Source organism: Phocoena sinus, chromosome 1 (assembly GCF_008692025.1).
Source record: "Phocoena sinus isolate mPhoSin1 chromosome 1, mPhoSin1.pri, whole genome shotgun sequence".
NCBI lineage: Eukaryota > Metazoa > Chordata > Mammalia > Artiodactyla > Phocoenidae > Phocoena > Phocoena sinus.
In genome coordinates this window covers 143,528,150-143,667,658 of record NC_045763.1, presented here as the reverse complement: position 1 = coordinate 143,667,658, position 139,509 = coordinate 143,528,150, and the positions used below count along the sequence as shown (strand labels likewise).

The 139,509-nt window shown below is 39.2% G+C and overlaps 1 protein-coding gene across 3 annotated transcripts; it reads left to right on the top strand.

Moving 5' to 3' along the window:
• The first annotated feature begins 26,014 nt into the window (after positions 1 to 26,014).
• CENPF (centromere protein F) lies at positions 26,015 to 85,625 on the top strand. 3 transcript variants are annotated; one of them, XM_032646732.1, is made up of 20 exons: positions 26,015 to 26,138; positions 29,103 to 29,301; positions 30,299 to 30,495; positions 35,022 to 35,143; positions 35,557 to 35,648; positions 38,412 to 38,703; positions 39,833 to 40,035; positions 48,661 to 48,786; positions 49,960 to 50,088; positions 52,877 to 52,999; positions 59,064 to 59,199; positions 61,396 to 64,790; positions 66,084 to 68,825; positions 70,053 to 70,205; positions 73,336 to 73,512; positions 73,859 to 74,020; positions 76,307 to 76,469; positions 77,690 to 78,166; positions 79,574 to 79,752; positions 84,663 to 85,625. In XM_032646732.1, the coding sequence occupies exons 2-20, from the start codon at positions 29,140 to 29,142 to the stop codon at positions 84,864 to 84,866; spliced, it is 9,234 nt and encodes a 3,077-aa protein (XP_032502623.1). In that variant the 5' UTR covers positions 26,015 to 26,138; positions 29,103 to 29,139; the 3' UTR covers positions 84,867 to 85,625. The 3 variants fall into 3 exon arrangements, with proteins under 3 accessions (XP_032502623.1, XP_032502638.1, XP_032502629.1); XM_032646747.1 differs by lacking the exon at positions 70,053 to 70,205; XM_032646738.1 differs by having other exon boundaries at positions 26,036 to 29,301.
• Positions 85,626 to 139,509: the final 53,884 nt, after the last annotated feature.

Sequence of the window (139,509 nt, the reverse complement as noted above, 5' to 3'; positions counted from 1 at the left end):
AAAATAAATAAATTAATAAAAAAAAAAAAAAAAAAAAGACATATCAACTCTCACAACATGTAGCCTTATCTGTATGCAGATTCAAATAAAATCTAAAACAAAAAAGCTATGCCATGTATGAGGACTTTTGAACACTGATTAGATATTAAGGAATTACTATGAAATACTTTAGATGTGATAACTGATATTGTTTTTATGTTAAAAATAGAGTCCTCTTCTTTTAAATATATATATATTTTATAGTTGAAATGTTTTATGTGGGTTTTGCTTCCAAATAGAACAGGAGCCAAGGAATGGATGGGAGTACAGATAAAGCAAAGATGGCAAGGAGTTGATGACAGCGGAAGCTGACTGATGGATACATGGGAGTTCATTATACTAATTGGTTAATTTTGTATAAGTGTGAAATAATAAAGTTAAAAGCCTAATAATAATAAAAAGTTTAAAAGGAAAAATATAAGAACAGTATGTCCTCATTTCAAATAATATTGAGGTACATAATGAAAAGATAGGTTGCCTGTTTTCACTTCCCATTTTCATATTAACATTCCCTGGAGGTAATCACTTTAATTCTATACTGATACAGAACAAGGCTTTATGCTTTATTTTATAGATATATATGTTAAGTGCAAGAAAAAGCTGAAGTGAGGCATTAGCTACTACAAAATGCTGTCAGCCATCCTACATTTTGGGTGGGACACACACAAGACTATTTTAAAGTCTGGAATTATATATACCAAACAATATAGAGGAGAAAACTACATTTTCATTTGTAGTAAATTTGAGATTTGAAGGTATCAGAATAAGTTCAAAGGTACCTCCCTTTGGAGAAAACACAATATAAAAATTCCAAGCTTAGGAAAAAAATTTGTTTTAGATTGGATGAGAAGGAATCTTCACTTAAAACAAGTAAACAAGTATCATATAGCTTAGGGCTCCTTTAGATTGTGAACTCCACTACTGATTTTGCTTTTTACATTTTATTAAATGTATACATAACTTCTCACGTGCACACACATGCACACACCCCATGATCCATGATCTGGATTTGAAGTCAGGAGAACTGAGTCTATAGGTAACCTGTGTGTAGGGCACCAAAATAACTGGTCAATCCTGTCAATTCAGTTTTTAAAACTAGCTGTTTCAGCTAGAAATATTCTATTAAAATATCTGATAAATTAATCACAGTAGACCTGTCCAGGAAAGAGGAGAAAAGAAAGGTTAGCAAACATAAGAATATAAATAGAGACCAAGTATCATAACTATATGGACCTTATTTAAAAACAGAGAGAGAAACACTTAGCGTGTGCATTGATCTTATCTCTTCTCTGACAAGAAGCAGAAAGATGGACTTGTAGGGCCCTTCTGCATGCCGGGTACCACCTACTCCCATCCATCTGCCAAGCCAGCTCCATATGTTCTCTAAAACCAATGTAATCTCTTTGTGAGACTTTTTTTTCAATTAAGGAGAGTATCTTTTCCACCCAATTTTTCTGCAGACTCCTTATAAACACTTATATGATTGTATTTGTGTAAAAGTTTAATAAGCCCTTACTGTTTGCTAAGTGTTCATAACACACAGTTGAATAAGACATGTTTTGGGGGCAACTTTTTAGACAATCTTCTATATTTAGACTAAAGCAGGTCTTTGTTGTCAGCTTTTGATAACTTCCTATACTTAATACAGAATTATGAATCAATACAAGCTTTTTGATAAAGAGGAAAGGAGTTTTTTTTTTAAATAATAGAACTTGGGAAAAATGTTCAATAGCTACTTTCCTTGAAAGAACATTATTACCACATTTTTCTGTATTCTTTAATTTTAAAAGGAATCATTCAAATTAAATGATCCTTGACATAAAACTTCAAAAAATGTTATGACATCATCAAATCATGAAACCAGCATGAAGATTTAGGAAAATAGTCCTTAGTAGGAGCACAAAAACACCCTTTCTGGCTAAACTAGCACTTTTCTGTAAGAACTGTAAATGAAGGATATAAAAAGAGTCTGACTTCAAAATTCCTAATGTTTGAAAATCATACAACGGAAGAAAACCTTGTTAAAATAAGGAATGAAAAATTTCAGCCTAAATAATAGCTGTTCTGCAAAGTGAGTTACATCTTTATGTGTGTTTTATATCTGACTGAATACACGTTTTTATTGATTTGCAACCAGCAAAGCCATTGGTACCCATTTCCAGAAGAAACATTCAAGAAAACTCCCTATATTTGTGGAGGAGTAGTCATTTCTTAACCAAATTCTGTAACCAAGAAAGAAAATGTTAATACATGGCCATATAAAACTATCAATTTCCTCAAAAATGCACAGAAATAAGTGAGTTATAAAAAGTTGGCAGGACAGGGATGTGATTCATGTATGAGATCCTCCACTAGAGCTATTGATGGCCATGCCTGGGCCACTGGAGCACAGGGCGCTGGCCTCACTCGATGACCCCTGCTGAGCTCACCGACGTCTTCGCAAGAGTTTGCAAGGGGAGAAAGTGACATTTTCGCTCCTACTAAAATTGAGATCTCATCAGAATAGTTCAGCAGTGCCTCACTTTGGAGAAAACCTAATATAAAAATTCCAAACTTATGAAATAAATATATTGGGGGATTGTTTCTCATTCAAGGTAAATAGCCAAGGCTCTAACCATAAGCTCATTTATATTATGTGCACCAGTATTGATTATACGTCAGAATTCAATATTTAACACACACACACACACACACACACACACACACACACACGATGTAGTATTTGGACTTGAGGTCAGACATGAGATTATTACAAGTTGTAACAACTGGCCGTGTGAGTCTACAATTCACTTATAGGCCCTTGTTTCCCAAACTATGCAGTAAGGAAAACTGGCCTAAAGCCTCCTTTAACTCTAAAATTGTATGATTCTCTGATTTCTCTAAGATAAATCTTCTACTACGTCGGTGGCATAAGTTCATAGTTCCTTTATATGCCTCTTCCCCAAACTTCTTATTCTGAAAAGTGGTAATTTTGGCTAATGCTCTAGGAACTACACAAGTAGTGGACTTCCTGTGGTTCCTATGGCTACTGTACATCTGGGTTTTTCTGGACATGTCAATAAAAAATAAGTTTTTAATTCCCAAATACCAGTACAGAATTCTCCATAAGTACTGAGATTTTCTACAGGTAAAATAAAATAACGGTTGTCTTTTCTAAAAATCTCTGGAAAAGTAAGTTAATATGTAAAATTTTCTCAGTTTGCTGTGTTTCTCCAAATAGTCTCTTAAAATTTCCAGGGGCTGCCCCTGCTTGTCTATTAGTGGTGGAGAGCAATATAAAAAGGTAGCAAATTAATGTATATGGAGAAATAGAAGACTACTGATTTTTAGTTCACAAATTTATTTATGCCTATAAACTTATGGCTTTAATTTTCTATTCCTACATAAACTATCATCATTTATTAACTCAACAACTATATCTTGAACTCTTACTACGTGCCAGGCTTTGTGCTGGACACTAGATACAAGTAGATAGAACCAGACAGGCTTTGGCCTCATGAAAGTTACAGCTAGTACAGGTCTAAACGTTAAATAAATTGTTATACCTAATATATTTGTAATTACAAATTGTGCTAAATGTAATGAAGGGGGAAGAAGACAATATTCAGAGAGAGAGAATGAATCTCCTAACTTAGAATTTGGGATACCTGAATCTTCAAAACAATTTATCTTTTATGTAAGGTGTCTCATATAGATCAGATGTGATCTCTGAGACCAGGCTGAGTGTACTAGTCAGGGGTCTCCAGAGAAGCAAAACCAATAGAAGTTATATATATTATATATATGGAGAGAGAGAGAGATTTATCCTAGGGTTGATTCACATGATTATGGAGGCCAAGAAGTCTCACGCTCTGCCATTTGCAAGCTGGAGAACCAAGAAAGCTGGGGGTGTAGTTCAGTCCAATTCCAAGGGCCCAGTAATAGGGGAGCCAATGGCGTAAGTCCAGGTCAGATCTGAAGGCCTGAGAACCAGGAGAGCAGACATCCAAGGGCAGCTCAGGCAGAAGGAGCAAATCCCCCCTTCCTCTGCCTTTTTGTTCTATTCATGCTCTCAGTGGTTTGGAAAATGTCCCCCCTCCCCACCCCGCATTGGTGAAAGTGGAGTAACTTTACTCAGTTTATTCATTTAAATGCTAATCTCTTCCAGAAACACCCTCACAGACACAGTCAGAAATAATGTTTTACCAGCTATCCGGGCATCCCTTAGCCCAGTCAAGTCAACACATAAAATTAACCTTCAAATACTATGAAGAAAAAGTGAAAAACAATATTAAGGGAGAGAGTAACCTAGAACTTGGGATATTTGAATCTTCAAAACAATTCATCTTTTTAAAAAAAAATTTATTTCATTTTATTTTTTTTTTGGCCACGTTGCACGGCTTGAGGAATCTTAGTTCCTGACCACGGATCGAACCCCAGACGCACAGCAGTGAAAGCACCGAGTCCTAACCATTGGACCATCAGGGAATTCCCTAAAACAATTCATCTTATATAAAAAGCAGATGTTATCTCTAAGGTCAGGTTGGGGCATGCAGAACATCCTTCCTTTCTTTACCCCTCTCTTTTCTCTTCCTTCTTCATCCCCAGGTTCCCAGAAACCAACTTCTTTCCTTCCTTCTCTTTCAGAAACAAACAAACAAAAAATTAGGCCCCCACGTACATTCAATTATGAAAACCAGTACCTAGGAGATCCAGTAATCACCTGGACTTAGCCATGATAAATGGTGAATGGTAAATGAGAACACGTTAAGTAAATAAGCAAGCACACCAGACATCAGAACTCACAGAGCAAGGCCATGGTATCAAGCCCTATGTTCATTTTTCTGTCCTAGTTGTGCTTGGCTTCTTGGCAGTAGTTCACTGAGTTGACTACTACCTCTTTCCTGAAACACAACACCTCTGGGTACACACTCTTACTCTCTCCACCCGCGCCCCCTTTGAAACTCTCTAGCCACTCTTTCTCTACCCTGTCTCATCTCCTTCTCTCCTTGATTAATCTTGTTTATTCATGTGACTTCAAATGCCATTTGTAAGAGACGCCTCCTAAATTTATATCTAATGCTGAAATCTTTCTTCTGAACTCCAGTCAAAACTAAACTCTTAATTCACATTCTTTAATCCTGTTCCTCTAGCAGTCTACCCCATTGGATATGGTAACATCACCATCCACCCAATTGTATGAGGCAGAAACATAGGAGCATCTGTGATGCCCTGACCTCCTACCTTCTCCATTCATTCCATCATATAACCTTGAATCAGCCCACATTTTTCCATCTCCTCTGCCATCATACTGGGCCAGGCTATTACCATTACCCACCTGGACCACTATAGTAACCTTCTATGTGTTTGTTGGTCTCCATTCTCTTCTCCACAGGCAGCCATCTTTCTCCAGGTTAAAAACCTTAAATGACCTCCTACAATAGTTTGAAAAATAAGTTCAAGTATTTTACTAAGTGTCTTGTATGATCTGACCTCTGCAAACCTCTCCAACCTTATCTTGGGCCATCTCTCTTTTGCTCACTGTGGCTAAACCATCCTGATTTCTTTTTCACACCCTTATTTTTCCCAAGCTATTTCCTATCTCGGGGCCTTTGGGTATGCTCTTCCCTCTGAAAGGAACATAATTAAACTCTACTTTTCATATAGTTGGTTCCTTATTCATTGAGGGTCAGTTTACTCTCACCTCCTGAGTTCTCTCCTGGTGACTCTCTGTATCAAGGTCCTCCAGAGAAACAGAACCAGTGAGAAAGGAGATAGATGGACAGACAGACAGATAGGTGGAGCTAGGTAAAGAGACAGATATTTTATGGGGGGTGGGGCATGGGGGTGGCAAATCTGAAATCTGTAGGTCAGCCCAGCAGGCTGGAAACTCCCAAGCAGGAGCTGGTACTGCAGTCATGGGGCAGAATTTCTTATCTTCCTCAGGGAGATCTCAGTTTTGCTCTTAAGGCCTTTCGACTGATTGGATGAGGCCCAGCCTCATTATGTAGGATTATCTCCTTTATTTAAAGTCAACTGAAAAAATGAAGTCAACTTAATTGTAGATGTTAACCCCATCTGCAGAATACCTCTATAACAACATCCAGATTAGTATATGATTGAAAAACTGGATACTATAGCCTAGCCACGTTGACACATATAGCTAACCAGCACACCCTGCTAGAAGGATTGGACTCTTTTTAATCTTTATTTTTATGCGGTTGGCATGCACATTTTATTCCCTCACACAAGGTACCTTGATCAGAGCCTAGAATTTTTCCCTCATTACTGCTGAAGGCTGGACTGAGGCACTCTTGATATGCAATGGAATTTCTGGGCTAGGGAATTTCTTCCACAAATTTCCCTTCATCCATATTTTTCCAGTCTAAAATTTTGCGGGTTAGAGATAATTTGTGTCAAACACTGTCAAAATGTAAACTCTACAAGTGGTAGTAATAATTATCCTGTTATTGGAAATTCTAAGCCGGTCTTAGTAAAGAAAAGGAAAGGGGAAAGTTAAGTTTGTCTACAGCACGGTTTTGAGTAGGACTCACTCTGACTCTCATAGGAAACAACCTTCTCTGACCCTTTTTCCATCTAGTCCCTGCTGTTTACACCTGCTTGAATTTCCTCCTCTCTCTTTACAATGGCTTCCTATGACGCTGAACATTCTTTTTTGTACTTAAACCTGATTATTCTAGAATACTTAATGTCTGATGTTCCCCAGATTATCATCTAGATGTGTTGTCTAGTATTTGTAAACCCTGAAATTTTCCTTGCAAGAAGATAGGGGTTTTTTTTTCTTATAATGATTTATAACAGGGTATATACAGTACATATTCTTATACAATAATAGGATGAGTACACATTGTAAAATGACAGAGGAAAATATTAGGGAGAGGCAGCACCTCAATCACTTTCCAGTATAGGCAATAATTAATAATCATGTCCTATTGAAAACAATGCAAAATTCCCCCCTTCCCAAAGAATGGGAGAGAGAGTAAAAACACAGAAGTTCACTAACTGTAGTCAAATGACTTTAGCTGTAATTAAGCTAAGGTTCCCAAACTTGGCAAAATCTAGGGTATTGACAAATTGGAAACAGATCAAGACCAGAGATAATTTTCAAATTAAAAATCTCATCAATATTAAAGTGATACTCACCTGTAATCTTTGCATAATTAAGTGATGAAGAGGAGGCTAGCTGGGTTGTGAACCATGTAGGCCACTTACTTTGCCTTTTTTTCCTCAGAATGATCTTCCACCCAACTGACAGCACCTTAGGGGAGGGGGAAGGCAGGAGTGGGGACAGGATATTATCTTCAACTTAGTCTACCTTGTAGAAGTACCAGTAGAAGGGAACAGAGGTTGAAATTAATGAGGTGGAAATGAGATTCTGAATTATCAGTGCGTTTCAATGATCTCTGCTCACCCTTGCAGGTTGACTGCACTCAATTTCCTTTAGGTTTCCCTAGGTAGGGAAGTTTAGACTCATGAGGAAGAATTATTTCTCTCTCATGGAATCTCTATTCTCTGTATCCACCTTTATTACTTTTAAGGGAGATTTAAAAACTTAGGGAGACCCAAGTAGAAAAATATTTCTACTTTTTGCTTCATCTAAAAAATCTTTTTATTTTATTTTTAATTTTTGGCTGCGTTGGGTCTTCATTGCTGCACGCAGGCTTCTCATTGTGGTGGCTTCTCTTGTTGCGGAGCACCGGTTCTAGGCACGCGGGCTTCAGTAGTTGTGGCGCAAGGGCTTAGTTGCTCCGCGGCATGTGGGATCCTCCCGGACCAGGGATTGAACCTGTGTCCCCTGCATTGGCAGGCAGATTCTCAACCACGGCGCCACCAGGGAAGCCCCTATTTATTTTTTTAAGAAAAGAAAGAAAAGTACAGCCAGGAAAGAAAGAGAAGGGCTTTTGTCCCTAGTTGACTAGCTAGCTCAAAGAATCTACCAGAAATAGTGAAAACTGCAGCAGCTTCATGATGGCTTAGAGGAACGAGAGCACCCTTGTGTTGAAGCTCTTTATAGGTGAGGCTATTCTGAGATGGACCTGGAAGGAGGCGAAAGATTGGGTTAAAGAGGTGGGGAGAGAGAATTCCAAGCAGAGTTTGAAACGGGGCACAAAGGTCGGAATGAGCACAGTGGTAGCGGTTGGGGGGTGTTGAGGAAGGTTGTTTGTTTTACCCAAGGGAGGGGCTGCCTCAGAGGAATAGGACACCAGCCTCTTCTTCTCTGAAGGAGGGTCGGGGACACGCCTGAGCATGACTGCCTAGTGGCCTGCGCTGCTTCTGTCTGGCAGAAAGCCTTCATTAAGAGCTTTTGAACTGCCAAGGAAATTAGTCCCCAATTCAGCTGAGTTAAAAATTCAGCTCTCCCCCACCCCACCACCAACCCTTCAAGATCCTGTCCTTTGGCCATAAGACCTTTAAAATTGCTGCAGTAATGGGGCAGAGAAGAAAAGGTTAACGGTTTTCCCTAAGCAATTAATTTGGGCATGATATTTGAATAACGAGTGTTCTAGTCTTCTCTTTATTTTTCACTAAAAATTCAAAGCAGACTCATAACTATTCCATACAAGGACAAGTTCTGGAATTCTCTCTCCCTCTGTATCTCTCTCTCCTTTTCTCTTTGTTACACACACACACACACACACACACACACACTCACTCACTGCCAGAGTTACAATCTCTCTCCCTCACTCAGAGTTTCCATAGGTTCTGACCTGGGGCCCGTTTACTAACACTGCACTTGTTGGTGAAGGCAGTAGAGGAAATCTTGACATTTGACTTTCCGCTCAAAGTAAACATTGGACTGTGTATACATGTTGCATAGGAAAGCACAGAATTACACCATTTGAAAAAAAATCTGCCATTTCCCCCAGAAGAAAAAAAATCATGTTGCCCCAAGAATCTTGTATTGTTCTTCTCTTCTTTTTTCTTCCCTCTTAATTCCTGAAACCTACCAAGAAGATCCCAGAGAATGATTAGTTTTCCAAGTTTGTTTCTTAGTTATTCTGAAACACTCCTCTATGGGATCTACATAGGTGTGTGGATCTTTATTAGTTAGGCCTTTGCCCAAATGCCTAACTCAGTCTGTTCTCCTCCTGTTATCTTCAGGTGAAATCCAAGTCTCCAGGAGGAACTTAAAAACAACAACAACAACAAAAACACCTGGTCTGGCACCCAGAACCCTGAGGGCTGAAAGCCAGAGCGGATTGTCCTATAAGAATCAAACCATTCACCTTCTGGCCTTCAGGTTCGGTCTGCCAGCCAAGAGGGAACAGGAAGCTTGTCTCTGAGTCCAGGACTATGGAATGCAAACCCCCAAGCAGTTATTTGCTGTGGTTTTAAGCTTTGTCCTGGAAGGTAAGAACAATGTGAGCTCTCTTCTAAGTAACATCCTAGTCAATAAATACCAAACTAGCACCTAAAGTCTTTGAACCAACTCCAGTATGCACCCTTTACACACTATTTTAACACCATATTAGTTTTTAAAGCCGATCTAATATGGGTACTAGTGTACAGAGGGCCCAGATCGCCTGGCTCATTAGGTTGCTATTTAAGACTGAGGGAGATCAAATACCCTCCCTAAAAATCCTTAGTAGGCATTTCAATGCTTTATGTAAACCTCAGCCAGCTACTGGACATTTCTCATGGGTCACACTTGATTTATAGTTTACAGTTTTGTCTAGGGGTAGGGGGCAGTTTGAGAGAAAGGGTCTGAGTTTACTGCAGCTATTACACATGTGCATTTAGACCAAACACTTGCTGGCAATCCAATGTAATAGCTCATTTCCAAATCCTTTCTTGGAAAAAGAATTCAGATTACATAATCGTGAAAAACAAACCTGTTGCCACTCAGCGTGAACTAACATGTTACAGTATTTTATGGCTGAGGGTTATTAAGCCAGCACCCAGTTTCATGCACCAAGGAGAACACTGGGAAAATGAAAATCTGCCAGTTTTGTTAAAGTTATGTCACTTAGCGGTAATGACATAGGCAGTTCACCTTTCTTGTTAGATCACATTACCTTGGGATTTTGGGTAGATTAAGTAGGTGCTCCTTTACTGCTGATTAGGGCCGTTTGATTGTTAGCAACCTAGAAGCCTATTAGAGCAATTCGTTAGATCAGCTCTTCTTAGTAGGAAGACCACCTTGGATGTCCCTAGGCATCCTCAAGTTTCCCATCACATAAATTCTCCCCTGTGTAGCCTTCCCTGACTGCACCCCAGGGTAACAGAACTAATGAGCCCTGATCTGGTGTAGCTGTTCACAAGGATACATTGCCTATTAAATTCAACCAAAGAATTCTGGTGTTCTGAGTTTTTAAATGTTTCAGTTCAGATGGGCTTGGAGATAAAAGACTCTAAACTAGATTTTAATCTATGCTTCCTAGCTTAAGAGCCATATACAGGCTCTGTCCTAACACTCCTGCTTGTGGTTCCCAAAGGAAATCTATTAATATCAGCTGTGGGGCTGGGTTGGTGGCCAGACATTAAAACGGGTTACCTTCTCATTTCAGACAAGTAACTGAATAAAAAGATTTTTCTGCCTCAAGCAAAAATTTGACCTAAATTTCTATTTTCAACAAAGAAGTGAAAATAGAAAACAATCTGACTCATCAAATTAGGCAACCACCAACTCATGGTATAACCTTTCCTATGATTAATATAACTTATAAATTTACTATGAGGCGTAAAAATCACCTTAGTTCTTCCAGCAGAAATCACAGGTGATGAGATGACACAGCCTATCCAGGACAGTACGTACCATCTGTACCTTTTGAGTACTTACCATGTGGCCCAGTGCTAAGAGCTTCACACATTATCTCAATTAATCCTCATAACAACACTATTAGGTGGATAATCTGCCCAACGTCTCACAGCTGGTAGGTGGTGCCCTGGGCCGTGATCTTCAGTTTGATACCTACAGCCCTACACTGGGCTGCCTCCGGGTTACCAGGCAGGATAGGAATCTAGAAAGCAAGGAAAACACTCTTCAGTTGCTGTGGTCAACAGGTCACCTTTATATGTTCTGAACTCATATTTTGTCATCTTTGACTTTTCATGAAATAATACCTTTTCTCTTGGTAATTAAGAGTCACATGCAAATCTAAAAAGGGTTGGTTACCTGTTTTTAAATAATCAGGTATTCCTATTTCCTGGTTCTAGGATCCCAGAAGCAAAATCTCCTCAAAAGGAAAATATAAGGGGTACTTTTTTTTTTTGCGGTACGTGGGCCTCTCACTGCTATGACCTCTCCCATTGGTGTCCCCTGCATCGGCAGGCGGACTCTCAACCACTGCGCCACCAGGGAAGCCCTTATAAGGGGTACTTTTATACCTTTTATCTCTCAGGTACCTGACTAGCTGATACCAGCCAAGAGAGGATAGCTAGGTTCCTTCAGTTGCTCTTCCTCCTTTAATTTCCAAGAGGCAAAGGAGACAGGAATAAAGGGTTGTCCTCAATGCATTTGTGGTTTGTTTGCACTTCAATCCATCCCCTGAGCTCTTGGGCAGGGCAAAAAGGAACATGGTTATTCCCCAACTTTTTCTCTCCCGTCCCCTCCTGAGGACTTTCTTTCACCACATAGCTGGGTGAGTACATTTGGATGAGTTTCCACCTTTCAGGGGCGCTTTGATCTATCATTCACAAGTTCTACATATATTCATTGAAACTTACTATGTGTCCACCATTGAACTAGGCATTAAGATTCAATGCTCAGCTTTTTTGGTGGATATGTGAGGAAATGGATTCCTTATAACGTCAGGCAGTCCCCAGATGCTGTTCAAATATTGCATCTGCTCTCATAGGTGGGAGTAGTTTTAAGGTTAAGGGTGTGAAGAAGCAGAACTCAGGGCTCCCCTGGGGAGAAAGGAGAAGGAAGTGAATCATCATACGATATTTGTCTTGGGTTTTTCTGGTTTGAGAAGTGAGGACTGGAATATAAAGGAGCCATAAAACTTGATGTCTACTTATTTTGAGGTATAGCAAAGGTAAAGAGTACCCTTTCTGAAATCGTGGCTCAGGCCCGGTATTCATGATTTCCTTTCTTCACATGCGATCCCGGCCTCACCTAAACATACTGGAGTCTGAATTCACTTAATAGATGTAGGGAGACCATCAATTTTGGCTTGTCTGAGACTGTCACGGTTTTAGCATTGAAAGTTCCATGTCCCAGGGAAACCGTTCTTCCCTCCTGGGCATTTGTCATGTTGGTCATTCAATGGCTCCTTGAAATTTAACAAGCTAAGCCTACCACCTCAATAAGTAGGATTATGTTTTGCTTAGAATCAAATGAGACAGTTTTTTGTTTGTTTGTTTGCGGTACGCGGGCCTCTCACTGTTGTGGCCTCTCCCGTTGTGGAGCACAGGCTCCGGACGCGCAGGCTCAGCGGCCACAGCTCACGGGCCCAGCCACTCCGCGGCATGTGGGATCTTCCCGGACCGGGGCACGAACCCGTGTCCCCTGCATCAGCAGGCGGACTCTCAACCACTGTGCCACCAGGGAAGCCCCGAGACAGTTTTAGAATGTTACATTCTCTGGTCTTTTTTTTCAATGTCCTATACCCTAAAATAACAATAAAAGAACCTCCATCCAAATCCATTTGAAAATATTCTAGAACCAATATAGGGCATGAATGATTTAACTGCTTCTTAAATTTGGGCTTAAAATAGAGTGAGTATACAGTTTAGCTGACAAATATTTTTGAGAATAAAAGGGGTGACTAAAATTATTTAGCATGTGTCATTTTTAGCATATTCATTTATTGACCAATAAATTGGTTTTTTACATTGTTGGATCTATAAAATACTTTCATTAAAAACCATTTTCAAAAAAATTCTCTCATAGGGGCTTCCCTGGTGGTTTAGTGGTTGAGAATCCGCCTGCCAATGCAGGGGACACGGGTTCGATCCCTGGTCCGTGAAGATCCCACGTGCCCCAGAGCAACTAAGCCCATGCACCACAACTGCTGAGCCTGTGCTCTAGAGCCCATGAGCCACAACTACTGAGCCCATGTGCTGCAACTACTGAAGTCCATGTGCCTAGAGCCCGTGCTCCGCAACAAGAGAAGCCACCGCAACAAGAAGCCCACGCACTGCAACGAAGAGTAGCCCCCCGCTCGCTGCAACTAGAGAAAGCCTGCGTGCAGCAACGGAGACCCAACACAGCCAAAAATAAATAAATAAAATAAAATTTTAAAAAGAAACAAGTATATAAAAGGGACTTATCTGGCAGTCCAGTGGTTAAAACTCCATGCTTCCGCTGCAGGGTACGTGGGTTCGATCCCTGATCAGTTACTAAGATCCCGTAGGCCACTCGGCATGTCCGAAAAAACAAAACAAAACATATATACCCATGTATATTAAAGCAAACTTTTGGAAACATTTATATTGTTTATCTGAATATTAAAAATAATATGAGCAGAATAGTTGTTGGTTTATACTTATATACTTTCTTCAGTTTCTTAGCTGTATCATTTGCTAATACTCTGTTACTGACATATTTCTGAAGAATATATTGTTTTCAATATGATCTTTTTTTTTTTTTTCATTAAATTGCCACAATCTTTTCCAATGGACTCTTCTCTGGAGCCCACAATATTTTCAACTGAGAAATTATTCTTCGGGTGGTGAGACTCATGGTAAGCTCAGAATAAATTCTGCTAAATGGACGGATTCTCAATTCTATTTTTAAAATTTTGAAATGCGTAAATTTTTCAGCCAAGGTTTTTTTCACAGGTGCCTTATGTTTGCCTCCAGACAAAACTTATCAGTAACTTGTCTCTATTTATACTTCTTTAAAATATTTTGTGTAATTTAGATGCTTCAAAATTGTTAGCTTTTGCAGTTTCGTTCTCTCTGAGACAGAGTATACATTTATGAAATGAAAGCAAGAGGCTCTGTCAAAAGATTATTCCACAAGTCTGAGTATTCCAAGGCACAATGGTAGAATTTCAAAGATAAAACTTGTAAATTGATTATGCTCTCATTGTTTAATTTGTTCAATATTTTCCCACTTTCCAAATTTTGTTTTTAAGAACTGTAATTCTCCAAAAGCTTCAAAGAACATTTCTGCTCTATTTCTTATTTAGCAAGAAATTTATTGATAAGCGACAGACTGTATGTAGAACTTGTACTCATATGATCCTCACAAAACAAATAACTTTACCTTTAAAATTAAACTTCTTGGGACTTCCCTGGTGGTGCAGTGGTTAAGACTCTGTGCTCCCAATGCTGGGGGCCCGGGTTCCATCCCTGGCCAGGGAAATAGATCCCACATGAATGTCGCAACTAAAAGTACACATGCCACAACTAAGGAGGTGGCGAGTCACACCTAAGGAGCTCACCTGCTGCAACTAAGACCTGGTGCAACCCAATAAATAAATACTTAAAATTAAACTTTTAAACTGAATTTACAACAGTATTCACAATAAGGTCTGAAGAACTTTTTTTTACTTGGATTCCATGAATTTCATGAAAAAATGAACAATTACTGGAATTAATTTTTTAATTTGAAATAATTGGTGACACAAAAAATGAGTCATTTAACTGTCTGCAGAGTTCTTCTATTAATTAAACCAAACACATTAATAGCTATTTCTTCATCGTTCATACTTATCCAAGATAATCTTAAAATAACGTCTAAGATTTAAAGCAAATTCTGGGGTTTTTCAAATTTTTTTGGCTGCGTTGGGTCTCCATTGCTGTGCGTGGGCTTTCTCTAGTTGCGGCGAGCAGGGGCTACTCTTCGTTGCAGTGTGTGGGTTTCTCATTGCGGTGGCTTCTCTTGTTGCAGAGCACAGGCTCTAGGCACGTGGGCTCAATAGTTGTGGCTCGCCGGCTCTAGAGCACTGGCTCAGTAGATGTGGCACACCGGCTTAGTTGCTCTGTGGCAGGTGGGATCTTCACGGACCAGGGCTCGAACCCGTGTCCCCTGCATTGGCAGGTGGATTCTTAACCACTGCACCACCAGGGAAGTCCCTGGGGTCTTTATAGCATATTTATGCCTTCTAGTTTTATTTACTACAGGTCCCATGGTAGATGGTAAATGTTGGCAAACATTTTATGTATGTTGTACATTTATTACCAACTTTACTGAAAAATAAAAATTCTGTACTCAATTTTCACTAAACATGTGTTTTTGTTTTGTTTAGCTTTGTTTCTTGAGCTCATTGCTGCTGAGAGGGTTCATTGTAAAATCTTTAAAAATTGTTGCAGCAATAAAGTAAATACAGGTTTCCCCTGCTTTACAAAAGTAGAGTGTTCCTACGAAATCTTTCGTAGGAAGATAAATCCAGCTAAAGCACAGATGCTCACAGACACAGTTCAAAGCTATGGCGGCTTCATGCTGAGATGCTGAGTGTGGTCCCTGGGGAAGGAGTTGGTGGTGCCTCACCCAACGCTCCAGGTATGCACCGCCTCTCTATGGGCTTCTGCAAAACAAACACAAAATGCTATGTTTGCTTCTTGCCCTTTTTTTGTGAAAGCAAAAATCCTCTTCAGATTTGTTTCAGTTAGCAAAGAAAGGTACTAGAAGTGGCGTAAACCGAACGTTCGAAAAGCGGAGGATAGCTATAAATTGTAGATTTACAACAATTTGGCTAGTATAAGCAAAAACCACTTCAGCAGGATGGCTCACACTTCTCTGTACAAGCTCTACTGCAGGCATGCTTCACCCCCACTTCTCACGTTTATTTCTCATGCACCAAATTTCTGATTTCCCACGTTTCAAAGTGATACCACCCACTGGGAGACTGGCAGCCTACTTGGCTTCCTCATCTCGCAGGCCTCCCTCTGAACTAAGGCACAACGACTCATCCACCAGATGGCCACCAGGGGCAGAAGCAAACACTTCTCCCACATCACTGGGGACCAGAAGTTAGTTGTCCCAAGCCACCTGCCCTTATGCAGCCACACTTTATCAGCCAGCATCCTGTATGCTATCCTTAAAGTGGTGGAGTTAGTTACCAGTGTCAAGACGGGTTTTGAAAAAGTGAGGGGGGGTTATCACTCACGGTTCAGATATAACCACTTGTTAAATGCTGGACTCTGCTTACTGCACATGCAGCTCACATGCTACTAAGTAAGGCCATGGTAGAATATGGAAGTACAAAGTGATCTACCAAACCCAGCCTGGCTTATTTTAATACAATTATTTTTAATAATGTTTTCTTGAAAACAGCAGCAACGACAATTCTGGGACACATGTTAAACCAGAGGGAGGCCAGGACAATTGAAGTAAATCAGAAAGTATATTCATCTTATCTACTGACCACAGGGGTGCTTCATAAAATGGATTTCTGTACTCCACTCCAAACCTGTTAAATCAGAACAAGGTTTAGTCTCAAAATTTGCATTAAAAAAAGCTCTCCATGATATTCTTGTTTGTTTGTTTTTAAATTTATTTATTTATTTAATCTTTTATTTATTTTATTTTTTAATTGAAGTATAGTTGATTTACAATGCTGTGTTAGTTTCAGGTGAACAGCAAAGTGATTCAGTTATACATACATATTTCCTATTTTTTTTTCAGATTCTTTTATAGGAATATTGAGTATAGTTCCCTCCATGATATTCTTAGGGACACTAAAGTTTTACTCCTGGTTTAGGGAATTCCTTCACCTTTCATTCCAAGGTGTCAAGCCCCCTTGTCAGAGAGGGCTGGAGAATCAAGCGCTTTACTCCATGGCTAATCTAACACCTGGATCAAAGCTATTATTGAAAATGAGCTAGAAAAAAAAAAAAAAAAGAAAATGAGCTAGAGACAAATTGAACTTAAATTCAGTCACGTGATAAAAATATTATGTCCTTGAGCAGACTTGTCTTGCAAGTTGAAAGATTTATTTTTGGCTATATCATCTTTTTTTTTTTTTTTTTTTTTTTGCGGTACACGGGCCTCTCACTGCTGTGGCCTCTCCCGTTGCGGAGCACAGGCTCCAGACACGCAGGCTCAGCGGCCATGGCTCACGGGCCCAGCCGCTCCGCGGTATGTGGGATCTTCCGGGACCGGGGCACGAACCCGCGTCCCCTGCATCGGCAGGCAGACTCTCAACCACTGTGCCACCAGGGAAGCCCCTCGTCTCCTTTTGGGGAACTTGGACCTATACCAGCCACTTTCTTTCTTTGAGGTTCAGGTTTACAGCTAAGGAATAGATAATATAATGAACATTGATTTTAATACTTCGGAAGAAATAAACACTAGGTGAGCCTTTTTCCCCATAAAAAATGCTACTAAAATTTTTAAAACATATAAATTATTTCATTTCATTCATAAAAATTACTATTGTAAGGGTTGTAAGAATGTGTTTTGAGTTTCTGTAAGGTGGCTGATACCAGAATGATGATGTTTTATCTGTTTACACCATTTTCTTAATTTGCATTTAACAGGGGTGGGGTGTTGGGTTAGTAACTAGTTGTCTGAATTTTTAGAAATATCTTGATCTCACTGACCTCAACTACAAAATGATCTAGTCTGGTGGATGGTCAATGCTCATTCTAGTTTCCTGAATTTGTCTTTTACACTTTTTTGAATGTTTGGAATTTTTTTATCAGGTGCACATGTTATTGTTTTATTATTTTGTTAATAAGAAAGATTTTATACGCAGTAGGATTATGAGCTATTATTTTTTCCTTTTATTTTCCTCTACTTTAAACAAGCAAGTGTTATTTTGAAAAGAGAGTAAACAAGAACATTAGATACACTAAGGGAAGGTGGAGTGGGAGGTAGAAGGTTAATGTAGTAAACCAGGATGTATGAGACAGCAGTAATGGTTAAAGACTTTCTAAGGCATAGTATAGGGGATCACCTAGTGGTGCGAATAGAAAAAGCTTTTCAAAAGCTTAAGATCCTTTTCCTTGTGCTTCAGTACATGTTACTGAGCAAGTGTCCATGCAATGAATTTATTTAAAACATATGAAGATTTTGAACACATTTTTTGTGATCAACTTTATTTAAATCATGCTAATATGTTGAATATTTAAATATTTACCCCGAAGCCTCTCTTTCCTAGAGGGTTCAAAAATCCCCTAATATTAAGCTTTGAAAATTAATTCTTGTCCCAAAGAATGTGTTAATTCACGGTTCCATGGTCAAACAAAGTTTAGATATGCACAAACTAAGCATGAAAGCATGCCCCTTACCTATCAGAAACCCCTGGTCTAAAACCATCAACACCAGGCAAATGCATTATGATTGCACTTCTAATTTCACAGATGAGGTAGCTGAGGTTCTATCTACATAATAGAAGCTTTAAAACATTTGGGACCACGATGGAGTTTTCACCTGTTGAAAATAATAAATCATACGTGTATGGCAACTTCTGTTTAGGTTGAGTTCTGCCAAAAGCAGAGACTATGATAAGGATTTGAATGGAAGTAGTTTATTTGGGTGATGATTCCAGGAAGGGAAGTAGGGAGCAGCGAAAGCGAGACAGGGGAAGCGGAGAAGCCAAGAGAAGGGTGACAAATTGCAGTTGTTACTGTAGATGCCAGTGGCTTGATTCTCCCAGCATCTACCAGAATTGCCCATGGGGAAGATGGAACCCTTGGATGTTTATCTGATGCCTCCTGACCCCATTCACTGAGGATTGCTCCTGGGTACAGTGACTGTCCCCATGTTTCCAAGCTGTGCTGTGACCTCCCTCAGCTTCAGAGAAAGCCCTGGAGCAGAGAGGTGGAGTGACCTATGGCTTGTTGAGGTAGAAAGAGTCTGAGGCCACAGAGAACTGTCTACCACAACTGTGGCTGAAATCAGAGCTGGGCCAAGGGGATGTCATAAAGTACCTGCTATAGACCACGGCTTACACTAGTTAGATCCCTCTGTCCCCCTATTAAATTTGCTTTGTCATTGTGCCTTCAAAGCGGTGGCCACATTTCTAGAAAGGACTTTGTGCAGGAGAAACAGTGGAATAAGCTAATAGTGCCTGCTGGTCCCAAGGCCATGACTGAGATTCATCAGCTTTCTCCTCTACCACTTATTCTAGATGACCTCATCCTTGGCCAGCATTGGCTGGTCGAATTTATTTGGCTGGTAGGGGATCCCAGAACTTCATCTGAGTGGTCAGGCCTTAGATTGCCTTGCCCTTGTCAGGCTGCGGTGGCCGCAATTGCTTGTTCACTATTATTATCAAATACACAAACACATAAGGGTACCCCAGTGAACCCCCTGAGTTCCAGACACATTCTTCCCTGTCCCCTTAACATAGTAACAATTCTAGCTTCTCATGATAATCAAGGTTGAGTAAACTCACCAGTATTGTAACTCCTTTCTTTGCCTGCTGTTCCACCCACATAAGGAAAACAAAGAGACGAGTTGTAGCTTCAGATTTTGTGGAACCCTTTTGTGTCACTGGGAGTAGTGTTCCCCACTCCCCACTTTACCCAGTAGAGCCCACACTAGAATGGGAAACACAAATGGGTTATTATGAGTGATAACGAGAAGGGCTAATCCTTGTTCCACTTTCTGGCATCTGGATCTGGATTTTCGAGCTATGAGGGACACAGCTTGATATATTGGTTCAGTACAGATAGTGCGTTATGGAGGATAGTTCCCCAGTTCTATAGGATGTTGCCTTAGCTGAGCTGTTAATAGGCTATTCCAATATGGTATTTTTTTAAAAGATTTTTTTGATGTGGACAATTTTAAAGTCTTTGTTGCATTTGTTACAATATTGCTTCTGTTTTGCTTTTTTGGCCGCGAGGTGTGTGGGATCTTAGCTACCGGACCAGGGATCGAACCTGTACCCCCTGCATTGAGAAGGTGATGTCTTAACCACTGGACCGCCAGGGAAGTCCCTCCAATATGGTATTTGTATTGGTTTCCTGAAGCTGATATAACAAAGTACCAACAACTTGGTGGCTTAGAACAACAGAAATTTATTGTTTCACGTTTCCAGATTCTAGAAGTTTGAGATGCTGTTGGCAGGATTGGTTCCTTCTGTTGGCTGTGAGGGAGACTCTGTTCCATGCCTGTCTCCTAGCTTCTGGTCATTTAGCAGCCATCTTTGGTGTCCCTTGGCTCGTGGCAGCGTAACTCTATTCTTTACAGGGTGTTCTCTCTGTGTCTCTGTCTCTGTGTCCAAATATCTCCTTTTGATAAGGACATAGTCATATTGGATTAGGGCCCATCCTAATGACCTCATCTAACTTAACGGATTATATTTGAAACGACCCTGTTTCCGATTAAAGTCACATTCTGATGTACTGGGAGTTAAGACTTCAACCTATGAATTTATGGGGGACACAATTCAAGTCAAACAGTATTAGACCAGCTACTTCCAGAAAAAAGTAGCATATGGTAGAACCAGCAAATCCCATGGTCATGTACACATTTCTCAATAAAATAGGTCCCTTGGCACAAGGCAATCTTATGCAGGATTCTATGACTGTTATCAGGTATTCTATAAGCCCTTCATAGAGTATTTCTGGCAGAGGCACTGCAGAAAAAGAAGATAAACCCATATCAGGAGTGGGTATCAATTCCTTTAGACAGGAAGGGCTCCAATACAATTGACTTGCCATCAAGAAGCTGGTTGGTTGTTTTTACTTGGGATACTGAGGACACAGTGTCGGTCTGATGATGACAGGTTGATTATGCAGCAGAAATAGTGGTTAGACCAGCTTTTTTGAGAGGGAGCCTATGCTGTTGGGCCCATCTATAGCCACATCCCTGACACCATGGCTATTCTGATGATGGGACCATTGTGCACTCGGGTGACTGAGGGCATCCACTGGACAATCCACCAGACCAATCATCCTGTCCATCTGGTTGTGTCTTCTCTGTGGTGGATGCTCTCTAGAGGGCATTGACATAAGACCCAAAGACTCAAACTCTTTGTTCTCTTTTCTGTAAGGTCTACCCAAAACCCTCTTCTCTAAAACTCTATGTCTCTAATAATTTCATCCTGCTCCTTCCAGGCCCCTGACATGTCAGCCAAATCATTTGCCCAGAGGTATATCCTGAACTTGGGCTACCTTTTCTTCCATGTGAAGCAGACAATCAACTGTTCTGCTCACAGCTCTGCACACTGGAATGCCCCCCTGTGGTGCTGTAGGGAGCATCAATTTGTTTTCAGGACACCCCAACATATGAAGCCAACCCATCTGTGAACGAGGATCAGGCATTTTCTCCTCTTTGGCTTGTTTGGGGAACCCACAATGAGACCATAGATGTGCATTGAGACAAAGCATTGGTGAAACAGAACAGGTGACTTGTGGCCACTTATTTATGTAAGTTATTTGTGGCTTGGGCTCCATCATAGAATGGCTTGCTGCTGCACCCACTAGAACCCCTGACTTGGTGGATCTGACAATACTCAGCTAGTGATGGACATACCTGATATTCCAAGGTCAGGTGCTCAGTCTTTAATAAAGCCGGTAGCACATCAGGAGTCTTTTTTCAAATCGTGAGTCATTCTCTACTGGAGGAAACATGGCTTTGCTCCAGGAAGCTGGGGAGTCTGTGCAATGAATTTCTCCTTGAGGCTTGCCAGAGGCTTGGCCTTATTGGCCACAGTTATCTCTAGTATTATTAGGTTTGCAGATGATATGGCCAAACGCAGGGCCCCGCCTTGATTTTGCACGGTAGTGGCTCTCAGCTTTCTGCTGGGCCAATGCTTGAATCTTTCTGGTAATATAAATCAAGTGAAACCCAAGTGTGTTGGCCATTTATCTGTCACCTAGGAATACAATCCCAATCAAAATTCCAGAAGGCTTTTAGAAAAATTATATTCTTATTCTGAATTTTTTTGAAAGATAAAGGCCCTAGAATAGATGACACAATTTTAAAAAGATCATAATGTAAATCAAGTATATACATTACCTAATTTCATGACTTACTGTAAGACCTACAGTAATCAAGACTGTGATACAGGTGTAAAGATAGACATATAGATAAGTAGAACAGAATAGAGAGGCAGAAATATATCCATATTTGTATATTCAACTAATTTTCGATGAAGAAAGGATAACCTTTTCAACAAATTGTGGTAGAATAACTGGATCTCTATATGGGAAAATGTAAATGTTAACCCTAACTTCACACCATACACAAAAATAAACTCAGAATGAATCATGAACTTAAATGTAAAAGCTCAAATTATATAATTTCCAGAAGAAAACAGAAGAAACAGTCTTTGCAAATTTGGGATAAGAGATTTATCAAAAAAAAAGCATGATGTATAAAGGAGAAAATTGAATAGGCTCCATCAAAATCAAATGTTTCTGCTTTTCAAAAGACATCATCAAGAAATTGAAAAGACAAACAATGGACATATATCTGACAAAGGTTTTGTATCCAGAATATATGGGAAATCATACGAAGACCAGCTTAATAAAAACATAGACAAAATATTTTAATAGATACTTCACAAGATATACAACTAAATAATAAGCATGTCAAAAGATGCTCAATGTCGTTAATCATCAGAGAAATGCAAATTAAATCCAGTGTGAAATACACACACCAATTAGAATGACATAAAGACTGACTACCACATGTTGGTGAAGATGTGGATCAGAGATAGAACACTCATGTATTGTGGCAATGTGAAATATACAACCACTTTGGAAAAGACTGAGGATGTTTCTTAAAAAGTTAAACATCCATGGTAACTAGACTTATTGTGGTGATCATTTTGAAATGTGTAGAAATATCGAATCACTACATTGTGTAACAGGAACTGCTTCACAAAAATAGGATGTTGGAAATGGAAGCAGGCTTTTCAGTGCTTTTGTGGCAATCTCAGGATATTCCAACTTGACTTTAATCCAGAACGTATGAAGATTTGAAGTTGTCTCAAACATGCATTTTTTAACATTTATTTATTTTATTTATTTTTATATTTGGCTGTGTTGGGTCTTCGTGCTGCACACGGGCTTTCTTTAGTTGCGGTGAGCGGGGGCTACCCTTTGTTGCGGTGCGCGGGCTTCACATTGCAGTGGCTTCTCTTGTTATGGAGCACGGGCTCTAGGCGCACAGGCTTCAGTAGTTGTGGCTCGCGGGCTCTAGAGCACAGGCTCAGTGGTTGTGGCACACGGGCTTAGTTGCTCTGCGGCATGTGGGATCTTCTCAGACCAGGGCTTGAACTTGTGTCCCCTGCATTGGCAGGCGGATTCTTAACCACCGCGCCACCAGGGAAGCCCTGTCTCAAACATATTTTTAAGGCCACCGTCATTTGCGATCTCAAGCAGTTGATCCTCTTCTAGGACGGACAAAATCGATTCACCTGGCTTATTCACAAATGGGTCACGGATCCATTCCTTCCCAGTTCGGGGGTCTTTTGTGGTTGGGAAGTAACGCTCAAAGTCTTTTGAAAGCTGAGATAGCTGATCATGCACCAGCTGGGAGAAAGAAGGCCCTGGCTCAGTCTCTTTCAAAATCTCTGCTAATGTTTGAAACATGTCAAAAATCCCAATGTGCACTCATCGCCCCCAGAATTCCAGTTTGGCTTTAAATGAAGCCACTTGATCTGCTGACTTGAACACAGTTGTCGTTCTCCCCTGAAGTGACAGATTGAGTTCACTGAGCAGGTTGAATATGTCACACAAGTAAGCAAGTTTTGCGACCCATTCTGTGTCACTAAAATGTGCTGCCAGTGGTGACTCTTTCTAAAAGAAATCTCTAGAGCAGCTCTCATAACTCAGAAACTCTGGCCAGTGATCTACCTTTAGAAAGCCATCTCACTTCTGTGTGTAAGAGAAGACGTGTGTGCTCTGCGTCCATCTCCTCACAGAGCTGCGCAAACAGACATGAGCTAAGGGCATGTATTTTAATACATGATAATATTAATTGATAATAATATTGATAATTGTTCATTATCAACTTAATCACATCCTGCAAAACACTGTTAAGTTCAGTTGACATTTTTCGGCTAGCCAGCATCTCTCTATGGATGACACAGTCTGTAGACTCACATTCAGAGGCGACCTCTTTGACCCGAGTAGTGAAACCAGAAAGCCGTCCAGTCATGGCAGCTGCTCCGTCCATGCATATAGTGACACAAAATGATCAATTCAGTTTTCCTGGTATGTAATCATTCAAGGACTTGAATAATTCTGCAGCTGTGGTGTTGGTTGGCAACAATAGCGCACATAACATATCCTCATGCACATCCTCCTGAAAAATATATTGCACAAAAACAAGCACTGTTGCCTTGTTGTCAACATCGGTAGACTTGTCAACCTGGATTGCGTACCACGGTGACTCATTAATCCTCTCTAACAATTGTGCCTCAGTATCCACTGCTATTTCATCAGTTCCTCTAGTTATGGTGCTAGCCAAAAACAAAGCTGGGGAAAAATAGAGGCAGGGGAAGGGAATCATAAATTTTAAGTCACAGAAATATCACTGAGGTTGCTACAATAGTCTCCATCACATAATTCCCTTGTCCAAGAAGTGAATGTATTTCTTTATTATTTATTATAGAATGGTGTAGCACAAAGCTTGGCTATGCAGTGGTCGCTAATAGACATCTGCTTAGTAATGAATGAAAGAATAGTAACTGCAAATTTCTCATTTAAACCTTGAGAATCCTCTATTACACGTCTTTCTAGTTCTGTTTTCCTTAGGCAGCTAATACATAGTTGAATAATTACCCTGGGAAGCAACATAGTTGGAATTGTTGTTGGCGTCAGAATTCGGTTCAAATCCCCAGACAGCCAGATACTAGACTGATAAGGGAGAGTGTCTCATAAAATTCTCTTCCCTGACCTGCTCCCTCCTCTCTCCTTGGGGCTTCAAGGAGACTGGAGAACAAGGCCTTTCTCCAGCTGGCAGTTTTACTTCCCAAGATAATTTTATTTTTAAGTTCTATGTGTAAAATTACTCGGGAGTTACTAGGGATGCAAAGATGAATTTAAAAAGATTTTAATCTACAGGAATTTCTGAGTCTGAAGGGGAGCCAGACGTAAACATAGATATCTATATGTATAACTATATTTATCTACCCATCCATTATAAGACACGGCAAAAATCCTAAAAGTGAAGTATAAACCAAGCTCTAGGAAAGGCCTAGGAAATTATTATTTCTAAGGGGTGGGTGGGAATAGCGAAATTTTAAGAAGAAAGTGGCATTTGAATGGTGTACTGAAGGATGAGCGGAATTTCAGTGAAAGGTAAGGGGCTGCAGGAACGGTCTAATAAAAGATAGAGAGGGAGACAGAAAGATTGGAATCTATTGAGGAAGACAACAGCATCAGAGATGTATTAACTTAACAATTCATTGTTTTGCTCCTGCCTTTAGAAGCTTATTTTTAGTTGAGAGAAATAAAACGGGTACATAAATACCCACAATACTAGTGAGCTTCATAGAAAAGGAGAGGTTGCATCCTGTTTCGACGATTTTTCTGGCTACGGTGTTCTCCCCTGGAATCCCAGCTAACAGATGTTCAGAATCACCTCTTTAGAATATGATCACTAGAGAACAGCAGTTAAGAGTGAGATCCTGCATGTTCTAGATTCAATTTCAAATGACTTAGCTTCTATGTGCTTCAGTTAACTTTTAAATAAAAATAAGAATATTTTCCTCAAAGAATTGTTAAGAATGACACGGGATGAAGAACACATGGCAGCACAGTACTTATGTCCTAAGTTATATATTTAATAAATAAGTAGATATGTGTGTACAGTATTGAGTTTTCACCAGACAGCACACTCCCGCGGGCTGTAGCCGATAGGCCTCACCCTCCTAATCAGTCTGCCCATTCCCTGGCTTTTGCGGAAAGAGCGGTTCATAACGCCTCCCAGCCTCAGCTAAAGCACGTGGACTCCGCCTCGCCACAACAACAAAACACCCTGTAGCACCAGCACCGGCCGCTCTGCTCCAGTGGCTTGATTTTTTTTTTTTTTTTTTTTTTTTTTGGTGGCTTGATTTTTAAATCCATCCGAAAGGACCAATCAAAGGCGGCATTCCGAGTGCACGGAAGCGAATTGGCTGACAGCTGATGACAGTGACCAATAGGCTTTGAGATGAGTTTGGTCTGGGCCGGAAGCGAGCGAATCGAAAACGGGTGGCGGTCGCGGGCAGTTTGAGTTGGAATCTGTGCTCCAGCCCGCGGCGGCTGTACTAGGGCCCGACTCTCTGAGTCGGGTTTTTCCCGACTCTGCCAGCAAGGTGAGCGTTCTGCTTGGGTCCCGGCTCTGGCGGCGGGAGTGAGGGAGCTGTTGGCCTTCTGCAGGGGGTTACTGGGCGGGGATGCCTGTGGAATCGCCCTCCTAGGCACTGAAGGTGCAGCGGGCCGCCGCCTCTTCCCTTCTGACGGAACTGGGGAATCGGCCCCGGGCCAAGTTCTTTGTGGTGTCGGCCCCCCTCTGCTCCTGGTAAAAATGGGCTCGCACTAGTGTCCGGAGGCCCTGCTCGGTCACGGGCTTGCCCTTTGGAGGATCAATTTCCTCCTTTGTAAGGTAAAAGACTTGGGAGATCAGCAGGTATTTACTAGCAGCCTTCCGCGCCTATTTGAAATTTGGACATCGGTCCTTTGTTGCGTGGAGGAAATGCAAACTTTAGTTTTGAGGGTTTTGATCCAGGCAGCAGGTTGGTGTGCCTATTGTTAGTTGCGAGAGCATTTCTCTCACGCCTTCCACGTTCATTTGGCTGCGCCTGTGTTCCTGGCTCCGCTATGGGATGAGGACTCAGAAATAAATGACTTTGAGCCTGGTCTAGAGGAGCAGGCAGAGTTTTCATTCACAGGCTCCGCGGTGGCACTTTAGGCGGGAACTTGGGTTTCTTGGTGGAGATGGGGAATTCTGATAAAGGGAAAGCGCAAAACGGGCCTGCCGTGCCGGGGGTGGGCGAGTCACAAGGTCACAAAAGAGCTTCCTCGGGCACTTTCTGGGGTTGAGTGATTCGGGCATGGAGAGTGTCCTCCCCACGGTTAAGACAGAAACAGTATTTTCTGGAAGGAAGATAGTCCTGCAGATCTTTTTTGCAGGAACCTCGATATCCAGGGCTTTTCTACATCACCCACCCCCGCCCCCCACTCCCATCCCTTTGCCCCTCACATCTTTTTTTTTTTTTTATAAATTTATTTATTCATTTATTTATTTTTGGCTGTGTTGGGTCTTCGTTTCTGTGTGAGGGCTTTCTCTAGTTGTGGCAAGCGGGGGCCACTCTTCATCGCGGTGCGCGGGCCTCTCACTGTCGCGGCCTCTCTTGCTGCGGAGCACAGGCTCCAGACGCGCAGAGCTCAGTATTTATAGCTCACGGGCCCAGCTGCTCCGTGGCACGTGGGATCTTCCCAGACCAGGGCTTGAACCTGTGTCCCCTGCCTTGGCAGGCAGACTCTCAACCACTGCGCCACCAGGGAAGCCCTGCCCCTCACATCTTTGAGGATTGCATTTTTTGTCCTTTTCTCCCAGTGGCTCCATAGAGATTGTTGAATGGTTAATGCCTTAATCTGTCAAAGTCCCCTCTAATCAGAATTAGCTTGGGTCTGGTGATTGCTTTAACCATTTATTTGTTGCTGTGTCTTAGACTTTAGAAATGGAAAAGCATTTAACTTGCCAGTCTTCCTTCTGTTTATTTCCATCATCTCTATCATCTTTTTAAATTGCTCCTTTTAATATTTTGTTCGCTATGGTGTATGGATGTCATGATTTCAGTGGCTGGCAGAATTGTTCAGGAGTTGTAGTTGTGTGCCTCTGAGGTATGATATACCCACCCGTGAACCCCTGAATGAGCAAGCTAGTTTGGAATAGGAGTAGCCTATTGGGGCAGTGAAAATTGTCCTTTGTTGGTGGAGCGGCATGAGACTCCTTTAAGTAGTTTTTGGGTAAATGGGAATGGTTTCAAAGAACTAAAAGGGTGGGGTGGGAGGTGAGAATGGCAGAGAAAACAGCTCTCCAAGGCTTGATACTAAAGTATGTGTTTTCTGAGACCCTTCCTTCTCTTTTAATATTTGGAAAAAGTTTTATTATACTTAGTACTTTCATCAACTATTTATTAATTGTTCTGATAAAAAATGTCATTGATAAAGTCGACTGAAACAAAACGCTAAAAATGGTTGTGGACTTCATTTAGTAAAAAACGGATTCTCATCCTGTTGCTAAAGGAACTGGAAAATGAATGCTTTTTCTTTCATTTAAGTTCTAAAGGCTAATGAATAAAGAATAATTGCCATACTTTTCTCCCAGCTGATTTAAATTTTCTAAGATATGTCTGAGAAAGAGGTAGGCCATTTCTATCTTGGTGCCATAGGCATCAGTATACAAATGAAAAAGCGTTTTCAGTGACTAATACAATCGCTAATATGTATGGAAAGCTTACCAGGAGATACTGTTCTAAAGCTTTAGGGAACCACCACCATTATTATTCGCATTTTACAAATGAGGAAACCAAGGCACGGAGGTGTTAAATAACATGCCCAAGGTCGTGCATCTTGTAGGCTGCTGAGCAGGGATTTGAATCCCTAAGGCTATATACCTGATTCCTGGTCAGGGTCTCTCTGGAGAATGACTTTACTGCATTTTGCAGTGATTCTAGTGCTAGTATGTCATTCACCCTTTGTTCATGCATGCATTGACTCAACAAATGATAACCTCTTGGGAGGAAAAGGAGGTACCTGTGCCATGAGAGACTCTGATGGGGAGATATGACCAGATTATGATGGTTGTCCTCAGGGAAGGCTTCCTGGAGGAAGAGGGACAGAGTATGAGTGGGAATTAATGACATGAAGAGAGGAAAGAAGAGCATTTGCAAAGTAACTTATCATGCATTTTATTTGTCCTGTAAGACCTATTTCACCAGAAACCTTATAGCAAAATATTCATGTCTTGTACAATGAAAACAAACTGAGTGGTAGAAAGCAGGTAGCCATATAAGAGTCAAAAATGAGATACAAGAAAACCAGAAAGCAAGGGGAAGCCAAACAAGCATACTGTGTACTATTGACACTTCACAGTCAGTTATTAGTAGTCACCTTGCAGAGGGTGGAGAAGATGGATGTTATACTTTGTTATCTTTTGGAACATGAAGTTTTGAAACTTGATTCTTAGAGGTGGTTATGTAGATTAGTTAGTCTCTGAGACTGTAAGTTTCTTTTTACTATAGTAAGACCAACAGGTTGTTTATTCTTTTCAGTTTATTTATAAATGTTTGAATAATAAAGGAGAGCAAAATGAGCTGGGCTTTGGAAGAATGGAAGGAAGGCCTGCCTACAAGAGCTCTTCAGAAAATTCAAGAGCTTGAAGGACAGCTCGACAAACTGAAAAAAGAAAGGCAGCAAAGGCAGTTTCAACTTGAAACCCTGGAGGCTGCGTTGCAGAAGCAAAAACAGAAGGTATCACTGAAATGCTGGTATTTAAAACTGTTATCTCATTATTTGGACGAATGGTTTTGTCTTGGTCTTTTCAATTTAGAGAAAAATGATTTTGCCATCTTCAGGTGGTAATCCCCCCTCCTCTCCTTTATTGAATCTTTTTTTTTTTTTTTGGCCACACCGCGTGGCATGTGGGATCTTAGTTCACCGACCCGGGATGGGACCGCGCCCCCTGCAGTGGAAGCTCAAGCTGAGTCTTAACTGCTGGACCACAGGGGAAGTCCCCTCCCCAATTGAGTCATTTTTATTTTAATTACCTCATTTTCTCCGTTCTTTGTTTTTATTTCTGCTTACCTGCTAATGTGTAGGGCTGCTGAGTTCCATTTTCACTTCTGTTTAGGACAAAGAATTGGGCATCGCTTTTGCATTCTGCACTAAAATGGCCGAAAATCTCTGGCTCCGAATCTGGGATCAATATTAGAGCACTTTGCAGTCCAAATAGATATTGCTTTCTGAGAGTGAGCTTTTCACCTTGGTATTCCCACCTCTCTCCAGGACTAGTAAATGGAAACTTAAATAGTACTTCTTTCGTATCTTTGCATTAGCCAACCCATAGTAATACAATTACTGCTCCTAAAATGTTTTTGCTATTGGGAGAATTTTTCAGTTTCTTACAGTAACTGGCTTTAGCAGCTGAACTTGAAAATGAATAGCTAAGGGAGGGTTTATAAGATTTATTTTTGATTTTTTTTTTAATTCTCGAAAGCCTATTAAAGCCTCTCTTTCTAGGATGGGTTTGTGTAGCCCTAACCAAAGACTGTAATACATGACTTTGCAAAACTTTTCTATCAATAGGCTTCAAAGTGAGATCATCTAACATTTCAGTGTACATCAAGCACTGACTTCTGGACTTTTTCAACCATATCTCAGAAACTTAGTCATCAGTGTTAGATTAACAGATACTATTTGGTAAATTCATGAGTAAGAGACCTAGTTCCTTTTGAATAATCTGCATTAGGTTGAGAATGAAAAAGCTGAGGGTGCAAACCTGAAAAGGGAGAACCAAAGCTTGATGGAAATATGTGAAAATCTGGAGAAGACTAAGCAGAAGATTTCTCATGAACTTCAAGTCAAGGAGTCACAAGTGAATTTCCAAGAAGGACAACTGAACTCAAGCAAAAAGCAAATAGAAAAACTGGAACAGGAACTTAAAAGGTAACTTTTTGGGGAATGGTATTTATTATAGATGTCTTTGTATATATTCATCAGATGCGGCTATCTTTTCCTTTTATGGTGTAATTATTACACATTGACATTTTTTCTTTCCAGTGGAATGAACAATGATTTGAGGAACATTAATTCTTTTTTTATATGCTTCAGTCCTATTGTTGCATGGCTCAGTACTATGTAAATTCACTAAATGGTTGCTAGCTTATTCATTATATGTTTATTAATCTGGTTCATGTGCCAGGCACTGTGTTTGTTACTAGGGTATGCAATAATAAATAATACCAAAACTATCAACAGTGGTTACTGAAAAAATGGAGGGAAGTTAAAGCATGGCTTATATTGATGGTTTCTGTTTTCTCTGCGTGGAAAAGCTGTTGTAGAGAATCAGAGAACTAGGGAACTTCAAAACGACTGAGGAGCACTGAGGGCTCAGTTGAGATTGGAGGCCAGGAATTTATAGTGGGACCAATCTATAGCGTTTAATGAGTTTTTTTTTTTTTCCTTTCTTTAGCATATAAATGCTGAGAAGGTATACAGGAGGATCGATTTAGGGTTTTTGGGCGAGGGTGATGGGATAGAAGACAGTGGAATAATTGAGGATATTGGAAGAGAGTGATTGAAGTTGGGTGCCATGGAATCTCAGCTGGAGAGGAGGGAAGTGAAGTCTAGAAGACTTTCCTACTGAGGTCCCCATCCAAGAGACCCATCTTCCATCTTAAGCATTACATAATCAATTCACCAATATCAATTCCATATTTAGGCAATAAAAAAAGGTGCTTATTACTACTTTTCCATTAAAAAAAAATCCCCCAAACAACTAGAGGCATTATTCAAAATAAATTTAATGGGACTTGAGCACTGCTGGCTTATAAATGGAATCTTCTTGTTCTAGTAGTGGAATTTTGTCAAAATAACAAGGAGTGATAAACACTGAAAGCAAAAAAGACTTTAGCAAATTGCCCTATTGTTAATTCCATGAATATACACCCAAAAATTTTAAGAAAGCATTTTGTTTTGAAATAACTTTAGACTTCCAGAAACAATTGTTAACATCTTACATAACCAGAGTACAATGACCAAATCAGAAATAAACATTAATTCAACACTATTAACTAAACTACAGACTTTATTGGAATTTCACTCATTTTTCCAGTAATGGCCTTTTTCTGATCCAGGATTCCACACTGCATTTAGTTGATGTTTTCTTACTTTTTTTTTTTTTTTTTTTTTTTTTTTAGTATTTATTTGGCTGTGCTGGGTCTTAGTTACTTTTTTTTCTAAGCTCTGATGGTTTCTTGTCTTTTGTGACCTTGACATTTTTAAAGAGCACTAGTCTCCTTTATTGTAGAATAGTCCTCAATTTGGGTTCGTCTGCTGTTTTTCAACAATGGCAGAACTGACATTTTGGACTGGATTACTCTTTGTTGTGGAAGGCTGCCCTGTAGGCTGCATTGTAGGATACTTAGAATTCCTGGCCTCTACCCACTAGATGCCAGTAGCACTTACACCACCTCCAAATTTTGACAGTCAAAAATGTTGCCAGGCATTGCCGAATGTCCTTTGGGAGGGCAAATTCATCCCGGATGGAGAATCACTGGGTCAGACTGAGGTTATGAATTTTTGGTAAGAATACCACAGAGGCAGTGACACACCTTTATAGTGATGTGTATAGTAGTGACATGCATCATATCAGAGTGTACATGATTTAATTTGACTTTTAAACCGATCGCTTGTTAGGGTGTTTATCTGGGTTTCTGCATTATAAAGTTACTGTTTTTCCATTTGTAATTAATAAATATTTTGATGCCAAGAATTTTTTTTCCTGGCATAGCTGCAATCTTAATTCTACCTACAAAGGAAACATACTTTTGAAAGTTAAAACGTTTAAAAATTACAGTTTGCCCTCCATATCCATGAGTTCTGCATCCACAGATTCAACCAACCAAGGGTCAAAAATATTTGAAAAAAATTCCAGAGAGTTCCAAAAGCAAAACTTAAGTTTGCTGCGTGCAGGCAACTATTTACATAGCATATAACCTAGAGATGATTTAAAGTATACAGGAGGATATACATAGGTTATACGTAAATACTACATATGTGATTTTATATGAGAGTTGAGCATTTGCACATTTTAGTATTCAAGGGGGTCCTGGAACCAATCTTCTGCAGGTAGATTGTTAGGGACAACTATATGCTTGTCTTTTGGTGAAGCTGATAATTTAAGTGCACAGAAATCTTTTTCTAATTTTGTTTCCTATCCATGTGGGAAGGTGGCTATCTATAATTTGCAATGTTAGAATGATAAATAAATTTCTGTCTTGTTGAGTTCTTTGTTTTCCTAAACTCTATCCTGGTCTGTGTTGTTCATCACTGTATTCCTAGCGCCTGGCAATTGTAGGTCCTCAAATATTTGTTGAATGAATGAATGAAAGAGAGGCATTTGTTTTGGAAAGCAGGTGCTCGGGAAGTAGGAAGCTCACTTCAGTATGCTAGAATAATTATTTCTTTGAAAAGAACATTTTGGCTGCCAATGTTAGAAATATTGGTTTAATAATTTATTATTTCACCTCAGCAAATTATTTTTTAAAAGAAAACAAAAAACGAACAAACAGAAACAAACAAATAAAAACTGGTGAATATTAGCAATCTCATATAGTTAAATTAGACCTAGGAGAAAACAGCTTAATTTCGTGTTTTTTTTGTTTGTTTGTTTTGGTGGTGATGATTTGTGTTTTTTCTCTCCCTAGGAGACAGGAGATACAAAGGTTTATAAAAATAATAGGGTATACTTTTATTTAATAGTTAAAATTAATAAACTTTTTTTTTTTTTTTTTTTTACTGAAAAGATGTGAATTTGAAAGGGCAAAGAAACATTAGTTTTGCAAAGTTCTTCAAAATTCATCTCTGGAGTTTTACCAACGTTTTTACACCTTTGGAAGTCTATAGACCTGCAGTGTCCAATATGGTAGCCACTGGTTACGTGTGGCTGTTGAATACTTGAAATGTGGCTAGTGTCAATTGAGGTGTGCTGGAAGGACACAACCCAGTCCAAATTCTGAAGATTTAGTACAGAAACATGTAAAATATCTTATTAATGATTTTTGCAATGATTATAAGTTGAAATTACAATATGGAAAATATGGAGTTAAATATTAAGATTAAATTCATTTATTTCTTGTTACTTTTTTCATGCTAATACAACATTTCTGTTGGAGGGCTCTTACCTGTTATAAATTCGAATGTGACAATTTGATTTGCTGAGCAGCCATTTTCAGCTCATACATTGCTTCTTCCTTCCCGGCTTGAATTTGGAGCAGGCAGAGCTAGGGCACTGAGGCACTTTCTTCACTACTTTCTTCACTCCCTGCTTTGAGTAATGTGTCCTTGGCAAAGAGAATGGTGCACATCATTAGCCATTCTACTAGGGTGTTCATTTTATTTCTTGTGTTAAGTTAAACTCAGAGACATTGGAGACTTGCAGGAATTGAGTCCTCTCTTAGGTTTGCTTCTGAAGGGTGTTACAACTGAAATGGTAGGGATACTCTGTACACATATACAATACAGTCGGCCCTCGTATCCACAGGTTCTGCACCCACAGATACGGAGGGCTGAGTGTACGACTGCTGTTTTATATAAGGGACTTGAGCATCCCTGGATTTTGTTATCTGCAGGTGTCTTGGGACCAACAACCCACAGATCCCAAGGACGATTGTATATAGCTCACTTTCTCCAATTCTTTGGATCTGTTTCCTGCCAGTATCTTTTCTAGATGCATTACGTTAACTTGATTTTTAATATGTGTTTTAAAAATATCACAAAAGACATGATATGTATATCAAATCTCCGTTTGTTTTTGGTTTTTTTGTGGTAGGCGGGCCTCTCACTGTTGTGGCCTCTCCTGTTGCGGAGCACAGGCTCCGGATGCGCAGGCTCAGTGGCCATGGCTCACGGGCCCAGCCGCTCTGGGGCATGTGGGATCTTCCCGGACTGGGGCACGAACCCGTGTCCCCTGCATCGGCAGGCGGACTCTTCAACCGTTGCGCCACCAGGGAAGCCCCAAATCTCTGTTTTTATAATGACAATATTATAAGTAATGCCATCCGGTTTTATGATTTGAGCCCATGCTCCAATTTCCTCCTATGTTTCTGAAATTCTGGTATTTTGTAGCACTGTGTCTTTCTTTGGCCTAGAATATAAAATTTCATTGGAATGTGTCCCAACCCTCCCAACTCTTCTTTGCTACTGTGGTGGTTATTACAGATCTTCATTATCGTCTTTATCACATTGTAATTACTGGTCTATATTTCTGTTTTCCTAACTAGACTGAGTTCCTTTGAAGACAAAGAACTGTCTCATAAATTAGTTCTTATTAAACGTCTGTTGGATAAATGAAGTGGTAATTCTTAGAGGGTTGGTTTTTTTGTAAGTTTATCGCTTTCTGAGAATGTGTGGTGTTGGTATTCTACAGCTGTTGCTCTGATTTGCCATCCTCTCGGGTCCTTTTCTCACAGGTGTAAATCTGAACTTGAAAGAAGCCAACAAGCTGCACAGTCTGCAGATGTCTCTCTGAGTCCATGCACTACACCACAAAAAATTTTTGCAACTCCACTCACACCAAGCCAGTATTATAGCGGTAAGGATATTTTCCCGTTGTATAAATAGCACTTTTATTGAGATTTTAATTCTGCCAAAGAAATGAATTCATTCAACTTTGAATTCAACTTCTAATTTTAGCATTAAAAAAAAGCAGCCATTAGTTACATATACATTTGTGTATCTGTTGAAGTATGTTGAGCCATCAGTAAGCCTTTAAACTTTTCACTTTATCCTATGGTATTTTAAAACATAATTCAGTTTTGGAATATTTAAAACACCTATGTTTCCATGTATTTTGATATTTGAGTAATTTGATCAGTATCCGTTGCCTTAACCAAAATGTTCTTTCTATCTGATGTACTAAGATACTCATTTCTAGGCGATCTATCATAATGATTCTTTGCGAAATCAGTGATCGATGTAAAACTGTATCTCAATATCTGTGTTTAGGTTCCAAATATGAAGATCTAAAAGAAAAATATAATAAAGAAGTTGAAGAACGAAAAAGATTAGAGGCAGAGGTGAAAGCCTTGCAGGCAAAGGTAAATTAATTATGGACCTTTTTTTTTTTTTTTTTTTTTTTAATTTATTTATTTACTTTGGGCTGTGTTGGGTCTTCATTGCTGTGCGAGGGCTTTCTCTAGTTGCGGCAAGCGGGGGCCACTCTTCATCGCGGTGCGCGGGCCTCTCACTATCGCGGCCTCTCTTGTTGCGGAGCACAGGCTCCAGATGCGCAGGCTCAGTAGTTGTGGCTCACGGGCCTAGTTGCTCCGCGGCATGCGGGATCTTCCCAGACCAGGGCTCGAACCCATGTCCCCTGCATTAGCAGGCAGATTCTCAACCACTGCGCCACCAGGGAAGCCCCCTATGGACCTTTTAATAGAGTATGCAGTTGAAGAAGTACTTGGATATAGGATGCAACAAGGATAGAGAAAAATCTGCTTTACATAGGGCTGGCACATTTTTATTACACTGAGAAAATAAAGTTCCTGGCTCATTGGTTATGGTATTTTAAAATTTTAAAATAGGTAAGAGTAGAGTAAAATAGATTGGGGAGGTGACTTTATCCCTAAATATTAAATGTTCACCGAATTCCGTGGAAACTCTGGTAATGTAATTACTTCTCTGTTAAGATCTAATGATAAAGAAGAAGTTTCAAGAGGGTGGGGCCAGAGTCATAACTGACACTCGCTAGCTTTGGAACCTGGAGGCGATTGCTTCCTGTTCAGGCCTTCTGACGCAATGTGGTGATTGCTACCAGGGACGTGAGGTTTGGGGGTCATTATTAATGAACTGTTTATTTCAGGTGAGAATGTTATCAACGTAATCTCCCCAGTTCTTTTAAATAAGTTGCTGACAAGTGTTTTAAATTACATTTTGATAGGGGTAAAAAAAGCAGAGAGAGGTGGGTGAAAAGATTTGTTTAACATCAATAAAATAAACAAAATGCGTATTTTGGAAACCCCAGCTTTTAGTTTCAGGACTGACCCAGAAAATACCTGGTGTCTATAGAATATACCTTTCCCATTTCTGTGCACGATGTTATTTATTATTTATTTTATTATTATTTTTTTGCAGTACGCGGGCCTCTCACTGCCGTGGCCTCTCCCGTTGCGGAGCATAGGCTCCGGATGCGCAGGCTCAGCTGCCATGGCTCACAGGCCCAGCCGCTCCGTGGCATGTGGGATCTTCCCGGACCGGGGCACGAACCCGTGTCCCGCGCATCGGCAGGCGGACTCTCAACCACTGCGCCACCAGGGAAGCCCGATGTTATTTGTTTTTTAAAAAATTCCAGTTTGGCACTTAATGGCACAATTCTAAACATATGAACTTGGTGAGATGGCACAACTTAGCAAACAGTTTAAGGCTGAATTTATAGTAGATGCCTTAAATACTGAGGATCAAAAAAATACCTGTTAGAGCTTTAACAATTTAAATTCTTTTTACGCCTTTAACCCTTGTTTTGAGATCACCAGGGTTTTGATATGTAGCAAAGGCATTGCTTACAAGATGAATAAAATTAAACAATAATTCTCTGGTCTGACTTGGAAATATGTGCTTTGTTATCCAGTTCAGTCATTGGTATCAATTCTGGCCCTGACATCTGTTCCCAGAGTTATTTTGTGGAGGACTATGAGTCTCCAGAAGCCTTAAACCTTTCCCTGTGGCAAGAAAAGCCTTTGCTATCAAAAATTTAGCTTGGGCTTCCCTGGTGGCGCAGTGGTTGGGAGTCCGCCTGCCGATGCAGGGGGCACGGGTTCGTGCCCTGGTCCGGGAAGATCCCACATGCCGCGGAGTGGCTGGACCAGTGAGCCATGGCTGCTGAGCCTGCGCGTCTGGAGCCTGTGCTCCGCAACAGGAGAGGCCACAACAGTGAGAGGCCCGCGTACCAACAACAAACAAACAAACAAAATTAACTCAGCTTCTATAGCCACATAGTTTTCAGAATGCAGGCAGAGAGAAGAACAAAAAGAAGAGTTCAAAACAGCAGAAAATCCACAAATGTGTATTATATAATAAAAAATACCTCATACGACATTTTTTGGGGGAGAGTGTTATGGTGGAATGTGAGATTCTTGAAAGAGTTCTTTAGGTTAGTATTGAATTTTGAGTCTCAGTGTGCAAAGCTACGGGGGAGGTGACCAAGGAGGGGCAAAGTAAAATCAAATTTCAGAATTCAAAATGGCAGTGAGTACTCACATGTGTTTTTATGAAGTATATGAGGGATGCAGAATAAATACAAAAACTGAGCCCATTTAAAATAGATTGGACCTCAGATGGTACTGATTTCACCCTTCAGTGCCAAGTCTGACCATTAGAACATTTCCTCACTGGTTACTGGGACCCAGTGGTTCCCTTGACTTGATGAATGTTCTTTCTTGGTACACAGTGGAAGTGTTACCTTCTTGGCATGGCTTTATGATCTATTTGAAAATAAGTACATAATCTTTTTTTTTTTATTGCAGTATTGCTGATTTCCAATGTTGTATTAGTTTCAGGTGTATATAGCAAGGTGATTCAGTTATATATGTTATATATACATATATACTTTTTCATATTCTTTTCCATTATAATTTATTGCAAAACATTGAATGTAGTCCCCTGGTGTAAGACCTTGTTGTTTATCTATATTATATGTAGTAGTTTGTATCTGCTAATCCCAAACTCCTCATTTACCCACCCTCCCACCCCCACTGCTTTCCCCTTTGGTAACCATAAGTTTGCTTTTTTATGTCTGTGAGTCTACTACATAGTCTTAAATATTTTGACTTCTAAAGGGCTCTAAAGAGTTTCTGTTTTTACAGAAAGCAAGCCAGGCTACTCCCCAAAGCACCATGAATCACCGGGACATTGCCCGACATCAGGCTTCATCATCTGTGTTCTCATGGCAACAAGAAAAGACCCCAAGTCGTCTTTCATCCAATGCTCTAAAAACTCCAATTAGGAGAGATTTCTCTGCATCTAGTTTTTCTGGGGAACAAGAAGTGACTCTGAGTAGATCAACTTTGCAAATAGGGAATAGAGATGCTAATAGCAGTTTCTGTGATAATTCTAGCAATTCTCATCTTTTGGATCAATTCAAAGCCCAGAATCAAGGTAACTTCTTGAGCTAAATTAAATTTTCCTGAGATAATTTTAGAAGTCTAGAAATTTCTAGACATTTTTAGCCCTAGAAAGTGCTCATGTGTTTTGTTAGACCCATCAGTGATCAATATCCCAGCCTGGTGATGTGAAATACTGTCTTTGGGATAATGAGAAAAGATATCACCATTTGGAAAGGTACCTTTATTTGTACTATAAAGCTGGTGCTGTGAAGACTTGAAAAGTAGGGTGAGTGGCTTTGACTTTACAGAGTGGGGCAAGTAGGTGGGTTACAGTTGACACTCCCCACAGCTCTCCCCTGGCTCCTTTTGTGGCCCATGAAACAAGCCAGTTTTGGGCAGAGGTGTGGCATGTGTCTGTAGGAGAGCTTTGCTGTGTGCTGCCAGGTTGTGTGTATGGGAGAAACCTGTAACCTTGGCTGCTGCACCACGCTGCTGCTGACAGCCAAGGGTGCCAGGTGGTGTTTTGGAATCTAGTCTGCAGACTAGATGATAATTTCCAGTGCTATGGTAGATTGAAAATCACCATCTGTGTGCACTGGTGAGACCTGTCACATGGCCAGTGCCATTGGAACCAATATTGTGTATATGTGGGGAAAAAAATGAAAAAAAACATTGTTAATTTTGGCAATAGAGGAGGTTCACACTGTCTTGCTCTTTACTGGAGGACAAGCTACTAGAGAATGTGGGAGGGTGACTTTTTCACTGCTTAGCACTCATTTGCATTGATATGGGCACAAAAAATGTATTAGTTTGTGGGTGTATAAAACCAAGTGGTAATTTTAGTGCAGGCTGTTATATGTGGTACACTTTTTGCAGTCTTGATAAGATACTATTCACGATTTTAGAAAAACATTTCTGCCCCCCCCAAGTTTCTCTGTGAAAACTTATGAAAATTTGTTTCTCCTGCTTTCTGTAGGGTTTTTGAATACAAATAACAATAAAGATTAAACATTGAAATTAAATCCAATTAAGGTAGCTTCTTTGTTTAATGTGAATTGATTTATGTTTGACTCACCAAAGATTTCAGAGAAGAGTAACATTGATACATTCTGAGTTTAGTTGTAAATGTCTTTGTGAAAAATGTATGTTAATTGAAGTGTGGGTTTTGTTTGTGATTTAAGAGCTAAGGAGCAAGATTAGTGAGTTGGAACTACGTCTGCAAGGACAAGAAAGAGAAATGAAAGGCCAAGTGAACAAGCTTCAAGAACTCCAACTCCAAGTGGAGAAAGCAAAAGCGGAATTAAACGAAAAAGAGAAAGTTTTGAACAAAAGCAGGGATGAACTGGTGAGAACAACTGCACAGTATGACCAGGCATCAACCAAGGTACTTGACTTTTCATGAGTTATTGATAAATCTCCATTTTTTTCATATCATTCTTTGGAAAGAGTACTCTGCACTTAGCCTTGTGAAATAAATATTGGTAATGAACCTTATTATATACTAGGCGGTATTGATGCAGTTGAACAGTAAGTTCTTTTAGAGTTGGGTAGATCTGGGGTCAAATCCGGACTGCACATTTTCTCAGCCAAGGGACCTGGGCAAGTCACTGATCTCTTTTATATCTCAGAGGGTGGTGAAAAATAAAGATAATGTATGTACAGTGCCTGGCAGGTGCCTAATATATAAAGGAGGCCTTAAAGTCATGGAGCTTTAAAAGGTTTAGGACATACGATAGAATTGAATAGACCTACTCCTGGGATCCAGTGTATACACTCCTACCATTTAATCTAAGGCTCTAATTAAGGCCAAACTTCATAGGCTGTTATTTGGGGGTTGTCTTTGTTGTTGTTGTTGCTTTGCCCCCAACCTACCTCTCTAGTCTTTTCTTCTCTTTTTTCTATTATTCATTCATTCACTGACTCATTTGACAAATATTTATTGACCTTCTACTGTATGTCAGCCACTGTTCTAGACCTGGGGATGCAGCAGTGAGTAAATAGACAAAAAGAATGGCCCTTGTGGAGCTTCATCATAATGGGGGACGTAACGTAGATGTACCAGTCACGTAGATAGTGTGCTATATGGAGAAAAGTGTAGAGCAAAACGAATTATCTTCTAGGACCAACTGCAGTTATTTGGTGTTTCTTGAACCTAATTGGTGTCTGGGTCAGTGTTCTGCTCACATTTGCCTTTCTGCTTGGCATACCCGCCTCTTGGAATACTCTTGACATGCTCCCCATCCCGTGAGCTCCTTCTCTCATTTCTTAGTGCGGTGAGGTCTTTTCTCCTGGCTTCCATCCCCATTATGACCCTTTTATTGTCGTTATTTATGTTCTAGCTCTTGTAGTTCCCACACTTGGCTAATTGTCAGAATCACTGAGAACCTTGCAGAATTAATCTTCTTAGACTCATGTCTGAAGTGGGCCTATGGAATTTACCTTTAATAAAATCTCTAGGTAAAAACCACTGTATCTTCTATTTGCTTCCTGGGAACAGGCTCTTTCTTTTTTTTTCAAATTAATCCTTTTTATTTTAAGATAATTATAGATTCGTGTAGTTATATAAAACAATAGCTTGTTAATGTAATGGGTTACAATGATTGCTTTTCAGATATTTGAATGTCTTTCATCCTTGGAATAGACCATACTTGGTCTTGGTGTATAATTCATTTTATATGTTTCTGACTTTTATTTGCTAATAATTTGTTAAGGATTCTTGTGTCTATATTTGTGAGGGATGTTGTTCAGCTGTTTTCTCTTTTTGTACTGTCTTTGTCTGGTATTTGTATCAGAGGTAATGTACTAGCTTCATAAAATGCATTGGGAAGCATTCCCTTCTCTTCTCGGAAGAGATTGTGCAGAATTGGTGTTATTTCATCTTTATACATTTGGTAGAATTCTCCATGAAACTATCTGGGCCTGGAGATTTCTTTTTTGGGAGATATAAAATTATAAATTCAATTTTTAAAATAGTTACACAGCTATTAAAATTATTTATTTCACACTTGATGAGTTGGGTTAGTTTGTGATTTTAGAGGAAGTTTCATCTAAATTGTCAAACTTGTGCATGTGGAGTTCATAGTATTTCCTTATTCTTTTGATGTCTGTAGGTCAGGTTTATTCCCTGTTCATTTCTGATATTTGTCTTCTCTATTTTTCTCTTTGTCAGTACTGCTAGGAATTTGACAGTTTTGTTGCTCTTTTATTGATCTTACCAAAGAGCCAGCTCTTTAATTCATTGATTTTTCTCTATTTCCTATTTTCAATTTCATTGATTTAAAAATTTTTTTTCCTCTCTGTTATTTCCTTCTGCTTGCTTTAGGTTGATTTTGCTCTTCTTTTTCTAGGTTGTTGAGGTGGGGAGCTTAGCTTACTGACTTGAGACTTCTTCTTTTCTAATGCAGACATTTAATGCTATAAATTTCCCTCTCAGTACTGCTTTAACTGTGCTCTGCAAATTTTGATATATTGTATTTTTTAAAATAATTTTTAAAAACATTTATTTATTTATTTTTGGCTGCTGTCTTCGTTGCTGTGCACAGGCTTTCTCTAGTTGCGGGGAGCAGGGGCTACTCTTTGTTGTAGTGCGTGGGCTTCTCATTGTGGTGGCTTCTCTTGTTGCAGAGCACAGGCTCTAGGCGCATGGGCTTCACTAGTTGTGGCATGTGGGCTTAGTAGTTGTGGCTCGTGGGTTCTAGAGCACAAGCTCAGTAGTTGTGGTGCATGGGCTTAGTTGCTCCGCAGCATGTGGGATCTTCCCAGACCAGGGCTTGAACCCGTGTTCCCTGCATTGGCAGGCAGATTCTTAACCACTGCACCACCAGGGAAGTCCCTGATATATTGTATTTTAATTTTTATTCTTTAATGTACTAAAAAAAATTTTTTTTCTTGGAACTTCCTTTTTGGCACATTGATTATTCAGAAATACCTTGTTTAGTTTCCAAGTGTTTGGAGCTTTTTCTCTTTTTGTTATTGATTTCTAGTTTGATTCCACTGTGTTCAGAGAATATACTTTATGATTTCAGGTCTTTTAAATTTGTGGGAGTTTTATGGCCTAGTTTATGGTCTATCTTGGTATATGTTTCATAGGCACTTGGAAAAAAATGTATATTCTGTTGTTGGATGGAATGTTCTAAAAGTGTCATTAGCTCCTGTTGGTTAACGTTCTTTGTTGAATTCCTCTGAATCTTTGCTGATTTCTTGTCTAGTTGCTCTAGCAATTGTTGAGAGAGGGATATTGAAGTCTCCCATAATTGTTGATTTGTCTATTTCTCCTTTCTGTTCTATCAGTTTTTGCTTCACTTATTTTGCAGTTCTGTAGTTTGGTCCATACACATTTAGGATTGCTATGTCTTCTTGGTGGATTGACCATTATCATTGTGCAATAGCCCTCAGTGTCTCTGGTAATTTTTTTTATTCTGAAGTCTACTTTATCTGGTAGTAATATAGCCACTGTAGCTTTCCTTTGGTTTATGTTTCATGATGTATTTCTTTCTGTCTTTTTACTTTCAGCCTATCTATGCTATTAAATTTAAAAGTATGACCTAACTATAAATTAAAAAATAGGCCTAATGTGAGTTTTGTGTGGACAGCGTATAGTTGGGTCGTATTTTTTAATCCACTCTTTTAAAACACTATTCCCTTTTAGAAACACTATCTGTCTTTTAATTAGTATATTTAGATCACTGATATTCAATGTAATTATTGATATGTCATGGCTTAAGTCTTCCATCTTATTTTTTGTTTTTTTTTTTTTTTTTTTTTTTTTTTTTTTTGCGGTACGCGGGCCTCTCACTGTTGTGGCCTCTCCCGTTGCAGAGCACAGGCTCCGGACGTGCAGGCTCAGCGGCCGTAGCTCACGGGCCCAGCCGCTCCGCGGCATGTGGGATCCTCCCGGACCGGGGCACGAACCCGTGTTCCCTGCATTGGCAGGCGGACTCTCAACCACTAAGCCACCAGGGAAGCCCTTATTTTTTGTTTTTTATTTCTTTCATTTTTCATTTCTCTTTCATTTTTCCTGCCTTCCTGTAGGTTACTTGAACACTTTTTAGAATTCCCTTTTGAATTATTGATAGCGTTTCTGAGTGTATTTCTTGGTAGAGTTTTATAATGATTGTTTTAGATAATGTATATATACATACAATTTATCACAGGTTATTGGTGTTGTCATTCTATCAACGCTAATAAATTATCGAAAATTTACTTCTCTTTTTGTCCTTATACCCTCCCCCATTTATAGTATAATTTCCTTCAGTGTTTTCTCTACATACATTTAGAACCATATCAGACAGTGTTATAATTTTTGCTTCACTTGTCAAACATAATTTAGAAAACTGAAGAAGAGATGGAAAGCCTATTGTATATATGTTTATTGTTCATTAACTTATTGTTCCTTCCTTCATGATTCCTTCCATATTTCCTTCTTTCATTATTTCCTTTCTGTTTAGAGAACATCCTTTAACCATTCTTTTAGAGTAGTTACAAATCCTCTAAATTTTCTTTTGTCTGGGAATGTTTTGATTTCCTCTTCATTCCTGGAAGATATTTCTGCAGGGTATAGGATTCTAAAGGTTAACAGTTTTTTTCTTTCAGCACTGTCTTATTTTTCCTTGGGCTCCAAAGTCTCTTGTTAATCTTCTTTCTTCTCTTTTTTCAGAGCTTTTTTATGTTTGTTTTAATGTAATGTGCAAGGTTTTGGATTATTCTTGGTGGGAGGTAGAGGGAAATGTTCATCTCTTCCATCTACCTGGAAGTGGTAGTCCAGGTTCATTTTTAGAATTCTTCTAGTGCAGTGCTTTGCACCGAGAAATTCTTGGTAACTGTGGCTTAGATGTATGAAGGAACATGATTTCCCTTGATCCATATATTTATTCTCTTTGTGCAGTCTGGGTTTGTAATTTGGTTTTCTAAGTTAGAAAGACTTGGATTCAAACCCTGGCTCTACTACATCCCAATTGTGTTGCTTTGGAGCTATTTAATTAACTTCTGAACTTCAGTGTCCTAATCAATAAAATGGTGTTAATAATAATGCCTTTGTCATAGGATTGCTGTAAAGTTTGTGATAATTTTTAAAAAATATTTATTTATTTATTTTCCTTGTTTTTTCTGGCTGCATCGGATGTTAGTTGCAGCACACGGGGTCTTTGTTGAGGCATGTGGGATCTTTTCGTTACGGCGTGTGGTCTGCTCGGGTTTCTCTCTCGTTGTGGTGCACAGGCTTCTCTCTAGTTGTGGTGTGCGGGTTTTCTCTCTCTAGTTGTGGCACGTGGGCTCTCTCTTTGAGGTACGCAAGCTCAATAGTTGTGGCACGTGGGCTTAGTTGCCCCATGGCATGTGGGATCTTAGTTCCCTGACCAGGGATTGAACCCGCGTCCCCTGCGTTGGAAGGCAGATTCTTTACCACTGGACTACCAGGGAAGTACCTGTGATAATTTTTATAAAGGTTTTGGCATATAGTGCCTGGCACATGGTGAACTTATAATAATAATTGTTATTATTATATCAATAAAGTTCCTTGTCAGTGAAGCTCATTTTCAGTTGCATTTCTGCCAAGTCACGCCTTCTCATATAAGAGAATTATACTTATCCTTTTACATTTTGTCTTGTTGGTTTTGGTGTGACAAGGTCACCAAATGCTTGTACTGACTAGCATATTTGATGAAGTCTCTTCTTACCAGATCATGAATTAGAATTTTTGACTAGGACAGTGCTGAGAATATAGCTCTGGCTTTCCTTCTGTTGGAGACGCCTCTCCAAGTTCTTAAGACTCATTCGTTCAATGCTTTTTGTATTCCATTTTTTTCCTGTAAATTACAAACACACCTAACTGAAAATTCAGTCCACCTTTCTCCATCTTGTCTCTAAAGATAATATGACCTTGTCCAATATGTTGCTGAAATCAGATTATGCTTTGTTTATGCTATTCCCTGATGTACCATTAGAACTACCTATTAAATAAAATGGAGCTAATTTAGCCAAAATCAATACCATGTGCTTTAGTGAACATACGCTGTTTCTCGTATGCTTGTTTTCCAAGTATTTACAAACCGTGTGGGATGCAAGGTTTGAACTCATGTAGAAACAGAGTGCTGGGGCTGGCAGCAAAGCTAGACTTCAGCACCCGTATTTTACAGCTAAAAGCTCATTGGCCCAGAGCACTGAGTCTCCAGGGTCATATGCTGTATATTTTTAAAGGACTTGAGCTCTGGACCCGTTTTTAGAGTATTATGGAGCATTCATGACACCTAGTGGCCAGGTACTTGCACATGGATTGTGCATCATAAATATCAGCATAAAAAATAATCTAAATAAAATATAAATTACTCTTAAAGGCTCTTTTTTAAGCTACTGTTTCTAATAAGAAAGAATTGATTGATCCTGAGATCCTATAGTGGAATATGTTGCAGTTTGACGGAGTGCCAGCAGAGGGTGCCAAGGGTTCATTCATCTACTCTGCCATGCATTTTTTTTTTTTTCCCCCTGAAAATTGTCAGAATTTTATTTTTATTTTTTATATTTATTTATTTATTTGGTTGTGATGGGTCTTAGTTGTGGCAGGTGGGCTCCTTAGTTGCGGCTCAGGGGCTCCTTAGTTGTGGCTTACCGACTCCTTAGTTGTGGCATGTGAACTCTTAGTTGCGGCATGCATGTGGGATCTAGTTCCCTGACCAGGGATTGAACCTGGGCACCCTGCATTGGGACCGCAGAGTCTTAACCACTGTGCCACTGGGGAAGTCCCTGTCAAAATTTTAGACCATCATTTAGGCAACGATTTTTGTCTGAGTTGTTTACTGCTATATCCCCAGTGCCTAGCATGGTGATAGACATATTTGTTGAGTTCATATTTATTATTATTAGAAATAATTTCTTTCATACTTTTCCTTAGGGATTTAAAAATTCAAGAACAATAAGGTTAATGACAAAGGTGTCTTAATGTTCAAAGCAGTGGATTAATTTGAACAACTGCTCAATATTTTACTTTTTGAATCCGGTATTTTAAAGTTATGATATTTGCAAAATCAGACCAGCTTTATCTTTTCATCTTTGGTTAGTTAATAGTTGGTGTCTGGTCTTCCAGGAAAGTCTTACATAATGTTTTCTTTTCTTCTGAATTCTCTGTTAAATTTCTAATAGTTCTAATAGTTCTAAATCGGACTATAATGAGTCTCAGAGAAATACATTAGTGGAGAGATTTGCCAAATTGGGGCACATTTCTTTTGGAACAGGAATTCTCCCCCACTAATGTGAGTTGTTCTTATTCTTTCCTGGGAAGTTAGAGTTGCTTTGTAAGACAGTTCAAGGATTTGAACACCACAGGGAAGCATCAGAGGAATGGGTTTTAACACTTGAAGATTTAATTTTAGAAGAGCATCCTAAATTTTGATGTAGTTCATGTTTTAAAAATTATTTTAGAGATAACTGGCTATGCATAAAAAAGAATGAAATAATGCCATTTGCAGCCACATAGATGGACCTAGAGCTTATCATACTAAGCGAAGTAAGTCAGACAGTGAAAGACAAATATCACCTGATATCACTTATATGTGGAATCTAAAAAATGATACAAATGAACCTGCTTACAAAACAGAAACAGACTCACAGACATAGAAAACAAATTTATGGTTATAAAGGGGAGAGTGGGAGGAGGGATACATTGGGATTAACAGATATACACTGCTATATATAAAATAGGTCAACAGTAAGGACCTACTGTAAGGCACAGGGAACTATATTCAATATCTTGTAATAACCTATAATGAAAAAGAATCTGAAAAAGAACATATGTGTGTGTGTAACCAAATCATTTTGCTGTACACCTGAAACTAACACAACATTGTAAATCAACTATACTTCAATTAAAAAGAAAAGATAACCGGCTATGTAAAAAGGCAAATGCATGTTCTTCGTGTTTGCCTTTGGCAGCTTGGTTAAAACCCATTGTGATATTCTTTGGAGTGCTGTGAACCTCCAGACATTTAAAATGGCATAGTGGGAGCGTTGTGGAAAGATGCATATTAATATTTAAGTTTCCCACAAAATCTGTTGTCCTTGAGAAACACTATCATATGAGGATAATGGGTACCCTCTGGTTATTTTATAGCCTCTAAATTATGCAGGTCAACATCACTGCTTTTTTTTTTTTTTGCGGTACGCGGGCCTCTCACTGTTGTGGCCTCTCCCGGACGCGCAGGCTCAGCGGCCATGGCTCACGGGTGCAGCTGCTCCGCGGCATGTGGGATCCTCCCGGACCGGGGCACAAACCTGTGTGCCCTGTATCGGCAGGCAGACTCTCAACCACTGCGCCACCAGGGAAGCCCAACATCACCGCATTTTAACCTCTCATTCCCGTGCAACAAAACATCAGGTGAGGGCTTCCCTGGTGGCGCAGTGGTTGAGAATCTGCCTGCTAATGCAGGGAACACGGGTTCGAGCCCTGGTCTGGGAGGATGCCACATGCTGCGGAGCACCTAGGCCCGTGAGCCACAAGTACTGAGGCTGCGCGTCTGGAGCCTGTGCTCCGCAGCAAGAGAGGCCGCAATAGTGAGAGGCCCGTGCACTGCCATGAAGAGTGGCCCCCACTTGTCACAACCAGAGAAAGCCCTCACACAGAAACGAAGACCCGGCACAGCAAAAATAAATAAATTAATAAACTACCCCCAACATCTTCTAAAAAAAAAAAGCAAAAACAAAAAAACATTAGGTGAATCATTATTCAGACATGCTGGTTTCTTTTTTCATGGCACAAGTTATGAAGTATTTATTTAAATGGTCTAATGCTTTACATCCTTGCTAATATTTCCCAAATATAAATTTTATGTGTGCTAAAATAATTGTAGTGGTTTTGGTACTTGACTAATTGTTTTAAACCCAACTTTTTATGAAATAAAAATGTCAAAACACTATGTTAAACTTGAACCAGATCATGGGACTAATTTTTCTAAAATTCAAAATGTTTGCTTCTTTCCAAGAATAATTTTGTTTTGTACTGAGTGTCTTAATTTGTTGTTAGTGTATTGCTTTGGAGCAAAAACTGAAAAAATTGACTGAAGATTTGAGTTGTCAGCGTCAAAATGCAGAGAGTGCCAGATGTTCTCTGGAACAGAAAATCAAGGAAAAAGAAAAAGAGTTCCAAGAGGTAAGGTAAATGGATTCATGAGGAGTTTGTCCAGAAGGCTCTTGTCGGCATTTCCTAGTTTGATCATTTGAAAAGAGGAGTGTCTGTCATTATTTGGGATGTTCCACTAGAGGGGAAATGCTTTGTGCGGAAAAGGCGTTATATTTTCCTTCACACTTTTCCATCTTTTAGTTTTTGACTGGAGAAGGGACTTAGAATGTTCTTTTTTATCCACATTTTCTGATTTGTTTGAAATTTGACACCAAGTAGGAAAGGATTGCATTTCTTAATTTCAAACACTCTGTGTTGTAAAGGAAATTGTATTACATTCACCAGGTGTTTTTAAAGGCTGTGAGTTGGCAAATACATTAGGAAGGTAATTGATGGGGAGGGGAATGAAGTTGGCAGACAAATTAGGGCTGAAGATGCCCTTGCATAAGGCTTGGTATCAGTTTCAGGTGAGTTAGCCTTGAAATGGGCCTATAGTCTTTCAATGAGAGTGACTGGAAATGTTAACCTGGTGTCCCTGTGTGATTATCCAAGTTAATTGGTGGCATTTCCTTCCTGTCATTCTCAATGGTCAGTGGCATAAGCTATTTGACATTTTAATTTTTTTTTTTTTTTTTGCGGTACGCGGGCCTCTCACTGTTGTGGCCTCTCCCGTTGCGGAGCACAGGCTCCGGACGCGCAGGCTCAGCGGCCATGGCTCACGGGCATAGCCGCTCCGCGGCATGTGGGATCTTCCCGGACCGGGGCACGAACCCGTGTCCCCTGCATCGGCAGGCGGACTCTCAACCACTGCGCCACCAGGGAAGCCCTATTTGACATTTTAAACTCCATTTTTGAGTGTGTTGATTTCTCAGCCGAGTTGTGACCGGCTACAGCTCAGCTCTACTCTTTTGCCCCTGGATACTTCAGAACAGAGGTGATTCATTTAAGTCGGGGATGAGGCGGGAACAGGCCAGTTTCCATGTGTTCTCCTGGCGGACTCCTTCCTCTTCCGCTCAGAGACCCGGATCTGATGCCCGGGACCCGTGCTATGGCTGCCTATATCAATCATCAGGTAGTCGCAGACCGGCTCCCATAATCTTCTGCTCTTACAGAAGAGCATTGCCTGGGGGAAGAATGGGTCTCGCCCTAGGCTCTCCCTTGTTAACCAGCATCAGTTTGATGCATTTGTCTTTTGCTTTTTAGGAGCTCTCCCGTCAACAGCGTTCCTTCCAAACCCTGGACCAAGAGTTCACTCAGACGAAAGCCAAGCTCACCCAGGAGCTACAGCAAGCCAAGAACATGCACAACATCCTCCAGGCTGAACTGGATAAAGTAGGGTGCTAACTGATTTCTCCCTCCTCCTTAACCTCCCCACCCCCTTTTTAATACAAGTCATTTCTATACCACAGCGGACATATGATATCTTTAAAGAAAGAAAAAAAAAGCTCTATCCTCACTTTCCTTACATATCAAAGTGGAGAGCAAACTGAACCTTTCTGGGTCTGGGTTTTCTTGTTTAGAGAAGGAGGGCAGTGAGTGAGGATCTCAGATCTGAAGGTCTGTGGGCGTCTCTGATATTCCAGTGGTTCTTGGTCATGCCACCAGCTGGGAGCTATCCCAAGTATTTATGCTTCCAAATAGTCAAAGCACTGAAAATTATAATTTACTTATTTAACACTCCCTGCACAAATGATCTCATCTGCTTTTATGGCTTTCTGTGTCATCCATGTGATGATGACACCCATGTTTATATCTCCAGCCTGGATGTCTGGTCTGAATTTCAGACTTGTGGGTGTGCATCTGATATTTCCAGTCACACATGTAATAGGCATCTCACACTTGAAACATGTTATTAATGGAACTCCAACTTTTTTCAGACTTGTTCTTTGCTTAGTCTTCCTTGTCCCAGTAAATAGCAATTCCATTCTTCACATCTCTCAGGCTAAAACCTCAGTGTCATCTTCACCTCCTCTTTTCCTCTCAACACCTCAAAGTAATCCATTAAAACTCTGCTGGCTCTACCTTTTTTTATTCACACACACACACACGTGTGTGTGCACGTGTATTTGTGTATATCTGTGCATATGTATATTTGCATTCATGAGTATATGTGTGTATTACATGAATAGTATAAACTTTTTTGTGTGTTAGAACACAAAATCTATATAGAACAAACGTACAACAATAAATTACTATAAGGCATGCCTCTCTTGTGACCATTATATATGTCAGAGGATAGAATCTTGTTGGCTACCCCAGAAACCTTTCATGTGCCACATACCTCCCTGCTAAGAATAAACCTGATTTCTCTGTCTTTATGTTTTATACTGGATCTGACTGCTTTCACCATCTCCAGCTCTATATGTGGTCTAAGACACATCATCTCTCACCTGGGTTTCTGTACCAGCATCCTAACTGGTCTCCCTGCTTCCACCCTTCCTCTTCACAGTGTGTTTTCAATCAGCAGCCAGAGGGAGTCTTTTCATCTTTTCAAGTATAGGTCAGATCATGTCACTCCTCTGCTCAGAAGTCTGCAGTTACTCCCCATTTCTCAGAGTAAGAGTAGGGTCGTTCCAAATGTATGCAGGAGCCTAGGTGGCCTTTCCACCACCTTACCCGCTCACCCCATCTCCCACTCTCCCCTTGCTTACCTGTCCACATGGCCTCCTTGCCATGGGGGGACACACCCAGCAAGTGGCAGGTTTGGGCTTTGCTCTTGGGGGTGCTCCGTCCCCAGACAGATCTGTAGGGTGTGAGCCTTCACTATCTGAAGCCTTGCTGCTCCAGTGTCACATTATGAATGACATCTTCCCGTGGTCACTACATAGACCCTTGCCCTCAGGTACTTTCTGTTTCTTTACCTTGCTTTATTTTTCTCCATGAGGTCTATCACCTGACATATAATAGAGTTATTTGTTTATTTAAATATTATCTTCTGGGGCTTCCCTGGTGGTGCAGTGGTTAAGAATCCGCCTGCCAATACAGGGGACACGGGTTCGAGCCCTGGTCCAGGGAAGATCTCACATGCTGTGGAGCAACTAAGCCCGTGTGCCACAACTACTGAGCCTGCGCTCTAGAGCCCGCGAGCCACAACTACTGAGTCCGCATGCTACAACTACTGAAGCCTGTGCGCCTAGAGCCCCGTGCTCTGCAACAAGAGAAGCCACTGCAATGAGAAGCCCACGCACTGCGACGAAGAGTAGTCCCCACTCACCGCAACTAAAAAGAAAGCCTGCACGCAGCAACGAAGACCCAATGCAGCCTAAAATAAATTAATTAATTAATTAAGAAAGATATTATCTTCCTTCCATCACTCAGATCTTTCCATGAGGACAGGATCTCGTCTGTTTAGTTTCCTGCTCTATCTGCAATGTGGAAGCACTAGATATCCAGAGCTTTATACTGTCAGAAGAAGCAATGTGGTCATTCATTCTTTTCTTTTCTTTTCTTTTTTTTTTTGGCCGCGCCCTGAGGCTTGTGGGATTTTAGTTCCCCAACCAGGGATTGAACATGGCCCTCAGCAGTGAAAGCGCAGAGTCCTAACTGCTGGACCGCCAGGGAATTCCCAATTCACACTTTCTTGATTACCATTGAGGTTATTTCTTTCAGAAGGTGATTTGCCATTTGTATCTTTTGTATAACATTTCTGTTTCTGTCCTTTGCTCTTTTTTTAAATGGACTTGCCTCTTTGTATATTGAATCATAGATATGCTTTATGTGTTGTATTTTGGAAATATCGTGTTTATTCTGTTGTATTTATTGCAAATGTGTTCTCCCAGTTTGTTTTCTCAATTTTTGTTATTTCTTATCTCATTTTTAAAAATTAGTTTATTACTATTTAGTTGTTTTATTTTTTTGTGGTTAATTGTTTTCCTTGTGGCTTCCTCCTCAAACCCAGCCTTTTTCATCAACATATGCTGCTGCCAAGTAATGTCACAGGTTGACATGACGGTATTTTAAGTTCAACTTCTGGGGCCTTATTAAGCTGTTATGTATAGTGGGTCTCAACCAAAATAGATGATATCAATTATTATATTCCATGACCTTTTTATTCTTTAAGAATACATAGTTATTTAAAAAGTAAAGAAACATGAAGCTTTGCTTTGTTTTCTACTGGTAGGTCACATCTGTAAAGCACCAGCTGGAAAAAAAATTGGAAGAGTTTAAGGAAAAGTTCAGTAGAACTGAACAGACCTTACAGGCGAGTCAGACCAAGGAAAATGAGCTGAGGAGAAGCAGTGAGGTAAGTGAGGGGTAGAGAAGAGTATTTGTCAACTTCTGTACAGGAGGAAGTGGGAGGGTTAAAGAATTTCTATACCATTTTCTAGTAGTTTATTATAGCTACATTTTTGTTTTTAATTTGCCAGAAGTATATATTACAGTGTTTTGTATAAAATCTATGACATAGAACATGTGGTTTTTTTTTTCACTTTCTATTCTGATATAACTTACTAATATACATCTAGCAATTATAGGAAAGCATGACTTACATTAAGACCATGTACTACTCTTTTGTTTTTTCTTAAGATTGTTTTAGACCACCAGTGAGGTGGAAGGATGGAAGAAAGCAAGGGATTTTCTAAATAGAAAGAAACAAAACTGGTGATGGGAGGTATAATTTAAATCCCTTTTCCAAGGGTTGGCTTTTGCATCATCAAATATTAAAAACCTTGTGCAAAGTAATAGACTTAAATATAAAATTTTTTACAGATAAAGAGTTTCTAGATTTCATATTGTTATAAAAACCTCAAGTAATTGTAAATTGTATTACTCTGGCTTCAGCAGTCAACATTAACTTTCATGTTGAGTGTGTGCAGACATGGGTGATGGTGTCTTTGCTGGGTTTTTTTGGGTTTTTTTTGACCATGCTGCATGGTATATGGGATCTTACTTCCCCCACCGCGCCTCCTGCAGTGGAAGCACGGAGTCTTAACCACTTGATCACCAGAAAATTCCCATGACGGTGTCTCTGGAGAGTCATGGTAACGATACAAAATTGTGGATGAGGTTTCCCAATGGCACAGAGTACAGGGCGTACCCTGATGTTGCTTCTACCGATAGGATTTTATCTGTACTTAACTTTATTTATTTATTTATTTTTGGCTGTGTTGGGTCTTTGTTGCTGCATACGGGCCTTCTCTAGTTGTGGCAAGCGGGGGCTACTCTTCGTCGCGTTGCTCGGGCTTCTCATTGTGGTGGCTTCTCTTGTTGCGGAGGATGGGCTCTAGGCACACGGGCTTTGGTAGTTGTGGCACACGGGCTCAGTAGTTGTGGCTCGTGGGCCCTAGAGTGCAGGCTCAGGAGTTGTGGCACACGGGCTTAGTTGTTCCGCAGCATGTGGGATCTTCCCGGACCAGGGCTCGAACCCGTGTCCCCTGCATTGGCAGGCGGATTCTCAACCACTGCGCCAACAGGGAGGTCCCCGTACTTACTTTAATTTGCTTCTCTCTGAATATATTTAGTTGCTTGGAGTTTATTTTAAAGGGCTTAATTAAGAACCATTTAGGGACAGTTAATAGACTGAAACAATATGAATAGAGTCATAAATCTACATTGTAGTTTTATGAAAAAGCACCGCAGAACATTAGAGGTTTCTTTTCCAGCAAATGTCACAGGAAAGAATTTGTTTTCACTAATCTTTTAACTATTATGCAATTACTTTTTAGATTGTACGGGTTTTTTTGTTTGTTTTTTAAGTTCTCTGTAAAGAACAGTGATTTATCCAGGTGAGCCAAGTCTAAATATATTTATCCCCTCAGCTTCAAGGAGTGTATTATGGTTATAAAATCAGAACGTCTGTCAGTAGCAAAGAAGAGGTTGTTAAAGCAGCTATAGCCTCAGAGGGGTAATACTGCTGGAGAGAGGAGGCCACAGCCCCAGAAACCCGAGTGGAAGAAAACTTCATATCAGATGATGGTTTCATCAGCAAACGTTTTTAAATGAAAGCGTTTGTTTCAGCAAAACAAATGTTCGCCGTTTGGCCAGTGGGGACCAACCAACAGATGCTTCTGCTAACATTTCCACAGGCAGACTGGCACTGAACTCTTCCCTCTGTGAGCTTCCCTTTCAGCCAGGAACTCTCCCGCGACTCCACTGGCTGCCTGGTGGAAACATTTTGTAAAATCGATCGACTGGTTAAGAGGGTCCAAACACTTTGCAAACGGTTTGCTTGGCGAAGGCTCCATAGTGGGCTGGACATTTCTTGCAGGTGTTTTTGAAGACCCATGCATCCCTGCAGGGCCTGGTTTGTCAGCTGTGGAGCTGTCCACTATGAACTCTAGCTAAATGCCCGTCATGTTGCACTTAATATTTCATTGATTTCTGTGTCCAGTGAGGGCAGTCATTGGAGGTGTGTAGCTCAGGGCCAGGGAATTCATTTAGTATTTGTCTTTAACTTACGTTTTTGTGTGTGTGCCTTCTTTTGAGGATGATATCAAGAATTCAAAGGGTTTAGCTGGCTCTTGCAGTTTGAATTGGGATTGGAATCAGAAAAGCAATTTACCCAGTTAGACTGGTGGTATAACTTCGAGGTAAAATTTTGGTGACTTTAAAGTGAGCGAGATCTGAAATTGCATCACTTTTCTGCCACCTCCCTGCTGTGTGACCTGGGGACAGTGATTACCATTTCTGAGTCTGACTTTCCTCATCTGCATATGGGGACTAATACTAACCCTCCAGAGCTGCATTAATGATTAACTTAAATATTGTGTGTCAAATGTTTAGATCCGTGCCCAGCAAGCACATAGGGGCTCTTTGGTCTTCACAACTGTTGTAACTTTTTGATGCTACCACTGTTTGCTCTCACCCATAGGCACAGAAAGGATGGGCAAAGGAAAGGGCATTTGAGATTTTTCACATATAAAATTGCAGCCCATTCTAGTCTTATTGTGCTGGGTATCTTTCTGTATCTAATTATAAGTACAAACAAGTTTAGCACGCTTATAGGTTTTGGATGCCAAAAAAATGAGACAGTTTTACTGAAATTTTCCTTGTCCATGTTTAGCAAACTAATATGCTGCTCACAGTGAGAAATTATCAGTAGTGGAAATGTGATTTAATGGCCCAATCAAGGGTAAAGTTAGCATTTAGTATCAAAGTGAATGGAAGGTTTAGATAAGCTGCTCATCCAGCATCCAGTGCCAACCCCATAGCATTGGGGTTAGGCAATCATATACCATCGTTTGACAGCAAAGATGAGGGAACACTTGCTTGGGGACCTTCCCGAGCGTGGGGACCTGTATTACAACAGGGTCCGCTAAGGGGCCTGGTCTGGCAGGCAAGAATGATGAGGTGGAAGGAGAAAAACACATCCTTTGCATCCATCCCTGGTCCACCATATAGACTTCGCCCAGCAGGGGACGTATTAAGCTTCATTCATGGATGGGATCATGAAATGCCACACAGTAACTGAAATTTGTTTTGTCTGGTCCTAGGAAATGATGCTTCCCTGGTTGCTCCTAAACCAAAGTTGATCTGGCTGGAATTGCTTGCTAAGCTCTAAGGCTGGCTTGTGGTTATAGGGTTTTTTGTTGTGTTTTTCCAGACTAGTGCCCAACTCTGCAAATCATGTGAGGTCGCAAGAGCTGCCTAGGAGAATATATCCTTGTATGCTTAACGCATCATTGGCAATGAGCCACCCAGTCAGGTCCTAAGTGGCTGTAAGCTGTGCAGAAAATGAATTGCTGATGGGTGGCAGCCTACAGCTCCATTTTCAGATGTTCATTTTCTAAATTCTGGCTTTTTAAAATTCTTGGGTTGGCCATAGCCATAGCATGATAAGCCTGCTGGGTCCCAGGATTGGCTGAACATTTCTTCATTTGAAACAAGTATTTATGGAACTACTGCCAGAATAGACAAAGACTTGTTAATCTTTTCATTGAGCTTAGTATTCATTTAAATGTCTCCAGTTATACACAGACATGGATAGAGACGAACAGACACATAAACATAAGTTGCACCCTCCCTCCTGGGGTCCCTCCCCACCTCTTCTCCTCCTTTTCACCTTCCTTTCTCCTACTGGGATGCACCCAGCTTTGCATACAGTGTCTTGTCAGCTTTCTTGTCACGCCTCTAGATGTACGTGCCATTTGATTTGATGATTTTTTTTTAGGGTAAAAAATATAAGTTGCAAAATAAAAATGCTAAGTCAACTCAGATGGTTGCATTCTAGTTACTCTCTTATGTTGAGCTCATTTAGCTGATCTTAGCATTGATCACACACATCTAGCTGCTGTTAAATTTTAGGAAGAAACACTACTGATAATGCTCCATTACCCTTGTTAAAGTACGTTAAGGTATTTTTCCTTCACATCTGTGATCTCATTTGAGTGGTGATTATTTTGGAGCCTGAAGAGCAAACAAGCGATTATAGATTCTCTAGTTGAATGATGCTAGTTTAAGTCAGTAACATCATTGCACTTCAGTGATCATTCTTTGCAGAATTTCACAATGACTGGTATGAACGTCAGTCTTGAGATGAGTTGGAGCGGGCTTTTAGTTCTGGTTGATCTCTTAATTTGATAGCTTGTCAGTTGAGCTCATGGAAGGGAGGTAGGATCAGGACAAAGGAGACAGAAATATAACTGCAACGGACTCTGTCTTATTTTGATGATGAAATGAACATATATACATGAGCACAGCAGCTGCCAGCGAGTTTTCAAGTACTTTCTACCAGCCAGATTCTCCCTCTTCTTGAATTTGGCTTTGCTACGTTGGTACCCATCTGCTGGTAGTAACCAGACTGATAATTGAAGGCAGGCTTCCAGCACTGAATTGCCAGGGCCATCTGTTTTCCAACAGTGCAGTAGGGTTTTGGAGGATGGGTCTTAATTGTTTCTTTAAGATTAAAAAATTTCCCCTACTTTTCAGCTTTTCAGAGGGATATTTTTTAAGTGTGTGTGTGTGTTTTAAAGTCGGGCTTATGAATCCCCCCCCCCCCCACCACCAAGGATGGGAGTTGCTTGATTCTGTCAGTTTGTAATGATATATGCCAATTCCCAGTGTTCCAGAGGGTGGCATATAATATAGGTTGAAATACTTATCAGCTGTAATGTCATTGAAGGTTGAACAGCAGGTTGAGGAATATGGATAGAGGATTTATAATATTTATTATGCAAGTCATGTGGTTAATAAGAAGCATTTTTATTCAGCATGAAAATATTTCTTCATTTTAAGACTCAGAAAAATAGACAGATCTCCCTAGAAAATAGTATGGGGCTGCATATGTGTCTCTGCTACTCTATGGCACATCGATGCATGGGTCCTTCATTTAATCAGGTACCCAAAGGACCTTTTTTCACTGTGAAATCTCAGATTCCTCCACCTAGAATTAATTCTTCCATGCTCCAGCCCTCTGATTTCCCATAGGACACTTCATCTCTCTTGAGGATGTAGTGCATCTTGGTGTGTATTAAGTGATTGGTATTACATCGTCCCCCACTGGCGGGTACCTGGTCCTGGGGGCAGAGACTCTCTTAATTTGTAGCTGCATCTTTCATAATGCCCATTCCAACATCTTTACATTGCAGACTTTCTTAATGAACATTTATTAAAGGTAATTTTACTCAAAGACATTCCCATAACAGTGAACCTTAAGATGGTTTTATAACGAAACATCAAAATTTGTCACGTGAATTTTTTGTTTCGTTAGCACCTCAGAACTTTGCAAATATATGTGTGTGTGTGTGTATATATATATATATATATATACATACTTTTTTTGTTTTTTTTTGTTTGTTTGTTTGTTTTTTGCGGTACGCGGACCTCTCACTGTTGTGGCCTCTCCCGCTGCGGAGCACAGGCTCCGGACGCGCAGGCTCAGCGGCCACGGCTCACGGGCCCAGCCGCTCCGCGGCATGTGGGATCCTCTCGGACCAGGGCATGAACCCGCGTCCCCTGCATCGGCAGGCGGACTCTCAACCACTGCGCCACTAGGGAAGCCCGCAAAGATATATTTGATCATTCAGGTGTGATGGGGACTTGGAGCATTTGTGCTTTGGGGGAGCTTGTAAATAGGCTTTTCCTTATGAACGAACACTTTCACAACCATAGGGACATCCAGAAAGTTCAAAAAATATATTTCTCGAAGTAAAAAGATTATCATCCATTTTGGATTCTGTGCTTTTGACTTCTATTTATAAAATCATTTTATTGAAGTAAAACTATGTAACTTCATTGCTCAGAGGGAAAGTGTGATTCCTCCCCTAGTGAGATACACACACAGTCCCATTAGGGACCCTCACCAAGGCAGAAGTCCTGAGTTGCTTGAGCATCTGCTTGGGTGATAACTAACTAAACCTGTGCTTTAGGAAATGAAGAGGGAAAACAGCCTCCTTAAGAGTCAGTCTGAGCAAAGGGCCAGAGAATTTTGCCACCTGGAGGAAGAACTGAAGAAGGCCAAGCAGCGTTTGAGTCAGAGCCAGAACTTTGCAGAAGAAATGAGGGGTGAGTAAATGTAGCGTTTTTGAGTTCTTTCTCTAGGCTAATGTTCCCATGAGGGAGGATGGATATCATTAGAAGCTTCTTTGAATTTTTCCATATCTTCTCCCAGAGAGATGTCTGCAGTTGATGTGGAAAAAGTTTTTGCTTTTCCACTTTTTCGTTTCCAGAGTGATAGTTGGACTTTTTTTTTTTTATTGGAACACACTGAGTCCCCAGATGCCTGGTTTTCAGCACTTTGAAACCAGAAGGGTAAATATTTTCCACACAAAAGTAAATTGTTGGGGCTGTCTCTCGCCTCAGTGCTATTTTGTGTCTCAAGTGTGTTTGTTAGTTACATCCAGACGGCGCATCTTCTCACCCATCACCATTTCCCTTATAATGGAAAATCCTATGTTAAATGCATGTTTTCCCAGCCCTTAGTGACCATTGTTTTGGGATGGCTTACTTGACTGAATGATTTTATTTCCTTATTCTCTGTATAGCCATAGAATGATGCTGTATACACCAAATGAATCCACTGTTCATTTCACATTTATGTATATATAAATATGAATGAGTCTTTCCTTACATTTATGTTCTCCCCTGAGGTATTTGCACATCTTGGATTTCTTTTAACCTGACTTGTGGAATGGGTGTCACACTTCTCTGTGACTGTTTTCTTTTTTAAATTCCAGTCTCCCTAAGACAGCTTTCAATTTTTCCATGGCAGGAGGTAGAAATGTCAATCTTCAGCTTTTTTTAAAGAAAACTATAGGAAAAGAAAGGGTTAGGGCGTTTTTCAGTGTTGGTCACCAGTATCATTGTTTGAGGTCCTCACACGCGAAGTGGACTGATATCCCCTGTGGCGCTATCTCTACCAGCCTTCCACTCTCAGTATGTAGACTGAGATTAGGGGGCTAAAAATAGGAATGATTTCTAGTTACATCTGAGTTTATAATACATGCTACTTTTTCATCTACTATTGAGATTCACAACTTTTATTCTTCTTCAACATACTTGGGAAGCCTTCCCATCATTGTTGAATGAAAGCAGTGTGGTTATTCTCAACTAGCAGGGGCCAGTGGGCAGAGGGGAGTTTTTAGGCAGAGGACAGGTGGTAATGGAGTTTGTGACATCTTCCTGATGATTCTCATCTTCACAGGCACCACCCTCACTGTGAGGGGCCGGGATGTGGGGGGATATTGCTTCCCAGTGATACTCACACGTAGGCCTCGAGAGTTACTAATATATAGCACCATATACTATTAAGATATATATATATATTACTTGAAGTATAGTTGATTTACATGTCAGTTTCAGGTGTACAGCACAGTGACTGTGGTTTTTGTTTTTTTTTGTTTTTTTTGTTTTTTTTTGCTGTACGCGGGCCTCACTGTTGTGGCCTCTCCCGTTGTGGAGCACAGGCTCCAGACACGCAAGCTCAGCGGCCATGGCTCACGGGCCCAGCTGCTCCGCGGCATGTGGGATCTTCCCGGACTGGGGCACAAACCCGCGTCCCTTGCATCCACAGGCAGACTCTCAACCATTGCGCCACCAGGGAAGCCCAATGACTGTGTTTTATACACACATACACACACACACACACACACACACACACACACACATATATCCCTTTTTCAGATTTTTTCCCCTTATAAGTTATTACAAAATATTGAGTATAATTCCCTGTAACACTTTATACTCTAGTACTTATGCCTGATCCTATGGATTTTTTGGCTAAAATGGCGAAGACGTTATTTACTTTTCTGAGAAATCTGGAATACTCCATAGTATTCCTGAGATATTTCCATTTTAGTGCTGCTCTTGTCACACTTTTCTCTCCTTGAATAAGTATTTCCAAAGGGCAAAAATATGCATATACATAAACACATACAAGGAAAAAGAATAAAAGAAAGTTTCATGTGCTTAGGAAAATAATCCCTTGGTATTTTATACAACAACACTTTCTTAAGCTGCTGAGAAAGGAGATAAACAAATGTACTGCCATCCTGAAAAGGACCATTTTCCATTGTCTTTATATAAGCTTAGATAATTATCAGGCGATCTGTTTTCAAGGAGGTATGCAGGCAGTAATGCCAGTTTGTACAGGACTTGAGAAGCTGTTAGTTTGTTTGGGTTTTTTTTTTTGAGAGTTTAGAATTCTTGTAGAATAAATATTTATTAAAATCATGACAACTTAAAAAATATCTTTTTTAATAGCTAAGAATACTTCTCAGGAAACCATGTTAAGAGATCTTCAAGAAAAAATCAATCAGCAAGAGAATTCCTTGACTTTAGAGAAACTGAAGCTTGCCCTGGCTGATCTGGAAAAGCAGCGAGATTGTTCTCAAGACCTTTTGAAGAAAAGGGAACATCACATTGAACAACTGAATGAAAAGTTAAGCCAAACAGAGAGAGAGTCCGAAGCTTTATTGAGTGCTTTGGAATTAAAGAAGAAAGAATATGAAGAATTGAAAGAAGAGAAAACTCTGTTTTCTCGCTGGAAAAGTGAAAATGAACAACTTTTAAATCAGATGGAATCAGAAAAGGAAAGCTTGCAGAGTAAAATTAATCACTTGGAAACCTGTCTTAAGACACAACAAATAAAAAGTCACGAATACAATGAGAGGGTAAGAACACTGGAGATGGAAAGAGAAAATCTGACTGTCGAGATCAGGAACCTTCACAATGTGATAGACAGCAAGACTGCAGAGGCAGAGACACAGAAGCAAGCTTATGGAGAACTACAACAGAAAGCCGAGTTCTCAGATCAGAAACATGAGAAGGAAATAGAAAATATGTGTTTGAAAATTTCTCAGCTTACCAGGCAAGTTGAAGATCTAGAAGATAAGCTTCAGTCACTGTCAAGTGAAATAATGGACAAAAACCAGCGTTACCAAGACTTGCACGCTGAATCTGAGAGCCTCAGGGATCTGCTAAAATCCAGAGATTCCTCTGCGGTGACAAGTGAGTCTCATCAGAGAAGTCTTTTGGCATTTGAACAGCAGTCTGCAGTGAATAATTCCTTTGCAAATATAATTGAAGAACAAGAAAGCGTGCCTTCAGAAAGGAGCGAATGCCATTTAGAAACAGACCACAGTCCTAAAAGCTCATCCATGTTACAAAACAGAGTCGTTTCTCTTGAATTTTCATTAGAGTCTCAAAAGCAGATGAACTCAGATCTGCAAAAGCAGTGTGAAGAATTGGTGCAAATCAAAGGAGAAATTGAAGAAAATCTCATGAAAGCAGAACAGATGCATCAAAGTTTTGTGGCTGAAACAAGTCAACGAATTAGTAAGTTACAAGAAGACACTTCTGTTCATCAGAATGTTGTTGTTGAAACTTTAGCTGCCTTGGAGAGCAAGGAAAGAGAGTTGCAACTTTTGAATGAAAAGTTAGAAACTGAGCAGGCAGAGATTCAAGAATTAAAAAAGAGCAACCATTTACTTCAGGAATCTCTAAAGGAGCTACAACTTTTGTCTGAAACTCTGAGCTTGGAGAAAAAGGAAATGAGTTCCATCATTTCTCTTGATAAAAAGGACATTGAAGAGCTGACCCAAGAGAATGGGACTCTCAAGGAAATTAATGCAACCTTAACCCAAGAGAAGATGAACTTGCTCCAGAAAACTGAGAGTTTTTCAAACTGTATAGATGAAAGAGACAAAAGCATTTCAGAGTTATCTGACCAGTACAAACAAGAAAGACTTACTTTGCTCCAAAGATGCGAAGAAACGGGAAACGCATTTCGGGATCTTAGTGAAAAATATAAAGCAGAGCAGGAAAAGAACTCTAAATTAGAATGCTTGCTGAATGAATGCACGAGTGTTTGTGAAGATAGAAAAAATGAATTGGGACAGCTAAAGGAAACATTTGCAAGGGAACACCAAGCATTTGTATCACAATTAGCATTAGCTGAAGAAAGAAACCAGAGTTTAATACTAGAGTTGGAGACAATGCAGCAAGCCCTGAGATCTGAGGTTACAGATATCCAAAGCAATTCCAAGAGGGAGGCTGACAGCTTAAAGCAAGAAATCATGACTTTAAAGGAAGAACAAAGTAAGATGCAACAGGAAGTTAATGCCTTATTACAAGAGAAGGAGCACCTGATGGAATTAATGAAGACGAAACATGAGCATCAGCATCTAGAATTGGAACCAATTCAAGACTCTGTGAAAGTAGCAGAGAGGAAGATAAATACACGTCACGTTCAACTTCCGATGGACCTTGAAGTTAAAGATGCTTCTCTAGACAGTTATAACGCGCAACTGGCACAAGGAGAAACTAAAGTGAGAAACATGGAATTAAAACTTCAGGAGAGTGAGAAGGAGGAGTACCTACAGCACGAATTACAAGCTGGAGGAGAATTAGAAACTGGAGATGTGCAACAAGACATTCAGTCACGAGATATTAGTGGCCTTGGAAACTTTGAAATAGATCCAGAGGAAAAATACGTTTCGGTGCTTCACGAGTTATCAACAAGTCAGCAGGACAATGCCCACCTGCAGTGCTCTCTACAGATGGCAATGAACAAGCTGGACGAGTTAGAGAAGATGTGTGAGGCATTGCAGGTGGAAAAGCTTGAACTCATATCTGAGCTGAACGACTCAAGATCAGAATGTGTCACAGCAACTAGCAAAATGGCAGAAGAGGTAGGGAAACTAGTAAATGAGGTTAAAATATTAAATGGCGAAAATGGACTTCTCCAAGGTGAGTTCGTGAAAGAAACGCCAGAAAGTGAATTTGGTGAACAGCAAGATGAGCAGACGTCTGTGTCCTTAAATCCTTTGGATGACAGTAATTCCTATGAGCACTTGACAGTGTCAAACAAAGAAGTTCGCATGCACTTTGCTGAATTACAGGAGAAATTCTCATCTTTACAGAGTGAACACAAAATTTTACACGATCAGCACTGCCAGATGAGCTCTAAGATGTCAGAGCTACAGTCCTACATTGACACGTTAAAGGCTGAAAATTCAGTCTTGTCCATGAGTCTGAGAAACTCTCAAGGTGACTTGGTAAAGGAGGTGATGCCAGGACCCGGGGAGAAGCATTTTCTGTCCTTGTCACTCTCTGGTGTGACTGACAGCCCTGGTAATGCAATAGAATCCTCTTTTTACAAAGATGTTTTAGAGCATATGGGAGAAACATCCCTTTTGAATAATTTAGACAGGACTGTTTTGGCAAACCAGTCCAGTGTAGAGAAGGTCTCTTGCAGTAGTCTGGAGGAGGAGAATCTGACTGAGAGAGAAATCCCCTCTGTCCCGCTGAGGAGCGTTGAAGAACTTGAGACCGTCTCTCAGATGTACCTGCAGTCCTTCAAGAAGCTAGAAGAGAAAATTGAAAGTCAAGGGATTACGAAAAATAAGGAAATCGAAGAACTCGAACGGTTACTAAGTTCTTCAAGGGAAGAGCTTGACTGTCTCAGGAAGCAGTATTTGTCAGAAAAGGAGCAGTGGCAGCAGAAGCTGACAAGTGTGACAGCAGAGATGGAGTCCAAGTTGGTGGCAGAAAAGAAACACACGGAACACCTTACTCTTGAGCTCGAAGTAGCGCGACTCCAGCTTCAAGGTCTGGACTTAAGCTCTCGGTCTCTGCTTGGCACCGACATAGACGATGTAAGTATGTGGGACTGACATGCTATTTCTCTAATCGAGTGCCTAGTGGGCACGCAATCAATGTTTGTTGAATTGAAATCGAAATTAAATCTAAACTAAAATATTTTTAGGGTTCAAGGACATAAGAACAGAATATACCAAAGCTTTGAAGAAATAAACCAGAACTTTAGGAAAGTGAGTCAACTTTATTTGAGGAGTAAATTTCTATCATGATTATCTTTAAACACTATTATATTGGACATTACTAAAGATGTTTTTTAAAGACTCCTGGAGAAAATCATGTTACAGTGTCAGAACATGTTCTTCAGGACGTTTGTGTGTTTTCACTCTTTGTGAGTTAATAAAGCACATTAAATATCAAATTGGAACTTAGGAATGGTAAGGTGATATGAATTTTAACCTCTTTTGCCTTTTTCAGACTGTTTTTAATGTTAGAGTTATAGTCGTGAACCTAAATATTGGAGTTTATTATGTATTTCTGAATACTTTTCTGACAATTTGCTTGGTACAAATTTGGATATCAAATCTCTGATTTGATATCAGTCATTCAAAGAGACATTTCTTTCTTTACAGAATATGAAATTGTTCGGTTACTTACACCTTTCTCTTTTCTAGTCTACCAGCTAAACTAGTAATGGCGTACAGACAATGAGACTCACTTAATTCCCTCCCTCTACCTCTGTAAGGTAGGGAGGGCAGGTGAGAGGTGACAGCAGTTGTAGTCAAAGTAGCAGATCCCTATTTTACAGAGAAGAGAAAGTGAGGTTCAAACATGTGATTTATCCAAGAATATAGTAAGTGCTGGATCTGTGATTAAGTCCTTGGGCTGGGAATCTGGTCATGAAACCCTACTGCCTTCTCTTATCGAAGAATATCATAAATGCTGAAGATGGAAGCCGACCATTTTATGTGGAATTTGTTAGCCTCTTATTTGATAATCCCAAAGAAAATTTCATATTTAGGTTACCTACAATATTGCTAGCAAGAAAAAAATTTTGAAATGTAACTACATCACAATTTAGATGATCACGTAACTGACCCTGAAGGGTTTGTGTTCATGATAAATACCCAGTACCTTGCCCACAGAGAACACTCACTGAATGTTTGTTTAATTGTGTTGAATATTTCGATGGAGAGAGGTGAATTTGGTGGGAAGAATGCCCTTTGAAGAGATGTGTTTAGCAGAAGCAAGTAGCCAGTTTCTCAAAAATAATACTATAATTCAGCCTATTTATTCTATTTTGATTCTTCTTGAAAAATAAAGTGGCTTCTCATTATATCTTACAACTACAGGCTATTCGGGGTGGAGACGATAGCTGTGAAATAAGAGAATTGGAAGACTATACTTCAGAAACTAAAGAGAGGACACCAAAGCATGAGATTCATCAGATTTGTGAAAAAGATGTTCAGCAGGACCTCAGTCTAGAGATGGAGAAAATAACTGAGACCAGTGCAATCAAACTTATAGGAGAGTGGTCCAGGGAGCAGTCCCCAGAAACCAGTCATAGGACCCCAGTGGAAGACACAACCCAGGGCTGTTCAGAATGCATTTCTGAATTGTCACTTTCTGGTCCTGATGCTTCGGTACCTATGGATTTTCTGGAGAATCAGGTAACCATTCAGACTCTCCAACTGCAGGTAAAAGAGACATCAAATGAGAATTTGAGATTACTTCATGGCATAAAGGAACGTGACCAAAAAGTTGAAAGCTTGCTAAACGAAATCAAAGAGTTAGACTCAAAACTCAATTTACAGGAAGTACAACTAACTACCAAGATTGAAGCATGTATAGAATTGGAAAAAATTGTTGAGGAACTTAAGAAAGAAAAGTCAGATTTCAGTGAAAAATTGGAATCCTTTTCTCGTGATAACCAGAGAGTAGAAAGTTCGAGAGGCCTCACTTCTAACTTAGAAATGGGCACAGATAAATTGTCACATGAAGGTATTGAAGATGAGGTAGCCGAGGTGGCTGACAACTGGAGAGAGAGATGTCTCAGTGTGGAAAATGAGCTGCAGAGGATGAAAGCTGAGAGAGGAAGCACAGAGCATCACGCCCTCTCTGCGGAAGCCAACTTAGAGGTAGTTCAAACAGAGAAGCTGTTTTTAGAAAAAGACAATGAAAATAAGCAGAAAGTTATAAACTGTCTTGAGGAAGAACTCTTGGTGGTCACAAGTGAGAGAGACCAGCTTCGTGGAGAATTAGATACTTTGTCAAAAGAAAATCAAGAGCTGGATCAGAGGTCTGAAAAGATGAAGGAGAAAATACAAGAGCTCGAATCTCATCAAGATGAGTATCTACATCTCCAAGAGCAGCTGCAGAGTTTGGAAAAGGACTCTCAGGCACTGTCTTTGGTAAGAAGTGAGCTGGAAAACCAAATCAGACAACTGAATAAAGAGACAGAATCACTCGTAAGGGAATCCGAGAGCCTGCAGACCAAACTGAGTGAATTGGAACATGAAAAGCTGACCGTCACCGAGGCCTTGGAGGCTGCACTGATGGAGAAAGGCGAGGTCGCGGTGAGGCTGAGCTCAACGCAGGAGGAAGTGCACCAGCTGAGAAAAGGCATTGAGAAACTTAGGGTCCGCATTGAGGCCGATGAAAAGAAGCAGCTCCACATCTCAGAGAAACTGAAAGAAAGCGAGCGTAGGAACGACTCGCTTCAGGATAAAGTTGAGACCCTTGAAAGGGAATTGCATATGGCAGAAGAAAACCAAGAGCTGGTGATTCTTGATGCTGAGAATTCCAAAGCAGAGGTGGAGACCCTAAAAACACAAATGGAATTGATGACTGAAAGCCTGAAAGCTTTAGATTTAGACCTTGTCACCATACGGTCCGAAAAAGAAAATCTGGTGAAACAACTACAAGAAAAACAAGGTCAGGTGTCTGAATTACACACGTTACTCTCTTCATTGAAAAATGTATTAGAAGAAAAGGAGCGAGAGAAAATACAGATGAAAGAAGAATCTAAAGCTGTGGTGGAGATACTGCAAACACAATTGAAAGAGCTAAGTGAGGAAGTAGCAGCCTTGTGTGATGACCAGGAGACCTGGAAGGCGGAAGAACAGAGTCTGGACTCCCCAGTGCAGGAAGTACATCAGCTGAGAAATAACATTGGAAAGCTGAAAGTCCACCTAGATACTAATGAAAGGAAGCAGCTCCATATCTCAGAAAAACTGAAGGAAAGTGAGCATCAGGCAGCTTTGCTTAAGGATACAGTTGAGAACCTTGAAAGAGAACTAGAGGTATCAGGAAAAAACCAAGAGCATGTGATTCTTGAGGCTGAGAAGTCCAAAGCAGAGGTAGAGACCCTGAAAGCAAAAATAGAGGCGATGGCCCCAAATCTGAGAGCTTTGGAGTTAGATCTTGTCAATACAAGGTCAGAAAAAGAAGATCTGACAAAAGAATTACAAAAAGAGCAAGGTCGAGTGTCTGAATTAGAAACATTAAACTCTTCATTTGAAAATCTATTGCAAGAAAAAGAGCAAGAAAAAGAACAGATGAAAGAAGAATCTAAAGCTGTGGTGGAGATACTGCAGACACAATTGAAAGAGCTAAGTGAGAAAGTAGCAGCCTTGTGTGATGACCAGGAGACCTGGAAGGTAGAAGAACAGAGCCTGAGTAGTCAGGTAGATTCCCTTGAACATGAGAAGGCTCAACTGCTACAGGGCCTTGACGAAGCCAAAAGTAATTACATGCTTTTGCAGTCTTCTGTGAATGGCCTCATTCAGGAAGTAGAAGATGGCAAACAGAAACTAGAGAAAAAGGATGAAGAAATCAGGATACTAAAAAATCATATTCAAGACCAAGAGCAGCTGGTCTCTAAACTGTCCCAGATGGAAGGAGAACAGCAACTTTGGGAGGAGCAAAGAACAAAACTGGAAAATCTGATGGTGGAATTGGAGCAGAAGACCCAGGTGCTGCAATCCAAAAATGACACTTTGCAAGACACCTTAGAAGCTCTGCAGAATTCTTCCAAGGATCTGGAGAAAGAGCTTCAATTGACAAAAATGGAAAAACTGTCCTTTGTTGAAAAAGTAAGTGGCTTTATCTCTGTACATTTGAATGTGTTGTCATGCGGGAGGGTCAACCACTGTGTGAATTCTCTTTCCTTCTGGACAGCTTTTGCAGTATTGGACCAAACTTTGTAAAGGCTTTTGGGGTCTTGAATTGTGGGGACATTGAGTTGGCTCCAGCAGTGGTGACCCTTTGCTTTGGCACACACTTCCATGGGGCACTGGTACGGATTGGCATGGTTTTCACTGTGGCACCTGAACAGGGCAGAAGCTTTTGGGTTGTGCATGGTTCCTTTCTCACAGTACATCAGAATAGTAGCCCCCATACCCATACCCAGTTGAGAACCACTGCTGTAGAGAGTATAACAGATATCAGTTCGAATCAGTAGGGATCCCCTTTGCTGCTGCCCTGCCTTTTTTTTGCCTTTAGGAGAAAGAACTATTAAAGATACTGATACAATTGTAACTGATAGAACCCTCGTGGCTCCCGGGGCATGTCCTGGGGATTTTGTGCTTTCAGCCCCTCTTTTGTACCTTCTCTTCGGGCAGTCTCCTGTTCTGTTAGCTGATGTTTAAAGGGGAAAATCTGCCATCTGGAAGCTCAAATATTAAAGAAAAATTACGTTTTTGCCCTATACTTACTGACCTAGGAAAGTGATTCCTTCAAATTAAGTTTTTACTGGACAAATATTAAGAGACTGTCCAGAAAATACAATCAATCATACCTCTGTATTTTCCAAGAATTTCAAGTTTTTGTATGGCAGTTATGGGTGGAGACAGACAAACTATACCAGGCTGTTTCAATCTGATATAGGGACGAATGTAAACAATACTGCTTTAACTGGTTTTAATGAATCATATTCATGTTTCTTGCATTTTAGCATGGCATTGGAGAATTAGCAAGAGATCCAAGAGCTGATAGATGAAGTCACTGCCTCATACAATCTCTGATATTTAAGTTTAATTCAAATCTTTACTTCTATGAAGGATTTTAAGACTTGGTAATATTATCTTTCTTTGTCATTCCTTTCCTTATTGTTTTCTTTTATTAAATCTTGCAGAGAAGAAAAGGTAAGCTTACCAGTAGGTTTTGAGAATATTAGTTGAGTGGATTAGTAAAGGGAGAACTAGCTGGGTTTTATTTTATTATTGGAGGCTAAAGCGAATGTCGTGAATATGCCATATAAGAGTGATTAATTTGATCAAACAGACAACCATAAGCAGATCCTAACGAAGAGGAAATTTCAGGTAAACACAATGACTGTGAAGGAAACTGAGCTGCAGAAGGAAATGCTTGCGATGGTACAGAAAACGACAGAGCTGAAAGAAGAATTTAGTAGGGAGAAAAACAGGCTAACTGAAGATTTAAAATTAGTGTCGGAAGAAATGAAGAGCGGAAAAGTAAGTTTCTCTGTGACAGATTCATTACACTCTGATAATTCTTGTGTGCTCTCTCCTTGTTTGTTTTTGTTAAGACCTTCTGTAATGTACTAAACTTTTTTTTTAGCTTTTGAAAAGAGTAACCCAAGCTCATGTCACGATCAGACCTGCAGTAATTTTCGCCATCCAGCACTGTCATGAGCCCGGAAGGAGTCAGGCGAGGCCCCTGAACACATGAAAATACCTGTCATGGAGCCCAAATATTTTTTTCATAGAAGATGACCCTTGTAACTACATTAATGCATACCAGAAATGGATTTCATGCTGCTTTCAGTAGGCTGTTGTCCTAGCCTGCCACAGATTACAAGCCAGAACTTGCTAGAGACAAATGCACTGATCTTGCAAAGAACTAACAAAGTAACAGAAAGAAAGTCATAGTAAGATGTAAAGTTGGAGCAGTCTTGGGGTGCTACTTTAGGGCAGGTTGTGGCAGAACTATACCGTTTGGGCTGCCACTCCCACTGCTGGTCCCCTAATACACATTGCTGATTCATGCGCTTTCTCCTGAATCTCTTTAACACCAAGTCTTAGGTAGCAGCTACCATGCATGCAAATGGTAAACACTCCTATATTCATGTAGTCCTTGTGCAACTTCATCCCTAAGTAATTCTCAGAAAAGGACAGCAAAATATAATTGTGATTATGACCCAGAGTAATCACAAAAAGTTGAAACGATAATTGTAATGGCCTGTATAAGGAGTTGGGGAAGTTAGTGCTTTTCTTTAAATGTGGTATTTAATCTAATGAACATTGAAAAGCTTTGGCATTTAATCTCAGGAATTGGCTCATGGAATTTTCCGGCAATGCTGTGTGGAAGGAGTTCCTATGGATGATATTTGAGTCCTGCATCTGCTAAAATCTCCTTTGGTACTGAGCAGCTTGGGAGTATCTCAAGTATATTGTTATTTGTCTTTCATTTATAGGCTCTACTAAAAAGGAAAGCTAGGTGTTCAGCCTCAAGGCCATACATATGAGTTTGTTAGTCTGCAATGGCTTTATTCATTCTATAAACACGGCTAGGGTCAGAGGATAGAATAGAGGGTGATAGCTGTCCTGTGGTTCTTCCTGCACCCATAGAACTTACCATCTTGACATACAATAAATCATTAAATAGGAAATATATCAAATAATCATAAACTGTTAAGTGCTATAAAGGAAACAAGATTCTTCACTGCAGAATATTTGGGAAGTGGAGTGTGGGGTAAGGAAGAACCTAATTTAGATGGCGTGGTCAGAGAATGTCACGTGCAAGGCAAGGCGTCAGCCACGTGGAGAACAGGGCAGACGAAGAAGCCTTCTAGGTCTAGAGAGCAGAGTGGTAGAATCTCTGAAATTAGAAAAATCTTTGTACATTTTAGAAATGGAAAGGAAGCCATTGTGTCTGGAGTCAGATGGAAAATAATAGGAAAGAAGGTTGGAGCGGTAGGAAGCCATGGTAAAGAACTAGAGTAGAATCTAAAGTGACACCAAATACATGAGGTTGGAGATTGAAGGAAACGTTTAGGGTGGATACATGAATTGGGCTAGTTCAGAATATAGGTAGTGTTTAAAAAATTATGGGAATGGTAGAAAACATAGATGGAGAAGAGAAGATGGCTCAGGGCCTAGCCCAGATGCCCTCCAGCATGTAGGGTGAGGAAGAACCAGCAAAGAAACTGAGAAGACAAGATGAGGCAAACCAGGAGAGTGTCATGTTCTAGAAGCCACGCATGGAGGCTGTCTCAAGACCGAAGGAGTGATCAGCGGCAGCACATTCTACCTGGAGGTCGAATGAGATGAGGGCTGAGGAGTGCTCCTGGGATTTGCAACATGGAGCTTAACGATGCCGTGAAAAGCCATTTCAGGAGGAGCTGGGATGAAAGCAGGTTGGAGTGGGTTGAGGGTGAACGGTTGCTGAGGAAGTGGACACAGCATGTATATAAACACGTATAGAAACAGCTATTTGGGGTCAGGTACGGAGAAGCCAGATACCTCTAGGGCTGCAGTTTTGTTTTGTTTTGTTTTGTTTGCGGTACACGGGCCTCTCACTGTTGTGGCTTCTCCCGTTGCGGAGCACAGGCTCCGGACGCGCAGGCTCAGCGGCCATGGCTCACGGGCGCAGCCGCTCCGCGGCATGTGGGATCCTCCCGGACCGGGGCACAAACCCGTGTCCCCTGCATCGGCAGGCGGACTCTCAACCACTGCGCCACCAGGGAAGCCCTAGGGCTGCAGTTTTGATAGTCCTGCACAGTGAAGGGAGAGAAGGGCAGAAGAGTGGGGGGCCTTTGGAGGGAAATTCTTAAACTGATAGAAGATGGAATCTAAGCTGGCCAAGGAAGAAAACGTAAGTCTGGAGGGGCTTGAGTGTGAAGGTGGTGGTGATGCTGCTAATGAGGTCAAGAAATTACTGCACTAGAAGTACTTAAATAAGTGAGCCTGGGAGCCTAGGAGGGTTTGGTCCAGAGTGTTTTAGTAGCGAAGTCCAGGTTTCAGAGACTCTGTGTTCCCCGTGGATGTAACCTTGGGCTGGAGCAAAGGAAATTGCCACTGGAGGTGAAATCACCATTTAAAGTGAATACAGTCATCCCTTGGTATCCACGGGGCATTGGTTCCAGGCCCTCCCCAGATTCCAAAATCCGCAGATGCTCAAATCCCTTATATAAAATGGCATAGTGTTTGCATATCACCTGCACACATCCTCCTGTATACTTTAAGTCATCTCTACATTACTTAAAATACCTAATACTACCTAAATAGTTGTAAATACAATGTTAATGCTGTGTAAAAAGTCGCTGGTACACAGCAAACTCAAGTTTGGCTTTTTAGAAATTTCTGGAATTTGTGTTTTGGAATATTTTTGTTCTGTAGTTGGTTGAATCAGTGAATGTGAAATCTGGGGAAACAGAGTGTTGACTGCACATTGCTAAGGATTTATAGCACTAATTCTATATAGATCGTCTTGTCTGTAAACTATTACAGGCAAGACAGTATTCAGTATTTTCTAGATATAGATATATATATCCAGTACTCAGTATTCAGTATTTTCTAGATATTGATATATATATCCAGGCTCTTAATTATCTTCCCATGATTTTATTATTTTTCTCATTAGGGTCAGCTGAAGGAGCTCATTCTAGAAAACGGTGAACTGAAGAAGAGTTTGGATTGTGTACACAAAGACCAGATGGAAAAGCAAGGGAAGATGAGAGAAGAAATAGCTGAATATCAGCTACGGCTTCAGGAAGCTGAAAAGAAACACCAGGCTTTGCTTCTGGATATAAACAAACAGGTAAAAATGTGTGGTCTGGTGACTGGGGGAACTGGAGAGAGTGTGTTGACCATGGTGATGAGGCATTTTTTCCAAGAAGGTCAGTGTTCTGCATTATTATTATGATGTATAATCCTATGAACATCCCATCCTATTAAGTTCCCTATCTTTCCACCAGTTACTTGTACATGTCTTATTTTATGACTTGAGTTTTTTAAAAATACATTTCCGTCTTGGAGTAGAATAGTAAGGGAGTTGCAAAGACCATTTGAAATGGTCCCCGGATCAGCAGTTTTCTTTTTTGTTTGTTTTCTTTACAATATTTTCACCTGAGCCTCCTGGCTAAAGTAACATTTTTCTGCCCTAGTATGAAATGGAAATCCAGACATATCGAGAGAAATTAACTTCTAAGGAAGAATGTCTCAGCTCCCAGAAGGTGGAGATAGACCTCTTAAAGTCCAGTAAAGAAGAACTCAATAATTCTCTGAAAGTGACCACTGAGATTTTAGAAGAATTGAAGAAAACCAAGGTATGTTCACTTATCATTACTTCATGACTTAGAACGGTTCATACGTCTAACAGTGGTTTTAACAGTATGAAATTAAGTGCTTTCATTTTAATTTTCATGAAAAAAATTTTTTGTTATCATAAATAATACCATTCATCACTTGTCTGCTGAGTTGTTTTTAAAAATTAGAGGATAGCCTGCAGTTCCATAGCTTGAATAAACTTCATTCATTGCTCGGTGAATCCTTTCAGAGTAGAGGATGTCAGAGACTTCTTGAGATGGATATGAAGAGCAAGCCAATAACAGATCAGGGCAGGCCCCTCCAGGTGTGGATAATAATAATTTGGTGGTGAAAGTCTTGCATGACTGGTCTTCAGGTTCACTGCTGTCACCAAACCCACTTTACCATGGCTTATGGGGAGATCAAGCACTTGGTCAGGTACACGTATGTGTATGTTCTCCTTTTCTTTTCCCTGCAAGGACCATAAAACTTTTTTCTTTATAAAAAAAAGGAGGTGAGCCCTCATCTCAGTATTGTGAGACTGTAGAAGGTGCTACAGCAATTCTACCTGGAGAGGGAGGCTGTTTTGATACCCACAAAATTCTTTTCATAAAACGAATACCATCCAGAATGTACAATATGAACGTGGAAAATAAATATTTTTCAGTAAAGGTCAGAAAACTAGGTATAGATTTCTTATGTTTACAGCTCTTATACAATGATCAAGGTGAAGGAAATATACCAGTAAAATACAAACTAAGTGCAAAATAACATTAATGATCAATAATGTCCTGTTGCTACAAAATGAGAGATGTTAGGTTTAATAACAAGACAGAAGTAGCTTCAGGTCTAAGTTTTAATTTACTCACTTTCTCCTTTTTTTTAATCTTCGACAGTTGTACTGTGGGGAACGTCTATTTATATATATGCCGTGTACAAAATGGTACACTGTTAGTTGAGTCTATACAAATCTTATATAATTTTAATGAAGTAGAAGTTGATAAGCATTGCTTTATTTATTTACTTATTTATTTATTTATTTTGGCTGCGCTGGGTCTTAGTTATGGCATGTGGGATCTTCGTGGCAACATGCAAGATCTTTAGGTGTGGCATGTGGACTTCTTAGTTGCGGCATGCGGGCTTCTTAGTTGTGGCATGCACGTGGAATCTAGTTCCCTGACCAGGGATCGAACCCAGGCCCCCTGCATTGGGAGCGTGGAGGGCTACCCACTGGACCACCAGGGAAGTCCCAGCATTGTTGAAATTGAATTAAATCTATCTCTAATCCAATTACTGTTGGAATCAGAAATAGAAAGTTCTGAAAGCGCAGATTTACATTGCTAATAAATTATTTCAAGGTGAAATGTGCGAAGAATGAAATCTACTTTAACATGAATGCGATGCTCAGGTTCTTCTTTTTTTTTTTTTTAATAGTTTGGTCTGCCTTTATATGTTCATGATCTCTTATCAGAAACTCTTAGAGCTAGATTGTTTTACAATTCTGCGTTTCTTAGATATTGCATAATACAATACATATGCCACATATTACATAATGTCCCATCAGAATCTTGGGGTAATGCTTCATAATCAAATTCATATTTCTACAGCAAAATGTATGAATATTTTTCAAGGTGGGATAAATAAAGGAATAAATTCCTTCATATCTGTTCAAGTCAAGTTTTGCCTGGAAATCATTTTCAGATCTTTTTTTTTTTTGATCTTGCAGTTGTGCTTAAGGAACTGTGAACATGTTCTACTGAGAAGTGCTTGATGACATAAGTCTGCCACCATTCTATTCACTTTTTGTTTGAGCTGCTGTAAAATTTAAATTTGTATTGTAAACCATAATATCATTTGGCCTTAAATTTGTGTTGTGAGCCATTGGTAGTGTCAATTGGTGTGACGAAACAAATGCCATCTTAGGTATTGAAATTGTGCAACAGCACAGATCACAAAAGGGAACAATTCTGTCATCTAGAGTGTTTGACCTACCAAGAATAAGTGCATGGACCCTTGGCCCCTACCTCCCGGTGTGATTCCTATTGGATAAACACAGACATAGTGGGCTACTTAATAGGACATTATGTTAAGAACTGTGACTGATGCTTGCTGACACTAAGAAAGGGAGTGACAAAACCACAGTGTCTACTGGGGGGACTTAGGACACTGCGCAGAGAAGATGAATTGTTTTGAAGATATTAGTTCTTAGATTTACAGCACACGATTCTTAATTATATCTTATTATTTTTCCATATGCTTATGAAAAGCAATTCGAGGTTTTAAGTGGAATTACTTCTGTTTTGTAGATGGAAAATCTAAAATATGCAGATAAGTTGAAGAAGGAAAACGATCGTGCCCAGGGGAAAATAAAGTTGTTGATCAAATCCTGTAAACAGCTGGAAGAAGAAAAGGAGATGTTGCAGAAAGAGGTATCTCATCTTGAAGCTGCGCAAGAGAAACAGAAAGCAGGTCGGTGTTAACTGGGTACATCAGTGAACCCAGACTGTTTTCCACTAGTGAATCATACATTTACGGTGTGTCTGCATGGGAAGTGTCGTTAGTGCTCTGTTCTATGACTGCATGCTGATTTTCAGCAGTTAGCCGTTTTCAGCATTTTCCAATTTCAGAATTTTGTGCTTAGCTTGGGGTCATTAATAGGATTCAGAATGATGCCTGCATTTTAAAAACAGAATTATTGCATCTTCTGTTCTATAAAACATACAAAAAACTGGTAGCCCTTTCTGCTAATGAGCCTTTCCAAGAAGAGTTTTTCATGTGGATGTCCATGATGTAGTTCTAATGTAAAGGAAGACTGGCATGTGAGCTGGCATTGGTAATTTATAAACAGCTGATTCTGGTTGTCCTTGGCCCATCCTGGTGGGTCAACTAAATGGAAGGGTTGGGGGCTATATTTTTGGGTATGGAGGTGAAATAAAAAAGAAATGACAACTCTTCCTGCCACTTTTCTCCACGTATGCCCCCAGAGTGGAATACTTTTTCTGTGTGGATAGATGATGGCAAGCATAGTATAAGTGCCTCTTTTGGACCATATATAAATTGGCACGGGTGGGAGGTCAACAGTCTTGCCTCCTGAGAAGAGTACTCAGAATGGATTGGGGCTCCAGGGAGTGTCTCTAGTGGAATCAGTGCCAACCAGGCAGCTATAAGTTACTGAGACCTCTTCCCTTATAGTATCCCTCAAGCCCTTGTCCATCAGATCCTCCATTGCCTCCAAATGGTTTTCAGAACTTCTTTGGCCTTGTCTCGTCACTGGCCCTTTCCTATCTCCCAAAGCCATTACAGCAGTGACTTTATATTCTCTTTCGACTTTTACTGTTCATTCCCTTACAATAGAAAGGACGGACGGGAAAATCGGGGATGTAATAAATTAATTCATTTGATGTCATATGATAACTACAAGAAGGTTTGATGGATTGGCTGAAATATGAGTTTGAGATTTTGGTGGGTTATGTTTAAGCTATCCCAATAAGTATGTAACTCAGTAGAATATGTATGTTGATATGATCCCTCCCAAACAAGAACTATAAGAACATATACAGATAGACCGTCTGCCACTCTTCCTAAAAATAAAAATCAAGAAGCAAGTCTAAGGTTATCTGCTTGCTGATGCCCAGTGTTAATCAGAGAAGCGTCAAGTTACAAATGATGTGTCGCTTTATTTTTGACAGGTACTGTTGTGGATGCTAATGTTGATGAATTAATGACCGAGATGAAAGAACTGAAAGAAACCCTTGAAGAAAAAACCAAGGAGGCAGACGAATACCTGGATAAATACTGTTCCCTGCTTATAAGCCATGAGAAATTAGAGAAAGCCAAAGAGATGTTAGAAACACAGGTTGCCCGTCTGAGTTCACAACAATCTAAACTTAATCTTCGAAGTTCTCCTTCGCTGAATTCAGTTGTTCCAGGACCATCCCCAGTCCCTTCTGCTACTGAAAAGAAGTTATCATCTGGCCAAAATAAAGCTTCAGGCAAGAGGCAAAGGTCCGGTGGGATTCGGGAGGATGGGGGAGAAACCACACCTTCTACACCAGAGAAATTTTCTAAAAAAAGCAGGAAAGCAGTCAAAAGTGGTATTCATCCTGCAGAGGATGCAGAAGACGCTGAGCCTGAGCCAGAGGGACTTCCAGAAGTTGTAAAGAAAGGTACTCATAATTCAAAAAGTATTTGTGTTCTTTTGAAAGTGCTCATAAAAATTCACATACAAAAAGACAGAAGCATTTATTTTTTAGGTTATTGTGTAACAGTACTCGTTGACCTTCAGAAGCAATAGTCCACTGTTAAATTGGTAAGGTATATACTTTCTTTTCTGTCATGAGAGAATGGCTAAGATCTAATTACTCATGTCACAGTACCAAAAGTACTAGGAGATTTGAAAAATGGCTGTCAAAAACCTGTTTAGAAATTGGCATTTCTGCGTTGAAAAATCCCCAAGTCAAAGACACCCTTCGAGCTTTCCCACCTTCAGTCCTGTGTGACCCCTGATGCTGGACCCCTGGCTGAAGCCACTTACCACTTTTTTTTTTTGAAACCCACTGGTGCTCCAAGTGCGGCCCAGAGATTGGGGCCAGTCTAGGAACTTTTGTTACTGCTCCATGATCAAAACAATGTATAGAAATCAAGAGTAAGAGTTTGAAATTTTCATAGCCCTTTGCTATTGTTGCAACATTCAAGCACATAATCAGTTCTCTATTAGATCCATTCTTATTGTACTATACAAAAGTATCATTCCACAGCAGATGGGAAATTACTTCCCACCCCTCCCCCGCAAAATATCAAAACCAATTTTTTGCCATAGATAGTTTGAGAAGCACTGCTCTGAGTAACTCTAGGCTTTAGGAAATCAAACCCCTAAATAGTTAGCTATCTCTTTCTCGTTTCTGTTTTTTATTTGTAGTTAAAGGGTTAAAAACAAAGCAAAACCACATGCTGCTGTAGTTACTGTAGTTACTTTAATGCTGTGTGTGACATGCTTTCTTTAAGTATTCTTGGCATTGCCCTTCACCTCTCAGTCATCACAGGTCCTGTCAGTTCCCTCTGTGGAAGGAGATGATGAGCGCAGAGCAAGGTCAAATCTCTCCTCCCACATAGTTTTTCTGCCTGAGAGTAGTTACCTCAAGTAGCTGCTACCATTTCACATTTTCCTCCTTTCAACAAGAGCAGACCTTTTCTTTTATCTCTTTCCTTTCCATTTCACCCGTTGTTTCCTCCTCTAATCCAAATCTTTCAGGAAGGCCTGCTGGTGTGTTCTTCTTAGAAAAGTGCGAGTTAAGACATCCACATAAAAGAAGCAGGAAAAATTTTTTCTGTTTAATGTTATTTTCCCCACGTGGTTTCTTACGTTTCTAATAAGAAAAAAACCTGTTAGTGATTTATTCAATTTGATGACTCCAGGGTAACTATGAATAAAGTGTGTCCATTGTCCACTGTGGCTAGGAGAAAGTGTTTTCGGAGTCACCCTTATCCTTGTTCAGACTTTACCTAGTGAGTAGTACTCCCACCGTAGATAGAATTGGAGCCAGCAGTGTTGACAGGCAGCTTTTTGCCTTTAGGGTTTGCCGACATCCCAACAGGAAAGACTAGCCCATACATCCTGCGGAGAACAACCATGGTGACAAGGACCAGCCCCCGCCTTGCTGCACAGAGGTTAGCACCATCCCCCCTAAGTCTCGACAAAGAAAATCTCGCTGAGACCTCCAAACCAACAGCTGGTGGCAGCAGATCACAAAAGGTAAACCACTGTGAACATGTATCTACCGTTTGAAATCCAGGAAGTGACAGCATTATCTGGGCAAGGGTTTGACACTGCGCCCTCTGACTCAGGAGCTCTTCAAAGTCTGACCTTCCCCCTGGGGTATAAAGAAGTCAGTGGTGAGGAAAGTCGCGAGCAGATGCGAGGATAAACATCACATTACCCTGCCGCACAATCTTGTCCTTGACCCAGCGGGCCACTTGTAAATCGTTTGGCGGGAATTGGCGTTGTTAGATCAGAGCTCAGAGGGTCTGTAAGAAAGTTTCGGGCAGTACCATCGAAGGATTTGGCATGGGTACTGGTCATCGCTTGCTTCACAGGTTTCCCTCTCACCCGTCTGCCCCCCAGCTGCTGACTCTTTGTGTTTTATTATTCCTTTACTTTCTACAAAAAGCACATATTTCAATAGATATCTGGAGAAAGTAGCTCTGTTTATGGATGTCTCTAGTTTGATTGTTGAGGGTAGGGAGGGCTGGGATCTCAGGGACCTCTCTGCACCTTCAACAGCCCAGTCACGTTATTTAAAGCATAGAGGATATTTGCTTCACAGATCTTTGTCCCGTTACAATAATCCATACCAGCATCTACCACTTATGTATGCAAAGTATATGTATTTTATGGAACTCAAGTTTTATTTTCTTATTTTATTGTACTCTCCTAGTAAGTAGTATTATAAAAGGAGGAAGAAAGTAAGACTTACGAAGATTGAACCTGCCCAGACTTAACACCTACTCTCTCTCTCAGCTCCAGTCTTAATCTTTTCCCATTGTTTCTCAAACTAGGGATTGCAGGAATCTTGTTGGAAGTTTCTAGAATGGCTCACAGATTTTTTTTTTTTTAATGTCGTGATTTTACTTTGATTGCTTACTTGTCAGAGTTTAAGTATTCAATGATTACCTTGAACCAGCCAACAAAGCTTTGAAAGTGTAGTAACCCTATCTGTGTAATGTAGTAATTCTTAAGTGGGCAGGCATGCTCCTCGGTAGGATTTTAGACACCAAACACAAAGACACTGGTGATTAGCTGCATCAAAGCAAGAACGTATACGCACATGTTTGCTATGTTGATGTATAAGGGCTTTAAGGATTAAGGAATTTATGCCTACTATTAAGTTTGTTCATAACTTACATTATAATAAAAATTTGATTAACTCAGGAGTGAGGAAGAAGGGTCTGAGGTTTTCTTTCACTTATTAAAATGGGCCCATTCATGACTTGTATTAGAAATATTCTACTGTTTTGTGCAAATTTCTTCCCCATCCCCATCCCTCCACCCACCTTTCTATCTTTTTTTTTTTTTTTTTCCTCACTCACTCACTCACATTTGGATTTAACTCGTGGATGCTGGTAGCAATAGAACACTGAAGAGTACACTGGAGTAGGTCCTGACTTTCCAAGGGACAATAAGAACAGCTTCTTTTCCATAAAGTAACTAGCACCTTTAAAGAGTGAAGCTTCCAGGTTTGACTAAAGCTATTAACCGCAAGCTAATTCCTGAAATGAAGTATTTGGCTCTTTTAAAACAGGAAATCATGATACAGAGGTAGTACCCTGTACCTCCTGCTATTTCACGGCAGCTCACTTTACTGTAATTACTCGCCTAAATATCTGCCTTCTGAGTTCCAGTATGACTTCTGTGATGTTCCTGGGTATGTTTACAGTTTACCTGTGTCCTCATGTCTAATAGAGATATTTGTTGAATGAATGGAGCTGTGGATGTCCTGAAGTGATTGCAATAATAGATGTTTAAAGGTGTGTTAGGAAATCACCTCATGAAATCATCATATGGGTCATTTTTCCCTTCTTTTATGAGGAATTGATGTTATTTAAAGCAGTTTCCATGTGGAGTTTAGACTTACTATCTAAGAAAGAGAGCTTTGCACGCTAGGGGGCCTGCTCTCCACGCTGCTGTCACATCTGCTGAGGACAGAGCAATAACCATGGTTGCCTGCAGACTTGTGTGCTTGCTTTAGCTACAGGCTGCAGTAGGCACCAGTGGTTATGAATTGCTAAGCAATTTTGTGCACTTGTGCACATGAATGGAGGGTGGTTCCTCTTGAAAGAAGGTTATAGGGGACTTCATGATTAGATGTAAGCCTTTGAAACCCGGTCTATTGATTTTTTTTTTTTTTTAATATATATAAATTTATTTTATTTATCTTTGGCTGTGTTGGGTCTTCGTTGCTGCGTGCGGGCTTTCTCTAGTTGCGGCGAGCGGGGGCTACTCTTCGTTGCGGTGCGCAGGCTTCTCATTGCGGTGGCTTCTCTTGCTGTGGAGCACGGGCTCTAGGCGCATGGGCTTCAGTAGTTGCGGCACGCGGGCTTAGTAGTTGTGGCTCACGGGCTCTAGAGCACAGGCTCAGTAGTTGTGGTGTATAGGCTTCGTTACTCCGCGGCGTGTGGGATCTTCCTGGACCAGGGATCGAACCCGTGCCCCCTGCGTTGGCAGGCGGATTCTCAACCACTGCGCCACCAGAGAAGTCCCAGCCTATTGATTTTTAATTTAATTCAGCATTTTCTGAATCACCTTATAAAATGCTTGCCTCATTTGTTGAGCATATTTCATCATTCAGTTTGAAAAAAGAGAGAGCAAGGTGTCATTTCCTAAAGCAGTTGCTTAGAAACTTGGGATTATGAGCCTTTGCCTGAAGTCACTGGCTGAGTGTTGAGAGATTTCCTAGATCGTTTAATGGAACCTTTAGTGACATCTGACAAGTTCAAAGGGGAACATGGGTAAAATGCGGATTAGGTGAGGATCACTCTCTGTTATGTCTCTGGGGTGAATAAGCCCAGAGCTCCCAGTTTGCTGGGAACGAGGGAGTTGTGATTGTGTGTAAACTTGATCTGAACCTAGGGTTGGTAGTCAGCTCCAGAGGACCGTCCACTGATTGTAGAAGATGATGGTGAGGCCGTCACCACAGAGTCGGTCAGCAGTTTCATGGGGTCTTAGCTATTTTTCCTACTAATGAGATTCATTTCCAATGAGCCATTTGCATACCTGCCCTCTCCCCACTGTGGCTGCAGACACAGTTTGTAAGACAGTCAGGGTATGGGTGCACTTAATAGCTTAAGTACCTGGTAAGTCCGACCTCACCTAGTTATAGGTGAGTCTGAGGCTAACTAACCAACATGAGGATCAAATCGATAGTGTAAACTCTGATCACTGGCTACAGTTTCGTCAATTCAGAATCAAAGAAATTGAGTCTAGAGGGGGAGGCCAAAGGGTGGGCCTTGGCTATTTAATTGGGTTTCAGGAATTGAGTAGCTTAAATTCTCTTTCCCCAGCTTGATCTCTCCATCCCCCTGCTTTTAATGGTGAATCTAAAGGTTTGATTCTCCTGCAGCTGTTGGGTTCAAGGGAAGTGTGTTTTTGTATCACTTTCTACTTTAAAAAAAAAAAAAGAGGAAAAGAAAAAGGAGTGCCAGTAAAACTCTGGTTTTTTTTCCTTCAACTTTCCATGGACAGTAATTTTCCATTAAGTCCTAATTCTTCAAGGCTGCTCCTTTTAAATGTCCTGCACATCCTCTGAGGTAGAGGCAAGCTTTCCAGGGATCTGATCTGTCGGCCAGATTTACTATGTTTTCTGTAATGAAGAGTATTTAGCTGCCTTTTAAGACCACGTACTTCCTATGGAAAGAATATAAACGGGGAAATAATTTCCATTCTTTCTTCTTACTGCTTCAGAAGGAGGTCACCGGCAGTCCGTTGCGCAGGGAGTGACGTGTTCCATAGCCGCTTATCAGGCTTGGTACTGAGCACGTTTGTGCTGAGCACCCTTGTTAAGAGTCCTTCCTCTTTCTCTTTTACAAATCTTCCTACCTGAATTGTCTCCTCTTGCCTTTCACTTTGGTTAAGTGACGTTTTTTCTGTGCTTCCTCTGTCGTGCTCTTCTTTCTCTTTCCCGACCCCATATCTTTTTTTGCTACCATGGAAACCTCAAAAATATCTCGACTTTACCAGCTACCCTGCCCTTTCATCTCCTTCTTAAAGTCTCGCATTTTTGAGATTCCCTCTTTCTCTTAAAAGGCAGGACATCAGAAAGGGAATTTACTTTTTTCTGGACTTTATTTTTAGATAGCTGCCCTTCTGCCATAAACCAAATATGGGAATGAAACAGCCATGTAAGGGGAATGATTAAAATGCTGGTATGTGAGGAAGAGGTTCTAGGTCTTTTTTTTTTTTTTATGCGTTACGCGGGCCTCTCACTGTTGTGGCCTCTCCCGTTGCGGAGGACAGGCTCCGGACGCGCAGGCTCAGCGGCCATGGCTCACGGGCCCAGCCGCTCCGCGGCACGTGGGATCCTCCCAGACCGGGGCACGAACCCGTGTCCCCTGCATCGGCAGGCGGACTCTCAACCACTGCGCCACCAGGGAAGCCCTCTAGGTCTTTTAAATGTTGTAAGTAAAGCTTCTACTCTGTGAAGGTGGTATTACTCGTTTGGAATACGTTCATTTGAATGACAGCAGGGGCTCAGTTAAGATAAATGGAAGCTGCTTTGGGTTCTTATTTAGGCAAATATTGAATGTTTGCCAGGTAGGCATATTCTGGGCACTATGCATGCAAAGGTAAAGAGGACATAGTCTTTGCCCTCAAAGAGCGTACCTTCTGACCTGAGAATGTCACACTGGCCTTGGGAGTGAGTTTGCGGCCGTCAGAGGTGTCAAGGGAAGCTTGCAAGGCGGCTGGCTGGTCAGAGATTGTGTCCGACTCTTTTCTCTAGCTTCTCTGTTAGATGGGGGCCTGTTTTCGGGGAAGAAGAAATAGTAAAACTGTGTACAACTCCTAGAAGAAGAATTTAACTTCAAATTTGGTGATCTAAGTGCTTGATTTTTCGTGTTGTAGAAATGTGAATGTGATTTAAACCCCTAACAACGACGCTTGTGTTGCAGGTCAAGGTTACTCAACAGAGCCCAGTGGATTCAGGCACTGCCCTCCGAGAACCCACCACCAGATCTCTCTCCATCAGTAACCTTCCTGAGAGAAGTTCGGCTGACAGCCCCAGGGAGGGCCTGAGGGCCAAGCAAGGCCGGCTGGCTCCCAGCCCAGAAGCTGGCCCCGAGTCCAAGGGCAGTGAGAACTGTAGGGTCCAGTAGAAGAGCCCTTGTGTGTCAGCACCCCTGGAAGGTGGCTGTAGTTGAGTAGAAGGCAGTGTGTCTGTGGGGTTTTTCTTTATTAAGGGAGCACATTATCAGAGGGAAGAAAACTATTCCTTATAAATCTAAATATGTTGGACTCTTTAGATCGCCCCTGTATAACAGTTAGAAAAGTTTGGAAGCACTGATTACCTCTTCATTGATATTCCTCTTCTGTAATGTATAATAGTCCTGTATAAAGCTTTCTGGTAATGTTAACACAAATGGCAAGCACTATATAACAACTCCTGTTTTTATACGGACTTTTACACTAAAAAATTGCAACACATTTTTTACTTGCAACAAACAGCTCCCAGGAAAATGTAAACTTGCTTTATGGTATTTCCTTGGTATAGTGTTAAGCATAAAATAATTTTAGATCAAGAATTTCTTTGAGTTGAGTAAAACAAAAGAAAACAATGTTATATGTGTTCAAGGGAAACATGCGCACAAATACATATGTGGGTGTGTCCCTCCTCTTCCAATGTGTTTTCTAAATCTTGGCTTATATAACCTGTACATATTTGTGTGTGGGGTAGTGGGAGTTGTGTGTTGATTTCCAATTAGCCTGGTTGCAGACTCCTCAGAGGTGTAGCATATCAAGTTTTCTGTCATTGTGCTGTTTCTGTTGAAGACCAATTTGTTGTAGTATTTTGGTATGCATTCTGATAAATGGTGGTCTTCTATTAAAATATGGCATCTTTTCTATTAAAAAATTCACCTTTGTTTTCTGTAAAAATGATTCCTAAGTACAAATATACTATGAACATTGGTACCATTTCTTGCTAACTTCACCAGCCTCTTATAATAGTAAAAATGTTTTAACAACCGATATTACTAGATTTAGTGAATGTATTCAGTTATATTAAAAGACGTGATTTGGAATATGGGTCATGAAGATTATGTAGGCATATAATATGTCCAGCCAGCGCTTAGCACATTGTGTGTACCCATTAAATCCCATCAGCAAGGATACAAGTATGTGGTATTTTCCAGCTCATTTACGGATGACAGGGTTTTGAAAATATGCAGGCATCATGAGCCATATCAATTCCACAAACTTTGGAACAAGTCCTTGTGTCCTTGAATCGGGGTAAAGATGTTTTCCAGGACATGAGCTAGTAAAAGATAATTTGCTCTTGACTTCCAGTTCAGATTGATGTGTAAACCTTGACAAATACTATCGTTTATATTTTAAAATTGTCCTTTGCCAGATGGCCTCTATGGTTGGATAATGCTTCAATAATATTAAGCTACTTAGCATTCGTCCACTGAAAGTGGTATCCTGACTTTCCTCCTGTTTTTTCTGTCGCTCGAGGTTGTGGTCTGGTGCAATATCCTTATCATAAATCATCCCAAGGCTGCCATGTGCTCAAGGGCATGGCCCAGAGTAGACATTGCTGGGATCAGGCATCAGCTTTATTGGCTGTCTCCAGTTTTTGGAAGATTCCACTCAATAGGTCTGGCTGGGCGGTTTGGTGAGTCCTTGAAAGCATCTTCATCTTTTCCTAGGTGAACTGTAGTTGCTTTTCCTTGTTATAGGAAGTACTCAGCATGCCTTCCATTTTCAGAATTGTAGAGAATTGTTCACAGTCTTATAAATGGACAGCCAGGACATTAAATGTCCTTTTCCTTGAGCTAATAATACTTGTTACACTGGGAGCTGAGCTGCATATAGGATGAAAACTAAACACACTACAGTCCCAACTCTGAAGTACCTAATAAGCCAGGTGAGTCATAAATAAGATCCCAGCTGACAAATCATATGGGGAAATAACCAAGTCCAGAGATCTAGGGATTTGATTCTCATCTGTTCAAAGAGGGGCTTGGTTGAGATGATTTTTCCCTCTTGAATATTCTGTAGGAACTGAGATGGCCCTTTGTGTTATTGGGAGTTACCAGGAGTCCAAAGGGACTATGCTCTCCCTCCCACTTCTACTCACATAAGCTGCCTTCCCTTTAGAGGAAGGGGCTTCACGCCAAGTTCACTGACTAGGGAGAACACTGAGGGAATAGAACTTGGGTAGCTTCAGAAGAACCAGGCCGTTGGCCGTTCGTCCTAATTAGAAAAGACTGAGGACCTGAAACTAGCATCCTACCTCCAGGTAGAGCTATGTATCTAATGGCACTATTCACATGAGCTATGGCTCAGCTACTTAAAACACAGTGTGGAAAATTATAGTCATTTCACATGTTTGCTCAAACCTTACACCTTTGTGAGGTAGACATTAGGATCTCCATTTCATAGGCTAACATTAAGTAAGAGACACGGAGCTTCTGACTCATGTCTGGAGAGAGCTTGTTAATAATAACAATGTGTCTCACAACAAGCTTGCAAAATGGGGATTATACTTATTGGATAAAAGATGATGTAGGCTCAGAGAGTTGAAGTATTTCAACCATGGTGTTCGTGAACATAGAGCCCACTCTATTTCTTGTTTATATTGTGCCTCTCTAGGAGCAGTCTGTTCCAGAATAATTCTGATAGCACAAATATTCCTGTGATAGAAGTAGCTTTTCCTCTCTGTGCAATGGAGATGTCCTTCAGTCTAGGATGATGGCATCTGACTTGTGTTACCTTCTATTGAATTTTCAAAAATGAGACAAGCTATAAATTTCAACTTCTAAAAATTGTAACTACTAACTCAGTGCATAAGCACTATTTATTTAAATAAAAGCAAATCTTTTTAAAGAGTGTTTTGGAAAACTTGAAAAATCTAAAGATTTGTAAGGCTTTGAATATGCAAGTTTAGTATAATGTAGACGTTAAAAGTCAGGTGTCAGAATGCCTGGGCTCCCCAAGTGACCTTGGGCCAAGTTTGACCTCCACTATGCCCCAGTTTCTTCTGGTAGAATTGGGAATAATAATAATACTCCTGACGTTGTCATGATAATTAAATTAATCGGCTACTATTTAACTATACGTAGGATTTTGCGCTCAAAATGTTGGTTATTCTGTATACAGATAATTAGATAATTTTTAAAATTGCGTTTACAGTTGTTAGATAAATCTTCTCATCCAACACTACACATTAATTTCAGGTGAAGTTCTGTCCTACAGAATTCTCACCATTCTCAAAACCACTAATGCTTATTTTGCAGGTGAGTTTAATCACTGTAGAATTGTTCATCTCATTCAGTTACTGATCTTGCGAATGTACTGTCCACTGGTTTTGGTTTTTCTTTGGTTGGCTCACTAAAAATACCCAAAGAAAACAATTGCTGCAATTTTAATTACAAATGAGTTGTGTTGCTGAAGTTCATATAAACTGACCATTTGGAACTCAAAATACATTTCTTTATAGAAACAACATTGCAAATTGTGCCTAATTCAAGCTTAGAAAGTTAATTGAGTTCACACATAATATATTAAAAATGGGAATTACTTTTGTTTCAACTATCTGAACCTCCACTTATAGCATTGTGTCACTGGAAAAATATACTTTAAGCATTGAGTTACCAGAAACTCATTTTTCTACCCCTCAACCATTTTTATAGTGTGTTCTACCCTTCCCATCCTGTGGTGTTGGACAGGAATTTTCTAGTGGTTTCTGGAGAGTAATAGGTGCGCAGATTCCTGTCTGCCACATTTCTAGCAGCAGCCTGTCCCGGTATGAAAGGGAAAGGGACGGCTTTTATGTTGGTTCTGATGCTGCAGGTAAGGTCTGTCCTGTGTGATGCTGATGTATTTATGTGTGTAAATGTAAGTGGTATGTTCTATTGATGTTTTAGAAAATCACGAGGAAACACGCATATCCCCAAAGTTCATACATTTTTGTTGACTTGCAGATTGAGTTCCAGCACAAAAAATCCCACCAGCCCTCATCCCCTCAAAGTAAAGAATGTGGGAGGTGAGTAAGATGACAGTTCTTTGTTGTTCCTCTCCTCTAGGACGCCTTGAGGATGATCACGGGGTAATGTTTACATGCATAAAAATACCAGATTTGTCAAGCCGAATCCTTGCAGTTTCAAATGCTTTATCTTATTTGATATTTAATAATCTTGTGAAGTGGGTCCTATTTTGCGACTCAAGAAGACACCCAAAAAAGTTATTAAGTTTGTGGCAAAACGAAACTGAGGTTCTAGACCTGATCTCCAGTCCAAGGCTCCTCGTATATTACCTTACACCCCCCAGTAGAGAGGAAAGAGGCCAAGAAGCTAACTACCAGCCTGATAAGTTCTTTTTAGGTTCCTATTCTGAACCCAGTTGGGGGAGTTTCCTTTTTTTTAGGGCTTAGGACAACTCCACACCTAAGGAAAATGTGCTTTATTTAACCCTCAGTTAGAGATGGATTCCAGCAGAAGTTACACTGTTGTAATCATAGGGAATCTCACTTCTTCCCGCTTCGAATTTTTCCCCAGTGCTGCTTCCTTCCCCAAGGAGGCAGGAAAATGGCAGCTTTCCACAGTTACAGACTTTTTAGGGAAACATTGAGATATTCCTGAGTTTTAAATGTGAGCTGATCCTCTGGGTGTTGAAATCACAGCTGTGTTATCTAACAACGTGTGCTGGCTGAGAGCCCACTCCTTCCTGCTAGACCTTGGGCAGTCCACACGAGGGTTTAACTTGTCCTGGATGCCATCTGCCTGTTGTTTTAATGGTCATCTTCTTGGATGTGGGCCAGCAGAGGGTCATGAGGGCGCCCTGTGTCAGCCCATAATGCTTTGTCTCCCCTACGCTATTTATGGTCAGCCCATAGCTTATACCTTCACAGCAGGCTGGTGGTCATTTCCCTCCAAATCATAGCCCTGTGGGGAAGGAAAGAAGTGTTACTGCTGATTTGTAAACAGGTGACTATTTTCCTTTGAAAATGGCCACGACTTGGAGCAGGTTAAGTGAGTTACGTCTTGGCTCTGCCCAGTTAGGTTCTTTCAGAGGTTTGGGTATTCGGCTTATGAGACAAGTTGAAATACCAGACGTTCATGGACTTGCATATAACAGATTTTAATGGCAGAGCTAATGAATGGAAGATACCCATCATTCCTAGAAGTTAAAACAAGTTCTCACTGAGAAGATTTACTGCAGATTCCACTTACCAATATGCTGTTATAAAAACCAGAAGCCCAAATTAGCATCCTAAATCTCATTCCAACATGTATAACAAAATTAGAATTTTTAGAATTTTTTCCTCCATGAGGTTGTCATAAACTCATTGAAGAAGAGAATATATTGGTTTGCAAAGAGTCTCACACTGATCTTCCAAATGTGGCATGCGTTGTAGTCAATGAAGAATTCTTTTTTAAACCAAATTCAGCCAGTTAAAAATAAAATTATCCCTAGACAGAAAAGATGGTTGATTGCCTACTCAACTGTCACTGCCACTTTCTTTCCTGCCAATAGAACTCGCTTTTGTTCGGATGCTGGGCAGCGTTTGCTCAGGAAATGTGGCCCCGCTCACAGGGAAGGAATGAAATTAGGATAAGCCAGTTTTGGTCATTCCATTCTCTTTTGCCAGTGATTGGTTATGATGACCACCCTGCAGTAACCAATTCTGAGACCAGAAATAAAACATTTCCAAAACACAGATGCCAGGTCAGAAAGGTGGGTCACTGACAATTACGTTAAGCCTCTGAACCAACCTTGGGTTTCTTGTCAAAAATAAGCTATGATTTTTTAAAGCAACTTCCAGTAGGAAATTCTGTTAGTTCACCCACAAGCTTCCTGATATAATTGCAAAGCCCGTTTTCTGGTTTTTTGTTAGTCCATCCCTACACTCTTTATCCTTTCTTTGAGTCTGGCCTGCTACCTGAGCTAGACAGCTCTTTGAAACCCATATGCTTAACAATCTTACTCTCTCCAGGTCTGTCATGAAAAGCAATTCTGCTTGGATTGGCACAGGGCACCTGTCTGAAACCTAAATTACACAGGGGAGGACGTGAAGAAAGTACATAATGTCCTAATGCCTATTAATGCCCACCTTGAAAGTCATTCATTATTCTGCCTATTGTGATTTTTCTTAACATCAGGTAATTAAAATAGCTACAAGTCCAAAAATAAAATGACTTTTGGGGCATCCATAACTTCTATTATAATAATATGTTTTAATTATCTGGGTTTTCTTTATCATTTTGAAGATGAAGAAATTGAGATCCTGAATAAGAAATAGTTTTCTCTGCCTCCCACACTTTGTCCTAAAATCTACATTCCAGCTACTCAGAATGGTGCTTTTAAAAAATAGAGCATGTGAATAATATTTACAGTTTTTTTTTTTTTTTTTTCTCTAGAAATGATCATTCACAGCACTGGAAGGAATAGCAAGTTTGAACCACATCAAGAAAATCGGATCTTGAGTTCTATGAGGGTCAAATATCCCTTCATTCTGTCCCAGCCTTAAAGACCAGGGGATTTCACTAGGAAAACCCACTAGGGAAGCCATGATTAGGGTGCCAGCTGCAGAGAGATAGACGTGTGTATGTGTTAATGGAATAGCTATGGGGACAAACACACAGAGTATGAACACTCAGTGTTTCTGGTGACAGGCTCACAGAAGCTCTCTACTTTCCTCACCAGGCTTTTCCCCCAAGCCAACACCCACACTGGAGCTGCTTCTGTGTGCTCTAGGACTTCTTTCTTAGTAGCTCCCAAACATGGCTGTGGGTACCTTTTACACAATTAGGGCTTTAGATTTTTTAAAAAATCCTCAGATAGAACCTGTCAGAATTTTAAGACCTTCTCCTTCTCCCATACTCCTTCTCTTCATATGTACAAACCACATCCTTGTTTGATTCAATTTATGAAAACCAGAACAAAATCAGAGTATGAATATCATACTTTCCAAATAATTCCCAAGCATTCCCTTTAAATGACAGTGGATGGGAGCCCTACCATATTGCTTTGGGGACAATTAACCTCTTGACAGAAAGACTGAGTTTTAGAGAGAGATTTAATAGTGAGGTTTGTTAGAGGGTCACACCCACCGAAGATCAAGTAGGAGGAATACAGATGAAGAATCTGCAGTGGTCACTGCAAAAGTGAAATATCTTTTAAGTCAATGTGATAGTAAAAGAATTTCAAGAATAGAAGGAAATACCATCTATAAACTCACCCTAACTCAAAAATTATTTTTATCAGAAATAATAGAGATATTGAGAAGACATTTTTTTCTCATGTAACTTTTCATGACACATCAACAGAGAAGGGTTATTAACCACACTTATCCTAGTTAGATAGCTATCCATTAGGGTTTCCTCTCAAGTCTGTGTTTATTGTTATATATTTTTTAAGTTCAAAAAGATAAACACTTTAAAAAGTCTTTTGTTTTCTGGTTTCATACGTTAAGTGTCCACTTTAACTGGTTTCTAGTCTCCAAAATAATTTTTGAAATGATTGAGGTAAATGAGCCCTGGGGCTTAAGATTGGTTGGCTTAGATACCATAATCATCTCACGGTAATTGATAATATATTATTTTTTTTTTTTTTTTTTTTTTGCGGTACGCGGGCCTCTCACTGTTGCGGCCTCTCCCGCCGCGGAGCACAGGGTCCGGACACGCAGGCCCACCGGCCATGGCTCACGGGCCCAGCCGCTCCGCGGCACGTGGGATCCTCCCAGACCGGGGCACGAACCCGCGTCCCCTGCATTGGCAGGCGGACTCTCAACCACTGCGCCACCAGGGAAGCCCGATAATATATTATTGATGGTGATGATCAGGAAATGCTGAGAGATGGACAGTGAGGGAGGAGAAAAAAAGATGGGAAGGAGGAACGTTGAGCAGCTGGGAAGAGATATGGGTGGGAAAGGAATGAAGTTTGGGGATCAGAACAACCCAGAGAACATTAGATGTTTTACAGTCACAATTCAAGAATTGGAAGTTTGATTGTCTTCTGAGGACTGCTAAGTCCAGGTCTGAGCAGACCTTGGAACTCCATCTCACAGCTATTGCCTGCCAACGTCCTTATTTTACAACCACGAACTCATGGAAGCCACTCCAATGCTCTATCTGCTGTTTAAACACCTCCCCCCCAACACACACTATTTTTCAGGCATAGTCAAAAAGCCTCTGCTTATTTAAAGAAGCTAGTATAGAACTAAAATCAGGTTATTTCAACTCCAACTCTGATTTAACTAATAGTTTTAGCTTCCGCCACCACATTTCTGACAAGCGATGCTATCCTATATTGACTTGGACTGGTTTGTATTCCTCTACCCTAGTCCTACTTAATCTTTTAAAAGTACCTCTATTACCCTCTATTATCACCTGCTGGGGGTAAGTTCATGACCTCATTTGGTTAGCATTTCCATCACAACGTTACATATGCTATATTTTTAACGTATATTCCTATTTCTTCATCTGAATTCCAGGCCTCTTTGGGGACAGTAGAATGTCCTATATACATTTTTATACTCCCATTTCAAGCACAGGGTCCAGCCTGTAAATACTTATTGATGATTATTGCTTGGATGACAGTTGCCTTCTCTTTTTTTTATCAGGACATAGAAGGGTGAGAAACTGACAGAGATGTACTGATTTCTCAGCCTTAACCCTGGCTGGTACTGAAAGCCATCTTCTCGCACTTGTTTTTGATAAAACTAGACCAAATCCTTCTTAATAAGTAATCAAATCTTTGCTGACATCTGTTTCAACTGATGAATTGGGTGAGCATCTTACTGAAAGTTCTGATGTGATTAATCTCTGTCCCAGAATCCACAGAACTATTCCCATTATCTAGGAGAATGGTACACGACAAACTTTCTTCCCACTAGTTTGTTAACTATTTACCTCCAGTATAGCTAATTTCACTCTTTGAGAGAAATCAAGATGGTATAGTTCAAGGATCTAATCACAGAAAGGTCAAGAAATTGAAGCCCGGAAGGTTTGTAGCTGCTTTATCTTTTTCCTTTTAATGAGATGACCTTATATCACTTTGCAGGTATGGTAGAACCTAATGTATCCATTCCTTACCAATTTGGAATTTGTGAAAATGTCTTATATGCTCTAGATTGCTATTTGTCTGCATTATCTGGGGAGAACAGGCTTTCCATTTTGCTATTTGTCTGCATTATCTGGGGAGAACAGGCTTTCCAAATGGGTTCAATTTACAATGCTCCCAACACTCATCAGCCTCATTGCCCGCCCTTAGAGAACCAGCACCTGCAAGGCCCTTCCTCCAGGTTTTTTTTTTTTTTGCGGTACGCGGGCCTCTCACTGTTGTGGCCTCTCCCGTTGCGGAGCACAGGCTCCGGACGCGCATGCTCAGCGGCCATGGCTCACGGGCCCAGCCGCTTCGCGGCACGTGGGATCCTCCTGGACCGGGGCACGAACCCACGTCCCCTGCATCGGCAGGCGGACTCTCAACCACTGCGCCACTAGGGAAGCCCCAGGTATTTTTATTTTAATAATTTTCACCTCTTCCCTTTGTTCCTTTGGTCTTAGGAATGGTTACTGCTGATTGCACTTGCAACCTCTGTAAATCCTTTGCATTCTTTGTTTTGCTTTTTCAGTTCTGCAATATCTAGTTAACGATTCTTTGTTAAATTCACTCTGTTTAAATAGCTGGTGTCATTTCTACATCTTGGTTGGACCGTGACTGATATAGAGCACCCACATTCTCTTGTGTATTTGGAGGTAATAGAAATATTGTAAATTCTTTAATATCTGTTTTTTACCTTTTAAAATTTCCACCAAATGTGTCCGAATTAGTAACATGTTCTAGAAATCATATTTTTCCTTCAGCAGTAATCTGTTTACCAGGCTTGATGCTAATACTTTAAGACAAAAAAACAATTCACAAATCTCCATTTCCAGCAAGTGAGAGTTGATATTGTTCTGTTTCCCTGTCCCCCCGCACCCCAGAAAGAGGGGATGACTTGGAACAGGAGTATCCAAGTCAGCCCCACTCTTGTGACACCTTCCAAATCACAGAGGGGGCAACACAGGACGCTATAGTCATCATCTCCCCCAGGAAGCAGTGATCCTGGGTCTTTCTTGCTCTTGGCAGGGGAGGAGAAGCCCCAGTGGGAGCAACAGAATTGATTTAAATATTCCTTTCAACATTGCTCAGCAGGAGCACAAATGGGTTTTAGGGACAGAGACTTTGGCTTGAAGTTGGCTATTCTGAGGTCAGAGGAAAGTTTCTCCCTTGAGAACTTCTGTGCTCAGAGCAGCTCATGTGCCATTACTCATTTGCTAGTTACATTTGCTTCTCTATCAGGTTTTTTTTTAGTCATTACGGAATGGTATCTTTTGCAGGGCAGAAGTTTTTAACTTCAGCAAAGTCTAATGTAACAATTTTTTCTTTCATGGGTGTTTTGGTGTTGTGTCTAAAAACTTATCATCAAATCCAAAGGCACATAGATTTTCTCCTATGCTTTCTTCTAGAAGTTTTATAGTGTTATGTTTTATCTTTAAGTCTATGATCATTTCGAGTTAATTTTTGTGAAAGGTATAAGGTGTCTAGCTTTTGGGTTTTTCCCCATATGAACATCCATTGTTCCAGCACCGTTTGTTGAAAAGACTATCTCTTCTATATTGAATTACCTTTGCTCCTTCTTCAAGGATCAGTTGACTATATTCATGTGGGTCTAAATCCTGAGCTTGCTATTCTGATCCAGGTTCATTCAAGTTTCACATAATGTTTATTAAGCAATTACCAAATAAAATTAAGAGGATTCTGCTTAGGTACAAAGAGAAAAGACAAAGCCACTGCTTCCAGCAGCTCTCAGTCCTGATAAAGTAATGGTTCACAGTAGAGCTTAGTAAAGAATACAGTGGAAGTACTAAGAGTCCCCAGAACACAAACATATAAGGCATCCAACCGTTTCTTCCCACCTCTGTCATGACTGTTTCCATCTGGGCCCAGGGCACTACTATTTTTCACCTGGATTTTTTAAGTTGCCTTCTAACTAGATTCTCTGATACTGGTCTTGCCTTTCCTTTTAAAGAAAGTGGAATTATGTCATTGCTCTGCTCACAGACTCCAGTGGACTCCCTTCTACCTTAGAGTAAAAGTCAACGTCCTCTCCATGGCCTTCGTGAGCAGGATCCCATCATGTTCCTGCCCTCATCTCCTTTTCTCATACTCCTGTTCTGGCCTCTCTGGCCTCCTTGCTATTCTGTTAAAGTGCCAGGTGCTCTTGTTTTAGGACTGGCATTTGCTATACTCTCTGCCTGGGAAAATCTTGCCAGATAGCCATACGCGCCCCTCCCCCAATCTTTTAGATCTTGGTACAATCTATGCTATCAGTATCTATTACCTGCTCAGTATTTTAGCTCTTCTTTTTCAAAAAAGTTATCTGTCTCTCCCCAGTAAGTTCCACGAGGTTATGGAATTTTATCTCTCCTTCTCTCTCTTCCTTCTCCTCTTCCTCTTTTTTCCCCTGTGGTGCCTAGAATAATGCTTGGAATATAGTATGAGCTCATAAAATATTTAATGGAATGGAGGAATAAAAGCGTGAAAAAAGAATAGGGACCTGTTGGTAATCCCAGTAAACTATCAGCTTCTCAAGGAAAGGGGAGCTTATAAAAGCCATCATTGATTCTCAGGGCCTAAGCCTGAAACAAATGCTGAATAAATGAATGAATGAAGAACAATATACTCAAATAACCATTTACAGTTGAGAACACTGAGGCACGAAACTTTAGATTTCTTACCCCTGTAGTGGCAGACATTACCTTTGAGACTACAGGGATATTTTTTTCTTTTCATTGCGACATTTTAAGACTACAATCTCTAAATAAGATGAACTAATTGAGTCAAGGGAATTAATTAGATGCCAGGAGAAGGCTTCATGGGTTAGAATGTTTCTCAGTAGGGCTCTGAAGGAAGGGAGCCTCAATTAAAAGGTAAGAAAAGAGGAGTTCTTCTCCCTTCCAAATTCCATACCTTGGCTGAGAAGCTTGCCAGTGCAGGAGTGTGCACCAGAAGGTCCTGACAGCAGTCTTGACAAGTGGCCATTGTGACCTTTGCTTGCTAATTAACAGAGGCTAAGAGGGTAGGGGCTGAATGGATTTAACATCCCAGCAAGGCCTTCTTCTAGCTGCATAAAAAAGCAAATACTGGTAGATTAGGAACCTGAGGTACCTAAGATGTAGAAGCAATTTTCTCAGATGTGGGCTCTTCTCAGGGAGCACCAGAGATTACCTGGAGAAAGTTACCCTGCTCAGGGTCCTTTTCAGAGGATCTCTCTTGGCCCAAGCTGGAGATGCCCAGCCCAGCCCAGCTCTTCCAGGAAAACGTGGAAAAATGGTGAGATGTAGCTGACTCTGCTCTCAGAGCTCTCCAGTGTGTACGGTGGGTGGGAAATGTTGGCCTCGATACCTCCCTCAGTTCAATTCAAAAGCAAGTGGCTGTGGAACTGCTATAATAATATCACTGATGCTCTCACTGGTGCTTGTGCCTGTAAACGGGCATGGTTGTGTCTGGTCTCTCCATCAAATGGCATTTGTAACTTTTCTTTGTTTGTATTAACTTTTTGCCTGAAAACATATGCCATCAGGGAACAAATAATACTGACTTTCAAGATTTATATAACGAATTCCATATGGCTTTGACACATTTTTAGGCAGTTACAAAAGACACTGTTTTCCTATAGGATGTCAGGATAGCAACTTGGATAGCTGATGGGTGTCTTGTGAAGTATATAAAAGTTTAGAAAGCAAAAACTAACTTCAAATGTTTTTACCAAAACTGGTCAAGGAAAAAATGAGGAGAGATATTCTTTATCATGATACCTCAGAGTAAAAAATGCTGCTCTGTGGTTAACAAAAACCTTTTTTAAAGTTTATTGTCTATTAGTAAACCATTACTGTCTTAAACATGTTCCGAATTTTCTCTTTAAATTTGCCATGCTTATCATTATTCAGCATACTTGATTAAAAGTACATCTTTGGAATTTCAGAAGCTTGATTAAATGGATTCATCACTCAATAAAGTACAACTAAGAAAGAATGGAACATTTTTTAAACTGAATTTTTGGTTTGTAATTTTATACTTTTATACATGTTACAAGAGAAAAAAAGTTTTCTCTTTAGGAGAAGCGTCATGACACCAAATCTCCTCATCCAATATTTCCACTCAAAGGACCTCTGAGTAAGTCAACTTCTCTTTAAGACTTAAAGGGATGGAAAGAGTGACTTGATTTTTCACTGTGCGGGGTCTGACTGACAACACTGAATTTTTCTTTGCATATGGATACATTTTCTTGTACTTACAAAGAGAAAAAAAAAAAGCTTGGAACTCTTTTTATTCCCTCTGAGGGTTCTTCTCTTTCTTCTCCTCCTCCATTTGGCTGAAGGAGCAAAGATGAATGTGAATGGTTATTAAATAATCACTTGTTACAAGTAACTGATTAGAATGTGGACTATGTCAACAGTGGTTGCTTGCCAGCCACTTGGCAAAGCGCTAATCACGTTAGGTTTTGGGTAATCAATTTATTCTAATACAAACCATATTGGATGATTGAGATTTTATGCCTTTTTATTTCCTTTAAACAGCTTTCTGAACCAAATGCTTATTATTTTGAAATGCAGCCAAATTCTGGCCACCACAGGAGTCCAGTGTTAAGATGGAGCTCCTAGTACTTTAGATATTTTCTTGGCTTATGCAGAAACACTTGGAAAATTGGACCAAAAAGTTATGTTTCTGATTTTCTCTTTTAGCTGCTGATTATTCGAGTTTCATTAGGATAGTGACAGTAACTTTTTAATCTATGGAATATTTTTCTGTAATCAAAGCTTCCTCTTCTTGTTTTATTTTGTCTACATTTTAGGTAAACAAAGAGTACCCAAACATTTAGTATTCAAATCCAGTAATAAACGGCAACCATGGGGTGGGTGGAGCCGCAGAGAAAGGAATAAAGGCAGAGTCTCCTGGGAAGATATCATGGAAATTGACAACGAGCAATGCAGGGGATTAGAAGAGTGATTAAGCTGAGAGGTTGAGCATAGAAGTTATTTAGGGCTTTCCATGGGAATGAGGCTATTAAAAAAGCCATGTTCTAAAGGTTACATAAGGATGTCAACAAGCTGAATATATTAAGATATATTCGGCAGCAGAAGAAAGACAGGAACTTCAAATGAGCACCTGTTGATGAGATGGAGAGGTGACTAAGGTTTGAGAGAGGTGGCAAACGAATGTCTGCAGGGGGTAGGCAGGTGACCTACATGTAGGGATGCTATTAATAACGTTTCACAGATACGGTACCAACATTTACCAATCAGAACAGACGCTGGCCACAGAGGTGGAGCAGGGTGCAGTAGGTTCCTTGTGACAGCTGGCCTTTCTCCTTTATTTCCTGGATCTTGGGGAGATCTGAAGGATCCTCAGGGAGTGGTGATGGGACAGCTGCAGAGGCAGGGATACGTCTAGAAGGCACAGGATAGTGCTGATTTACCAGTATATTTAATAGTCTCACAACTCATTGGGCTAAACTGTACGGGTGGATTATCAGCCCTTCCCACATGGGTAAAGTGCGCTCTATGAAGCTACAATAGAGAGTGGTACAGACTGTGCTAAGCCCGAGCAGCCACGCCACTGTTAGCTGCAGTCCAGTGGACTTTGTGTTCATTGGAAATCTCCTTTTTAAAAACTATTCTTTAACCCTGTGTGGGTGAAATAAAACACACCTGCAGTGTGATCACACGCCATCCTTTGTCATCATATGAAACTTTATACTCAGGTTTCTATCTTAATAGCTGGTGCATTATAACACCAATGTCTCAGGTAAGAAACCTCAGTTGTTTCTGACCTATTCATTCATTTCTCCGTTTTCTTCATTTATTTATTCAATACTACTAGGGATTATCTTTGTTCTTCATGTTTTATCACTTCCTAATATCTTTCTTAAGCTATCCATCTCCACCTCTCAACTAACTTCTCAGAATAGTATCTGAGCCTGTCTTTCCGACACTTTGACATCATACAGTAATTCCAAAATTCATTTGCATTTTTGTTTATTTAATATTTATTGGATAACTTCCATGTACCACGGACTATACTAGGTGCTGATATAAGACTCATAAGATAGTCTCTTCTTATTGCCCTCAAGGAGCTTACTCTCTAACTCAACTCAACTATCCACTGATGAAGTATTATCAAATTCTGGTTGACAGTATCTTACTCAATCCTTGGAGATGCTGATTGAATGGTCTTCTCTCTTTTTTGCTTTTCACCTCCCTCTCCTCATGCTAACATAGTGATTTCCTCAGCGTCTCACCTCAGGTCCTTGTTCTTGTTCTGTGTTTCAAAGTCCTTACTGAGCTACCTTGGCAAACCTCGTCTCTCCAGTACCTTCATATCTATCTCCCTTCCCTTTGTGGCTTTTGGACTTGCTTGCTCAATGCACGTCCTCCTCTTCCCCCTCAGCCCTCCCAGCATGCACAGGTCTCCAGCTGCACCAGGAACATTTGCCCCAGGCCAGTTCATGAAGGCCTATGGCTTTCTCTGAGCTGCTGCCTGGATCAAATTTCATCTGGGGGACATTTGTGCCCTTTGCTCTTGGCTGGTACCTAACAACTTTCCTAAAGGATCAGGTATAAGATGAAACACCACATCCAGTAGTGGAAGGATGCTGCTTAAAAAAAAAGAGCAGTAGACACATCAGACTGACTTAGCAGAGGGAACTGAGGAGAAAGACAAAAGGAGAGAAGGGCAAGTACACTTTTTTTTTTATTTTTTAAAGGAAAGGCCTTCGTTATGTAAACTTCCTGGAAGCTGTGAATAGTGGTGAGTTCTGAGAGCGGCACTGTGCAGGCCAGACCACAGAGCTGGTCTGGTTCGAAGGCTGGGGAAATGATGCCTTGGGTTCCATTCAAAGTCACTTTCTCCTCAGTCTACTGCCAAACTTGCACACAGCCAAACAGAGAAGACACTAGGGAAGGTTAAACATAAGCAGATGAGGCTTCTCAATATCTCCTGCTCAGAGTCATGTGCTCAATACTGTTTATGTGGAAATGGGAGGCTGCCTGGACCTCTGACCTGTTCCTGTTGTCTTTCAAGGATTAGAATGAAAGAGGGGGCTTGTTAGCATTCGGGGATCCGCCTACTTCCATACAAGGAAATTATTGCTTTACTGACTGTTTTGTGTTCAACTGTGTCCCCTGGAAAAGATATGTTGAAGTCCTAACCCCAGAGGCCTCAGAATGTGACCACACTTAGAAATAGGGTCTTTACAGAGGTTATCAAGTTAGAATGAGGTCATTAGGGTGGGCTCTATCCCTATGACTAGTATCCTTATAAAAAGGAGGAATTAGGACATAGAGACAGACACAGAGGGAAAACGATGTGAAGATACACAAGGCGAAGTATGCATATACAAGCCAAGGAATATCAAGGATTGCTGGCAAATGACAGAAGCCAGAAGAGGCTAGAAAGGATTATCCCCTAGGGTTGTAAGAGACAGCATGGCCCTGCCAACATCTTGATATTGGACTTCTTGCCTCCAAAACTGTGAGACGATACATTCCCTTTGTGTCAAGGCATCCAGTTTGTGATGCAACTAATACTCCTTCTTACTTTGTCAGCAGTCCCACATCAGGTCTGCCTGTGGCTTACCACAGGCCATATAATAAAGGATAGGTTTCTTCTGCTTAGAGTATGGAAAGAACCAGTGTTTTGCAGACACATTTGCACACAGAGGCAGTATTTGTCTATAAGCTAGTAGTATATAACACCTCCTCTGTTATTCTATAGCAGCACTGTCCAATAATATAGTTACCACTAGTTATATGTGATTCTTTAAAACTCAAATTTAATTTAAAGTAATTAAAATGATTGAATCAAAAATTTAGTTCCTTAGCCACACCAGCCATACGTCAAGTGCTCAATAGTCATATGTGGCTAGTAGCTACTGTACTGGACAATACAGGTACAGAGCATGCTCCTCACTGCAGAAAGCTCTACTGCACAGCACAGTTCTAGAGAAAGAGGTGTTCTAGTCAGCTGAATGTTCTGGGTAATAGAGAGATACTATGTATGGCTAAAAAAATAAAAATCAAAGAAAGAAGGAAATGAAAAAGGAAAGAGAAGTCAATACAGTTAACTTAACCCTGAAAATGTACTTTGATAAATCTGAAGGGATGCTATCACCTTGAAATATTTTAGAGGTGGGAGTATGAGTTTCAATACTCACTGTACTGACAGTGGACCAGGATGCTGGCAAATTGAGAGCTGGGTTGATTGAACTCTAAATAAATCAGCCTCTGCTGTCTAAACTATAGCCACAGTACAAAATCTAACCAAGTCTGGGGAATAATTTAGGAACATTTAAAGTCATTAGGATCATTAGATCAGACTCGAGCAAAGCAAAATAAACAACTCTCCCAGCCTGATTTGGAACTAGTTCTTCTACTGCCTTATAAGTCAAAGTGAAATCCTCTGAGTTTAAGTATATTACAAATGTTTTTCTTTGTTGGGCTATGTTTATTCTCACTTCTGTTTTTTCAGTGTTCATTCCATTGTTTTCTGTACCCTAATTACTCACTGTGTTAGAGCCATAGGACTGTTAAGTACTGAATTGTCTGGTTCCGGCCTTCAGTCCGGAACTCAACTGATCTGACTATCTATACTTCTGTGTTCTAGGTCCATCCTTCATGGGAACATAATCATCCCAGGACTATACCTAGCAGTTTGACATTGCACCATGATTTCTCTTGCCCCCTCATTTTTCATAATAGCATTTTTACATTCTTCTCAAACCTTTGGGTCAGGGTGCCATTTAGTCTGCTCCTCTGATCTCTAGTTGTAATTTTCTTTGTCTGGGCTATGGGGAGGGACACTAAATTTCCCTTTTTATTGTGGTTAGAGGGTTCACCGAGGAACAATGGCAGGAATGTATTCAATAGCTCTGAGTTCTAAAATCATAGATAACTAAATAATACTTTACAGACAGAGGGGACTCCAAAAATATTCTTAACTGACTGGTTGGCTTAAAGAAATTAACACCCTTCTATAAAAAATAATTTTGTCTGTATTTAAGAGATATGTGGTACTCTAAATTTTAAATAAATTGCTGGAGAAGGACTTCACCCCAACTCTTAAGGGAGAAAAGTCACTATATTTGGCTTTATTGATAACAGTGATTTTGACATTTATTTCTTTTCTTCCACCAGAGAAATGTCATGCCAGTTATGTTGCCAAGAGCTACAGAACGAACTGGGCTCTGATGAAGGCTTATCAGGATGGTATGATCAAGAGGCTCTCCTGGTCAAGCAGGCTGAGTCTCAGCTGGTGCCCTGTGTGCTCCTTGGGAAGAGAATTGGGCCAGTGTGCTGCTTACCTTTCCAGGGCCAGCCATATGATTATGTGATTGACAGATTACTATGTCGACTAAGAGGAAAGATGAATAGATGAAACAAGAGAGGGAAGTTTAATAGGAGGGTATTTTCTATGTTGAGAGTAGAGAGGTTCTATCACATTTTCAAGCGACCCCTTACCCTAGGCAGTGTGCCCTTCTCCCAAGTATGGAAGATACATGGTGTTTCTCATTTTAAGAAATTATACAAACAAAAATCTAGATAAAGAGACCCCGAACATCTTTAGAAAAATAGCAATTATTGAAAAAGGCTTTCCAAATTACCAAATAATATCTATGCAGGATTTCTTTGAATAATGAGATTTGGCAGAAATCTCTGTTCTGGCTTTATGCAAATTCTTTTTTTTTTTTTTTTTTTCTTTTCTATTTGGGTTCTGGACACTTCACTCATGCTGGTTTACAATGGGTTGCTTTTTCTCTTATACTGTGACCCTTATTACAAGTTATAGACAATTCTTGGTCTCTACTCCCAGATTTGGAGCTCCAGCCCACACCTCTTTCTGGGACTTCAGATCTATGTACCCAGTCATCTAGGCAGCTTTTCACTTGATGGTCCCATGGACAGCTCAAACTTAACAGTGCCCAAGACTGTCTTCTAACCCCAAATCTATTCTACCAGTAGTCTTCCCTGTGTCAGGTTTGGGTAATTCCAAAATTCCATCTGCTAAGGCCAAAAACCTTGGAATCAACCGAAACTTTCCTTCTCCCCCACTCCCCACTTACCCACATTTCACATCTACAAGTTAGGATTTCTCTCTGGAAATATCTCCAGAATCTGACCACTTCTCACCTCTCCCACTGCTGCTGCTAGCCACCATGATCTCCCACTTTGATTACTGCAGTGGCCTCCTAGCAGCTCTCTCTTCCCATTTATAGTTTCTTGACCCAGTGGCCAAAGTGTAGGAGCCATTGCAGGGTTTTGACCAGAGGAGTGACAAGATCTGACTTTTGCTTTAAGTCTCCCTTCTCAAGTATTCCTCACTCAATAAGACTTAACAATAAACACTCAGTTTAAAATTACAAGCTACCCCTCCCTCAGCATTCTTAATGCCCTTAGCCCAATCAAATTATACATAACATTAACCACTTCTAACATAATATATAATTTACCTATTTATCACATTTACTGTTGTCTCTCATCATACCTCCCCTCTCCCACCCCAATAGAACATAGATATTTGCTCTGTTCACTGCTATTTCCAAGTACGGAATCATACATGGCACATTGAAAACATTCCTCATACTTGCTGAATGATTAAAAACAATTTTCTTTGTAATCCATCCAGGGGTCTTCAACCCTGTGTAGTGAAGTCTACATTTTTTGCCTTTCTCCTAGATAAAGTCTTAACCAGGTCCATAGCTTTTCTAGTTAGAGTTGAATAATGAAAATGCTGTGGGACACTTCCTGTCACAGGGACAGTTTTATTTCAATGCTTTAAATGACCCAGTTCCATAAAAAGCTAAGATTCAGACTTCTAGTCATATTTAAAGTGTTTCCCCATCCCCAGTTTCTGAATCCTGCGCTGGGGAGGGGAGCATGGATGCCTCTGTTCCATATCCTCACCTTTTCTAAACCCTGCTCACTAGTCCAGGCTTCTGACTCCTTCTGAATTGGGAAGAAGGCATTAAGGAAACACACAGTATCCAGAGATTGATATTTGTACAATCTGTCCTTGGTGTTCATGAGGCTTGGCAAATGTAAACCTAGATCTTTCCCTTGGGATACATCTTGTGGGTTTCTAGGAAACTCCACTGGTGGGAATCTTCGATGATGACCAGTCCTGTGACGTGGGATGTGGTTGGCCACTTAACAACACAAACTCTCAGACCTGGAGCGTTGGGCCTTCCACCCTACAAGACTCTCTGTGGTAAACCTCTTGAGAGCAAGGTCTTTTGGAAGATGGCTCCAGTCTGGCTCCCACGAGACCCACATATGTTTGAAGAGAATCTCTCCTACATCTTTGCCTGTGTGAAGTGCAGTTTGCTTCCAGTGCCGCCACTTCCTCTGAATGTTTCTCGTTAGCATGACTTTAGATATTTCAGCTGAGTCAGACAGCAGTGCATTGAGTAGTCTCCTGGTATATCCCCAGTAGATCTCAAAGCATGGGGGTAAAAGATCCCTCTTCTTCCCTTTTGTGGAAGAGAGAGGGCAAGGGAGTGGATGCAGAGCAAAATGACAGCTTCTCCAGAGAAATTCTTGCTCTCAACCTTTTCAACTCCAACCCTGTTGGAGCCTCAAGATGGGTGATAGATTAGGGATTGACAAAGGGATGGCTGGGTACCCTCTTTGCAATTCCAGTGGGGATGTCTGGGATCTATTACTTTGCTTTCAACCTATGGAGAGAACAAACTGATAGAACAAGCCACAGTTTAGCATGTTCTTACAGTTGTAAAATAATAAAGAAATGAGTGGGTGTTGTCCCTCCTTCGGTCTTGCCCCCGTATGCTGCTTTCTGGGCTTGGAGCATTCATGCGCCTGGCTCCTCTTCCATTTCAGGTCTCGGCTTAGATGGAGCTTCCCACAGAGGCCTGCTTGGCCTGCCCAGCCTAAGACGGGCCCCTGTTGTGTTCTCTTAGCTCCTTCATTTCCTTCATATATTTATTACAGTGTGTAATCATACATGTATTGACAGGATTCATTTCTGTCTCCCACACCAGACTAATTAGCTTCAGGAGGTCAGTCTGCTTGGTTCATAGTAGCCTCCTTGGAGCCCAGGACAGAACTGAGCATACAGCTCCTGCTCAGAAATGTTAGGGGATGCTCAGTGCTGCCTGGGGTGAATGTGGCTCTGCCGCTTACTAGTCGTGTGCTCTCAGGAAACTTCTTTTCCTTAGCTGTAAAGTTGGGACAACAATAGTTCCAATTATTAGGTGATATTTAAATATTTATAGTGTTTAGAAAAGGGACTGGCAGATACTTTAAAAGTGTTTGCTGTGATTATTAACTCCATAAAGATCATGCATTATCTAATTGGTAAGTTAAATGTTTTTAGGAAACATTCAGTTAAGAAAGGGGAATCGTTCCACTGCAATCCAGAGAGAACCCACCAGTGTAATGTGGTTCAGGGAATGCGAAGGCCCTAATGCCCTGGTGCTGAGAGGTGCTCCCTAGTCCCTGCATCACGTAGATCTGGGGAGAGAACATTCAAAATAGTGGTCTAGCTTAGCGGTTCAAGCACAGGCTGTGGAAGCAGACAGATCAGGATCAGATCTTGCCTCTTCCACTTATAAACTCTGTGATATTGAGGAGTTATTCAATTTCTCCAAGGCTTGATTTCTCTATATTTAAAATGGGTATCATAATACGAACCTCACAGGGCTGTTGTGAGGATTACATGATTTTAGATATGTGATATTATTTGGCTATCATAAATGCCCCAAAAGGCAGCCATTATTAATATTGTTGCTAGTAACAGTAACTATAGCCATAGAAAAACAGTGGGCAAGGACTCTGAACTTTCGAAGTAAACTTTTAGAAATTGCATATAAGACAGTATTTTTTGCAATCAGTGTTGTGACTAGCACGTAACTGTTGGATGTAATCCCATTATGAGGAAATAAATACCTCCCCCCCAAAAAAAAATCTCAGTATTAGATTAATAAAAAATATTTCTATTCCCTGCTTATTCCAAGTAGCACTCACTGCAAATATTTCCTAGTAGATAACACAAATCAGATTGCAAACGTGAGGAGTGGTTTGAATCTCAGTAATCTCTGGATTTACTTGCGTGTGAAGCATCTCCCTGTGAAGGGCACTTTGAACTCTTAGTTCTGACAGCACCATCAAAATCAAAGGTGCTGGTGTTATTTCAGCCAAACTCAACTTCTGGAATACTCTCTCCTTACACAAATAAATCTCTCAGTTTTAAATCTGCAAAACATTAACATAAGATTCTCAGCGTTTGGTTTACTGGAAATGATATTTGGATTACTTTAGAAATGCAGATTTCTTGTTAGTTCTATGATAACTGGATAAAAAGCTAGCTTTTTATTTAGAATTTCTTCCATTGACATTTATTTCTTTGTTTAAATGGTGTACCCATTCATTTTAGCAGGGGGCAAATGAAGTTGAATAAAGACATTCTACCTACAAGACTAAGTCTCTATTCAGAATAGTCTGGGAACTCTGTGCTCTGGGGAGAGTAGCACTCAGCAACTCCCCATTATAATCAGTCTTTATGATTAAACATTTTGAGGACATTCTCTGGGTCCATTTTTTAAAGACAGTTATTCTCTTTGACTATATATACTTGACGTGATGTCACTTTTTGTTTTCTCAGGGAAGCTAAATAATTAAGCTAGAATTTAGATTGTCCATTTTTTTGTTAGTGCTTATGGAAATTGAAGTACATAATATATTTAGCAGGACTCCAAATCTGCGGTCACTAGTTTGCTCATGACAATCACATGTTTCTGCTGCTCACCAGAAGCCTAGGGTTGTTGTGCTTTCTTTGATCTCCCCAGGATGCACTTCTGAACTGTGGGCTGTAGAGTGTCAGAGAAACTATCCCAACTGTCAGGGAGTCCCGTGGCTTCAGGCAGGGCAAGCCCTTGGGTTGCCTCTTCATCCTGGGTCCATTTCCTGTGTGACCCTTTCTCTCTTTCCACATTTGGTCACCGGGAGTTCTCTACATTCAGGGAGCCAGAACTCCGGAGATGGAGGAATGTGATAGAGAAAAGGGGCCTTTCTTTCCATATCTCAGTATGGTGAAATGCCTGGTCAAGGTGTTTGAGAAGAAAGCTCAGCTGCTCAGTTACTCTCCTCTCCTGACGAGCCTTTCCTAGTAAACCTTCCCCCCTTTGCCCAAAATTTTCTTCTGTTGCAGAGCCATAGTCTGTAGCACCTGGATGTTGTAAACTGGCAGAAAGCGAATGGACCCAAGGGTGACCAGGCTGAATTATCAATATATATTGCCCTGTGATATATAGTAGCTCCTCGTTTATCTATTTTATATATAGTAGTGTGTATCTGTTAATCCCAAATTCCCAGTTATCTCTCCCCCCTTTCCCCTTTGATAATCATATGTTTGTTTTCTATGTCTGTGAGTCTATTTCTGTTTTATAAAAAGTTCATTTGTATAATTTTTTAAGGTTCCACATATAAGTGACACCATATGCTATTCATCTTTCTCTGTCTGACTTCACTTAATATGATAATCTTTAGGTCCATCCATGTTGCTGCAAATGACATTATTTCATTCTTTTTTATGGCTGAGTAATATTCCATTGTACATATATATACCACATCTTTATCCATTCATCTGTCAATGGACACTTAGGTTGCTTCCATTGGTTGGCTATTGTAAATAGTGCTGCAATGATCATTGGGGTGCATGTATCTTTTTGAATTGGATTTTTCATCTCTTCTGGATATATGCCCAGGAGTGGGATTGCTGGATCATATGGTAGTTCTATTTTTAGCTTTTTAAGGAACCTCTATAATGTTCTCCATAGTGGCTGCACCACTTTACATTCCAACAGTGTAGGATGGTTCCTTTTTCTCCACACCCTCTCAACATTTATTATTTGTAGACTTTTTGATGATGGCCATTCTGACTGGTGTAAGGTGATACCCCATTACAGTTTTGATTTGCATTTCTCTAATAATTAGTGATGTGGAGCATCTTTTCATGTGCTTGTTGGCCATTTGTATGTTTTCTTTGGAGAAATGTCTATTTAGGTCTTCTGCCCAGTTTTTGATAGGGTTGTTTGTTTTTTTGATATTGAGCTGTATGAGCTGTTTGTATATTTTAGAGATTAATCCCATGTTGGTCATGTCATTTGCAAATATTTTCTCCCATTCTGTAGGTTGTCTTTTCATTTTGTTTATGGTTTCCTTTGCTGTGTCCCTGTAAATTTTAGAATAACTTCTATGTCTACAAAAATATTGTTGGGATTTTGGTAGAAATTGCTTTAAACCTGTAGATCAATTTGAAGGGGAATTGACATCTTTGAGTCTTCTAATCCATGAACAGAGTGTGTTCATTTACTTAGTTCTTTGATATCAATCATCAGTGTTTTGTAGTTTTCAAAGCCTGTTTTCTTAGATTTACACCTATGTATTTAATTTTCTTGGAGTGACAGTAAATGGTATTACATTTTAATTTTAGTGTCTCTGGATTCATTACTAGTGTATAGAAACAATCAATTTTTGTACGTTTATCTTGTATCCTGTGACCTGGTTAAATTAACTTATTATTTCTAGTTTTGTTTTGTTTGTTTGCTTGTTTTGTAGATCCCTTGGGGTGTACTATGTAGAAAGCTCTGTCATTTGCAAAAAGGGAGAGTTTTACCTCTTACTTTCTGATATACACACTTTTAGTTTCCTTTTCTTGTCTTATTGAGCTGGCTAGAACTCCCAAGTGCTATGTTGAAAAGAATGGTGACATCAGACATTCTTGCCTTGTTCCCAATCTTAGGGGAAATATTCAGTCTTTCACTGTTAAGTATAATGTTAACAATAGGTTTCTTTATAGATGCTCTTGTCAAGTTAGGGAAGTTTCCCTCTAGTTCTATTTTTGATAATTTTTATCATAAGTGAGTGTTGCATTTTGTCAAATGCTTTTTCTGTATCAAATGATATAATTATTGACTTTTCTTCTTAGCCTACTAATATGGTAGATTGCATTGATTGATTTTTGAATATTGAATCTACCTTGTATCCCTAGAATTAATTTCGTTTGACCATGTTTTATAATTCTTTTTATATATTGCTGAATTTTATTTGATAATGTTTTGTTAAAGATTTTTGTATCTGTATTCATGAGGAATATTGGTCTGTAGTTTTCCTTTCTTTGCTCTGTCGTCTGGTTTTGTTATTGGGGTAATACTAGCTTCATAAAATGAATTGAGAAGCATTCTTTCCTCTTCTATCTTCTAGAAGACCTTCGGGAGAATTGGTGTTATCTTTTACTTTATACACTTGATAGGATTCTCCAGTGAAACAATGTGGGTCTAGAGTTATCTTTTTGTGGAGTTTTTATGTTACAAATTCAATTTCCTTAATAATTACAGGGCTATTAAAATAGTCTATCTCATATTGAGTGAGTTGTGCTACCTAGTGATTTTTGAGGAATTATTTCATTTCATCTAAATTGTCAGATTTAGGTGTGGAGAGTTGTCCATAGTATTCCCTTATTATATTTTTGGTGACTGCACAGTCTGCAGTGATATTTCCTGTTTTATTTATGATTGGTAATTTGTGTTTTCTTTCTTTTTCTCTTTGTCTATCTTATTAGAGGATTGTCAATTTTATTGATCTTCTCAAAGAATCAGCTCTTTGGTTAACTGATTTTCTCTATTGTTTTTGTAATTTCAATTTTATTGATTTCTCCTCTTATCTTTATTATTTTCTTTTTTCTTCTTGCTTTGAATTAATTTGCTCTTTTCCTAGGTTGTTGAGGTCAAGGCTTAGATGATTGATTTGAGGTTTTTCCTTTTTTTTCTAATTGATGATTTAGTGCTATAAATTTCTCTCTCAGTGCTGCTTTAGCTGTGACCCACCAATCTGATACATTGTATTTTTCTTTCCATTCAGTTCAATGTACTTTTTGATTTCCCTTAAGATTTCCTTTTTGACTTATGGATTATTTGTAAGTGTTTAATTTCCAAGTGTTTAGAGATTTTAGTCTTATCTTTTATTGATTTCTAGTTTGATTCCACTGTGGTCAGAGAGCACACCCTGTATGATTTTAATTCTTTAAGGGTTGAGTCTATCTTGGTTTCATGGGAGCTTGAAAAGAATGTATATTCTATTGTTGGGTGGAGTAAAAATGTCATTAGATCCTGTTCATTGATGGTATTATTGAGTTCTTCTGTATACTTTCTGATTTTCTGTCTAGTTCTATCAATTGTTGAGAGAGGGGTGTTGAAATCTCCAACAATAATTGTTGGTTTGTCTATTTTCCTTTCTTTCAGTTCTATCAGTTTTTGCTTCACATATTTTGCAGTTTTATAGTTTGTCACATACACATTTAAGACTGCTATGTCTTCTTGGTAAATTGACCCTTTTATCAATATATAATGTCTCTCAGTGTCCCTGGTAATTTTCTTCATTCTAAAGTATATTTTATATGATATTAATATAGCCATTCCTGCCCTTATTTGATTTATGTTTATCTGTCCTTTTACTTTCAACCAGTCTATATACATTATATTTGAGGTTTCTTTTAGATGACATTGAGTTGGGTCTTTTTTTTCTCGTCAAAGATTTAGTTTATTGTTACAAAATTTAAAGTTTTGACAGCTTCAATTAAACCTTCCTATAGACCATAATATTTTATTTATTTATTTATTTAAAAATTTTATTTTATATTGGAGTATCGTTCATTAACAATGTTGTGTTACTTTCGAGTGTACAGCAAAGCAATTCAGTTATACATATATAAGTATCTATTCTTTTTCAAATTCTTTTCCCATTTATGTTATTACAGAATATTGAGCAGATTTCCCTGTGCTATACAGTAGGTACTTGTTGGTTATCTATTTTAAACATAGCAGTGTGTACCTGTCAAGCCCAAACTCTCAATTTATCCCTCCCCCCCACCCATCCTGCCTGGTAATAATAAGTTCGTTCTCTAAGTCTGTGAGTCTGTTAATCTGCTCAGCCAGTCTATTTAAGTATGTTTAGACCATTTATGTTTAATATAATTATTGATATTTTAGGGTTTGTCTGCCATTTTTTTCCTGTTTGTTCTTTACATTTTTCACTTCTGTTTTCTTTTTCCTGACTTCCTGTGGTTTACTTGAACATTTTCTAGAATTCATTTTGACTTATCTGCAGCATTTTTGAGTGTATCTTTTCATAGACCTTTTTCAGTGGTTGCTCTAGATATTGCGTTGTATATACATAACTTACTTCATTGACTGGTGTCATCATTTTACTAGTTTGAGTGAAATATGAGAACGTGTTCCCTTTTATGTCCTTTTAACCTCCTCATTTGTAATATAATTGCCTTAAATATTTCTTCTATTACAGCAGCGCTCCCCAGTTCCTGGCCACGGCCTGTTAGGAACTGGGCTGCACAGCAGGAGGTAAGCTGCGGGTGAGTGAGTGAAACTTCATCTGCCACTCCCCACCACTCCCCATTACTCGCGTTACTGCCTGAACCATTCCCCCCCACTCACATTACCACCTGAACCATCCCGCGCCCCCTGGGTCCATGGAAAAACTGTCTTCCGTGAAACCAGTCCCTGCTGCTGAAAAGGTTGGGAACTGCCGTATTACAGGTAGTACCACATAAGACAATGTTACAATTTTTGCTTCAATTGTTAACCAAATTTTAAAAATTGAAGAAGAGAAGGAAAGCCTACTGTATTTACTCATATTTTTACTTATTGTGCTCTTTCCTCCTTTATGACCTACCAAGGTTTCTTCTTGTATTGTTTCCTTTTTGCTTAAGGATTTCTTTTAGCGATTCTTTAGGGTACTTCTGCTGATGACAAATTATCTTAAGTGTCCCTTTGTCTGAGAATGTCTTGGTTTTCCCTTCATTCTTGAAGAATATTTCATTGAGTATGGGATTCTTGGTGATAGGGTTTTTTAGCACCCGAAGAATATCGTGCAACTTCCTTCTGTTCTTCATGGTTTCTGATAAGAAATCAGATCTCATTCTAATTGTTTTTCTTCTATAGATAGGTATTGTTTTCTTTGGATGCTCTTGAGATATTTTCTCTGTCTTTTGTTTTAAGAATTTTAATAATGATGTGTTTTGGTGTGAATTTTGGGGGGGATTTATCTTGTTTGAGTTTCATTCAGATTCTTAATTCTGTCAGTTTATGTCTCTTGCCAAATAAGAAGTTTTCAGCTATTATTTTCTTTTCATACTTTTCAGCCTCATTCTCTTTTTACTCTCCATCTAGGACTACAAGGACATGGATATTGGATATTTTGTTATAGTCTCACAAGTCCCTCAAGCATTGTTCATTGTTTAGCCTATTTTCTCTTTCTTTTTTCAGATTGAGTAATTTATATTGTTCTATCTTCCAATTCACTGTATCCTTTCTGTCTTCAACATTCTGCTGTTGATTTTATTTATTGAATTAAAAAATTTAATGAGGGGCTTCCCTGGTGGCGCAGTGGTTGAGAGTCTGCCTGCCGATGCAGGGGACACCGGTTCGTGCCCTGGTCCAGGAGGATTCCACATGCCGCGGAGTGGCTGGGCCTGTGGGCCATGGCCACTGAGCCTGTGCGTCCGGAGCCTGTGCTCCGCAATGGGAGAGGCCACAGCAGTGAGAGGCCCGCATACCGCAAAAAAAAAAAAAAAAAAAAATTAATGATGTATAGTTGATTTACAGTTGATTTACAATGTTGTGTTAATTTCTGCTGTACAGCAAAGTGATTCAGTTATACATATATATACATTCTTTTTCATATTCTTTTCCATTATTGTTTAATGTCAGGATATTGAATATAGTTCCCTGTGCTGTACAGTAGTACCTTGTTGTTTATCCAGCTGAACTTTTAATTTTGTTATTTGTATTCTTCAGTTCTAAAATTTCCACACAGCTCTTCTTTATATCATCTTTATATTCCATTGATGAAATGTTCTATTTATTTGCTGAGGTTTTCTTTTTTCATTTGTTTCAAGTGTGTTTATAATTGCTTATTGTAGCATCTTTATCATGGCTGTTTTAAAAGTTTTTTCAGATACTTTTAACCTCTCTGTCATCTTGGTGATGACATCTGTTGATTTTCTTTTCCTTATTCAGTTTCAGATATTCCTCAAGTGATTTTTCAGTTGAAACTTAGACATTTTTGTATTATGTTATGAGACTCCGGATCTTATTTAAATATTTTGTTTTCACTGGTTTTGCCTGATGCCATTCTGGTAGGGAAAGGAGAAGTTTGCCTTGTTATTGCCAGTTGGAAGTGAAAGTCCAGTTTTCCCACTCAGCCTCCATTGACATGTGAGAGAGCTGCCTCCTCATTACTGTTGGGGGAGAGTGAAAGTTCCTGCTCTCTACATGGTCTCCATTGACACCATGGTGTGGTGGTCTTATTAACACTGGGTGATAGTGAAAGTCCTGGGTCTCTACTGGACCTCCTTTGATGCCAACCCAGTGGAGAAATGTTTGGGTGCCTTGTTACAGCCTTGCTAAGGTGGAATTCTGGGCTCCCCCTTTACCCTTTGCTGGCATGGGTAGGAGTGGGGTTATAGTGTTTTCTGTGTTGTTTGGTAGAGTAGAATGGTTATTATCTAAAATGTTTCTCTATTGCTAGGCTTTCCCCTCTCCTGATTCTTTGACTAGAGACAGCAGACTTTTGTTGAGACTTCTTTGGTCTGTGCCTATTGTCATTTCTGAGTTGGTAGCTTCCTCAGCTCAAAGTCTGGTATATCTGAGGCAAAAAGAAAACCCACAGAACTCATCAATGGGTTGTTCCTTGTGTCCCAAGGTCCTTAGCCAATCTGCCATCTTCTCTCCATCTTTCAGAGTTTTCTTATGTTTGCTTTATATATAATATATGTTTAAATATGTTCATATTTATATAGAATATATAAACATATATTCATATTTATATATGTTTGTTTTATATATAATGTCCAGGGTTTTTAGTTTTTCTTGGTGAGAGAAATAAGGAAAAGTACATCCATTCCATCTGTCCAGATGTGGAAGCATCCCTCATTGATTTTTAGGATTTCTTCTAATATCCAAATATTTACACTTTTTCTCTTACTTGGATTGCAAGTATTTTCTCTCAGATGTAACTTTTCTTTTAATTTTGCTTTTGAAGTCTTTGACCATTTCGTTCATAGGAATTTTTAAGGAGACTGTTTTTTTTTTAATGGGTGAGAGAAAAGTAGACAATTAAAATAGAAAGAAATATGACTGGCTAACAACTGGTATATGAAATTTGATATCAGTGAGTTCAATTTGAAGAAAAATGATGGAATTATAGGGATGCTATGAATGTTAAGGTTCAAAATGTAAAAGCCCTGATGAAAAAAATTTAGTGAAATATCAGTCAGTCCATGGTTTCCTGTGCTAATAAGGAGCTTTAAAAATATATGCAATTCTGGGGCTTCCCTGGTGGCGCAGTGGTTGAGAGTCCGCCTGCTGATGCAGGGGACACGGGTTCGTGCCCCGGTGCGGGAGGATCCCACATGCCGCGGAGCGGCTGGGCCCGTGAGCCATGGTCGCTGAGCATGCGCGTCCAGAGCCTGTTCTCTGCAACGGGAGAGGCCACTGCAGTGAGAGGCCCGCGTACCGCAAAAAAAAAAATATATGCAATTCTGGAAATTTTTTCATCCTACTGTGACGTCTCTAATTGTTAAAAAAAATTATAAATCAAATTTTACAAGGAATATAATGGAGATGTTAGAGATTCTTTTAAAACTAGAGATGTACAAAATCTGTTTTATTACATTTTTGCTATTTTTGTGCAATTCACAAAAGAGACACAAAATTAAAACACCGAAAGTACTTAGATAAGAATTCCTTTTTTAGGTGTAGAATTCTTAGTACTCTAAGTAAGATAAGTAGTCTCTGTGAGAGCTAAATGTTCCTTTCAGGGTATAATAGAACCCTAAATGCATCAAATAACTAGGCATCAAATTTACTAAATGCATCAAATTACTAGGCCCCAATAAAGAAAGAAATATTTTCTAAATATAAGTTTCCTTTTAGGGTAATGGCTTACTTTTCCTGTTTCCCAAGATGCCTTCAGTTGCTTATGTGCTTTTATTATGTAGTATTAATTTTGCAACACAATGCTCTTGAGAATTCGTAGCATATCTAGTTTCCCCAGAAAAGTATTTTAGAGGATTACATTGCTTGGTTTTGTGTTACTGGCCTCACATAATCACATATACTGTATTATTTGACTGGATGAAAATAACCGTGGAAGGTTTGGGAAATTTTATGGATGGTAATGTAGATATCTATTTCACCATTATATCTGCAGTTGGCATTCAATTTCTCCAAGGAAAGGGGACATAGGCACTGGATTAATCTCTAAACCTAATTTCAGCATTGTTCATAATAAAAAGTTACTCAAACTATAAACTATCAGGAAGACTACCTTGATTCATGTTTGCATCTACCTGTCTATTTTCTGAAGCAGTTGCTAGTGCAAGATGAAAGATGGGTAGGACTAATAAAGACAAGCAGATGACTGGATTAGTCACAGTTGGCTGGAAAGTTTTCATCTCAAGTTATAGAATCTGAAATACCAATCAAATATCTTTATGTCATGATGTAGGTATAAAATTAAAGTAATGATAATTACTGAATTGTGGAAAAGTGGTGATGTAGCTGAAAGGGAACATTTCTTAAACAAACAGTATGTCTCACTGTACTGGAATATGGTATTTGAATAGAGATTTTTAGTTTGGAATCATTTGGCCATTTTTATTGGTAAAATATTAACAATTTCAAATGGCTCAATCAACACAAATTGCCTAATGTGACCACATATATTAGGCAAAACATTTTAGAATAGCAAAATCCTAGATTGTGATGGGTGAGTAGGGGTGAGGTTGGGGAAAGTAGGTGTAGTGTATTGGATCATATGACACAGGAAACAAAAATTCAACTCTTCTGAACCACAGGAGAGCAAGTTTTAAAATGTTGAACTTTACTTCTAGGCCAACTCTCAAACCTTCACCTCCACTCCACCCTCACCAGCAACTGTGTGCAGATGTTTTCAGAGGTGTGAGAGTCAATCAGCCCAGAGGAAGAAGAACCAGTCATTCCTAGCATGATAGGGATCTACAAATGGTGCTGAAACAGCATGAAAACATAGCATGGAAAACAGAAAAAGTAATCATGGAAAGATACAGAACTACAATAAAAGGAGCAGTGCATCGTATCTATTCCTATTCTGGTGTATGACTGTTTATATTTATTTGGCACTTTAATAATTCCCAGAAAGCTCTGATTTTTTTTTTCATAGACAGATCTATGTGCTGTACTTGCTGTACCACTTGAGAACTGGTTTGGATTTATGAACTAACATAGATCAGCGAGGGACAAAACCACAGTTCTCTATTTGAAATGTAGCTGGGTTTCTAGAATTAGCTGTTCTAGTTGCTGGCACAAGCAGCCCATGTAAGTTTTAAAAATTATACAACCTTCTGGATCTAAATTTCTGTTAGTTGTTTTTTTGCCAAATATAATATCTTTGGTGTATTATTAAGAAGAAGTGCATCACAGACTACAAAGTGCTCCTGAATATGGAGCATTGACTATACACAATAGGGAGATAAAAGGAAAAGTAGCACAAAACACAGTCATTTGTTTCTTTTACTGTGTGCAGTTAATTGTCTCTGTGCATGTTCACTCTAGTTAAAGAGGGAATGCATGAAAGACATGAAACCAGATAGAATTTTAGAGTTATTCTCAAGGAGCTTCCCTTGTTCACTAGGGAATATACATGGAGAGCAACTACCGCACACAGTAAATAAAATAAAACTTTAACGTACAGTTATAAAATCTCAAAGAAATGTGTCACAATGTCCAGTAGAAAGGGGTTGAATTTATACCTTTGGCTGTCTCTGAGTGACTCTAAAATAATGCCTAGAGCTGACTTTTAAGAGAACACCCAGATAGCAACAACCAGTTGAAAAGCAACACTAATATGGAAGAGAAGGTATTAAAAAGGAAAACAATTCTGAAGTGAGTCTGGGGTCGGGGGGAAGCATGATCATTATAGGCACTCATTTCTTTCTACAAAGTTCCTTTCTGTCAAAAAGATTAACTGATTTAAAAGATTTCAACTTATTTTTCCTTAAGAGACTATTCACTGCCTACCGCATTCAAATTAAAATTTAAACAACCACTGGAAAGATCAATTCTATACTAATTGAGACTTCACAAAGAATCCAAAATTATTTTTTGCATTTAGTGCACTTACAAAGTATGTCGATTGTGATTCCATTTTCATACACCGTACACATTTCACTACCCCAAACCTATCATGTAAAATAATGCAAAACCAAACATCAGGATGCTGATATTGTCTATGTATAAAAAGATAATACTAGAAAAAAGCTATGGCAAATCTTCAAAAATGTAGTCAGCCTGATACCACCACAATTTGAATAACTTTACAACCACATCTCATGCATTTCAGAGAGGTCTCTGCTACTGATTTGGTTATTGGAAAATGGTTAAATGCACATGAATATTATTAGGAAATCTTGAGGAAGCTATCACTACTAAGATTCAAATACATTATTTTTTTTTTTTTTTTTTTTTTTTTTTTGCGGTACGCGGGCCTCTCACTGTTGTGGCCTCTCCCGTTGCGGAGCACAGGCTCCGGACGCGCAGGCTCAGCGGCCATGGCTCACGGGCCCAGCCGCTCCGCGGCATGTGGGATCCTCCCGGACCGGGGCACGAACCCGTGTCCCCTGCATCGGCAGGCGGACTCTCAACCACTGCACCACCAGGGAAGCCCCTCAAATACATTATTATAATTACTTTAGATAAAATCAATTTGGTTGCAAATACATTTCTTTGAGAGCAGATTTCTGATTTATTTCTTAGAGGTCTCAACCATGTTGTCAAAAGTGCAAACATTCATCATCCTACTGAACATACTTTCCTAATCATTCCTCTCCATAGGCAAACGCAAACTCAGTAAAATAAAGACAGCCTCTTCCCCACTGTCTGACAAGGGCATCCAACTCTACTGGCCAGATAGCAGTTATGCAAATTGCAGTACACATGATGCAGATTGAATGAATGAAGTGGTTGTTTGCAAAGTCAGCTTGGCAAACTGCAGTGTACTAACCATGGTGAGGGATTTCAGCCTCTCAATATTTTTCCATATATAATAATCATTTTCAAATATCAAGACAGTGCTGATGAAATATTCTCAGTAGACAGTAAGATTTCAAAAAGATTTTCTGCTTTTTTAATGTTTTCAACTAATCTCTGCCCATCTCTTTCTTGACAAATAACCTTGGCTTCAATTTTATAGATAAAATTGAGCTCTGTATCACTTACACGTCTTAGTTTTCCTCCTTGCCACCTCTAAAATCCCTATGTATAGATATTAGACCTTTGTGCACTTCTTTTCTAGGTAAAAATTGTCCCTTGTCCTTGCTAAGTCCAAACTGATATCTGAGCTCATGATTCCATTTTGTGTGTCCTCCCACTTGGTTACACAGTGTGTAATCCCCAGTCTCTTTTAGGTCTTCACTTTTACCTTTTCTGCTTGTCCCACCTCCTCTGCCTCTAAACATGTCAAGTTTTCTGTTGTATTTTCCCTTGATCCTGCCACCATCTCAAGTTGTAAGTATCTTATGATATTGAGCATCTTTTCATGTGCCTGCTGACCATCTGTATGTCTTTGGAAAAATATCTACTCAGGTGTTCTGCCCATTTTTAATTGGGTTGTTTGTTTTTCTGATATTGAGTTGTATGGATATTATCCCCTTACTGATCATATAATTTGCAAATATTTTCTTCCGTTCAGTAGGTTGCCTTTTCATTTTGTTGATGGTTTCCTTTGCTGTACAAAAGCTTTTAAGTTTAGTTAAGCCCCACTTATTTATTTTTGCTTTTGTTTCCTTTGCCTTAGGAGACTGATCCAGAATAATATTTTCATGATTTATGTCAAAACGTGTTCTGTCTATGTTTTCTTCTAGGAATTTTATAGTTTCCGGTCTTACATTTAAGTCTTTAATCCATTTTGAGGTTTTCTTTCTTTTTTGGCTGCGTTGGGTCTTCATTGCTGCTCGTGGGCTTTCTCTAGTTGCAGGGAGCGGGGGCTACTCTTCATTGCAGTGCATAGGCTTCACACTGAGGTGGCTTCTCTTGCTGCAGAGCACAGGCTCTAGGCACGCGGGCTTCAGTAGTTGCAGCACAAGGGCTCAGAGTAGTTGCGGCACGCAGGCTCTAGAGCGCAGGCTCAGTAGTTGTGGTGCATGGGCTTAGTTTCTCCGCGGCATGTGGGACCTTCCTGGACCAGGGAGCGAACCTGTGTCCCCTGCATTGGCAGGCGGATTCTCAACCACCGCACCACCAGGGAAGTCCCTGAGTTTATTTTCGTATATGTGTGAGAAAGTGTTCTAATTTCATTCTTTTACGTGCAGCTGTCCAGTTTTCCCAGCACCACTTTTTGAAGAGACTGTCTTTTCTCCATTGTATATTCTTACCTCCTTTGCTGTAGGTTAATTGACCTTAGGTGTGTGGGTTTATTTCTGCACTCTCTATTCTGTTCCATTGATCTATGTGTCTGTTTTTGTGCCAGTACCATGCTGTTTTGATGACTGTAGCTATGTAGTATAGTCCGAAGTCAGGGACTGTGATAACTCCAGCTTTGTTCTTTTTTTTTTTTTTTAAATAAATGTATTTATTTATTTATTTTTGGCTGTGTTGGGTTTTTGTTGCTGTGCATGGGCTTTCTCTAGTTGCAGCAAGTGGGGGCTACTCTTCCTTGCGGCGTGTGGGCTTCTTATTGCGGTGGCTTCTCTTGTTGCAGAGCATCGGCTCTAGGTGCGTGGGCTTCAGTGGTTGCAGCACACAAGCTCAGTAGTTTTGGCTTGTGGGCTCTAGAGCACAGGCTCAGTAGTTGTGGTGCATGGGCCTAGTTGCTCTGCAGCATGTGGGATCTTCCTGGACCAGGGCTTGAACTGGTGTCCCCTGCATTGGCAGGCAGATTCTTAACCACTGTGCCACCAGGGAAGTCCCTCCAGCTTTGTTCTTTTTCTCTAAGGATTGTTTGGCTATTCAAGGTCTTTTATGGTCCCATATAAATTTTAGGATTTTTTTGCTCTAGTTCTGCAAAAAAATGTCATGGGTATTTTGATAGGGATTGCTTTAAATCTGTAGATTTCTTTGGTTTGTATGGACATTTTAACAATATTAATTCTTCCAATTCATGAACAAAGGGTATCTTTCCATTTCTTTGTATCATCTTCAATTTCCTTCATCTATGTTTTATAGTTATCAGAGTATAGGTCTTACATCTCCTTGGTTAAGTTTATTCCTAAGTATTTTATTCTTTTTGATGCAATTTTAAATGGGATTGTTTTCTGGCTTTCTCTTTCTGATTGTTCAATATTAGTGTATAGAAAAACCATAGATTTCTGTATACTAACCTTGTTTCTGCAACTTTACTGAATTTATTTATTAGTTCTAAGAGTTTTCTGATGGAGATGTTAGCGTCTTCTATATATAGTATCATGTCATCTGCAAACAGTGATAGTTTTACATCTTCCCTTCCAATTTGGATGCTTTTTATTTCTTTTTCTTGTCTGATTGCTGTGGCTAGGACTCCCAATATTATATTAAATAGAAGTGGTGAGAGTGGGCGTCCTTTTCTTGTTCCTTACTTTAGAGGAAAAGCTTTCAGCTTTTCAATATTGAGTATGAGGTTAGTTGTGGTTTTGTCATAAATGGTCTTTATTATGTTAAGGTATGTTCCCTCCATAAAAACTTTGATGAGAGATTTTGTCATGAATGGATGTTGAATTTTATCAATTGCTTTTTTCTGCATCTATTGAGATGATCATGTAATTTTCCCCCTTCATTTTGTTAATGTGGTGTATCAGTTGATTGACTTGCTGATACTGAAATATTCTTGCATGCCTGGAATAAATGCCACTTGATCATACTGTACGGTCCTTTTTATATATTGTTGAATTCAGTTTGCTAATATTTTGTTATGGATTTTTACATCTATATTCATCAGAAATGTTGATTTGTAATTTTTTTGTAATGCCTTTGGTTTGAACATCAGGGTAATTGTGGCCTCATAGTATAAATTTGGGAGTGTTCCCTCCTCTTCAGTATTTTGGAATAATTTAAGAAGGATAGGTGTTAGCCCTTCTTTATATGTTTGGTCAAATTCCTCTGTGAAGCTGTCTAGTTCTGACTTTTGTTTGCTGGGAGTTTTTTGATTACTAATTCAATATCATTATTAGTGATGTCTGTTCAGATTGTCTATTTCTTCCTGATTTGGTCTTGAAAGATTGTATGTTTCTAAAAATTTATGCATTTCTTCTAGGTTGTGCAATTTGTTGGCATATAACTGTAATATTCTCTTATGATTGTTTGTATCTCTGGGATACTGGTTGTAATTTCTCTTCCTTCATCTTTAAAAATTTTTATTTGGATCCTCTCTCTTTTTTTTTTTCTTAATGAGCATGGCTAAATGCTTATCAATTTTGTTTATCTTTTAAAAAACCAGTTCTTAGCTTCACTGATCTTTTCTAGTTTTCTTTTTTGTCTCTATTTATTTCCTCTCTGATTTTATTATTTCCTTCTTTCTGCTTTGAGCCTTGTTTGTTCTTCTTTTTCTAATTCCTTTAGATGGTAGATTAGGTTGTTTGAGATTCTTCTTATTTCTTAAAGTAGACTTTGAAATGCTTTTGCTTTTTCCCATAGATTTTGGAAAGTTGTATTTTTACTTTCATTTGTCTTGAGATTTTTCCTGATTTCCCCTTTGATTTCTTCATTAACCATTGGTTTTTAAGTAGCATGTTGTTTAGTCTCCATGTGTTTTTGTTTTTCCCACTTTTCATCCTGTGGTTGATTTCTAGTTTCATACTGTTGTGTTTGGAAAAAATGCTTGATAAAATTTTTTATATCAAGTGAGTGAGGTGATATCTCATTGTAGTTTTGATTTGCATTTCTGTAATAATTACTGATGTTGAGAATCTTTTCATGTGCCTTTAGGCTATTTTTATGTCTTCTTTGGAGAAATGTCTATTTAGATCTTCTGCCCATTTTTTTGAGGGGGTTGTTATTATTATTATTTTTTTGATATTGAACTGTATGAGCTGTTTGTATATTTTGGAGATTAATCCCTTTTTCATTGCATTGTTTGCAAATATTTTATCCCATTCTGTAGGTTGTCTTTTTGTTTTGTTTATGGTTTCCTTTGCTGTGCAAAAGCTTTTAACTTTAATTAGAGCCCATTTGTTTATTTTTGTTTTCATTTCTACTACTCTAGGAGACAGATCCAAAAAGATATTGCTGTGATTTATGTCAAAGTGTGTTCTATATTTTCCTCTAGGATTTTTATAGTATCTGGTAGGTCTTTAATCCATTTTGAGTTTATTTTTGTATATGGTGTTAGAGAATGTTCTTCATATGATCCAGCAATTCCACTCCTGGGCATATATCTGGAGAAAACTATAATAATTCAAAAAGATACATGCACCCTAGTGTTCACTGCAACACTATTTACAATAGCTAAGACATGGAAGCAACCTAAATGTCCACTGACAGATGAATGGGCAGAAGAATGGAATATTACTCAGGCATAAAAAAGAATGAAATAATTCCATCCGCAGCAACATGGATGGACCTGAGATTATCCTACTAAGTAAGCCAGATAAAGACAAATATCGTATGATAATTGTTTTTATGTGGAATGTAAGAAAATGATGTAAATGAACTTATTTACAAAACAGGAATAGACCCACAGACATAGAAAGCAAACTTATGGTTACCAAAGGGGAAAGGGGGGGAGGGATAAATTAGGAGCTTTGGACTAACATATACACACTATTATATATAAAATAGATAACCAACAAAGACCTACTGTATAGCACAGGGAACTATAGTCAATATTTTGTAATAACCCATAATGGAAAAGAATCTGAAAAAGAATATATATGTGTGTATATATATAACTGAATACACTTAAAACTAATGCAACATTATAAATCAACTATACTTCAATTTTTAAAAGAATGGTGGTCCTGTGACACTGTTCTGCTAATGAAATGTAAGTTGGAGTCTGTTGTAGGGAGGGTTCCTGTGAAAGATTTTGCTTTCATGAAAAAAGAGGTGGATGCACAGCTTTTCCCCTTTCAGTCTGCCTTAAATGTGGGTACAATGCCTGAAGCCTCAGCAGCCCTCTTGCACCCATGAGGGAAAGTACAAGAGTGTTGCAGAGACAGTCTCCCTGATATTACTGCATCCCTGAAACAAATACATGCATCCATCTACCACCAGATTTGTGAGAAAAATCAACTCCTAATTGTTATAAGTGGGTTTTTTTGGTATACGTAGCTGAACAAAAGCTAACTGATATGTAGCTTATTTTCCACTGTATTTCTTAATTTGATACTGCTGGCATAGGAGAACACAATTTGTATAGATTGATGTTGCTGAATTTTTATTAGTTCTATTAAACAATTAGTTGTTGTGTTACATTGATTTGCTTGAGATTTCTTTGTAAAAGATGAAACCATATGCAAATAATGCTAAACTGTATCATTTCTCCCAGTCCTTATAAGAACTCTTTTTTTCTTGTTTTAGTGTGCTGGCCAAGACTTTGGAGTACCAATGGTCATTCATTCTACAAATATTTATTGAGCATGTATTTTATGCCAGATGCTGTACTAGCCACTGTGGCTAACAAAACTCCTCTACTATACTAAGGACATTCCTGTCTAGTTCTTTATCTTAAAAATTCATCTAAAGTTTCTTTTTAACCATGATATTTACTGAGGTTTTTGGTAAATAGTCTTTATAAGGCCAAGGAGTTCTATTACTAATTTCTGATGATTAAAAATTAATTTAAAAAATTGTATCAGAAACTTTTCTGGATTGATTGTGATGATCATGTGAATTTTCTTCCATAATTTATTAATGTGGTGAATCACATTGATTAATGTGCTGAATCACATTAACTATCTGTGTTCTTGTGCTGAACTTTATTTGATTATGATGTATTACTGTATTTTAAAACAAACCATTGTATTCAGTTAATATTTTATTTAGTATGTTTTTGCACCTACATTCTTACATGAAATAGTCCTATATTCTTAATTTCTTCTTGTCTTTATATTTCAATTTTGGAATCAAGGTTATTTTAACCTCATAAGATAAAGTGGACTACTTTACTTACTGTTTTTTGAAACAGCTTTTTTCCCTGTAGTAGGTCATCTGTTACTTTAATGTTGGGTGGAATTCACTTGTACAATCTTCTGGATCTGTTCAAGTTTTCTATTTCTTCTAATTTGGGCATTTTATGTTTTTTCCAAAATTATGTCTATTTCTTCTAGATTATCAATGTATACTTTTTCATGTTATCTTTTTATTAAAGTATCTTTTGACATTTTGATATATAGTGTCATTTTCCCCTTTCATTATGTATCTTATTTAACTCCTTTTTTTCCCCATCTAGTTTTCAGAACTTTTTCCATCTTATTAAACCTTTCAAAGAATCTAATTTTTGTGTAGTTTATCATGTCTTGATTCTTTTGTTTTCTAATTCATTGATCCCTTATAGCTGTCAGTTTCTTCCTTCTTGTTCTTTTGGGCTTATTCCATTGCTCTACCTTTGCAAGTTGGACATGTAGCTTATTTATTTAAAAATTTTCTTATTTAAACTATAAAGTTTCTTTGAGTACTACTTTAGTGGTGTCCCACAGATACTGACATGCAGTGTTTTCATTGTTACTCAGTTCTTAGCATTTAAAAATTTCCCTTATAATTTCTTCTTTAACCCAGGTATAATTTCTTCTTTAACCCAGGTATTATTTCTTAGAATATCTTTCTGTTTCCAGAGAGGCCAGCTGTCTTACTTTTGTACTGTCACTTCTGGACCAGTCTGTAAGCTCCTTGAGGGAGACACTGTGTGATTTTCCTCACTGTCTTTCCTTACAATATGCAACACAGATATTTTTTACTTCCATAAGTGCTTAATGCACTTCTATGATAAAATTGGTAATCTACAGGAGAAAATTACTAAATTGATGTTTACATAGCATTTTGTCACTGCTGGTTATAATGATTGCTTTTCTTTTTGCCAGACTGTAAAGAATTGTCCTCTCAGTAGAGGCATACCCTATAAATAGCCCAGCTGAAGAGATCTATTGAACAAACAAAAAGCTTAAGAACTGCAAATAGATGACTATATTCTTACTTTCGATGCAGCTATATGTTGACTTTAGTCATTGAGCAAATTTCCTCCTTTCGTTATGGTAGATGCCGGCCATAAAGCTGTGAAGGGTGGGAAACTTAATGATACAACTCTGATTCTAGCTCTGTATTTATTTGTTTGCTTAACCCAGTGAAGCTAAATGACTTAGAAGGAACTATAGATGCTACCATTTCTTATTTTTACATCCCATGGCTTCATATGTATGGCTACTTCACTGTCTGCTGAAGATATTTGAAACTCCTCTCTCTCCACCTCAAATAGATTGTGGGGTTTATTACTTTGCTAGAAATGATGAACTAAGAGTCATTATTTCTGGGTGACTGAAAAGCATAAATATGTATAAATTCCCATTTTAAATTTTAGTTAATTAAAAAAACCCCAGAGACTAAGATATGAACAAACAAGTACATCTTAAGTAACTTACTGGCACATGGCATTCATAAATAGTTTGACATAACAGTCCCTCCACTTCTGCTTTTATGCTGTTTATAATCCTGATCCTCTTATTTATGGATGACAGCCTAAAGACTGTGACCCAGAATGAACAGCTGTTCTGCTATCTCTATTGGTCACAGTAAAGAAGTCAATATGGAAACTGCCATCTCTTCTTCTCCACTCCCTCACCCTTTTATCATGACTGTTCAAAAGCTTCTGGATGCATTCATGCACATCGCATGGGTAATGATAATTGTAGGAAAGATGACCTTAATTTTGAATGCAGATCAAAGTTCCTTGGAGGAAAGAAGAATGCCTTTGTTTCATGTAGGGAGATTGATCAGCAAAGAGACACATCCTTGGACACATATTTGAGAAAGCCTCACCTAGTCCAAGTCAGAGAACCCTCCCCCACACAATATTTATATGTAGCTTTGTATTTAGTTGTTTGTAAAAACATGTTTGTGCTTTATATTCATTTCTTTGGGTATGAAATATGTTTCCAGACATGAAAACTCAGTTTATATTATTGTACATATGTAGAATAACAGCCCAGTGTACAATATCCTGACTTGTAGCTGTTGTCCAAAGGACCAATAAGGTTGTAGTTTAGGGATCATTTGCATCTGAATATCTGTGCTTATTTCTTTTTCACAGGGGCATGCCTTATCACAAACAATTTGCTTTTTGTCCCATGAACATTTTCAGTTCATTCATTCATTCAACAGAGGATGCCCATGTTCTCCCTTGTATTTCTACCAGAGAAGAGTGCTACTCCCTTCCCACTGGGTGGGGGACTAGTGGAGTGAATGCTTCAGTTTTTTTCTCTTTTCACCTAATTAGATGGACTAACCAATTTTACTGGTTAGTGTTATTGCCTGACAATGGGAAATGTCTCTTGTGGGAAATGCCTGTGGCCTGTGTTCATGCAGGATGGTCCTACATGACTATTCTCCACATCATAGGACCCTTGTGAGGGGCTTTTTAAGGGACGAAGGACAGAGAAGGGAAAGTCTGACATTTTCCATTTTCTCTGGCTGCAAATGCTTTGCAGTCTCAACCGTTTTGAAGAGCTCCCAGTGTGGCCTCATGTTCCAATTACATTCCCTAACCCAGCTTTATCAGTCTAGATCATCACTAACAAAATTGATTTTCAGATCTCTATACATCTCCCAGCATCCATTCTCTACTGGGAAAGACTTGGATGGGAGGAAAGGTGTGTGTTTGACACTCCAAATCTCTAATATTATGAGATATAAAACATGTAAGTCTGCAGCCCTCAAGTAGCTTATAATGTAGTTGAGGAGGCCAGGAATGAGCATATAAAGTTCAATTAAAAATTTAAAATATCAAAAAAAATTTAAAGTATCAACTTACTGATGCAGACAGGGATTCATAAAAGACAGGAATCACTGAGTGTTTGGGTACTCAGAGTGAGATTTATAAAGGAGGAGGTAGAACTCTGGAAGCAAGGTGGTTTCAAATAAGTAGAGAGCATACCAGAAGACAGAACTTGAGCCAACAGAGAAATTACAAAGGGCAGATTTTGGGACAAATATAAGGAAGCTCTTTCCAATATGGAAGATACATATTAATTTAAGATTATTGGTTCTAGGAAAGGACCAATTAAAGTTTACCACTTTGAACAAAAAACATAGTAAACAGCAAAAAAAAAGTTTGAGACTTTAACTTGAAGCTAAAATTTTGAAAATAAATTGATTTCATCTTAGAGTTAACAAGATGCTTTAAAATGTTTTTAAATGCACATATGTATTTTAGAGTAAAAATAAATGATTTTAAATAAAATACTTCTGATTATATTATATGATTGTATGATTTGGTAATCTTCACAACAAACTTGACTTTTGCAATCTGATCAAAAAATTTTAATCCTTCTTTGATTATTTTCTTCTTTTCTTTTCCAAATTAGGATGGCCATTGTACAGCACTGAGTTAATGATCATCCTTGTTTATTATATAGTTTAATCATTGGCCTTTGGATTCATTTATTTAATAATATAATTTGTACCCTTCAATCCATGATCCAATTCAAGAACTATGGTGCAACTTTCATATTTATGCTCCTCTCTGTTTCCTCCATCTACTTCTTCCCTTCCTGTTGTCACTATCTTGAATTTTGTGCTTATCAGTCCTTTGACTTATTTTTTTAGTTTTAATACCACATATGCTTCAATATTTTTAGTTTAATTTGCTTAAAGGTTTCATATTATATGTAGTCTTTTAGAACTTGCTTATTTCCCTAAATAAAATATTACAAAGATTTAGCCATATTACTGGATGCAGATTTAATTCATTAATTTTCATTGCTGTAAATTATTCCACTGTATGACTATACCACAATTTATCTATCTACTCTTCAGTCAATGTATGTTTAATTGTTTCCAGTTTGGCTATTATTATCTCATGCTGCTGCAAAAAGTCTTTTTGTTCACATGCACAAGATTGTCTATAGTTAAGAGTATATGTCTAAGAATGGAATTGCTAGTTTGAAGGGTATGCATATCTTTAGTTTTATGAGATCATGTTGAAATTTTTTCCAAAGCGATTATACCAATTTATACTCCCACCAGTAATGTATAAAAGAACCTATTAATCCACGTGGGCTACAAAACTTGGTGCTGTCAGGCCTCTTCATTTTTAGAAATCTATAGTTATAAAATGGTCTTGATTTGCATTTCCCTGATTTCTCAAGAAGCTGAGCTTTTCATATGTTTTGGTCATATGTGATTCCTCTGAAATGACTATTTATGGTTTTCTATTCTCTGAGCCTCAGTATTTTTTTTCCTTTCATCTGCAAATTCAGATAATAATACATATCTAGTGGAATTTAACCATATACTCTATGCAAAGCATCTGGTCAGTGTCTGTCACATAGTAGATCTTTATAGAAACAGTTTTTTCCCCTTCTTTTCTTCTGTTCTGAGATTATGTTCTGGTCTTCTCACACATTTCTGGATCCTTCCTTCTTTCCCTCCCACCTTTACTCCTTTCTTCCTTCCTTCCTTTTTTCATTCCAACCTCAGAGTCCTTCTCTTATATTCCAGCCCAGTGTCTGAGGCTCTGTAACCTACATGGGCCATCCAAGGAACCAAAAGGTGCTTACTGCCTTTTTGGACTTCCAAGAAACCTGTCTCAATGGACCACTGCTTCCCCCACTCCTACCACCCCCACTTATTTGGAAGTATGGTCTTCAACCATACTTTGTTGAAGTTTATGCTCAGAGACTTCTGTTTCCTTTTGGATGCTGTGCCTATTCCTCAGGTCGACTCTTCTTTGTCATATCAGCTGTGCGAAGCATTTCCCCAAGGCCTCTTATTTCAGTCCCATCCTGTGGTAAGTTAGCACACTTGCTCCCTGTGTCCTGAGATATGACTCTGCTGTGGACACCAAAGTCATCTAAGTCTGGGCTTTTTCAACTTTATTGTGCATGTGAATCACCTGCAGTTTTCTTAAATGCAGATTCTCATTCAATACATCTGGATGGGCTCTAAGAATCTGCACATCTTAACAAACTCTCAGGTGATGCTGATGCTGCTGGTCTGTGGACCACACTTTGAGGAGCAAAGGTTTAGATAATTTCTGATTTTAATAACCTGTGAGTAGTAAACATTCACATTCTATTCCTGAGAACACTTTGCTATCTTTTCTCTGTATCCTCTCTGGTTTATTAGTAATTGATTCATTTACTTAGTAAATGATTTTTGAGTACTCATAATGTGGCTGGCATTAACCTAGTGAAAGTGACACATCAGTGAACAAAACACCCCTGTCCTTAAGGGACTATCATAGTTTAATTGTAACTTCTAAATAAATGCAAATAACATGTATCTTTTATACTACATTTCTTCTGTTCCTCTTTTCAGGAAGTGATACTTTAATAAACTGTTTTTACATGACAAAGACAAATAGCATTATTCTTTGTTACTCTTGACTCTATATGGTGGTCTCTATTTAATGCTATTTTAAATTTTATTGGATTTAAAAATACTCAAATATTTACAATATTATTTTATTTGGAATGAACAATCTTTTAAAGTTTCTAATAGAATAAACCATGAAGAAAAAGTGTGCTAAAACGTTTGCAAAATAAAGCTATTTTTATAAATAAAAATTCTATTTCTACATCTCTTCAAGTTTTTTTTCAGATTGATTTCCCCTCATTTATTATCTTGCTTTTATTTTTCTCCACAGGAAGTAATTCTCAATAAACCTTAAAATTCAGGATGTCTTGGTGTGTATTTCTCTCCATAACACACTTCAAGGCAAAGCTTTTGAAGTGGAGCAAACTTCAAAGTTGGACCCGAAGCTTTTGAAGTGGAGCTACCCTCAGAACGATTTTCAAACCAAGTTATATGCTCATTCTCCCTTGTGCTTCACACATGACAGAGAAGGAATCTGTAGTGACAAACAGCACCTATACCAAGTCCTAAAGTATTTAAACCAATAAGCACAGTGTCCAAATGGTTTAACTTAAGATTTTGGAGGCAGAAGTAAAAAATATGTTTAAAAGTATAAAAGGAAGCTTGGAGGGTCTCTTTACTACCTGCAAACACAGTGGATTAAAACAATTGTTTAATTTTCAAGCTTGGTTGGAAGACGTAAGAATGACTGTGAGGTGACTAGAAAAAGGCAAATTTCAGATATTTAAATTAACCCATCTCATCAAGCCCAGGCTTATCTATTCTCTTTTTTCTTTATTTTGAAAGTTCAAACTCATAGGGAAGCTTTGGCACCTAAGGATTCAGCTTTCATTTTTTTTAATTAAAAAAATTTTATTGAAATATAATTGATTTACAATGTTGTGTTAAAGGTGTACAGCAAAGTGATTCAATTACATATATATACATATGTGAACTCATATATATATATATATATAAAAGAATATATATATTCTTTCTTTACATTCTCTTGCATTATAGGTTATTACAAGATATTGAGTATATGGTAGGTCCTGTTGGTTATCTATTTTATATGTAGTGTGTATATTTTAATCCCAAACTCCTAATATAACCCCCCTCTCTTCCCCTTTGGTAAACATAAGTCTGTGTTCTATGCCTATGAGTCTATTTCTATTTTGTAAATAAGCTTATTTGTATCATTTTTTTAGATTCCACATATAGGTGATATATATTTGTCTTTGACTTACTTCACTCAGTATGACAATCACTAAGTCCATCCATGTTGCCTCAAATGGCATTATTTTGTTCTTCTTTATGGCTGAGTAATATTCCATTGTATATATGTACCACATTTTCTTTATCCATTCATCCATTGATGGACATTTAGGTTACTTCCATGTCCTGGCTATTGTAAGTAGTGCTGCAATGAACATTGGTGTGCACATAACTTTTCAAATTATGGTTTTATCTGGATATATGCCCAGGAATAGGATTGCTGGATCATATGGTAGCTCTATCATATGGTAGCTCCATACTGTTCTCCATAGTGGCTGCACGAGTTTACATTCCCAACAACAGTGTAGGAGGGTTCCCTTTTCTTCACACCTTCTCTAGCATTTATTGTTTGTAGACTTTTTGATGATGGCCATTCTGACCATTGTAGTCTTGATTTTCATTTCTCTAATAATTAGTGACGATCATCTTTTCATGTGCTTTTTGGCCATCTGTATGTCTTCTTTGCAGAAATGTCTATTTAGATCTTCCGTCCATTTGTTGATTGGGTTGTTTTTTTTTTTTTTGATATTGAATTGCATGAGCAGTTTGTATATTTTGGAGATTAATCCCTTGCTGGTCACTTCATTGGCAAATATTTTCTCCCATTCTGTGGGTTGTCTTTTCATTTTATTTATGATTTCCTTTGCTGTGCAAAAGCTTTTAAGTTTAATTAGGTCCCATTTGTTTATTTTTACTTTTATTTCCTTTACTCTAGGAGGTGGATCAAAAAAGATCTTGCTGTGATTTATGTCAGAGAGTGTTCTGCCTATGTTTTCCTCTAAGAGTTTTATAGTGTCTGGCCTTACATTTAGGTCTTTAATCCATTTTGAATTTATTTTTGTGTATGGTGTTACGGAGTGTTCTAATTTCATTTTTTTACATATAGCTGTCCAGTTTTCCCAACACCATTTATTGAAGAGACTGTCTTTTCTCCATTATAGATTCTTGCCTCCTTTGTCATAGGTTAGGTGACCATAGGGGCACGGGTTTATCTCTGGACTTTCTACCCTGTTCCATTGATTTATATTTCTGTTTTTGTGCCAGTACCATACTGTCTTGATTACTGTAGCTTTGTAGTATAGTCTGAAGTCAGGGAGCCTGATTCCTTCAGCTCCATTTTTGGTTCTCCAGATTGCTTTGTCTATTTGTGGTCTTTTGTGTTTCCATACAAATTGTAAAATTTTTTGTTCTAGTTCCATGAAAAATGCCATTGGTAATTTGACAGGGATTGCATTGAATCTGTAGATTGCCTTGGGTAGTATAGTCATATTCACAATATTGTATCTTCCTATCCAAGAACATGGTATATCTTTCCATCTGTTTGTGTCATCTTCGATTTCTTTTGTCATTGTCTTATAGTTTTTGGAGTACAGGTCTTTTGCCTCCTTAGGTAGGTTTATTCCTCGGTGTTTTATCCTTTTTGATGCAATGGTAAATGGGATTGCTTCCTTAATTTCTCTGTCTGATCTTTCGTTGTTAGTGTACACAAATGCAGCAGATTTCTGTGCACTAATTTTCTATCCTGCTACTTTACCAAATTCATTGATGAGCTATAGTAGTTTTCCAGCAGCATCTTTAAATACATTTTCTATGCATAGTATCATGTCATCTTCAAAGAGTGACAGTTTTACTTCTTCTTTTCCAAGTTGGATTCCTTTTATTTCTTTTTCTTCGCTGATTGCTGTGGCTAGCACTTCCAAAACAATGTTGAATAAAAGTGGTGTGAGTGGACATCCTCGTCTTGTTCCTGATCTTAGAGGAAATGTTTTCAGCTTTTCACATCTGAGTATGATGTTAGCTGTGGGTTTGTCATATATGACCTTTATTATGTTGAGGTAGGTTCCTGCTATGCCTACTTTCTGGAGAGTTTTTATCATAAATAGATGTTGAATTTTACCAAAAGCTTTTTCTGCACCTATTGAGATGATCATATATTTTTATTCTTCAATTTGTTAATGTGATGTATCACACTGATTGACTTGCGGACATTGAAAACTCCTTGCATCTCTGGGATAAATCCCACTTGATCATGGTGTATAATCCTTTTTTCATACTGTTGGATTTGGTTTGCTAGTATTTTGTTGAGGATTTTTGCGTTTATATTCATTAGTGATACTGGCCTGTAATTTTCTTTTCTTTTCTTTTTTTTGTGGTATCTTTATCTGGTTTTGGTATCAGGGTGATGGCAGCCTCATGGAATGAATTTGGAAGTTCTTCCCCTGCAATTTTTTTTGTAATAGGTTGAGAAGGATGGGTGTTAACTCTTCTCTAAATGTTTGATATAATTCTCCTGTGAAGCCATTTGGTCCTGGACTTTTGTTTGTTGGGAGTTTTTAAAACACAGATCCAATTTCAGTACTCGTAGTTGGTCTGTTCATATTTTCTATTTCTTCCTGGTTCAGTCTTGGGAGATTGTATCTTTCTAAGAATTTTTCTGTTTCTTCTAGGTTGTCCATTTTGTTGGCATATAGTTGCTTGTAGTAGTCTCTTATGGACCTTTGTATTTCTGTGGTGTCAGTTGTAAGTTCTCCTTTTTTATTTCTAATTTTATTGATTTGGGTCCTCTCCCTTTTTCTTTTCCTTGATGAGTCTGCCTAAAGGTTTATCAATTTTGATTATCTTCTCAAAGAACCAGCTTTTAGTTTCATTGATCTTTTCTATTTTCTTCATCTCTATTTCATTTATTTCTGTTCTGATCTTTATTATTTCTTTCCTTCTACTACCTTTGTGTTTTGTTTGTTCTTCTTTCTCTAGTTCCTTTAGGTGTAAGGTTAGGTTGTTTATTTGAGATATTCTTATTTCCTGAGGTAAGATTGCATTGCTATAAACTTCCCTTTTAGAACTGCTTTTGCTGTGTCCCATAGGTTTTGGATCTTCATATTTTTGTTTTCATTTGTTTCTAGGTTTTTTTTTCATTTCTTTGATTTCTTTAGTGATCCATTTGTTGTTTAGTTAGCATATTGTTTAGCTTCCATATGTTTGTGTCTTTTGCAGTTTTTTCTTGTAGTTGATTTCTAATCTCATAATGTTGTAGTTGGAAATGATGCTTGATATGATTTCCATTTTTTAAAATTTACCAAGGCTTGCTTTGTGGTCCAACATTTGATTTATTCTAGAGAATGGTCCATGTGCACTTGAGAAGGAATGTGTATTCTGCTGCTTTCAGGTGGAATGCTCTCTAAATGTCAATTAAGTCCTTCTGGTCTAACGTGTCATTTAAGGACCGTGTTTACTTATTGATTTTCTGTCTGGATGATCTGTCCATTGATGTAAGTGGGGTGTTAACGTCCCCCACTATTATTGTGTTAGTGTTGATTTCTTCTTTTATGTCAGTTAACATTTGCCTTATATATTGAGGTGCTCCTATGTTGGGTGCATATATATTTAAATTGTTATATCTTCTTATTGGATGGATCCCTTTGTCATTATGTAGTTCCCTTCTTTGTCTCTTGTAACAGTCTTTGTTTTCAAGTTTATCTGTCTGATATGAGTATTGCTACTTCAACTTTCTTTTGATTTCCGTTTGCATGGAATACCTTTTCCCATTCACTCACTCTCAGTCTTATGTGTCTTTAGATCTGAAGTGGGTCACTTGTAGACAGCATATATGTTTTTGTACCCATTCAGCCAGTGTATGTCTTTTGGTTGGAGCATTTAATCCATTTCTACTTAAGGTAATTATTGATATGTATGTTCTTATTGCCATCTTGTTAATTGTTTTGGATTTGTTTTTGTAGGTTTTCCTTTCCTCTTTTGTTCTCTTCTCTTGTGATTTGATGACTTTCTTTAGTGTTGTGTTTGGATTCCTTTTTCTTTTTTGTGTATATATCTATTACAGATTTTTGGTTTGCAGTTACCATGAGATTTGGATATAGCAGTGTGTGTGTGTACATATATATATATATATATATATATGTACACACACTGTATATATATGTGTGTATATATATACACACACACACACATACACACATATACACACAGATACATGATTGTATGATTAAGTTGCTGATCTCTTAATTTCAAATGCATTCAAATATCCTGCAATTTGTACTCTCCTCCTCTCACGATTACTGGTTTAGATATCATATTTGTGTGTGGATTATTTCTTACCTTTACTGTATGTTTGCTTTACCAGTGAGGTTTCCCAGGTTGTAATTCTTTTTTCTAGTTGTGGCTTTTTCTTTCTGCCTAGAGCAGTTCCTTTAGCATTTGTTGTAAAGCTGATTTAGTGATACTGAATTTTTTTACCTTTTGCTTGTATCTAAAGCTTTTGATTTCTCTGTTGAATCTGAATAAGAGCCTTGTTGGGTAGAGTATTCTTGGTTGTAGGTTTTTCCCTTTCATCACTTTAAATATATCATGCCACTCCCTTCTGGCCTGAAGAGTTTCTGATGAAAAATCAGCTGATACCCTTATGGGGATTCCCTGGTATGTTATTTGTTACTTTTCCCTCATTGCTTTTAATATTTTTTCTATATCTTTAATTTTTGTCAGTTTGAGTAGTATGTGCCTCAGCATGTTCCTCCTTGGGTTAATCCTGTATGGGACTCTGAGCTTCCTGGACTTGGGTAAGTGTTTTCTTTCCCATGTTATGGAAGTTTTCAGCTATTATATCTTCAAATATTTTCTCAGGCTATTTCCTTCTCTCTTCTCTTTCTGGGAGCCCTATAATGTGAATATTGGTGTGTCTGACTTTGTCCCAGTGGTCTCTAAAACTGTCCTTGTTTCTTTCATTCTTTTTTCTTTCTTCTGTTCTGTGGCAGTGATTTCCACCACTCTGTCTTCTAGCTCACTTATCTGTTCTTCTGCCTCATTTATTCTGCAATTGATTCCTTCTAGTGTATTTTTTCATTTCATTTATTGTATTCTTCAACTGTGTTTGGATGTTCTTTATATTTTCTAACTCTTTGTTAAAACTTCTTGTAAAAAAAAAAAAAAAAAAACTTCTTGTAACTTCTCACCCTGTGCATCCATTCTTTTCATGAGTTCTTGGGTTATCTTTACAATCATTACTCTGAACTCTTTCTCAGGTCGATTGCCTATCTCCACGTCACTTAGTTCTTCTGGGGTTTTATATTGTTCCTTTGTCTGGAACATGTTCCCCTGATGTCCCATTTTGTCTAAATTTCTATTTGTACTTTTATGTATGTGGAAAGTTAATTATGTTTCTTGACATTGGAGAAGTGGCCCTCTGTAGGGGGTGTCCTACGTGTCCTAGCAATACACTCCTATTCTGTCACCCAAGGGCCAGGGACCAGCTCGTCACAAAGTAGGTTCTGACCTGTGTTTGTGGACTCGGTTACACAGGATGTGGGATTTTAGTTTTCTTGTTCTTGGTGTCTGTCCCCTGGTGGGTGAGGTTGGCTCAGAGGCTTATGCAAGCTTCCTAGTGAAAGGGGCTGGTGCCTTCCCATTGGTGGGTGGAGCTGGATCTTGGCCCTCTTGTGCGCAGGGCTGTGTCTAGGGGTATGTCTGGAGGTACTGTGGGCTCAGGAAGTCTTTAGGCAGCCTGTCTGTTGATGGGAGGGACTGTGTTCCACCTTGTTTGTTGTTTAGCCTGCTGTGTCCCAGCACTGGGGCCTATAGGCTCTTGGGTGGGCCATGTCTTGGTGCTAATGACACAGGCTTATCTATTCTGAATATGTCTCTGAAATGCTGTCAAATGCCCTTTGAAGTATAATAGAATAATGAAAAGAGATTATCAGAAAAATAAAATAAAAACACCATATCTAGTTCCCTTATGAAAAAAAGCAAAAATATTGACAGGATAATTGATTGTAATACAATAGTAATAAAAGGTACAAATTGTAACTGTGCACAGTTTCCCTTGTTTTCTAAATAAAGTTGTAACTTTTTAGAGCTTTCTAAACTAAATATTTACATTAATCAATGACATGTCAGTCTGTAAAAAGTCTAAAACTCAATGTCTTTTAATTTCTGATTTATTGTCTCCAACTAGGGCTAAAAAATTCAATACAAAGGAAATAGAAAAGCATAAATAATTTAATATTAAATTGTGATAAAAAGATACATTTATGAGACATGAGCATGTATGTTATTTTCATCTGAGCATTACCTGGAGCAGAGTTTTTATATTTTCTCTTGTGGTCATATTTTTGGTTTCAATCCTCTCATCTTTCATTTCTAAAAACCACAGTGAAGAAAATATATTTTATTAAAATAATTGAATTCCTCTAGCTTGTACATGTTGGTTTCTTAAACAAAAACCTACATTTTTATTCATCACACAATGTGATGTATCAAAAATTTTTACTTTTAGAAGGAAATTATTTCAGACTTTATTTTCCATTGTCAAGTCTTTGTCACAAGTCTCTGTGTTTTATAACTATTGAGTTTTAATTTCAGGGCTTGTAATTAAAAATTTTCAGTTATCTTGCTAAAGGTGATTGTAGGGCAAACTATTTAATAACCCAAATAATCATAGATAGAGCTTATGCTTAGTTAGACTGCATTTGTGTTATTCACCTTATTTAAGGCAACATTTTCTTAACTGTTCCACTCGATTTCTTCCTGCAAGTTGGTGGAAGGAAGGAATCTAATGTTAATTAGATTAACATTAATGTTAATCTAATTCTAATGTTAATATAAGAAATATACCCTTATGAAATTGACCCAACAGGCTGAATCCTCACATTTTTTCCATTATTCCTTGGAAGTTTATTGAGCTACATGAAGCCAGGGTTGGAGGTTTTGCTACTATATAAGCTGTTTAATTTCTCCATCTTCTCCATCCAGAATCTGCAACTTGAACTCTGCCCAGTTGTCTCATAAATGTTTGTGACTGATCACAATCAAAACTAAGTGAAAGAGTGTAAGTAGATCAGCTCATACCAATGTCACACAATCCAAAATTTATTAGCTTAAACAACCATTTTATTTTGTTCAAAATTTTGTAAGTTAGGATTTTGGGAAAGGCTTCACTGGGCAGTTCCTCTCTTCCCTGTGGCATCAACTAGGGTGGCTGTGGCTTGAAGGCCTGTTCCCAACATGGCTTTTTCACTCACATAATTGGCTTCTCAGTGCTCCTGGGTACCTCTCATTCTCCATATAGCTTCTCACACTCCAGGGCCTCTCCAAGTTGCTTGGGCTTATTACATTAGTGGTGCCACAGGAGTGAAACTTCTCAAGTGGTAGCTGGCTACCTCCAGAGCATTTTAAGAGAAAGCAAAAGTATACCAAGCTGTAAGGCTTCCAATTACATAGCTTCAAAAGTCCCAGAGCATCATTCCTCTGCATTCTATTGGTCAATCAAGTCTCTCAATCCAGCAGTTTCAAGGGGAGGAAGGGAATAGATTCTACTTTTCCATGGGGAAATGACATAAAAAATAGATTCCACTGTATGATGGGGGAATGGTATCAGGAGGAAAAAAATTAATGGCTGCTAGCTGGAAATAAACTGTCACAAAGAATATTCTTTGTATGGTACATGAATTAACTGTTGCAAGACTTTGGGGGCCATAGTCTCTCACTATATATTAAACAGTTTACATGGCTTCAAAATGGGTGAGCTCCTTGGGGGAGGGTGTGTCTAGGGGCTCAATTCCGCTTTATTTGAAAAACATAAAAATTCACTTTGCAAGGATGTAAATGGGAGCAAAAAATATTTCAAATAAACTTAAATCACTGTAGCAACTTCAGCATAATTGGTTTTTGTTCATTACACTTTCATTAATAAAATATGTTCTTGAAATTATATTATTGGGTGGTAATCATTTAATTAACAAAGCAAAACTAATTCTGAAGTTGACTCCTTAAACTACTTATTAAAACTATTAATGTTTGAACACAAAAGTTCATCATTAACACCTGCTAAATGTCTGCTGTTAAATACTAGGAGTTTCCCAATATTATTC

What these genes read in the sequence shown, in the direction of transcription:
- CENPF (XM_032646732.1), top strand. Translation starts at nt 29,140, where the DNA reads ATGAGCTGGGCTTTGGAAGAATGGAAGGAAGGCCTGCCTACAAGAGCT. An exon ending in ATGACCAGGCATCAACCAAG is followed by an intron (nt 40,036 to 48,660) that starts GTACTTGACTTT and finishes ATTTGTTGTTAG; the next exon opens with TGTATTGCTTTGGAGCAAAA. An exon ending in TCCAGAAGTTGTAAAGAAAG is followed by an intron (nt 78,167 to 79,573) that starts GTACTCATAATT and finishes TTTTGCCTTTAG; the next exon opens with GGTTTGCCGACATCCCAACA.